Source organism: Drosophila eugracilis, unplaced genomic scaffold (assembly GCF_018153835.1).
Source record: "Drosophila eugracilis isolate 14026-0451.02 unplaced genomic scaffold, ASM1815383v1 contig_1828, whole genome shotgun sequence".
Taxonomy (NCBI): Eukaryota; Metazoa; Arthropoda; class Insecta; order Diptera; family Drosophilidae; genus Drosophila; species Drosophila eugracilis.
This window is the reverse complement of record NW_024572675.1, coordinates 1-125143: the sequence shown is the minus strand read 5'-3', so window position 1 is coordinate 125143 and position 125143 is coordinate 1. Positions and strand designations below refer to the sequence as shown.

Here is a 125143-nt window from a genome sequence, read left to right as displayed (position 1 = left end):
TAAAGAATGAATTACAGTGCACATGTTAGAGGATAATCCATGAAAAAGAAACATAACAAGATCAAATTATATTGCAGTTAGCGACGGAATGAGGCGGAAACAGGGCGAAAATTTTTTAGAGGAAGCTTATGGGCGAGCATTTACAGAAAATAAACAAGAAGAAACGTTATAGTCTTTTTGCTAGTGGAAATACACAAAGCGCTATCTTTTGTCAGAAAAAGCATGTTGTGTACCTTATAACCTAAATTTCTTCACAGTTCACGCCACAGATATCCGCGGCTTGTGGGCGTTAGAGTGGGCGTAGCCGAATGAAAACTAGGGGCAAGTTGCAGTGGCATCTCTTAAATACGTATTTGTAAGCACAACTTTCTAGCTCTTATCGTTCACGAGATTTTCGCAGTTTTGGGTTTTCGGGCGTTAGAGTGAGCGTGACTTGATCAGAAAATAACAATTCGCATTGGGGGCACCATAAAAACCTACATGCTTAACCAGAACTTTCTATTACTTATAGTTACCGAGATATCAGCTTTTCTACAAAATGCGAAAATCGTCTTTTGAGCTTGGTGGGCGTAAGAGTAGGTGTGGCCAGATAATGATACCACTATAAGATGCGCTGGCATCTAAAAATTATACATACTAAATTTTCTTCATGCTTAATCTCAATCTTTGTATCTTTTATAATTCCTGAGATTTTTGAGATGGACAGACGGTCGGACAGACGGACATGGCTCAATCGACTTCACTATTGATCCTGATCAAGTATATATATACCTTCTAGGTTCGGAAACGCTTCCTTCTACCTGTTACATACTTTTCAACGATTATAGTATACCCGTTACTCGATAGATATGGTTAAAAACAAGAAGAAACGCATGTTGAGTAACTGATAGTGACGTCACTGCCCATGTGAGGTCTTAGAACCTATGTTTCTTCATAATAGCGAAATTATATTCCTATTTAAAAAATCTTTAGCAAATCGATAGATATTGGCGAAAAATGTTAATCAAGGTCAAACGAAGACTTTGACTATAATATTATAAACGCCCCAGATTTTTTTTCCGCGGAAAACTAAAAAAGGTAAGATTCTAGGAACTATAAGGTCTATTGGCTTCAGATTAAACGTGTACACTTATAATTTTTGAGATGCAAATTCAGCACCCGTTACTCGTAGAGTAAAAGGGTATATTAGATTCGTTGAAAAGTATGTAATAGATAGAAGGAAGCGTTTGCGACCCTATAAAGTATATATATTCTTGATCAGGATCAATAGCGAAGTCGATTGAGCCATGTCCGTCTGTCCGTCCGTGCGTCCGTCCGTCCGTCCGTCCGTCCGTCCGTATGAACGCTGAGATCTCAGGAACTATAACAGATACAAAGTTGAGATTAACCATGAAGATTCTTGAGGTCCCGGGACAGTGCAAGTTTATTTCAGCATCCTGCCAAGCCCACTCAAAAGCCCACAAATCGCAAAAAATAAAATTGCTGAAATCTCAGGAACTATTGAAACTGAAATTCAGAAAGTATAATCTGTAGATGCCAGCGCATCCACCCAGCCACACCCACCCATACGCCCACAAGGCTCAAAAGACGGTTTTCGGATTTTCTAGAAAAGCTGATATCTCGGTAACTGTAAGAGATAGAATGTTCGGATTAAGCATGTAGGTTTTTATGATGCTTTTAATGCGAATTGTTTTTTTTTCGATCAAGCCACGCTTACGCCGCGGAAAACTGTGGCGTCTATAATATTATTATGAATACCTTCGTTTGACCTTGTATAACTTATTTCTGTTATTATCTATCGATTTACCAAAGATTTTTTAAATCGGAACATTATTTCGCTCTTTATAAAGAAATTAAGTTATAAGGCCTCACATGGGCAGTGACGTCACTATAAGCATACTCAACATATTTCCTCTGACAATAGGTGGCGCATTGTGAATTTCCACCAGCAAAATAATATTTTAAAATTTTGTAAAACAGTAACGGGTATCTTATGGTCGCGGCACTCGACTATAGCGTTTCCTCTTGTTTTTTTTTATATTTTGAAAGAGAACGATGGATACGCCAATTTTCAATGTAAGAACGAGCGGTGGGAAGCCTGGTAAATAGGTGACAACTTCGTCCTGATTTATCACAGTTTCGATGGATTTATATGCTGTCATTTCGCCTGGTATTCCATTCAGAATAGTGATGTTCTTGATGTTGACATCAAGTTGGCGTAGATTCATCAATTTGCATTCGCCCGTTTTCAATATTCATTAATTGTGTTTGCAAATATTTTAGTCGATACGTCGTAGTTGTAGGTTTTCAAAGTCAATTTTTGTAAATGGCGTGTGTTGTGTAAAATGTGTGTGTTGAAAGTGGTATAAACGGCACTGTTTGTCGAAAATCATGTCCTAAGTTCGAAAAAATCAAAGAATTTCTCGTTCAATTCACAACCGAGCAGGTCATTAGCTGGTCGGTTTGGAGCAGACATTCCCAGTTGCACCAGTGTCTTATTGTCAACTAAAATAAATGCCTCGTTATACACGGTTGGTGTGAATAGATGACATAAATTTCATAATTTACATAAATTCTTATGCAAATCATATAAAAACCCCTTAAAAAAATGAACAACATTTCAATTCTAACTGTTTAAAAAAGGGCTGCCAGCTTAATTTATAGAGAGTTACTACACATGCCTTCAGCTGTTAAGAGCTAGAGCTGCCAACTAAAAATTTCCAGAAGAGTCTACAGTTTTAAATATTTATACCCGTATATTAGTTAGTATATTAGATTCGTTGAAAAGTAAGTAAGAGGTAGAAATAAGCTTTTGCGACCATATAAGGTACATATATTCTTGATCAGTATCAATAGCAAAGTCGATTAAGCCATATCCGTCCTTCCGTCTGTCTATCCGTATGAACGATTTTTATAGAAGCGCTGAGATCCCGGTAACTATAAGCGATAATAACTTGGGATTAAGCATGTAGTTTCTAAAGATGCCGCCAATGCGCATTATTTGTTCATCATCTGGCCATGCCCACTTTGACGGCCAAAAAACGCGCAAAACCCAAAGTATGAAAATCTGGGAAACCATAAGAGATAGAAAGATAGGCTTAGGAATACTTATTTTAGTAATGCCACTGCAGCTCGGCGTCAGTTTTTATTAGGCCACGCCCACTTTAACGCCCACAAACTGTGGCATCCATAATATTATAATGTATGTCTTAGTTTGAGCTTGTATAACATTTTTTTGTCAATATCTATCGACTTAATAAAGATTTTTCAAATCGGAACAATATTTCGCTATTTATGAAGAAACGTAGATTATTAAGCCTCACATAGACTGTGACGTCACCATCAGTTACTCAAGATGCTTTCTCTGACAAAAGTTGTCGATTTGTCCATTTCCACTAGCAAAATTAATATTTTAGAATTTTGTAATACAGTAACGGATATCTTATAATCTCGGCACTCGACTATAGCGTTTCTTCTTGTTTTGTTTTCCCAAATTATTTAAAAGATATATAAGAATGAAATACCATTAACAGTTGTATACTAATCAATGCATTTACTTAAAGGTTGTTATATTTATAAGCATTAAATTTAAGGGAGAAAAACTAAACTGTAAATAAATTAGTTTGATTTTATAATTTTGTTAGTTGTCACTTTAGAAGATGAAAAAAATTTTGCTCATATAATTCACTTGCGCATTCACTTATTGTGCTTTTGGGCGAACGTTATTCGTTGCCAATTTTGAAAGTTCACATTCTGCTCTTGCTGCTTTTCCCCTCTTAGTTCCATTATGTAGTTCTCCATTAGCTGACTAGGATTGGTTTGCTGGAAATTCACTGTTGGAGTAGGCTCTGCCATGGTCATTTCTAGCTGTCGTCGGAGCCGCAAGCGCTGACGTAGTCCATCGACTCCAAAGGCCGGCACCTCAATACATAAGAAGTAGGCTAACTCCATGCCACTAATTAAGGAGCAGCCGAGAAACAGACCAGCAATTCCACCAAAGCTAACTGAAAAGATTAAAAAACCAAAAGAGGAAACGCTATAGTCGAGTCCCGCGACTATAAGATACCCGTTACTGTCTTTCACAAGGTGCCACCTATTGTCAGAGAAAGCATGTTGAGTAACTGATAGTGACGTCACAAACCAAGTGAGGCCTTATAACCTAAATTTCTTAATAAATAGCGAAATAATGTTCCGATTTAAAAAATCTTTGACAAATCGATAGATATTAACATAAATAAGTTATACAAGGTCAAACGAAGGCATTCATAATAATATTATAGACGCCACAATTTTTGCAAGGTTTTTCGGGTTTTGTGGGCGTTAGAATGGGCGAGGCCGGATGAAAACTCGCGAAAAGTTGCATTGGAATCTTTAAAATATGTGTTTAACGTGCCTAACTTTCGAGCTCTTATAGGTCCCGATATTTTTGCAGTTTTGGTTTTTCGGGTTTTGTGGGCGTTAGAGTGGGCGTAGCTTGATCGAAAAAAAAAACAATTCGCATTGGGGGCATCATAAAAACCTACATGCTTAATCCGAACTTTCCATCACTTATAGTTACCGAGATATCCGCTTTTCTAGAATATGCGAAATCCGTCTTCTGAGCCTTGTGGGCATATGGGTGGGTGTGGCCGGATAATGGTACCACTATAAGATGCGCTGGCATCCCAAGATTATACATACTGAATTTCATACTGACTTTCTAGCTCAAATAGTTCTTGAGATTTAGGCAATTTTAGTTTTTCGTGATTTGTGGGCGTTAGAGTGGGCGTGTCAGGATGCTGAAATAAACTTGCGCTGTCCAGGGACCTCAAGAACCGTCATGCTTAAGCTCAAGTTTGTATCTGTTTATAGTTTCAGATGTCTCAGCGTTCCTACGGACAGACGGACATACATACTTTTCAACGAATCGAATATACCCTTTAATTCTACCAGTAACGGGTACAATAATCTTATATAGGACGAGTTCATTAAAAACAAACAACAAAAACAAAATGCTAAACAAAAAAACTATCATAACACAACTCACAGTTTTGCATTTAAAGAAAAAACTGCACAGGTTTTCAGAAATATTTTAGGAGATATTTTAAATTCTTCTTGAAAATTAAAGAAAAGAGAATAAGGAGTTCGTGAACTTTTTTTTGACATTTATTTATGAATTGCTGTTAATGAGGTATGATCTAAAGCAGGAAGGGAAGCGAGAGTAGAAGAGCAGTTTGCATTCGTTAAAAAGTCTAGTCTCATCTCATCTCGTGGGCATAGGAGTGGGCGTTTCAGGCTGAAATAAACTTTCTATGCGTAGGCATCTGAAGAATCTGTAAGGTTAATTCTAACTTTTTACCTCTTATAGTTCCGGAGATCTTAGCGATCGTACGGACTCGACTATTGATCCTGATAAAGAATCGGAAAGTGTAGGAAACGCTTCCTTCTTAACGAATACAATATGCCCTTTTACTCTATTACTACACCAATGATTTATCAAGACCCTTTGGTCGAATTGGTGTGCACTCCATAATCGATTAACGCTAGGATGGAAAAACAGGCTAAAGAATAATCAATTGTCAATTTGTCCGCCCGTCTGTCAGTCCGTCCGTCCGCCCGTCTATACGTATGAACGCTAAAATCTCAGGAACTATAAGAGATGCAAAATTGAGATTAAGCATGAAGATTCCCGAGGACCCTATGAAGCGTAAGTATATATCAGCATCCTGCCATGCCCTTCATAACGCCCACAAATCACGGAAAACTAAAATCGCTGAAATCTCTGGAAATATTAAAGCTAGGAAGTTGGGATTAAGTATGTATACTCTTGAGATGTCAGCGCATCTTATGGTGGTACCATATATAGAGGTATACGCCCACAAAGATCGAAAGACGGTTTTCGGTTTTTGTAGAAAAGCTGATATATCTGTAACTATAAGTGACAGTTGGGATTACGCATGTAGTTTTTTATGATGCCCTCACAGAACCCGGAAAACTGATCGTCCAGAATATTACAATGCATGTCTTCGTTGACCTTGTTTAACATTTTTTTTGTCAAAGATTTTTTAAATCGGAATATAATTTCGCTATTTATGAAGAAACATAGGTTATAAGGCCTTACATAATCAGTGACGTCACCATCAGTTACTCAAGATGCTTTTTCTGACAAAAGTTGGCGATTTTTTTTAAGAGTATAAGTTCGAAAACAATTAAGCTGTGTATAAATGTTTAACCGATTTTTTATTTACGGATTTTAAATTTGTAAAAATTAATCTTGGACTAACTACGCTCTATCGCATATAATTTAAAATAATAAAAATCGATGCGCCTTATTAGTTATATTTTAAATATCCTTTTCGCTAGCTATATACATGTTGAATTTTCTGCTTTCAGCGAGAGTAGCAACGAGTAGCATTTTCCGAGACTTGGCTTAACAGCCAATTTAGACTGATGTTATATATTTATATACGTATACATGATTTCTGATTTTAGTAAGTACTTTGAATATGTGTAGCATCCGCTTTTTATACCCGTTACTCGTAGAGTAAAAGGGTATATTCGATTCGTTGAAAAGTATGTAACAGATAGGAGGAAGCTTTTCCGACCTTATAAAGTATATGTATTCTTGATCAGGATCAATAGCGAAGTCGATTGAGCCATGTCCAACTGTCCGCTTGCCAGTCCGACTCCGTCTGTCCGTATGAACGCTGAGATCTCAGTAACTATAGGAGATACAAAGTTGAGATTAACCATGAAGATTCTTGAGGTCCATACACAGCGCAAATTTATTTCAGCATCCTGCCACGCCCACTCTAACGCCCACAAATCACGACTAACTAAAATCGCTGAACTCTTAGAAACAATTAGAGGTAGAAAGTTGAAATTTAGTATGTATAATCTTTAGATGCCAGCGCATCTTATAGTGGTACAATTATCCGGCCACACTCACTCTTACCACCAAGCTCAAAAGACGGTTTTCGCATTTTGTAGAAAAGCGGGTATCTCGGTAACTATAAGTGATAGAAAGTTCTGATTCTGATTAAGCATGTAGGCCTTACTGATGCCCCCAATGCGAATTGTTTTTTTTTTCATTTATGTATATACTCGTATAAGAGCTAGAAAGTTGTGTTTAAGAACGCTTGTTTAAGAGATTCCACTGCAACTTGTCCAACCGCGGAAAACTCTGTCGTCCATAATATTATAGTGTGTGTTTTCGTTTGACCTTGTATAAACAAAGATTTTTTAAATCGGAAAATTATTTCGCCATTTATTAAGAAATTTAGGTTATAAGGCCTCAAATGGGCAGTGACGTCACTATATGTTACTCAACATGGTTTCTGCGACAATAGGTGGCGCTTTGGGAATTTCCACTATCAAAATGAATATTTTAAAATTGTGTAAAACAGTAGCGGGTATCTTATAGTCGCGGCACTCGACTATACCGTTTCTTGTTCTATTTAAATTAGATCAGCTCGGGATGTCCAAGGAATTTATTAACTTTGATTTCCAGTTATCTAATTAGAAAGACTCATACAAAACGATTTATGTTGCATCTGGAGTGCCGCATATTCGTGTATCGGCTTACAGTCAGATATTGATTGCTTTTAAATTTTTCTATTGACTCTATGTCATTTGATATGTATATTAAAAGCAAGATTTATGTGAACCCAAAACTTAAATTCCATACCCACATAACGCCTATAGTGACGAGTCTTATTTAACTAAGTTACACTTCCTTGGCACAATGTGGAATATTGTTTTGCTCTTTGAAGTCCGAAATATAAGGTACATATTGAGCTTACGAATCTTGGAATGGGATCTAAACTTAAGGTTGACTTCCTACCAAACTACACTACTAGTGTTTAATTTACCTTCTCTTGTAAATCGTAGAATCATGCTTAGCACTATTTTCTTGTATGAACTTTTCAGGGGTGATATTGACTCTGTATAATTGATAAGAAGATTTAATGTGACTTTAGGGCTTACACTTATCTTCCAACCTTTTAACTTTCACATATATACTTCAAATATTGACCTTCATGAGCCCTTTCGTGTTATTTGCTGCAATTATAACATACAGTATCATCTAAATTGTTTTTTAACCTTTCTTTAAATATAGAATTTTAGCATATCTGCGTAGTAGTTAAATATCTGCAAATCTGTAATCCCTTTATAATAGGGTTCTGTGTGTATTAGATATAAGTTATTTCTCTGCGATCTTGCATTTTGTCCAAATATGCTTGGTGACATGGTGTTGCTTATCTGTTCTGTTAATGTTGTATCGTTCAACAATATATGTAAACAAGCATTACATACTGACCCATTAAGTCCACCCAACCGAAGATGAGGCTTGTGCGATATACCATAAGAGTCTCAAAGCGGTAGTGTACATCCAAATCTATATATGAACCATTCGCATAAAGGTCCGGTGGAAGAAATGCGGGGCGGACATCGCTAATGTAGTTCAAGGAGTAACAGTTGCGAAAGCATTTGCATGACATGCCCTTAATGTTGTTGCGAACAAAGGGCTTTTCTCCTGGTTGGTGAGAGTAGACTAGCAAGTCTGCGGGCAAAAGGTATGGGTTTCAGCTTGGTTAATAACAAAGGTTGATAAGAAACAAGAAGAATCTCTTTAGTACAATATATTCGTCAACTATCAGATATCCAGATAAAAATAAGTAAGATGTGAAACCACGAAGAACTATATACGCTGAGGTCTTAAGAACTTTAATTTTGGAATTAAAATTGCAGATTCTAATCGACTAATTGTGGGGTGCATACATTTATCAAATTAAAACATTATATTAAAACAGAAACTAGAAATGGATGGCGCTAGTAAAATAAACTTCGACTAATATCATTAATTTTAAATTCGTATTGGTATCTGATAGTCACGGAACTCGCTTCTTCTTATATAGAGAAGAATGAAAGCTAGAACCTGGAATTAAAGCCCACATCTTAAGTGGAAATGATGACGGGCAACTATATTTTTCTGGTGATGTTGTTATTGCACATGTAATGGGTTGATGTAAAACAGGAGACGAGTTCTGCACCTGTATTTATGTTATCTAAGGTCAAATCAATATAATTTTCAAAATTATTATTATATACTTTAAGAATAACTGGTATAAAAATGATGCTACCAGAAATTGACACGTACATAATTTTACCAGCGCCCCATATTGCCAGAACTACTAAATGTGTATTAAGCATGTAAATACCTATAATGTTCTGCTTTGAGTTTTTGACAAGAAATCCTTATTGAGGTCAAACCAAAACATAGTTTTTCGTTCCCGAGATCTCAGCGTTTTTAGTTTTTCAGCGCTCATATTGGCAGAAGGCCAGGCGTACGGTCGGTCAACCCTTCAAGACTAAATCAACACGCTATTGATCCGGATCCAGGATATATATACTTTGTGTGGTCGGAAACATGGTCTTCTGCCTGATAAATACTTTTTAACGAATACACACAAGGGTTTGTTACTTTCGAGATACGGGCATTCAAATGACTAAAAATTTGTTATCGGTTGTTGATTAACATTACGTTTATATAATCTGCATAATTATCCAAATTTTCTAGCTCTAATAGTAACCAGGAATACGGCTTAATCTAATTTGCTAGTGATTTTTGTCGGATACTCCCCATTCATCTCCCTGTTACATTATTTTGATCAAATGCAACACATGTTTCTAATCTCTTTTTGTGTACCTACCATTGTGCTCGGCAAGGCATAGCAAATCCTGCGCTCGGCATGACCGATATTGACCTGGACAGAAGTTGATATTATTGGATGAGTTAGAAAGGCTAAGTTCTAATTGTGCTCACCCGGTGGAAAGAGCAGGTCCATTGTACAATTACAGTATCGCACTAAATACTCTTGATGACACTCAGATAGGCAATTTTCAATCATGTAAACGTATCCTTGCAGGGATTTGAAGTCTTTGCTGTTATGTTCATCCTTGGGAAATGCCAAGAACACGGATCGAAGATAAGTACAAATTGGAAAATAACTTCATTAAGCTAAACCTGACCGCTACTCACATCGAACACACACTGGCGCTGGTCGGAGCGAACTCCTCGTGTGTCATTGTCATAGAAATATATGATGGGCTCTATCTCCAGGGTCGTCTCTGTATTTGCTGGAATGTAAAAAGGATTGTTGTGCCACACGTACGGCTCAGTTACCATAACATCGATGCCTTTCAGTGCGTCCTTTTCTTTGTTGCCCGGCCAGTGCTTTAAGGACTGGATAAGTACCCGTACGGAGAGGGCACTCATGGGACCGGCCGATCCCGTTCGCCAGGGCCACATGGGATCGTTCAACTGCATCCGCTTTCCCTCATCCGTCTCCAAGGAGTTGAACGCCCAGCACAGGCCGTTCTTGCTACGCCTCTTTGAGAAGATGTCGCAGCAGTTATAGGCGTAATGCCGCCACATACAATTTGAAAGCAATTCGTTGCACCGCCATGTCATGAAGTCCACCACCTGACTAAAATTAATGTAGTTCAGCAGCTCTGTAGGTTGGTTGCGCAACCGTTCAAAGGATTGGAAGTGGCCAAAGTAAGCGTTGTCGTAACTGCTCACAATGCGATCAAAGAGTGAAATTTGAGCGGAGTCGCTGAAGTTCGCCATAAACATTGACTTTGCTTCTGCAAGGCGCTGCCAGTTGAGGCGGTTTCGATTACAGATTGTAATTACCGGAAAAGGTATACGGTAAACAGGAAATCGCGTGCTATCGACAACAGTCTGGAAGTGGGCGGCATTGTAACGAGCCGATAGTATGAGGCACACATAAACCGCCCCCAAGAATGCACTCACAAATGTGCAAAGCCAGACAAAGCGCTCCCACCCACTAGCTTTGGCGCTCAAAAGTCTGTCCAGGCCATGGATAGTGGTGCGTTTGCCAAAGCGCAAGGCGAGTTGCCACGCGGACTGGACCAATTGATGGGTCAGGCGATTCGTTTGCGATGGCTGCTGTTTTGACGGAGGAAAGTAAACCAGCGTCATGTCGGCACAATACTCACTGAGTCTATTCGGACGCAAACAGAAGTTTTTATACCACTATCTATTAAAGAAATGCGTGTGAAAATGCAGAGTTAATTAAATGCCTTTTACGGCACAATACGCGATTGCCGTGCTGGCACCTCATTAACCCCATGGCCAAATAACCTAGCTGTCACCGAAAGGTCAGGTCAATCGATTGCATTCTCCCAAGGGAATAATCTTGATGTGCACCCAACAGCAAAGTCTTATTAACAGTAAAATAAAATTAATTAAATGCAATCAATCGAAATTGATTTGTACACAGCGATGTAAAATGACCGATAGTGGGATAGAATGTATAAAACGTAATGTGTATGCGACTTTTTTAATACCCTAAGATTATTTCATGAGTATGTTCTATACTTTAATCAAAATTTAAAACGACATCCAGCCTAATGCCACCTTAATCCTTTGTTTTTACTGATGCGTTTTTTGAAAATTTGAAAATTTCATCTCCTTAGCTGCCCTAAGTTAAGAATTGCATAAATCTATTGGATTAAGTGACTCATATATTCAAACCTTACAAGACTCAGAACTCCCCCAGTCTGTCTATAAAAGCAATGACCTCCCCAATAAGGGGAACTGATGTTTGATTCAATTGGTAAGGAAACGATAACCATGCCGGCCCATAAACGGCAAGAGAGCCAAAAAGCTTTGGCGGCTATGAGGTTAAAATCAAACAACGCGTGGACTCTTCTACTTAATAGTTACATATCCAGATCACACATACATGGAGTATACTTGCTCTTTTTACCGACGATGCGGCGGCGTATGCGGTGAGAATCTACTACTCTTAATCTGTACTTAAGAACGATTTCAGAATAAACCAATTATTGTCGACAGAATTATGTGGTCCATAGCATTAATCAGCGCCTGCAGTGTTCTACTCTATGTTAGTTATTTATTGGGAAAACGATATCAGAATCAACAGTTTCAAACCATTGTAGCCCATTCACATGCATCAATTTATAATATCGCTTTTCCAGTAGTCATTATCTGCAACAAGAATCGACTAAACTGGTCTCGGCTACCGGAAATTAAACGGCGATACAAAGTAACAGCGGCCCAAGGAAGTCTTTTTGATCTTATCCTTACTGCCTACGATGGATTAGGTTTCCACGGGTTCAACGTATTTGATTCATTGCAGAGTGAGCGCCTGGAAGATCTCAATCACCTGAACTTTACGCAAATTGTTATAGAGATGGCTTGGAGATGCGACGAAATTTTTCGCGATTGTTTCTGGCAGTCAGTGCCCCGAAATTGCTGTTCGCTTTTTAAGCCCCGACGCCTACCCCTTGGATATTGTCTGGCCTTTAACGAAGTGGAGCAGAGGCGGCGCTCGGAAACCGGTGTTAACACGGGGTTACTTTTAAAGCTATTTCTTCGAGAAGCACACCACGCTCCAGGAAATCCAAGTCAAAAAGGGTTCTTGGTACGTATATTGTAATTAAAAGCTTAGTTCTATCCATTGTTCAAGTTAACCAAATTGCTGATTTATTTTCGCGCAATTGTGTAGCAGTTAAAAATTAGTTTAGTCTTATTTTCTAGCTAAAATTTTTTTTTATTTTTTTTCCTTATAGAACAGGTTATACCCGTTACTCGTAGTGTAAAAGGGTTTACTAGATTCATTGAAAAGTATGTAACAGGTAGAAGGAAGCGTTTCCGACCCTATAAAGTATATATTCTTGATCAAGGTCAATAGCGAAGTCGATTGAGCCATGTCCGTCTGTCCGTCCGCCTGTCCGTATGAACGCTGAGATCTCAGGAACTACAAAAGGTACAAAAATGAGATTAATCATGCAGATTCAGATCATTCTGCCACGACCACTCTAACGCCCACAAATCGCGAAAAACTAAAATCGCTGAAATCTCAAGAGCTACAAAGTTGAAATTCAGTATGTATAATCTTTAGATGCCATCGCATCTTATAATGGTACTATTATCCGGCCACACCCACCCATACGCCCATCAAGCTCAAAAGACGGTTATCGCATTTTCTAGAAAAGCTGATATCTCGGTAAATATAAGAGAAAAAAAGTTCGGATTAAGCATGTAGGTTTTTATGATGCCCCAAATGAAAATTAATTTTTTCCCATCTAGCCACGCCCACCTTAACGCCCACAAAACCCGAAAAACCAAAAAAGCAAAAATCTGGGGACCTATAAGAGATAGAAAGTTAGGCTTAAAAACAAAAAAAGATGCCTATGCAACTGGTCACAAGTTTTCAACAGCGAAAAACTGTGGCGTCTAATTTATATTATGAATGCCTTCGTTTGACCTTGTATAACTTATTTCTATTAATATCTATCGATTTGCCAAAGTTTTTTTAAATCGGAACATTATTTCGCTACTTATGAAGAAATTAAGGTTATAAGGCCTCACATGGGCAGTGACGTCACTATACGTTACGCAATATCCTTTCTCTGACAATAGGTGGCGCCTTGTGAATTCCCACTAGCAAAATGAATATTTTAAAATTGTGTAAAGCAGTAACGGGTATCTTATAGTCGTGGCACTCGACTATACCGTTTCCTCTTGGTTTTACATGTAATCGCTCTCTCAAGATATTTAATTTTATAAGTTTATTTTATATCCCTTACATTTACATAATGCCATTAAGAGTGGTGATCTATTGTAGGAATAGTTGTGATAACGAATATAGGTATGCTGCTTGCCTTTCTTTCAACCTAAGTAAAAGCGAAACAAGAAGAAATGCTATAGCAGAGTACCAATTCTACTGTGTTATACAAAAATAAAAAATATTTAAAAAATAACGTTGCCCCTTGCGTCAACCTTAAGTTTGATCCCATTCCAAGCCTCGGAAGTTCAATATAAACCTGATCATTTGTACTTCAAACAGGGGTACAATATTGGGTCGGACCTGGGAAGTATTTAGCATCTAACTTAAATAAGATCATTGGTACATAACGTAAGTAACAAAGGGCCCCAAAACCACCCTGCGTCTGCAACGTAAATCGATTTGGATATACATACATAGAGAATTTAAGTACAGGCCTCTGAGTTCTTATATTTGGATGGTTATAAAGTTAATAGATTTTTGGGACACCCCAGCTGATCTAATTTAGAAAATTGTAGAAATTTTTACTAAAATATTTAATCATGTATTATAATATCAGACTAAACATTATTGTTAAGCTTAACTACAATTGATGTAACCTTGAGAACATTTTTATATTTTAATTTTAAGTCCAGTTACACTTTTAAGGCTTTTTAGTTTCTTTTAATATTAAAAACAACAATTTTTTTTTTGTCATAAAAGTTTGTTTTTTTGGTGATTGATTATGTTGGGAGCAGTTATCGCGAATACTAAAATTATTATTTACAATTTGGTCAGCATCACTGGCAAGAAGAAGTGTATGCTAAATTATTTGCTTATCTGAAGACAAGGCGGTTTAAGCGCACACTAGTCGCTGATTTCTCTCGCAGTTGTCGCGCTGCGTAACTGAAACATACAAACTCAAATCTTCACGGTATTTCTTTCACATCGGTCACAGCACCGCTGTTTTCGTTAAATTATAAATTATTTATAAAAAGGGTGGTATAAATTAATGGGCTCCTCAAAACAGTTTAAGTATACATAAGCTTTTGAAACTTAACGAAATGTATTATTTTAATATTTCTTAATTATGACTGTACACACTTTAGCTCCATCGTTTATAATTATTTAATAAATCTGTGTATTTGATAGCTTAATGTAGTGGAATCCTCAGTGTGGTTCGGGTTTCCCATCGATGTGGTGCCTTACACCCGCACTAATGTGGCCGTCACGGCGGTTTATCATTACTTCGACGACAGCACTTTGGGCCTGCCATCACGGTGGAGACGGTGCGTTATGGACTATGAGCAAAATAGCGAGCACTTTCAAACCCTGGAAGGCCAGAAGTACATGCTGGAGAACTGTCAGGCCGAATGCCAACAGCGATACCTGTTGCGATACTGCAACTGTTCCCTGGACCTTTTCTATCCACCATCTGACTATGCCGCCTGCCGACTGAAGGATCTGCCTTGTCTAGCGTCCCATAACCACCTGCTTCAAAACTTTGAGCAACCTGGGGAGTATCCTTATGTGCGCAGGGAAGAGTCCGGTCTGCTTTGCGATTGCATGCACAATTGCAAGTCATTGACCCTGGTTACCGATATGCGGAAAAGTGTACAGCAGCCTTGGATCCAGCCAAACTCAAGCATTACCGAAGGCATGTGGCTTAATGTATTTTTCAAAAAACCCTCAATGTTGGTCTACAAGACTAACTTAATTTACACATGGGTGGACTTGGTTGGTAAGTTACACTACATTTGCTCGCTTTATATTGACCAATTTAATTATTTAAATTTTAATTTATTCTTTCAGTTTCTTTTGGAGGCATTTGTCAGCTTTGTTTGGGATGTTCAATTATCAGCCTTATCGAACTCATTTTCTTTGGGCTTTTTAAGCTACCACAACTATTTTGGAATCGTTCGATAAACACAAAAACAATACAAGCTTAATATTAAAAGTTAATTTCGTAAAACTTAAGTTTATAAACCAAGTGTTGTTAAATGATTTCGGAATACAACAAGAAACGATGAAGACGAGTTCCGCGGTGATTAGATACTGTGCTAACCAATTTTAAAAAATTTGTTTGCTAGCAGGAATTGGTGCCGATTATAGTTTTACTAACGTCACTCATTGCGAGAACCATGAAAAGCGTTTTTTTTAACTGACACTGACATCAATATTCTAGTGACGACTTATTGTGTAATAAAATTTAATAATTATAACCGCTCCCGTGGTTATCACCTCCTTGCTGAGTTTCTCCTCCTGTTCTCTGAACGCCTCCACCGGGCATTTCCACTTTCTTTTATTTGTTTGCTAATTTCACAAGCCTTGCCATCATGGTTTTGAATTTCCGCCTAACACCCACAAACCACGGAAATCCAAAAATGCGGAAAATCAAACAGAAAAACAAGAGGAAACGCTATAGTCGAGTGCCGCGACTATAAGATACCCGTTACTGTTTTACAAAATTTTAAAATATTATTTTGCTAGTGGAAATTCACAATGCGCCACCTATTGTCAGAGGAAGTATGTTGAGTATGCTTATAGTGACGTCACTGCCCATGTGAGGCCTTATAACTTAATTTCTTTATAAAGAGCGAAATAATGTTCCGATTTGAAAAATCTTTGGTAAATCGATAGATATTAACAGAAATAAGTTACACAAGGTCAAACGAAGGCATTCATAATAATCTTATAGACGCCACAGTTTTCCGCGTTAGAGTAATAATAATAAACTTGCGCTGTCCTGGGACCTCAAGAATCTTCATGCTTAATCTCAACTTTGTATCTGTTATAGTTCCTGAGATCTCAGCGTTCATATGAACGGACAGATGGACGGACAGACGGACAAGGCTCAATCGACTTCGCTATTGATCCTGATCAAGAATACTATATACTTTATAGAGTCGCAAAAGCTTCCTTCTATCTGTTACATACTTTTCAACGAATCTAGTATACCCTTTTACTCTACGAGTAACAGGTATAATCAGAGTTAAAATTACTTCTGATTTCGAAGTTGACTGTATACACACTAGTACTGACGACCGCCCTCAAGACCTATTCCAATAATAGATGTTCGGGTGCTGGTCAATAACAATAGTTGCCTCAGATCCTTGGTCGACCAGGGCGGTTATGACTGCGTGCAGGCCGTTGTCCGGGTATCACACATTGATACGAGCAGTGGGAAGAACATTTTTCGAAGAAAAATTCTAAGGTGCACTAAGATCCGGTGTCACTGGTCGGACCGGACGCGGGGGTAGTGGCTCGGCGATTGGTTATAAGCAAGAGCTGGGAAATTCAACAGTGTGTGATGGCTCCGTCCACAAACTTGACAGCCTTTATAACTAGTGCAGCACGAAAGAGCATGCGACTTATTTAGGCAATTGATACATAATTTTGCTCTGCTTACCATATCCTCCCTCTGGTAGCGGTCTAGGGCCAATAAGGTTTTTCAACCAGGTACGACGAGCTTAGGTTCTCAATCGCATCCACTATGACCAGCAGATCGTTTAAAAATGATTCTTGTAAGATGGAACGGTTGCACCGCCTACTTGATGGTGCTGCCAAGCATTGCGGCTTTCCTCGGGTAACCTCGACGCCATGTATTATGCCAACCAGTGCTGCAATTCTACGTGCAAGGCTTGAACGCGGCGGAATACAGCCATACACTGACCGTGCTTAACATCGACCGTATTAGATCCGTACTGTCCTTTTGCAGTTTGGACAACGCGTAGATGGCGTTCATCGACACACGCACTGGAGAATTTAGATACTAACTTTTGCGGCATGTTTAGCCGCCCTTCAGCATCGGCGCCCCCTGACCCTGGTGGGCCTCTGGTCCAAGCTTGTCCATATCTTAAGCGAAAACGCACCTCCGACTGGAAATCCTTCGTGACATAGGTCGAATCAGAAAACCCTTTTAGGTTCACAATCATTGAATCCGTCTCCCTGAACGCGATCCGTCTTCAAATAAATCCTAGTTTTCTTGGATTGCGAATTCTTTTTAAAATTTTGAAACATTGATTACAGGAACTGGAATCGATTTGCCTGTAAATTGACCAACTTATTCAACCGATTCCGCTTTCAAGTGTAAACAAGAGGAAACGCTATAGTCGAGTGCCGCGACTATAAGGTACCCGTTATCATTTTACACAATTTTAGAATATTCATTTTGCTAGTTCCGACCTATGGTCGGAGAAAGCGTGTCGAGTAACTGATAGTAACGTCACTGCCCATGTGAGGCCTTATAACCTAAACTTATGAAGTAGCGAAAAAATGTTCCGATTTGAAAAATCTTTGGTAAATCGATAGATATTAACAGAAATAAGTTATACAAGGTCAAACGAAGGCATTCCTAATATTATTATAGACGACACAGTGTTCCGCGGTTTGTGCCGAGATATCAGGTTATCTTGAAAATGCGAAAACCGTCTTTTGAGCTTGGTGGACGTTTGGGTGGGTGTGGCCAGATAATAGTACCACTAAAAGATGTGCTGGCATCCAAAGTTTATACATACTGAATTTGGACTTTCTAGTTCTAATAGTTCCCGAAATTTCAACGACTTTAGTTTTTCGCGATTTGTTGCCGACTCTTACGCCCAACAAGCTCGAAAGGCGGATTTCGCTTTGTGTAGAAAGGCTGATCTCTCGATAACTATAAGAGATAGCATGATGTTTCTAATGACGCCTCGAATGCGTATTCGTTTTACATCATCAGGCCAGTGGCCACCCTAACCCTCAGTCTAACCCCAACAAAACACAGAAAACCAAAAATTGATCTGGAGAGCTATAAGAGCTAGAAAGTTAGGCTTAGGAATACTTATTTTAGAGAAGCTACTGCAAACCAATTCTTAAGGAAAATAAAGTCGTGACAATCGATAAATATAGTCAAAAAAATTTTTGTGTTACCAAAATTTTTAAAATTTTTACGCCTCGAATTGATTTTTACCCACGTCAATTTCGCACATTAAAGCCAACACTGTAAGTACTAGAGCTACAAAGTCCTTTATTCTGACCTCTAATCTTCGATTTTTAATTTAAAATTTAATTGACAAATTTCATCATCCTATTTTCTGACTGTTTTAAGTCATTCTATTAATCAGATTTCGGAAATAATTACAAGATTAAAAATTTGATTTTTGAACTCGAGGGGCCTACTCGTATTTGCATTTGAATAGAAATAAAATGAAATAGTTTGCCAAAAAATAAAAAAAGAAGCTCTTCAGACTTACTAATGTAACAGATAAGAAGTAAAAAAAAATATTTTTAATTGGATTCCAATATTTTCTTATTATTAACATAGCTCATATAGACAGTGACGTAACCGAAAATTAATAATTATGCCTTGAACAAGTGGCACACAGTGTAAATTTTTTCTAGCAAAATTATTATTTTTAAATTGTTTAACACAGTAAAACTCGAGTAACAGCATTTCGTCTTCTTGTTATTAACAAAAGGCTTTAAAGGAAAATTTAAGTAAATACTATGTACATTGTGAAATGTAAGATGTAAAGGTACGAATGTGTATAATAATAATATAATAATAATAATAATAATATAATAATAACAATATAATAATAATAATATTATTATATAATATAATATAATTAATATATTATACACCATTAATAATGGTGTACTAAATATAACACATTTTTCAGGATAAACATGGACAGGGTGGTCATCTATTCGTAGAATTGGTTATCCTTTATACCTGTATAGAATACTTTTTTCTTGTATAGTCGTATACCAACGTACACTGTTATACCATATAGAATAGATATATAAGAGCGTAAGCCATAATTGCCGCTCATTATATATATATATATATATATATATCTATACATATATATATTGAAGGATTATTTTAATATATACATTGTAAAATGTAAAAGTAGAGGGTATACAAAATATAGAATTTGAGTATTAAACTTTGTATAAAACCCACCCTCTTAATTTACATGTACAAAGCACGTAATTTCTAATGATGCCCCGACTGCATTTTATTTTTTTACCATCTGACCACGCTCACTCTTATACCCAAAAAAAAACGGAAAACTAAAAATCCGAACATCTCAGATAACATAAAAGCTTGAGAGTTAGGCCAACGCATTTGTATTCTAGCGATGCCACTGAAGCTCGTCGTGAATTATTATTCGGCCATACCCACTCTTACGCCCACAAACCGGTGAAAAATGTGGCACCTATAATATTAAAATGTATTAAGCAGGTCCCTGTTGTTAACAAGATCTTTAGCGATCCGGCAGCTCTTACACTCTGTTAAAACTTAAGAAGAGGCTCTCTAGACAGTGACGTTACCGACAATTAATAATTATGCCTTAAACAAGTGGCGCACAGCGTCAATTTTTTCTATCAAAAATATTATTTGTAAATTGTTTAACACAGTAAAGCTTGAGTTACAACAATTCTTCTCGTTTTTTATTAACAAAACAAACCTCTTTTAGTATAAAAAGGCTTTAAAGGAAAATTTAAGTAAATACAATGTACATTGTAAAATGTATGATGCAAAGGTACGAATTTGTATTATAAATAATTTTAGTATACGATGTACTAAATATAACACATTTTTCAGGATAAACATGCTTATACATGGACAGGATAGTCATATATTCGTTCAGAAAACTAAAATGTATTTCACATAATAGTATATAGGATTAGTTATCCTTTATACCTGTATATAATACTTTTTTCTTGTACAGTCGTATACCAACGTACACTGTTATAACATGTAGAATAGAAATGTAAGAATATAAGCCATAATTGCCACTCACTTTATATATGTATACATATATACAATGTAAAAAATGTAAAATGTAAAAATACAGTGTATACAAAATATAGAATTTGAGTATTAAACTTTGTGTAAAATAACAGCCCACCCTGTTAATTCATATTTTCACCATCTGATCACGCTCACTCTAACACCGAAAAAACGCGGAAAACTAAAAATGCGAACATCTTTAAGGTTAGGCTAACGCATACGTATTCTAGAGATAACACTGCAGCTCGAAGTGATTTATCATTCGGTCATGCCCACTCTTACGCCCACAAACCGCTGAAAAATTTGGTGCCCATAATATTAAAATCCATTTAAACAGTTCACTGGTGTTACCAAGAACTTTAGCGATTCGGCAGCTCTGACACGCTGTTAAAACTTAAGAAGAAGAAGAGTTACGTACGCAGCAGAGATCGTCAAGGATGCCTTTTTTCGGCACCCGAATCACACTTATACATTTCGAGTGTTTGTCGCACTCACGAACTGCAAGAAAAGAGTAACACACCCGAGTGCACAGATCCCTTTGGGTGTTTTGTGTATTTGCTTTTTTGTCACCCACTGAATTCTCTGAAGTCTGAAGCACCCATGTTTCGGGATGAGCGATTCGGGTGTCTTCAACTGATCTGAGTGATTTGGGTGTCTTCAACTGATCTGAGTGTTTCGGGTGAGTGATCACACTCTGAGTGCCGAGAACGCACAAATGATTCGGGTGCACTTATTGTCTGGGTGTACCCTTGCCGTTCTCTGGTCCGCAGTTCACTCTTTGAAAAGTTGCGAATTCGTCAAGTCGAAAACTACGTTGTGAAATAGAAATGTCGTCATTTCTTTAATATTAAATAATTATTAGTATTGTTCACCCATAAGTTAATCATGCATTATAATAAACATTTACTTTCTATAAATAAAATACTTTACATGTATGTACATATGTCTTCGTTTAAATTTGTGTAACATTTCTAGCTTGCATTTACGAATTTACCAAGAAACGAAGAAATGTGGATAAAAAGGCCTTACATGGGCAGTCACGTTACCATCAGTTAGTAAACTTGTTTTTTTGACAAAAGGTTGCGCTTTGTCAATTTCTACTAGCAATATGAATATTTTAAAATTCTATGAAACAGTATTTTATATATATAATCTTATATGTATATATCTTATAGTCGAGGCACTCAACTATAGAGTTCCTTCTTTTACTTATCTCTGGCCCCGAGTATTCATTGATCTGCAGGACAAAACCACTACATATTTAGTTTTGATTGTCACGTTTAAGCATAGGCTTCGTATTAGCCCATCGCTTGTGAGCGTTATGGTCTATCCCTTGCTGTGCAGTGCACATGTGTCCACTTGCTCATCCTTCCGATACAGCGTCACGGGCGGAAGCAGGTATAGCAGAATCCGAATCGTCAAAACTAAGGTTTCGGTGCTGCTTCTCTTGGAAACTTTTAACCGTTTGACTTTTATTTTTTATTTGCTTTTGCGCTCTTTGAGGCATGGACGAATTACTCACTATGGTTTCGTCATGAAGTGTGTAGGAATGCTTTCTCTGCCATCTGTGGGCGTTGCATCTGAGGCAGGAGAAGCATATCTAGAGCTTCTTACAAGCCCTGACTTCGTGGTGCCTCTCGTACATGAGGTAACCTATGGTGTGATATTTGTTTCTCTTCTGTACCACTCGCTTAAGTGCTGTAACCATCGGATAAGTTTCTATCATGGCCGAATGCTTGGCCCAATACAACCTTCAACTTAGGGAAAATTTGGCGATCAACTTTTTATTCCGAGTCGGATTTTCTAATTGCTGACCGCCACTAGCGATTGACTGTATTATCAATTTGCCACATTCGCTGTTCCATAGAATCCAGGCGATGGCTTAGGTACCGTATCAACTCAACCGTGCCGGAAACTGTACATCAGAAGATGGCCTCACTAACTTAAGTGGTCCTGTTGGCAAATTTCCACTTAAGATCTGCCTTGGCGTGGTTTCGTCTAGCTTTTCTGATTTTATTAAGGGTACTTTGAAGGTGAGCTCTGCAAACATTAACGATTATTTCTCTGTGTTAAGCTCCAATATTTCTTCTATCGGCATTGTACGTTTAAGAAAATATTATTTATGGGGGTGATGCGGAGGGCTCCAAATGCGAGTCTTAACACTGCGTCATAAGTGGTTCCTTATTTATGTATATATGATGCAGTAGATATCGCAGTTGTATTTCTCTTTGGCTAACCGTTTTACGATATTTAAACGTTTTGATACTTGAACTTACAATTAGTCGATGTTATCTTCGTTATCTTTTGGTGATGGTGATCGTTATCTTTTGGTGATGGTTAAGCGCAGAATTTTTATGTGGTGGCTATTGTCTTGTTGGTTTGTGATAGAATTGGTTCTAAGCTTGCATTTAATTTTTCGGCAAATATGCATTTTACGACGCGGATCTAACGTGGGACGCTATTTTCACATTGTACAAATTAACCCGATCTAGTAAACGTTTTTGTGAATTTGTCAGTTGGTGTTTGCTTTGCCAGGGAACCCCTCTTACAATGACCCTTTGTTGGTCTGAGTACAAGGGGACACAACTATACACCAGCTAAAAAGGTCAGTGAAAAGTATATTGACATACGATCACAAAATAATAATGCACTGACCATTGCATCATCTAGAATTGCGGAAACTTTTTTGGATGGTGGACGAAAAGCTCATTCATCATTGAAGCAATTTACAAAACACAGGCTCCAATATCCAAAATCAACAAAAACTCTGGAATGGGCAAAGATCTCAAAACGTGTCAAATTATTTTATGGGAAGAATGGACAATGTCTCACAAGAAAGCATTGGAAGCGCTTGATCGAACACTGCGATATATAAGTGGAAACGAATGGATTTCTGGTGGAGATCTCATTTTATTGTCTGGTGATTTTTGACAAACACTGCCGGTTATACCACATTCAACACCTGCTGATCAACTTAATGCATGAATCATCCATTTTATGGCGTCATTTACAAAAATTCACTTTGAAAAACCAACATACCTGTACAATTACAACATGATGCATCGGCTGAAATATTTGCAAAACAATTAGTGGATATTGGAAATGGACGAATGCAAATTGATGATTACATGCAATCTATCACCTTGCCAACAAACTTGTGTATAATCACAGAAAGCTTATACGAGTTGGTACTAAAAGTTTTTTCGAAACAACAATTTTCACTAGAAAATTCAATTCAATTCCCAATGATTCCAATGATGATATTATGGAGGGACAGTTTTCCGGGTTTTGGGCGAAACTAGCGAGCTGCGGTGGCAACTTTAAAATACGTATTCCTAGCATAACCGTGTAGTTCTTATAGTTCCAGAGATTCGCATTTTTGATTTTCCGGATTTTGGGGTGTCATTAGAAACTACACGCCTACTCCTAAATTGCTATCTCTTACAGTTACCAAGAGATCAGCCTTTCTACAAAAAGCGAAAACCGTCTTTCGAGCTTGGTGGACGTAAAAATGGCCGTGGCCGGTACTACCATAAAATGCGCTGGCATCACAAGAATATACAACTCTCTAACTCTAAAAGTTTCTAAGATTTCAGCGATTTTAGTTTTCCGTGTTTTGTGGGCGTTATAGTGGGCGTGGCAGAACGCAGAAACCTTAAGAATCTTCATGCTTAATTCCAACTTTGTAACGCTTATAGATCCTGCGATCTCATCGTTCATACGAACGGACGGACGGACAAACTAACGGACATGGCCTTATCGACTTCGCTATTGATACTGATCAAGAATATATATACTTTATAGGGTCGGAAACGCCTGCTTCTACCTGATACATTCTTTTCAACGAATATAATATTCCCTTTAAGTTAGCAAAAACGAGTGTTTTTCTTTCTCTCAAAGCACAGCTGAAAAAGTTGCTTTGTTAAAATGTCAGTTTCTATTAGCAAAAATTATTATTTTAGAATTATTGCAAATGCTCCTTGGTAAGCCAGAAATGAAGCCCTTGCAAGTGATCTCCACATTTTCTCTACTACGGAACAGAAAAACAGGCTTTCGAGTCGGTACAATGATTGCCTCGCAGCTCACACTAACCATTTAGCCAGGGGGCTAACACAAGAATTAGAAGACGTTTAAAGCGAAGATATCCAGCCGATCTTTGGACAAGCGCCAAGATTCTCGAGTACTAAAATAGTTATAAGCATTTGTTAATTTCCTTCCTGTTATATATTTATGTTATTTTTTCAATATTATGCTGAATGCATTATAGCCCTTAAGTTGGTTGATTGACGTTTAATAAATGCATTTATTTGTTATACCAACAAAAAGGTTATTTGAATACAAATGAAATCAGATATCTTAAATATTGTTGCCTAGAACAAACGATTTGGAGGATTTAAATAACTTAAATTTAAATATTTTTGTTTATTAATTCGTTTTCAATACTTTTAGTCAACTTTTAAATGTTGTAAAGTGAAATGTGATATTAGAGAAATATTGCTTTTCAATGCAGTCACCTATCTCAACTGATTAAGAAGCTAGAGTATAATAATTTGTACTTTGTCAAAAAAACAGATGGTTTCTTAATTTGAAGGTTAAGAAAGGTTATAAGGTTTTATCTTAGTAGTCATGACGCTATCAGTTATTAAATATGTGTTAAACGGCTCGAGATACAGTAATGGGTATCTGATAGTCCGTTTCTCGACTATAGCGTGTTACAGGTTCAAATCAGTTATTCAAGAATAAGTAAGATTTGTTTCTATTGCTTCCTCATGTTTATATAGATGTATATGTTATAGATAAGCTCACTATACAAAAGCCGAAAAGAAAAACACGTATTTAAAGCGCTGATAAGCTAACCAAGCAAAAAGCTAGCTACCGGAATTTTACAAATACTGAGAAAGCCGAAATAATACTCAATCGTAAAACAGTGTGCGTAATGTTTGATATAGCAACATTAGAAGACGTGAGTGAGTTCAGAATTGACATAAAATGAAAACAGCGTGAGTCTAGATTTTTGTTGAATGTTATCAGGGGGATCGCGCTGCAAATGCTTACACATCGATAACCACTTAAAATCGCGAGCTCGTCGGGTTACAATATTCAGCTACCTTCTCTTTTGAAATGTTCGTATACGACTATAAGGAAAAAAAAGAAATTTTTAAATTACTAGACTGCAGGTGCAGCTTATGAAACCCGCAGAAACAAAACAGACTTACCGAAAGTAAGTGCAAATAACTCCCTATAAAAATGATTCGAAATCCGTGGACTGCCCTTATTCTGTGCTGCACTGCCGTGTATGGTTCGAGTGTTCCGATTAATGCAAATATTATTGACCAAAGTTGTCCGTACTCTAGCCAATGCAATTCAGCGATCAATGAACAGCACATAGATACGCTAATGACTTATGTCGACAGCGAGAAGAATCCATGCAATGACTTCTATGCCTATGCCTGCGGTAAATGGCGGGAAAAACATGGAACCCAGTCAACGGCCACGGCAATAAGCGAAAGTCAAATCAACGGTCAGTATGAGGACTTATTTACCTACTTGCTTAGTAATCTAAGTAGCCCAGAGCACTTATACCCCATGTACGGGAAGGTGCTGACCCACTATCAGAATTGCACAGCCTTGGACAAGCCAAATCTCAGACGTTATATAGAGCTCTTGGGCGAAGATATGCTTTCGTCACTAAACTGTACGCACTGGATGAATGTTTTGGCGGTTTTGGGCCGGTATGGCTATCACGGACATTTTGTACAGCTGGAAGTTCGGTGGTACAACGCAAGTCAACACATGATATTCCTGCTTCCTCACAACCATCACGAAAGCCTGAGTCTCACTACTGAAATTTACAATGCCTTAAGTCAAGATGGATCCTATTGGCCACCTCTTCATCAGATTCAGGAGCAGTTCAGAAATCTTGAAAAGAATTTGGTTAGGTTGGCAAAGTCCCCCACAGCGGACGATACTTTCCGGAATTATAGACTAGATCAAATTCGCACGGAAGTGACAGGACTGAAGTGGGACGAGGTATTAAGAAAGCAGCTCGGGAGATCGATACCAGCGGATCACATATTCCAGGTTGATGACTTGGATGCCATCAACAGAATTGTGAAGTACCTCAATAATAGAGATACGCTTCTGCTAAACCGATATAGCCTAGCGAGATTTCTTAGCCATCTTATGGGGCTCCCGCACAACCCCCTGGCCACCTGGGATGCTAAGCAGAGATCTAGGGGTAGAGATTGCATACGCCATATGCGTCGTTCGCTTTATCTTCCGATGAATTATGTTTACGAAAGGAGTTTCTATACCCAGAGGCGTAATTCAGACGAATTAGTTATTCACAGTGTTTTTGAGCAATTGCAGGATCAGCTTGAACTGCGCGTCCAATACAACGAGTTCAACCTGAGCCAAGAGCTGGTGATGTCACTAAGGGAGAAGGTGCACAAAATGCGTATTAATGTGGGCAACTTGCCCACAAATGTTTCAGAGCAGTTCTACTGGGACAGCGACCGGCGGTGGACAGTTGGCCACAATTTTTACGAAAATCATCTCAACAGTCTTTTGTACTATTACACACTCGTCGCCGACCTGGAGGGTAGCACCAATATGGAGGATAGGAAAATCTGGTACAGCTTCAACATGCACACGCCAGAGTTCCCCGACAACATCGACGCCACGCCGTACTTCTATTGCTTGGGAAACATTATTCTTGTGCCGTACTCATATTTGAAACGCCCATTCTTCCACGCCGGCTTTTGGCCGGCACTTTTATATGGTGATTTGGGCAACACCCTTGGCCACGAGATGATGCATGCCTTCGACACGGATCTAGTGGATTACGACGGGCAGGGAAACTTAAGGAACTTCAGTGAGCAGCTCGGACAGGTGGAGCTGTATAACAGAGCAGTTGGGTGCCTTAACAGTAGCGCAGTTATGCTAAATGAGCGCACATCGGACGTCAGTGGATCCCGGCTCGCATTGCAGACCTATGGGGGCAATTGGTTGACCCACTCGGATAATGGTCGGCTCTATTTCCTTCAGTTTGCGCACTTCTTCTGCGGAGACGAGGGTGATAAGTATCACGATTCTGGTAAACAGAGGCTAAACTACTCCCTCAGCCAGGTTTCGCAGTTTGCCGAAGTTTTCGAGTGTCACAGTGGAACTGGCATGACCTCCTCAAACCAGTGCCCCTTCTGGTAAAAAGTTGTAACTCAAAATGTTAATTAATGTGTAGCTAAATTAGAAACCCTAAGTACTGTGAATAAATTTCGATGTTTGCCAATTGCAATGGATGCGTTTTGTAGGCGTTAGAGTGGTCGTGGCCGGATACTAAAACAAACTCTCAAACGAAGGTGACGTCCGTATAATAAAGGCTTAAGTGTTTCACCCCATATCTTGTCGATACCTATCAATGTACCAAATGCATTTCTTTAAAATTTGGATATTTGTGCAGTCTTTATAGCCATACATGGGCTGTGACATAATAATGTGTGGCATTACTAAGATTTTATGAAATTTCTAAAAAATTTTAAAATTATTATAACAAAAATGTATAACTAATTTAATTTTTGAATGCAGTTTTATTCCTGTTTTTGCACAAACATGTTAACGTGAGCTAATTAATAGGCAAGGGCTTTGTATTTGGTGGTGGTGGCGTCAATATCGCTGGTGACGACATCGATATCAATATAGTATTACAGCAAGAGGAAATTCAAAAATGTATATAAAGTTATTTGTTTTTGTAGTGTTTGTGATGTGCAAGGCGTTAAATGTTCCTAAAGGTCGGATTTGTACTACTTGTACATTATCGTTAAATAAGTTTCTCATGAATGTACGCTTCAAATGGTAAGAAAAGCAGTTTGATGTTAAATTGCACCTAAAATTGTAAATAAGTATTCTGATTTTCTATAATAATACAGTTATTCCTTTCCTTAAATTTATGCAAATATGACCTTTTAATTCTTTTCAATTATAGGTTGAGTAGTTGCGTGCAGTTCGTTACTTAAGTATCTAGTATCTTTTTCTAAATCACCACTACTGTATAAGTTAACACACCCAGTTCCCAAATTGGGAAACTGCCGAGTTGCGGGCCACATCCGGCAGCCAACACACGGAATAGGGAAACTGCCGACTCTGCACTCCGGGGACAATCACCCGGAGCCCGGCCAGAAGTGGTCAACATGCGCAACGAAGAAACCGCCGACTCTGCACTCTGGGGGCAATCACCCAGAGCCCGATCAGAAGTGGCCAACACGCGCATTAAGGAAATCGTCAACTCTGCACTCTGGAGACAATCCCACAGTTCCCGGCCAGAACACTCGCGCAGCGAGTGATCGTCAGCACCTGGATAAAAATGCTGATCCGGCACTTTGGCGACAGCGCTGCAACCAGACGAAGACTTCTAGCTGCGACCGGATCGGATATTTAGTTTAGTCTAAGATCGTACTCCGCAGCCATAGCTGTGTAATTAATAATTATACCATTTATGCTATCCTTGACCTTAACAGGTTTAGGGGAAATAAATGTGTAATAATTTAATAATGTAAAATCATTTATAACCATCCCTTACCTTAACAGATTTAGGGGAATAGTTTTAAATCATACTCCGCAGCCATAGCTGCGTAATAAATAATTATATCAATCACACTGTTTATATTATCCTTTACCTTAACAGGTTTAGGTGAAATAAATAAAGATAAATAATTAAACCAATCTCTTATAAATTAATCCTTGCCCCAACGGGGTTGAGTGAAATAATAAAGGTCGGTATTAAATTAATTTATATATTTGGTACATACCTTTTTAACCTCAATATGCTCCGAATTAAACCACTCAAGGCTCGCACATACTTCTTGGGCACACTAGGTATTGTCCATTTCGCTGGCCAGACACACGATAAGTGTTTTTATATACCCTGCATTCTCCTCCCCTACTATTTTGCGGATACATTTTTATGTATTTTAAAGGGTAGTCAAGCTGGGATCCGTTGCCACTCTTAGTTAGTTATCCGACCTATTCAATGGTTATATGCTCATGAGTTCCGGATGCCTCCTCATCCAGATCATCTTTCAAATGCTGGACCTTGCCACAAAGGGGAAGTGGGAAGATTCTCTCGCAGGAAACAGTGCTGACAGCCTGCCAACTTGGGGATCTATCGCTCGGTTTTTGGAACAAATCTGTCGAATACTTGAGACTGTGGATTTGGCTTTAGATCCGCATCTGCCAGCGGAAGAAGTGCGCCGACGTAGGCCGTTTAATAATCGTTCATGCATACTCCTTAATGCGCCGCCGGTTCCATGGGCCCTATGCGGCACATAATGTGCTTTCTTGCCCAAGGTTCCTCGTTTTGTCAGCTGAGGAACGATACGATGAAGTCGTTACAGCAGCTACGAGGATAAAGTCCGTCGTCTGCAAGAAGCCGCTGTACGGACATCCAACTCTACGCACCTAAATGCCGCTCTCAATGGTCGCGTATGTGAATTGGAACTCGATAACACTTGCGAGCGTCACGGCCAAGAGGTGTGTTAGCTCGACATGGAGCTTATTCGACTGCGCGAAGAGATGACCCATTAACTGCACAAATACCAGGACCTCATGGACATCAAGGTCTCACTGGATTTGGAAATCGCTGCCTACGACAAGCTGCTGGTCGGCGAGAAGGCGCGCATAAACATTACTTGTGCCCCTCAAGGACTCTGTTGAATGGCCAGCCGTCAACGGGGGGAGGATGTTGGGCTAAGCAGCCAAAGACAAAGACGGATGAGGAGCGGCGGGTTTATCAGCAGTTCATATTTTGTTTTGGTTTTTCCAGTTTCGCATTCGCTTTACTGTTACTTTGTAGCGCATGTGCTTTTGTAAAACTGCTGTAGCTCGAAGCTTTTGGTTGTTTAAACTGTACTTCTTGCATTCGGCGTGTTTTTGTTGCGGAGTTGATTTGGTATTGATTTGAACTCGGAATAAAATTGAACTGCCCCGGTTTATTTATTCTACAGTAATTTAAAACTCTTAGTTGCTCAACAGTGCCCGAATGGACTTAGCATCAGCGTTGGACAGCATCTAAATTTGGTTTAACTTATAGGAAAAAGTGTTTGTCGGTGAATAGCGTGTTGATATATACTGTAACGACGCCCGATTCCCGACTTAAATAATAATTCTCAAGTACGGTCTCACGTTCACTCTTTTATTTGTACCATCACTGTCGGCGTTACCAGGTCAACTAACAACTAATTTCATTGTGAAGTGTGTACATTAATGATTTAGTCTATTTCTTTTCTTTTCGCTCTTCGCTGCCGATATGGCTCTCCACATATACCATATGTTTTGTATGCCATGTTCGAAAAAATAATTGCTTTGTTTATACCCGTTACTCGTAGGGTAAAAAAATGTGGTTCTTTCAAGAATCTTGTTATCTACGATCGGTCATCACTTAATATCATCTACCAAAAAAAAAGCGCGTTATTCCCCGAATTCGGACTGCCACTCGCCAACGAATACTAGACATCACGCTGCGACACGGCCTTCCTGACATATCACACGTCCTCGTGTGCTATTTCTACCACCCAATCCAAGTTTTACAACCTCGTTTAGATTCTTTCAATTATTAAATATTAATTTTAATTTCATTATTTTCTTTTTCAGTTCAGAACTTATCTTACACAAACATCAACTGACAATTCATCGTATTTCATAACTCAAGCTTCTCATTTAATTTGGTGTGCAAACACATGCACCCAATCATCTTGATCATTATCACCCGCCATAACAATTTTCATCCCTGTCGGACAGCTGTTATAGTGCGGTCAAAATTTCCCCTCTTGGGTCCTAGACGCACCATCACCATTCATGTGACCTTAGTCAGCTATTATTTTAGTCGTCAATCCAAATAGGGACACTACCGATTTCACAGCTTCTGTACAGCTCTCAGTGTCTGTTTTTAGTGGATAGTGGAAATAGACAAACTTTGTGAAGGCATCTATTAAGACGATAACATATTCCTCAGCTCGTTTTTACCATTAATTTTGCCCGTTATTTCGATGTTTACGGTGTGCCATGAAACCTCTATCTTGGGTATTGGAACCGTTTCCGTTTGGTTGTTTTGCTAATTTACAGATGATACAATTTTCTACGAATCTACGTACGTACTTAGACATATTTTCGAACCAGTAGTAACAGTATACTTTATCTAATGTTTTTCCCAACCCAAATGTGGCTAATCATGCCCACCTGAACATCCTTGGAATTACCGGCAAACACCTAGTTTTACCATTTCTATGAATATTTCTATGTAATATTCCCTTTCTCAATTTAAACGTTTTATTTAAATGTTCTGGTAATTTGTTACTGCGTAGCTTATAAGTATTATCGACAATCTTTGGATCGCGCTGGTGCTCGAAAACCAACCAGTTTTCGGTTAGATGGATATGGTTCTGATTGATTTTATCTGCGCACTTATTTCTCTCGGGCAGTGGATTTCGGTGAAGGAAGTCAACACGCGCCATTCGCTCAGCTTTTCTAAATTCGAGATTAAAATCAAATGACTGTAGGAAACCCCACCATCTATGCACCCTTGGTGTTAAATTCATTTTAGTTCGACTAGCCTTAACATAATTGCAATCAGTGCTCAACAAATTTTCGCAACTGCAAATAGTGGCCAAAATACTTGATAGCATTGACAACTGCCAAGAAGAACTGCATTTACTATAATACTGCACTGCATATGATTTATTTTTTATTTTATGCAAAAATATTGCCCCATAACAGATAGAGCTTGCATCTGTGTGCAACTTTATTAAATATTGTGGATCGAATATGGTAAACACTGGTGTCTGTGTAAATACACCTATTATTTTTAAGAATATTTGTTCATGCTCTGGCAGTCAGACAAAATTAGCATTATTTATTGATGTAAGCTTCATGTAACTTCATCTTTCGTTTCTGCTATGTCCAAAACACCATCAAGGTAAACAATTGCGAATGTGTGTGCCAGCGGACTTAGGGCCTTAATTATGGCGTAACGAATGCCGTTCGGTAAATTGAATCTGGGTGTACCGGGATTTGGTAAAATCCACTTGCCATATCAACACATGAAAAAATCTTGCGCCACGAAGGCGAGCTATCTGATCTGATATGAGGTTCAATGGATATCTGTAGGCAATTGTATTGTTATTTAAATCGCGATAGACTCACAAAGACGATCGGTGCTATTTTTTTCTTGATTAACAACATTGGATTAGCGAAAGGCGAACAGATAGGTCAAGCGATAGGTTGAGCCTATAAGGACGGTGTTGCACGTTCTTCTGTGTTTATCAATCTTAGTTCTAATTGTCCTGTCGTCACACGAGTATGGGGTATTCCATCGATAAACCTATCAGAGTAACCGTTCAACATGTTGTTCAGCAATGTTTTATCGGGCTCAGCTAAATTGGCGAATTTATAGTTTCTTCATAACTTGCTAAGCTTAGGACACTTACTTGTTTTTTTTATAAAAGCAAAATATATATCTGCGTCAATCGATACACCAAAGCTCTAGCTTAGAACCTCACGAACCTCACGGCGCTACTGTACAAATTTAAATTCTCTTAGCGTAGGTCTTGCCATTTTCGCTAGCCCTTCCTTTAAGACAAACCGAAGCTACATGACCAATTCCGTCACATTTGTAGCACCTTATGGGTAAACGATCTTTCGCTCCGGACGTTTTCCTCCCATTATAGCATCTCCCTGTTGTGGCTGATTGTTTTTCCTTTCGAAAGCGGCATTTAGCAAGTTTGTGTCAAGCTTTTCCACAAAATTGACACAACATCCTTGTTTTCCTTTTTTCTGGTCCAGTCGAGTATATAACCCTACGCAACAAACTAGAGTCAATTTGTGCCGTGTGGGCGAAGGCTACTGATACGGCGATTCAAGTCCTTTGATTTCCATTTAGAGAGCAATAAAGTGACGATGCGACTGCCATACTCCGTAAAACCCTCTGCAGACTTTGGACGCCCGTTCAAAATGTTGATAAGTAGAGCAGCCGTTGTCTCAATTCCCACGAAACGTTGAATGAACAATTGCTTAAACTGCGCCCTAAGAATCACGCTGCAATATATATCTTTGATCAGTATTAATAGCGAAGTCATTTAGCCCGTATCCGTCTGTCCGCCCATCCGCCACCATTAGTTAGTAAACATGATTTTTTGACTAAAGGTAGCGTTCTCATGCGGCTACCTGCTCAATAGCCCCATGATTTTCTCTTAAGCCAAACTGGTGCGAGGGAATCAAACTTTGATAGGAAAGGCAGTAGGCTGATGGGTCTGTAGAAAGACAGTTGAAATTTGGTGAGGAAAGTAATCCCATTTTAGAATTAAATTAATATCGTGGTGATACATATGAGTTAAGTAATTCAATTATCATTTTGGGCGATATTAAGTTATAGCCAGTAGTTTTTTGGTACTCAGGCGTTTTTTATGGTTTTTGAAATTGTGCTTGCTTTAAAGATAATCGGAGAAGAGGGCTCTAGGGTTGGGACGATTGGGAGAGTGAATTGATTTATTCGCTGATGGGGCTTGAAGACATTTTGTTGGTGAGAGGCAAAGATTTTAGACTTTTCTTCGTCGCTGTGCACTCATGCACCTGTTTGGGATCTTAAAGGCAGATCGGGCTCGACTGGCGGCTGTAGGGGTGGGTATGGACGTAGGAAACCAGTGGGCTTGCCATTCTCTACGGAGTCAGCGCTTTTCCTGAAGGAGAGACTTAATCTGCTTATTTAATCATGTGTTTCTCAAGATAGTAGTGGCCATTGGCTCTGGCGTAGAGACTTTGGCAGAATATATTTGGTTCGATCAATATGTGTGCTTATACATATATTTTTTATACTTCAGCCAGTTTGTTCTGTTGGAACTTGGGCATTTCACAAGCTGCGGCGGGTAAAAGCGTAACAAATGAACAGATAAGTGGTCAGATAACAATGTTTCAGCGCGTATTATGCTTAGCTGCATTCTTCTTGTTATAGCGAAGTGAATTTTATCTGTGAGTTATCTTGGGTGAAACAAAATCTAACATGTTAGCTACGGAAGTGATACCTTTCTATAGTTGGCGAGGCTTAGGGTTCGCGAAGCGAGAGCCCCAGTGTTAATGTTTTGCATTGTAGTCACCGGCTGTTATGAAGCTGTCACCTATAAGGTTGTGTATTGTAGTAGTAGTATTGTAGTATTGTAGTATTTTCAAGAGAAGGTTTTGGTTTTGTGCCAGCTCTTGAATGATACTTTGCATCTGAACGTAGCTATAGTAGCTTCGAGCCCGCTCGGTGCTTGTGAGTCATATGTCTGTTCTGGGTTGACGTGTTTTTTTTGTTCTTTCAGCTTTTAAACTGAGCGATTGATCTATTGATTTTGGTAAAGATGGGAAATTTGCAAATGTGGATGGAGGATGGCTGGTCCTCATTGTTGGGTATCGAAGGTCATAAAATTGGTCGCGGAAGATTTGGATGGAAGGTTTGGATGGGTGGCATGAAATTTGAACTCTAGACTCCGTCCCTTCAGACCTTCCGCAATATCCGCTCCGGGACGGTTCGCTGTATTCCTTTTATAACCAAGTGCCTCTTACTGATTTTAATGTGATAGGTGAAGTTACTTACTGACGCACTATCTAGGAGTTTCGTACAGAGCCGAAATTTTCTTCATTGTTCACTTGCAGTTATGTTTCTTGGACGTTTCCTCTTTTAATAATTGTAATATAGAAAAAGTTTGCCCCAGTCTACTGCTTCAGCTTACATATAAGGTAAGAGCTGTTGTGCTTCTTGAAATTTGTTTCTATTGCTGTTGCTAATAGAAGACAATCATCAACGTTGTCTATGTCTCTCCATTCATCCGAATATACAGGCATTGATCTTAATTGCTGGTCGTGAATCCATGTTGTTGAAGAAAGACGCTTGTTCTTCAGGGTTGAACAATCTGTAAGTGCTCTTTTGTTCGTATCTGCTTCAAGGTTGGCAATGAAATGTTCTTCAGAGTCGAATGGTGACTGATGACTGAGGGAGAGGCAATGTTATTTATGTACTATACTAAGTGTGTATAGATAAGTTAGTGTGAATGTTTGTTACAAATTTTAGTGAGATTTAGTGACCGGAGAGCTTCTGTATCAATATCGAAGTCGATTAAGCCATGTCCGTCTTTCCGTCTGTCCTTATGAACGCCGAGATCTCAGGAACTATAAGAGATTCAGAGTTGAGATTAAGCATAAAGAGTTTTGTGGTCCCTATGTAGGGCAAGATTATTTCAGCATCCTGCCACGCCCACTTAATGCCCACAAATCATGGAAAACTAAAATCGCTGAAATCGCAGCTGGAAGCAAGAAAGCTAAAATTAAGAAGGTAATATCGTGAGATGCTGTCACATCTTATGGTGATACCATTATCCGGCCATACTCACTCGGATTAAGCTTGTATATACGTATTTATGTATTTATGATGCCCCAATTGCGATTTTTTCCCCCATCTAGCCACGCCCACCCTAACGCTCACAAAACCCAGAAAACGAAAAATGGAAAAATTTCAATAATTATAAGAGATAAATAGTTAGGCTGAGGATTACGTATTGTAAAGATGCCACTGCAACTTGACAACAGTTTTCATCCGCCAGCGCCCACTCTAACACTCAGCAACCGCGGAAAACCGTGGCGTCTATAACATTATAGTGTATGTTTTCGTTTGACTTTGCTAAACATATTGTTCTCAATATCTATTGATTTACCAAAGATTTTCTAAATCCGAACATTACTTCGCTATTTATATAGAAATGTATGTTATAATGCCGCACATGGGCAGTGACGTCACTATCAGTTACTCAACATGCTTTCTCTGACAGTAGGTGGAGCTTTGCGAATTTTCACTGGCAAAATAAATATTTTAAAATTGTGTAAAACAGTAACGGGTATATTATAGTCTCGGCACTCGACTATAGCGTTTCTTCTTGTTTTATCATTTGTTTATCCACAGGCGCATGTTTGATACTGCCCAAACACTATTATAAGGGTGCCTATACTGTTAAAAACCTTTGATACCTCTTAAACATATTTATGCTTTCTTTAAACTTTCCTCTCTCTGTACGGACCTTTGAACTTTGTAATGTAGTAGTTGTTTGTAGTGTTTTAGAAACCCCTTAGTGCGTGTCAAAATTTTCTATCAACACCAAATCTTCTTCTTTATATTTATAAGGACAGAACAAAACATGACTTGCATGTTGGTAAATTGACCTATGGATTGTATTAAATTCAACCGTCAAGTGCAAATTCAACCGTTTCTAGGACTGTGGAAAGTCCTTTGTCCAGTACAGTCCTTTGTCTGATTCGGTAAACTTGGCGATCCTGGGACCTATGGTCCTGTTTACCCTTTCAACTTGACCATTAGCTTGTGGGGATCCGGAACTTAATGTGCTTTACTTCTGCGTTTTTTTTTTCCAAAAAATCCTAAAAGTCTTTAGAGGTATAGCATGTCCAAGACTTAAAATCAACGCTGGTATTGCTTTACTGGATGTTGTTGATTTGGCAGGGTCGGGATCTACTTTCACCAACAGGACAATACTGTTATATTTACGACATCGAATGGAATTTTTACTTTGGGAATTTTAAGAAAAAATCTCTCATCTTTTCCGGAATAAGCGATACACTTTAAACCGTTGTTAATATGTAGCGGGAATTTTTCTTTGACTTTCGAAAACTAGTACCTTTTTGTGATTACTTCTAGCATTTTTTCTATACCAATGTGTCATAACTGATCATGATAATTAAACAAAACATGGCTTTCCATTTCGCATGGCATGGTAAAAAATTTTGATCTTCTCGCCTTTGCTTTCACGAATAATTAAATTTTCCTCAAATGAGTTGGACTCGATATTTAGTGTGTGTGCATGCGCTTACCGCCTCTATGTTCTAAAATGTAATCGGAATGTTGCATAAAACCTCCCACCTGGCTATTTACTGATAGTTACCCTAGTACTGCAATGTGTGACTATTTAAAACTGTATTCCTTAAAGATAAATCTTCAAGCGTTGTATGTCGTAAACCACCGCGAGTGTTTCTAACTCAAAACTATGGTATTTCGCTTTGAAATTAGTCGTTCGCTTAGACATATAGAATACCAGATAAAATAGATTGTTCTTCTTTTTCTGCATGATAATTAAACCGACTTTAAATCCCGATCGTCACGGTGTAATTCCGTTGGATCTATTGAGCTGTATAATGCCAAAATTGACATATTTGCATATAAGCTCGTAAACCGGCTTTGCGTTTGTAAAAAATCTTTATAAAAATCTTTTAAAATAAGAGCATAATCAAACTTAATCGTCTGAATTTGCGATTCTGTTGGCACAGGAAAATATCTTACTACTTGCATGATACCTGACATTAGGTATCCTAGACATTTTATTTCTCCTTGAAGGAATTCACATTTGCCTATCCTTAGATTCAATCGGATTTCTTTTGTTGCTATTAATAATAATATAATTGAGAGCATTGACTTCCCTAACCAAGTCCGAAAAACTTTATTTACAAATTTGGTACTTTTTGACCAGTTTATCAATAAGGTCGTCGTTAAGGGGTGGGGAACTGTCTTTTAGCATGTTTTTGTTAAGAGATCGATAGTCAATTCACATTCTTAACTCTCCTGACTTTTTCTAAACTAGAACAATTGGTGATGCATACTCGAACTCGAACTTTTTCTTAAATTCAATTTACACTTCTCGCATATATTATATTTAATTGACTACATTTAATTAGACCGCGGTATTCGATTGACAATATTTTAATGCCAAGTGTAAGTCATGTTTACTATTTGTTTCAATTTGATTTCTATAAATTTGTTCATAACAGTGTGACTTAAAGTTATCTTCACTAGATGTTGGTACCAATTTGACATTATCAGCATCAAGCATATAGTTTCTCTCACTTGTACAGTCATTTGCTAAGTGTATACCATTTCAACTATCATTTTTTCGGACTATCTTAAAGTTACAAATGTTCATAAAGTCTCGTCCCAAGACTTTAGCATATGCCATCGATATTTTTGTCACGATTTATAACTCAAAATTTATCTTTTCTTAATTGATAATGATATAAGTCAAACGACGTAGGCCAAATTAGTTTGCAGGAATCTTTTCATTTAAATTTTTATTTCTTTTTATTATGCTTTCAACATGTGATATCTTATCGAAAATAATTGAACTCCCAGAGGCGATTACGCATTCTAAAAACAAACAATGATTAGATTCGGTGCAATGGTAGACCAGGTGACCCAGATCTGCAGTCGGCAGCGAAATGCACAATAGAGTTGAAATTAAAACACCTCTTAGGAGCGGCTGAACCAGGTCCATTCCCGACAGAAAATTTCTCATTTTCAGACGTAGACAGTGGTGGCTTACGTAGATCAACCTCAGCGAATGCCAGCAATAGTTACGTAGACGAGTTAAAACAGTGCATGTGTACCTGTTGCTGTATTAACCGCAATTAACTTATCACGCCTGCATGGCGGATAAATAATAATAAGCTATACATAAGGACATGAAGTCACTTCCCTAATAAGTTGTAAGATAATAAATCCAATGAAGGCAGTAAAATTTACATTTTAATGCGCAGGGCAAACGAGCACACTGCCGTGGCAAAAGGAACGGTCAAACGATCACACCCTGTCACACTGTCCCCAGCCAAAGGGGTATATAAGGAAAACCGGTTTCTGAGGAAAGATCACTACGGCATCAGGTAAGATCAGGTCTTCGGATCTCTTCACACATCTCTGTCTCTCTCTTGTAGCGGGTCTCCGGATCTCTCCACACATCTCTCTCGCTTGTAGTTTGTCGACAGATCTCTACATTTATTTCTTAACTGTCAGGTTTACGGACCTCTACCCCTCTCTCACTAAGTAGGTTAACGGATCTCATTCTACCAGGTAGCTAGCGAAACTGGTGAGCGGTTCGGCCCCAACCCAAGGGAACCTCTAAACCCTATTCCTGCCGTTTCCGCCACACCATCCCCTACAGGAGCAGACCCACACCGCGGAGGAGCCATTCAAGAGAATAAAGACATGGGATGGCGATATACGCGAAAGATAGGGAGCACGTAGAACACATCAAAGCAAGGCTAGTGTAATTGGCGAACAGATACAGGAAAGTGGAAATGCCTGGCGGAAAAGTCCAGGTCAACGGACAGGAGGAGAAGCACAGCAAGGAGGAAGAAACCACGGGAGCAGAAATGCAGAGTGGTGGAAAGAGGGTGTAGGTAGACACTCTGGATAGAGTGAGGAGCTGGGGGATACGCTGCCAAGGAACATCCAACACGCTGGAATTTCTCAGCAAGGTGGGAGAATGGGCGCAAGGACGCACTTGTACAAAAAATGCCGCTCATTCTTGAAGGCGTCGCGGAGGACTGGTGTAATACAACGTCAAGCCGGATTAGGCCTTGGGAGGAGCTGAGGGGGGAGCTTCTAGAGTACTTCTTGACTCCAAGATATCAGGAACAGTTGGACATGCAGATCAGACAACTGCGGCAGAGGGAACAGGAACCTACACGGCAATACGGAATGGAGCTCAGTAAATTTCATAAAATATATGGGAACTGTAGAAGCAAGATAAAGCTTTCTGCACGGAGATCAGGTTTCAAGTCGTTAACAGAGTTCCTAAAACTGGCGGTGGAAGTAGAGGAAATCGAGACGTCGGAAGATCCAACCGGCAGAAGCAGGGAACCGCGACCGGAGACCAGAGATCTGCATAAGATGCTGGGGAACAGGACACAAAGCAAGAACGTGTGAGAACTCTCCTAGGCTATACTGTTGGGTGTGTGGAAGGAACGAAGTGAGGACGATGGAGTGAACGGAGTAGAAACCGGTCGGAAAACGCAGGAGGCCTGAGCAGGTAACACTAGCACCAGGGCCAGCGGTAGGAGATTGAATGAACTGCGATGGATTCCAAATAACAGCAGAGGTAAGAGTCGGGGCAAGAAGACCGAGAGAAGGAGTGGACACGGGGTTGATCAGCAAAAGGAAAGACCAGGAATTAGGTATGCATGGGAGGTGGAGCAGGGCGGGCTAGGACATAACCCTAGCGAACGGGGCAAGAGTGAAGGCAGTGGGGAATTTTACCGTACCCAAACGATTCGCGGGCGAGCAGTTCGAGTTTAAGTTCCTGGTACAAGAGTGTGTAACAGGCGGGATGTTGTTAGGAATTGATTTTCTGGCAAAGACAGAAACGAGAATCCAGTGCGGCATTTTAGAAGTGGAAGTCACAGAGCCTCGCAAAGTGCCCAGACAAGTCGGAGCAAAAGAAGCGAGAGTGGGAATGGAACCAGCAGAAGAGGAGATCGAGACTTTCCTGGAAGAGCAACGACAAAAATTCGAGAACGTGAGGGGGTGCACCGAGAAAACCCGTAAAGCGGTACTACCCTCGGAACAGAAAACAACAGGCCATCATAAACGAACAAGTGGATGAACTGCTGGAACTCGGGTTAATAGAGCCTTCGAGGAGTTCTTACAGCGCACCGGTAGTGTTGGTACGGAAGAAGAACAACGAGTAGAGGACGCGTACCCAGTGCCAAGATGACCCAAGAAATCCCGAAAAGTGAGCACGTGGTATAATCACTGAGCAGAATAACAGTGCCACGGAAAAGGAGTGCCTTGCCACGTCGAGTATCAACAAATATGTATCTGGAAGGCTATGAATTCGTGGTTGGTTCCCTGGGTAATACGGCAGCAGCTTACGGCAAAATACACACCGCAACAGAACTCTACGGAGCGCATCAACCGAAAGGTTAAAACCATGATAGCGGGACTTGTAGGAAGGAACAGACCAAATGGGACGAGGATTTGCCGTAGTTGATGCTGGCATATAACAGTAGCACTTCGGAATCATCAGGTTATAGCCCAGCGCAGTTGCTATATGGGAAGTAGTTGCGACTTCCCGGAACACTCTTCGATAGGGTCATCCAAGGCTCTGGTCTGGTAAAGGAGTCGGCCTCCAGTAGATGGGAAAGGCTAAGGTTGACCCGGTCAGATGCGTGTAAGAACATGGGGTACGCAGCGGAAACCCAGAAACGGCACTATGACTTGAGGAAAAGAGAATGGAAACCTAACATAGGGCAACAGGTTTGGGGTAGGTTGGAGGTCCGGGAGTTCATCTCGCCGGTGATCGCAGGGATTAGAAAGCAGGCCGAGAAGATAACGAAGCGGGCATACGTGGGGGACTTAAAACCCTATTATTGTACTAACACAGACCAATCCGATAAGAATAACGGTGAAAATGAGGACAACGTTCTAATCGTTTCAGGAAACATGGACCGATTCAAAAATTAAAAGAACGGTTCCGGGCCCACAGTATACAATTTGCATTGCACTTCAAAGCTATTCATGTAAGGGTACTTTTCAGTGATATAATTTTAGAGACTTTTTTAATGGTTTTAAACCTATAGATTTTCTAACCACCAGGATGAATATTTTATTTCATGTGAAATAACATTGTTGGGTGAACCATTAAAGACCATTAAAACCCATCAACGATTAAAGATTTACAACAAGAGAAAACGCTTTTGTCGAGTGCCGCGACTATAATATACCCGTTACTGTTTTACAACATTTTAAAATATTCATTTTGCTAGTGCAAATTCACAAGGCGTCAGAGAAAGCATATTGAGTAACTGATAGTGACGTCATTGCTCATGTGAGGCCTTATAACCTAAATTTCTTCATAAATAGAAATAATATTCCGATTTAAAAAATCTTTGGTAAATTTGGATATTAACAAAAATACAAAGTCAAACGAAGGCATTCCTAATAATATTATAGACTATACAGTTTCTCGCTGTTTGTGGGCGTTAGAGTAGGCTTGGCAGAATGAAATCTCGTGACAAGTTGCAGTGGCAACTCATTAATACGTGTTTTTGGTTTTCCGGGTTTTGTTGGCGTTAGGGTGGGCGTGGCTAGATGGGAAAAGATTAATTTGCATTTGGGGCACCATAAAAACCTACATGCTACATGAACTTTCTATAACTTATAGTTACCGAGATATCAGCTTTTCTAGAAAATGCGAAATCCGTCTTTTGAGCCTTGTGGGCTTATGGGTGCGTGTGATAGTACGACTATAAGATGCTCAGGCATCTAAATATTATACACACTGAATTTCAACTTTCTAGCTCAAATAGTTCCTCAGATTTCGACGTTTTTAGTTTTTCGTGATTTGTGGGCGTGGCAGGATGCTGTAATAAACTTGCGCTACGTGGGACCTCAAGAATCTTCATGCTTAATATGAACTTTGTATCTTTTATAGTTCCTGAGATCTCAGCGTTCATACGGACAGACAGACGGACATGGCCCACTCGTCTTCGCTATTGGTACTGATCAAGAATATATATACTTTATATGGTTGGAAGCGCTTCCTTCTACCTGTTACATTCTTTTCAACGAATCTAATATACCCTTTTACTCTACGAGTAACGGGTATAAAAATGAGTAAACGAAATATACAGACGCTGATTGTTATTTCTTTCAATTTGGAGGAATGCATTGATTTTTGGAATTAAAACAAAATTAATAATGGATTGCGATTAAACCAAAGTTTACGATTTGAAATTTACAATTTGATAATAGTTAAATAAATTACATCGTTGCTATCTCTTATTGTAAGCATTGGCACTTACGTACCTATTTTTGTAATATCTCGGTAACTATAACTGATATTAATGTGGGATTAGGTATGTAGTTTTATACACAATTATACCACAATGTAAATTGCTTTTTCCCTCTATCCACGCCCACTCTAACGCCTACAAAATGCGGAATACCGAAAACGCTTAAGTCTCGGGAACCATAAGAGCTAGAGAGTTAGGCTTAGGAATTTTTAGAATTTTAGAGATGCCACTGCAGCTCGACATGTGTTTCCATATGGCCACGCTGACCATAACGGCTACAAACCTCAGAAAACTGTGAGGTTTTTTAAAAGTAGTAGTAGGGATAATTCGAGAGGACTTATCAAGTAGTTAAGCTTATCTGATTTATATTATGTGAAGGAGATTGCTCATTTGATTAATAGAAAATTAGCCAGGTTAAACTGTAAAACGAGGTTCGCAAACACCGAGCACCAGTACCTATTGAGATCTGATTCTCAAACAAGAGGTACTTGCTTGGTGGCATACCGTGAAATAAGTCCTCTACTTAACAAGTTCATTGGAAACATTCCAGCTAAGCATCCCACCTTCATCGTGCATGCTGAAACACTGAAGGCGAAGGTTGAAAAGCACTTGGTTTGCGCTGATCTGGTAGCCCCATTAAGAGCCTAGCTCCGCCAGTTTCTGCCCCTTTTCTTAGTCTAAGTTAGACTCATTTCACTGCTTTTAGCTGCAAAAATCCGAGGCTAAGGAGAGTGAGTCCGGGCTGTCTAGTTGATAACACTCCGAATGGGATTCCAGCCCGGAATCTGCAGTCAATATTTTGGATCAGGTCAGTAGACTCTACGATCTCTTTTACAGATTTTTAAATATAGTCCTGAGCGCCTTCGTCTGATCTATGATATATTCATTCAAAAAAGTTTCGAGACCTGAGATCTTGTAATCGATGTTTCCATATGGTTGTGGAATCTCGGAACCCTCTGAAACATTGGCCGCCAATTGGGCTGCTCCCACTACTGGTTTGCTAGCGGGGATTTCTCCGTACCCTTCAGTGGAAAACTAATGGCAAGCGAGAAAATTTTTCGCATTTCTCAACGGAGAGAAGTCCGAGCTACGCTTTAGCGTGGATCACATCGATTTAAGCAAAGTATCGGAGTTTTGGCCCACTACACAGAAATATTCAACTTTTCCCCGTACCCTTTAGTGGAAAACTAATGGCAAGCGAGAACATTTTTCGCATTTATCAACGGAGAGAAGTCCGAGTTACGCTTTAGCGTGGATCACATCGATTTAAGCAAAGTATCGGAGTTTTGGCCCACTACACAGAAATATTCAACTACTGCTTGCTAACGGGTCCGAGCACTGGCCTGAAGGGGCGCAGCAAATACTCCTGGCGCAACAACAGCAATAGCAACCAAACGGGGCTCGAGGTTGATGCTGATCATTTTAGCAATGGTGGTCCTTCTTTTCTCCAAACTTATTCTGCGTTGTCTACGTGACTTTTCTTCTGGATACAAATGCGGCTGAACCCATCATGCCCACGGAACAGATGAAGCTCTAAAGCAGCAGAAAAGAAAACTTAGCAATGTGAAACAGCATACTCTCATAACAATCGTATAACACTACTACAATACACCACAGTAAGTGTACAAGCAGCGCAGCATCATTCCGACTATAGATAGCATGGAACACAATGACGGCTTTCGAAGCTGTTCAATAGAGCACCTCGAGAGCTTCATGTACTCCCTCTGCGAGCATATAGGCAAGATACTTGGATCATCTCTATATAACAAGCAATATTACAAACATTTTACAAAATAAACTGAGGAAGAAAATTATTGGAATGAATTGAATTATTTAATTCTCAGTATTAACACTAGTCGGGTGATGGTTAGCTCCAAATATCTTTAATCATGGCGTGGTAAAAATCAATTAATGTTCCATTACCTTTTTTACTGTACAACTAAACATACCGAAGTTATTATTTTAAGACAATTTTTTAAGACAATTTTAAGTTCAGAAGTTGTAAATTTGTGAACTTATTGTGATTATAGGAACCCTACATAAATTTAGTCCACCAGACCTAAAGCTTGAAATAATTATATTAATCGGAAAAGATATGATTGGTATGGTATAACACAAAGCATGTTTATTAACTCATGGTGATTCTCTGTGCATGTGAGGATATAGAACGTAAAAACTAAAAACGAGCAGAGCTCAGGAACTATGAGTGCTAGAATATTGGGGTTAGGCACGTGTATTGTAGAGATGCCTGTACAGCCCCATTTTGTTTGTTCATCCAACGCCTACAAGACGCAAAAACTTTAGTGTTATACGTTGTGATTTTAGTTGGTTTGACCGTATATACCATTTTTTAATATAATAAAAAATATAGATTTTCACATGGGCCGTGATTTCAATATACCATAGCATGTATGTGGAACCTAGATAGACTATGACTTTAATTAGGATAGTTTAATTAGTTAAATAAACTACAATAATAAAGACTTTTATCGTGATCTTGCAGCAAACGATCGTTCACACCTCTCTCAATATGACGACTGACTCCTAGCTCTCTCTCACTGCCGAACGTTGAAGCTCGGTCTGTACTTGCGTCCCGGTAACCGATAAATTAAAGGAATCTTCCACTACGAGTAGTTCTGTTATTCTCTTTTCCACTCGATAACTTTACATATAATACCAACATTTGCCGCTATCTGTTCAGAATCAAGCTAGAAAGTAGGTATTAAGCATGCTTATTTAAGAGATGAATCTCCATCTCGAATGATTTCACCATACGGCCACGCCCACGGTATCACGCAATAACCACGAAGAACTGTAAAGAACCTCGTTAATATAAAAGTTTATGATTTGGTTTGACCTCATATATTATTTTTTGTCGATATCTATCGATGTACCAAACACCCTGTAAAAGGAATTATTTTTTATTAAAATATTTTAAAATTTTCCCTTTAATATATTTTGTGAAGTCAAGGTAAACATTTTAAACTAACGTAACTAGTAAAATTTCACTCGGCGTTGGTTCAAAAAATAACGGGTAACTGGTAGTCGAAGCACTCGAATAAAGGGTTTCGGTTTTTTTTTATATTTATTAGTTTGTTTCATTTAAATGCTTATGGTTCCTGGTTTTTAGAGCATCGATGACTGCCTTTTCTTTTTAATAACTACTTATTTATATGCTTTGATGTCCACTTGGACACAAATTAACATTTATATCTAATGCCTATAATGAGTTTACAATTTGCAATTTTAATTCAAGCTATTCATATAAGGGTTATTTACAGTTTTCTTCAAAGTAGCTGATTTTTTAAAAATAATGTGATATAATTTTAAAGACTTTTTTAATTGCTTTAAACCTATAGATTTTCCAACCACCAGCTAAGATATATTAATTAAAGACCAACAAAACCCATCAACGATTAAAGATTTATAAAAATCAGTATACTATACAGACGCTGATTATTACATCTTTTAATTTGGAGGAATGCATTGATTTTTGGAATTACATAGTTGCTATCCCTTACTGTAAGCTTTGGCATTTAAGTACCTATTTTTGGCTTTGTAAAGTTTTTATTTCAAATTTTTTAATGGCACTTTATTATTATTTATATAAGTATTATTCGATTTTCAACCACTCCAGTGTTTAACCAACAGCGAAAGGAACGGGAGTAGCCAGAAGGTAACAGGCAAGCGAGGGGCTGCCGTATGGCCCTGGCTTTCAGAATTCTTGCCTTTAGACCAGTCGAAACCTTTTGGGCTATTGCCCGTCAGCTTTTGTTTTGATTTGTCAATCTCGTTCAGATTCGATAGGTATTTTATGCTCGCTGGAAAAAATAGAAAACAGCATAACCTTAATCAATTGTTGGGAAAACATTGGAAGGACTCACATTTGCCGGATACCATCACCGAATTTGTTGGTCCTTCGACGACAATGCCGCTTAAAGGAGTGTTGGTGTAACTTTCCAGGGATTTTTCTGCTGTTATATTTGGTGTGCGCGGCAACGTTTTGGTTGTGGGCGGAGGCTGTGTTGTTGGCGGATTTGACACTACACAGAAAAATTAAAGTCGGTAAAGTGTCCCTTAATTTAATTGTTTAATGTGTCATAAATGAAATTTTAGAAAAACCAATTCAGGAGAATTAGATAAATTTTTAATTTAGTTTCAGATCGGTATTCTGCAGCTCGGTAAAAACATTGCTCATTTCTAAATGCTGTTCCATTAAACAAAACTATACACGAAAGGCGGAGAATGACTAATTTTCGTTCGTTTTTTATCGGACCCAAAAAGATGTTTTTAAAGAATGCAACCGACAAGCAACTCTAAATAGAGAATACTTATGTGTACAATGTAAGCAGTGATTAACCCTTTTTAAATTTGTTCGCAGATAAATTGTGCGAAACCGTTTTACACGCTAAGTCTTTATTTAATTTCTTAATTTTCGTAATTTAAAATGATTAAAATATGAAATTTTAATGGGTTAGACTTCAGATTTGATATATGGAAAAATAATATTCAAGGTCAAAAGAAAAGTTCTATCTTAATATTATAGATGCCACAGTTTGGCGCGGCTTATGATTCGATGCTGAGCAGGCATTCTCTAGAATCTGTATGCTTACTCGGAACTTTCTATCTCTTATACAAAGATGATATTTCAGCGGTTATTGAGACATCTGCGGTTGTCGCCGAACAATAAATAACACATATGCGTGTAGGCTTAGCTAAGAGACATCCATAGTTGATAGACAACCACTTACTGTATAGCTTAATATTGCCGTCCATGTCGCCACGAGGATTTTTGGCTACGCACTTGTAGTTGCCGTAATCGCTGCTTTGTACATTGGTAATCGTCAATCGCATGCTCGCTTTGTAAGACGGATGACCTGGAATAGTTTCGGTTCTGAAAGAGGAGGAGACAACAGAATGAGGAAAGTTTAATGCCAGATGATGTACTCGTTGTAGATCAGACGCAACAACTAGCCATTGGGTTTCAAGGCCAAGGTGAAACTGATATGCGCGCACTTATGTCTAATCAAAATGCGACAAAAATAGACTACTGTGGCTCCAGATACAGTTAAAGAAATAAAATTACACAATGCAACAAAAGTATTTTCTTTTATTTTATTGAAATTTTTAAATCAACCAAATGGACAAGTAGCCGACAAAAGTTCTTCAATCATTAACAATTTTAAGAAATTATTTAGTCTGTAGGTATGGCTGCGTACCACGGCTTCCTTTCAAGATGATGACTGACAGCGAGCCCAACTATATTTCACCGTCGTTGAATCGTTGTTTGACCAGTTACAATTTGTCGCAGATGAAACCATAATGGTGACGCTTAGCCTGGTGGCCTGCCTAATTTTTTCACTCTCATGGCGGACCACGCTTACCACTTGCCGCCAGACTGTCGCCTCCCGAAGCATCAAACAATCCTTGGCGGAGCAACTGTTGAGTTACATTGACCCTAAGGCGCGCCCCTGTGAGAACTTCTACCAGTACGCCTGTGGCAACTGGCTTCAGCAGCATCAGCAGCACCACTCTCCGCACCATAGGCATTGGGCAAGGTGGGTCAGAGGTCGTGAACACTACCAAACCCAGCTGCTGCCGAGCCATACTTTAGGTTTGATAGACCACTCCGTAAACAAGAAACTTGCACTCCTGCTGAGAAACAGAAATGAAAGCTCCTACATTTTAGAGCAGATGCGGCTGTATTATCGTTATTGCAAACGCCTTAAGCCCTACAACTTGAAGAAATATATTAATCTACTGCCGCCCACCAACTGCACGCAGTGGTCTGTGGGTCGAGGATGGAGTCCGGAGCGATTTGATTGGATATCTACCTTAGGACGTCTGCGTCTACACGGCCTAAACGGGGTCTTGTTGAGAGAGGATGTTTTGCCGAGATGGGACGACTCGCGCAGCTACAGCATATACGTGAACAAACCGAGTCGTCATGAGACTTTGCCAATGGGCCAGGGAGCAATGATCGAATTGCTTCTAGATATTGGTCTAACCAAGCGGAAGGCCAACGCCTTAGCTCGGATGGTGGATGATTTCGAGCGGAAATTGCACCGACTGCAAGAGCTGGAGGACGACGAGGGTGCGCACGAAATGCAACTTGGCTACCTGGACACTTACCTACCTCAGCTCCGATGGCTATCTTTCATGCGTCAGTTGAGCATTGATTTCGATTTGGATCTGCACTCTACATTGTTTATTGAAAATATCCCCTACCTTAAGGCTCTCTGTAAATTGGTAGATGAAGAGAGTCCGGATACCGTCTGCAATTATATTATGATTAAATGGTTGGCTTTCCTCAAACAAGAGGGTCCTTCCGATATATCGCGGGACGGGTGCATTGCCAGCCTCAGAAGGGCTATGCCCCTGACTAGCAGTTGGCTAGTTGGTCAGCAATTTTCTGATCCGGAGTCCGAGTCTAACGTCCGCTCTTTGTTTCAGCGCCTCAAGGGGCGCTTTGCGCAGATCTTGGCGAAGAATCAGATGAGATTATCGCAGCCAATCTTGCACATTTTGCAGCAGAAGCTGCATGCAGTGCGCATGCAGTTGGGATTTTTTCAGTCTGAGGAAATGGAATACGTTGAGCAATACAACGACCGTGTCAATCTGAGCGGTCATTCCTTCTATGCAAATCAGCTGCTGTTGCTACGCCTACGCGTTGAGGAGAACCATAATCTGCTCTCCTCAAACTTGACAAATTCTACGAGGAGCAGCATCAGGTATCTGACAGAAAGCTGGGAGGCAAGCAATTCGTCTCCTCTATATATCAGACCCCGCAACCTGCTATTTATACCGTACGGTCTCCTTCAGTTACCCGTATGGCATCGCAACATTACCGACCTGCAGCGGTATGCCGTGATGGGTTTTGCCTTAGCCCATGAAATGGCTCATGGCTTCGACTTATCTGGAATGGACTATGATGCTCAGGGAAACATAATAGGCCCAGTTGAAGAGATTGGGGACAACAGACAATTTCAACTAGGGCTAAACTGCCTACAGCAGCAGATGACCACCGGGTCAAAGTGGATTGACGAAACACTGGCTGATTATGTAGCACTTCGGCTCACTTATGAGTCTTTTTTCGATTCGCGGGCTGACACACAAAAGCCAAGTGATTTGGTTAAGCCACAGTTCAGTCAGCGGAAACTTTTCTTTATCACATTTGCCCAGATATTTTGCGGCCGGACGGCTGTCAGTACCATGACCTCACAGTCCGAGGATCATTTAAAGCATGCTGTGGATGAGTTGCGTGTGATGCAGACTCTGGCAAATTTTGATGAATTCTCAAAAGAGTTTAATTGCGATACAAGGCACTCTGTCAAGATGCAGTTTAGCCCTCAGTGTCGTCTTTGGTGATTGCCCATTAAATATTTCCCAACAGATTCAATATACACTCTAAAAGTATTAATTATAATAAAAATATTAAAAAAGTTTAAAGTAATTATGGTAGGAGAAAATTATAGTGTGCTAAATGATAGTGTCGTCGTGAAACATTTTTACGTTTAGAATCCATAGGTATTGGCAAATAAATAATATTATTTAACCAAAACGTAAACCTTTATGAGACACTACAGTTTTTTAAAGTTTCTTTTTTTTACGGGTTGCGTTGATCTAATTACTGTTATCATTATTTGTTAAGCAACTGAGAGTTTTTAATTGCTGTAGAATAATTAAACTGGGGCAGTTTAATTTCCAAATTTTATTCCGAGTTCAAATCAAACCAAATCAACTTAGCAGACTAAACCACGCCGAAAAGTACCAGCTTAACAACAAAAGCTTCGAGCCTTAGCAGTTCTACAAAAGCTCCAAAGGGCATGCGCTACAAAGTAACAAACAAACACAACCTTGACAACACATGCCTTGTCGTTCCAATAGCTGTCTTTAGTACGGCAACACGGTTCAGTTTTTACAGGCCGATGGAACTTCTAGGTGGTCGAAAGACCGCCCTCGTTGATAAAACGCTTCGGCTGCCAGCCTCCAATGGCCACCTCATCGTTGCCCTTATTGTACAGCTTCACAAACTTGCCCTCGGGATCGATCTCTTTGTTCTCCACATTGCCTTTGGCACTGGCTGACACTCATTAGTCCAAGATGCTGCGATCTTCAGATTCGTCGACCACAGCACGCTTGCCATTAACAACGTGAGGGTATGGCACGTGGAAGTACGCAGCGATTAGCTGAAGGACTGTACCGTGACCAGGCTGGCGAAAGGGGTAATGTTCAGGCGTTAGCTGGCTGAGCCTGAGAGTACGCCACGCCAGCCTCATTGGCAGGATCCAAGACGGACGAGGGAACGGAAGCAGTGCTGGATAATTGCTCGCAAGGATGCAAAGAGCATGATGTCGGCGATTACACGTTGGACAGCCGAAGGATGAGCATCCGCGGGCTAAGAGCCCAGACTTGAGGCATACGAAGGTCGGATAACTCCCGAAGAGTTACAGCGGATCCCGGCGCGACTTCCCTTAGCTGCAAGATCTTATTGATATCTGATATATTAACCGTCGATTATTTAAACGGTTGCGCAAAAGATCAAGGGCAACATCATAGTTAGAGTTATTAAGAACAAGAATGAATGACTCCAAGAATGACTCTCGCAGACATGAAATCAGCCACTTGAGCTTCTCCATCTTGGTCAATTCAGGAAGGCTGTCAATGGTCGTCTTAAACAGGGCGCAGAAATCGAACCACTCGGCATAGCCACCGCTGAATGTTGGCATCGGCGTGCATGGAATGGGTAAAATACCATCACCACTGGTACCATACAATAACGTAGAGTGATTCTACTAGAGCGCTTGGCAACTTCCACCTGGATGTTGACGTGCACGTTCGTGGCTAGCTGAGAGAATTTCCAATATAAATATAGGTCACTTTTTCTCGTCTCCGCAGCATCTTTACCCTGCTTGCAACAGTAGATCCAATGGCTTCAGCTCCAGACTCCATTATGTTATTTAAGTGCACGGTTATGACAACAAAAACAAGTTTCCGTCACTTTTAAACTGACCACAATAATCAAAACGGCGTGCGATCACGTCGGGGTCAGCACACTAAACCACGGCGGATGCAAAAAGTACCAGCTTAACAACAAAAGCTTCGAGCTACAGAAGTTTTACAAAAGCTCCCAAAAGCGCATGCCCTACAAAATAACAGTAAAGCGCATGCGAAACTGGTAGAACCAAAACAAAATAGAAACTGCTGATAGGCCTACCGCTGCTCATCCGTCTGCGTCTTTGGCTGCTTGGTCCAACATTATTATTATTATTGTTATTATTAATTTTAATTATTAATTTTATTATTATAATTATTATTATTATTATTATTATTATTATTTCTATTATTATTATTATTATTATTATTATTATTATTATGCCCGCAAGGGCACCCCATCCGGGGTGACGGGCCTGACACACCCGCGATCCCTAGTCACGGCACGACCATGGATAGCACAAGGACCAATGTCTGGACGCAACGTTTTGAATTGAAGATTGCGGGCTGACGAATGCGGCATTCTGTTACCTTAGTAAGCAAGTGTGACATCTTGCAGAAATGGCTTTGAGGATAATGCCCCCTTCGCCTCCGTTCAATTTAAGTTCTCCAATTAAGTTCGAACCGCACACCGATGGCGCGGTGCTACAGGCGCAGTTGAATGCATTCCTGCTTTAGAGTCTGTCCTGGCTCTGAACACAGATGCCCATGAAGCTCTGTGTCAACCCTCGCGTGAACCTCACTGCCTCACTGTCATTTTGGACTACCGCACATATGCGGGGAGATAGCGGTTTACAGTATGGACCCACTCACACAAGATGACCAACGTACGACGAAAAACTGACAATGAAGTAGACGTATTTAGGAAGAGTAGCTTGATGCCAAGATCACCGGACAACAACGAGACGATGATAACCCATCCAAATCCTAACCTTGCGGACAAGGACAACTTAGAGGCCACACCGACGCAATAGACTCCTCCTCTTACACAGACCTCCACGTTAAGCTCCCCACGACAGAAGCTGATATATGTACAAGATGCAGGCATTAGAAGAGAAGGCCTTATCACAGTGCACATCAATCTTAAACATCAGCATGGACGTTAAGGATGGCACTTCAGAACTGAGTGAGCTCTTTGATGTTATAGAAAACTAACGATCAAGTTGGAAAACCGCAGAAATAGAGCGCCCAAAGGAAACGAGAAAGCCAAAGAATACATACCTGGCAATACAACGATGGAAACGTTTCGACACTTAAGAAGAGGACGGCCTCTAGCCCGGCGGCACAGGAGATGAGCAAGAAGGTGCGAAATAAGTGGCAACGAGACGAGCAAGCAGTGCAGCGTGACGACATCGTTGCGTTGTATGAGCTGAAGTAGCAGAGTGGACTGGATTGGAAAAATTCAAGCAGACGTAGAAGACAGCAAAATCCAATTGGGTGTGGTGAGCGACTGAGGCGATTTCATATATGATATTTTTCGAATACACGAATTGTTTAACGTCAATTAAATTCTTACTTTGTTGTATCAAAACGTTTAAATATTGAATTGTATCACTGTTTGTAAACGGCTTGAACGCATTACTATGGATGCTAGAACGATCCTCGCTATGACTGTGCCTCTACTAAGGGCATAGTTATCTGAACTAGGTTTGGATACAACTGGCAGAAAAAGATCTTTGCAGGATCGGTTGTTCGATCATTATGCATTAGATGTGGCTGACGATGAGGACAGCGAGGCTGATGGGGAAGTTGCGAGTATTAGTAGTGCTTCCAATTACCAAGAGGCGGCTAAACCTAGTAGCTCGAGATTTACACTACGCTATATTCAGGACAGTGTTTCATCATTTTCAGGCTCCGAAAAGGAAGACGTTAATCACTGGCTGTCTGAATTCGATGACGTTGCAGTTATCGTGAGTTGGGATAATTTGCAGAAATTTATTTATGCTAAGAAACTTCTGATTGGAGCAGCCAAGCTCTACATTAAATGTACAAGGGGAGTTAGGGGTTGGATTGAGCTGAAAAACGCGTTGAAGGAAGAATTCGGTAAAAAGCGATGTTCCGCAGAGATACACAAAATTTTGCGCAAAAGGCAAAAGCAACCAAAATAGACATGCATCGAGTATCTCTATAGTTTAATGGAGATCAGCAAACCGATAAATCTTGATGAGGAAAGTCTAGTATCGTACTTCATAGATGGCATCCCAGATAGCCAGGTCAACAAGGCAGGGTTGTATCGAGCGAATTCCATTAGGGAACTTAAAGCCGAATTAAGCATTTACGAAAAGATGAAGGGTAAGGGAAATACTAAAGACAATTTGAACAGGGAATCGACAGGTAAACCGACTCAGAGCAATTTTAAAAGGAAATGCTTCAAGTGTAACAGCGAAGGCCATATTGCTAAGGATTGCAAAGGCGAAGTAATATGTTACAAGTGCAACAAGAAAGGATATATCCCTAAAAATTGCGATGAGAATAAAGAAACTATTTCCGTTTGCAAACATACTGGAAGAAAAAGCTGCGAAGGGACTCATTTTCAAAAAGATGAAAGCTGAAGGAGTGACATTCATAGCCATGATTGATGGTGTATGCTTCTCGGTAACTTTCCATGTCGCCAAACAGAACGAACTCGAGTACTCTGCGGTTGTGGGAAACGATGTGCTACAGTCAGTCGACGTAATGTTCAGTTCCAACGGCGTCGAGTTCAGGGCAAAAGAGAGAGACTTAGCATCGACATTTAATGGAATGTGTGTCACGGAGATAGTCGAGAAAAGTTCCGTCCTAGATAAAATTAATTTATCTCACATGGCCGACAATCAAAAACTAAAGGTACAGGAAGAGGAGAAACAGATCGCAGCTAGCCAGTCGACCTCCAAAAAGACTAGGAAGCAACCAGTGAAGGAAGTTCCACCGTCGAGCGAAGAAGAGTCCGACGCTGAGGAGCAGATCGACGATCAGGTTGAGGACGATATCGACTCCGAGGCAGAAGTCGCGGCTGAAGATGAGAATAGTGACGAAGAGGAAGATGATGACGAAGAAAGGCAAGGAATATAAGATACCCGAGGAATCCAACTCTGAAGGATTAAAAGAAAAGAGCGGAATTCCTAAAGAGTCCGTTGGTAGGATTCCCATAGGAACGCCAAAAAATCAGCGTCTATGCCGCGAACTTACCAAATGAATACAATTGTTTACCAAGAGCGGCGAAATCGAGAGCATTCAGATGTTGGGCATTAAGGCCGTAATAAAGTTCACAACCGATGAAGGCTTCTGTAAATCATTCTTGGCCAACGAAACTATCGTCAACCGCGTACCTATTTTTATCGAGCCCAACTCTCTGCTGAAGCACAGATTAATGAAAAGACGCACTGCAAAAAGCCACGCCCCCGGAAAGTTCCAGAAGAACACATTTGGCCACAAACCTTTTAATAAGCGTCCGTCACATGCAATCCGTTTATAAAAACTTAGAAACTGAATATGCCGTAGAAGAATTAGTTGGCATAAAAAGAACACAGTATGTAACTGGAATGAAACTTCGTCCAAAATTTTTCGCCCCTTACAAAGTAACTAAAAAACTTAATCACGGGCGTTGTAAAGTAAAGAAAGAAGGTAATCAGGAGGGACCAAACATTACTGCGACAGCAGCCGAATACATGAAAAAATGGGGTTCATTCAGGGGCGAATGAAGATTCAGGATAGCCGAGAGTAGCACCAACGAGAAAAGAATGGAACGTTAATTGACTAGACAAAGCAAAGCTGATACAAGAAATTAACGCAAGACAGAGCCGTCACCCATGGGGGCTGGGGTATAAAATCGTGATAAACAAGAAGAGGAAATGGACCATATAGATAAAACATTATTCCCCTTACACACAAATAGCAAAGCGAGAACTACTCAACCAATAGCAGAAGAACACATCGAGCTCTTCACAGTGGACGAGCTACTGAAAGCGGCAAAATCCTTAAAAAGGGAAAATGCCAAAGGGCCCGACAACATCCCAGCAGAGGTCCTAAGAGTGATCGCTGAGAATAGGCCTCAAATCCTGTTGGATATGTATAACTGGTGCATTACCAGCGGGAAATTTCCAGACACATGAAAACTCCAACGATTGGATCTGATAAGCAAGGGTAATAAAGACCCCTAACCCCATCAGCTTATCGACCACTAGGCATGCTTAACACAACCGGAAACTTTTAGAGAAACTGATCAAGCCACGACTAGCAGCAGCGATCGAAAGAGGTGGGAGCCTTTCCCCGATGCAGTATGGTTTTAGACCAGGCAGGTCGACCATTGGAGCAATCCAAGAAGTCGTTAACAAAGCACTCAGAAGCCAACAAGGCAACCACTTCCCGAGACCGGTAGTTCTTCTAGCAACACTTTATGTTAAAAACGCATTTAACAGTGTTAAATGGGACAACATAATGGATGCTCTAAAACGAGGATTCCAAATCTCAGGATACCTAATGCGGATAATGCAGAACTATCTTGACAACCGACGAATACTATATCAAACAAAAGCAGGAGAGAAATGTATAGAGATAGCTTTAGGAGCGCCACAAGGATCAATACTTGGACTAGATCTATAGAACATCAGCTACGATGAAATTTTTCACCTAGATATGCCTGAAGACACGACTATTGTGGGGTACGCAGATGACATAGTCGCAGTCATAAAAGCTCGAAACACCGAGCATGCACTGCGAAAGTTAACGCAAGAAATGATACGAGTAAAAAGCTGGCTGAACTCACATGATCTGAAACTGGCGGATGAAAAAACCGAGCTACTGCTAGCCAGCAGAAACCAGGATCCCTCTAGAAATAGAAAACATGGGAATAGGGGAAAACATAATAAGGACGCAGATACATAATACCTCCGAGGGTATAAAGTACCTAGGAGCTAGACTGGACTCAAAAATGACATTCAGTGCACACATGCAAGAGACGAGAAAGCGGGCGCCCGAGACTACAAAGGCGCTTAGCAGACTCATGGCAAACGTGGGCGGCCCCTTACAATCAAGGCGGAAACTGTTAATGGAGATAAACCGCGCAATCATGCCGTACGGATGTGAGGTCTGGGCAGGAACCCTGAGCGTGCAAAGAACCATGGCTCTAAGAATCGCGAACGCGTATATAACGGTATCCGGACCTGCTGCACTAGTAATAGCAGGCGCGATACCAATCGACCTCTTGGCCAAAGCGCGAAGACAGACCTACGAGAGGAGACGGACAGGAGAGACGGCGAGAACGTTAATCGAGCGAATTAGAGAAGAAATCCTCTAACAATGGCAGAAAAGATGGAAAGCTGAGGAAAGAGGAAGATGGACAGCTAGACTGTTACCAAACCTGGTAAAATGGTGTGCACGGAAACACGGAGACGTGGATTACACGTTACGCAGATGCTGACAGGCCATGGCTACTTTGTTGGCTTTTTACACTCTATAGGGAAAAGAACGGACGCATGATGTGTTTATGGAGATGCGGAGAGCGACAATGTGGAGCACACCATCTTCCACTGCAGAAAATTCTGTCCTGCGCGCAATATCCTAGAACAAGCTGTTGGGGCAATAAGCACAGAAAATATTGTCACGAAAATTATAGACAGCGAAGCATCCTCAGAGCTAAGAAGCCTGATCTGAACCTATCAACTGGGTAATCTGGACGCAGAATAAAGAGTGCACATAGCACTGAACTGGCGCCACCTCGAAGTAATGCGAAAGCTGTTCCGAGGTTGAAACACGGCCAAAGGCGAGGGGGTTTATTGGGTGCAAGCCCCACATACCTTATTTGCGATGGCAAACGGGAAGATGCGTCAGGCATTCCCCCTCCTCCACCCCAAAACAAATTTTTATTATTATTATTATTAATTTAATTATTATTAATATTATTATTATTATTTTTAATTTAATTATTATTAATATTATTAATTTTATTATTATTATTATTATTTTTATTATTAATATTATTATTATTGTTTGTTTACATTTTTGATTTTGTATTTTTTTGTCTTGTAAAATTGGGAGCGGGTCCTAATAAAGCTTATTCGCTCAGCGATTTTTTCGCCGCTCATCATAATGTCGAAGCATGTAAGGGAAGTCATATGAAAACTAAAAACAGGTACTAAACGAATTGCATACCTCTACCACTTTCTGTGCCTTTTCGTGTTTTTCGATAGCCGACAATTAAATAACCCCTTTTCCCGTTAATCAATATAAAATCATATTGTATATACCTCCGAGTCGGTTCAACATATTTAGCAGCGCCGTCGTCGCTATATTTTATCAATCCATCTAAGGGAAAAAGGCATAGGAAGCCAAAAAGAAAAGTTACTGATCGGATCGAATCGGCCAACCAGGTATAGAATGTTAAAACTTGGATATTATCCATCTTACAAACTTTTCCATTTGTGAAAGAAAAAAATAATTTTTATAACAAACAATTTCATGCACTAACAACTATTATTTTTTTATACATTTTTATATACATATAAGTGTACCTATAGTATATACATTCGAATGTAATAGAAAAAAGTGTATAACTTGGACCGTTTAAATTAAATACTTGTCGTATTCGCAAATCAATTCCCCAATTTTAAATAAAATCACTGAAAAACTCTCTCATTTGCCGCGCTTGTCCCTTATTTTCCCAAGCCTTAGCCTTAGCGCTATTTTCTTGGGCCTTTGGGATTCCGCTTATATATTTATTGCCCTTAGATCTCTGACAGTGTATCATTTTCCGTGTGTAGCAGATACTGAACAACCAGGTGAATACGAAGTCATACATACAGATTGAAAAAAGTAATCATTTAATATGTTGTGTAGCTGGAGACGCTTTGGGCACAGTCAGGGCATTCAAAATCATAAATCCTGAAGCACAGTCAGGGCATTCAAAATCCCAAATCCTGAAGCGGGTGTACCGTAATGATTGCTGATTTTCTTCAAGAATATATCGAAACTTTTTAATCTGCTGAAAATGTCCCGCTATCAGCCTTGAGATACCTGATCGACACAGTCAGACCCCTTTATGATTCTTTGAAGTTTGTTGGCGATAAACAACGTACATATAACGAACAATCAAAGTCGGTGCAGAAACTAAGAGAAATCGGGAAGAGAGAGAATGCGCGTAGGCTCCAAAAATGTTCAGCCAAGCCATATTTTTCCGAAAATGAGTAGAAATAAAAATAAAAGACTTTTCTTCTTCGAACCGAACGGACGCGTTTTTTTACTGTCGTTTATCTTTGCTGTAATAGTCGCGAATTAAATTCGAACTTAATATTTATGTATTAGATTTAATTTAAACTTCATTGGCTTGTCTTCCGCACCGTGAAGGAAACTGTGTAGTTTTCCATCTCATTTTAAATATATTTAAGTTCATTCATCTCCATCTTATCTTGTCTTATTTCGCGATTAAATGAAATGATTAAAATGAAGTGCATCCCATTTATAATCTGCAATACTACCCAGTGCAATGCACAAATTGTCAGGAGTATAGACACACCAGGGCTTACTGTTCACTTTAAACCGTCTGTGTAGCTTGTGGAGACTTCCACAATTCGGCCAACAGCCCTGCCAACAAAGAAGACCCCAAAAAAAAAAAAAATGCGTCAACTGCCAAGGTAACCACACGGCAAACTAAAGAGGCTGCACGATCTACAAGAAGATAAAGGACCAAATGCGTAAAGAGACAGCAACGCGTCATCAGAATACACAAAATGTGTAGAATTACCCGCGTACGACGCGGGAAGTATTCTCCGACACGGCTGTAAGATCCTCACTGGGTCAAATATATACCCAGAAGGGTTGCTCATACGCCGATGCCCTTCGATCAGGGACGGAAAACCCACTCCAGCCTAATCTAGGAAACGCTCAACAGACCCAACTTCAGTCGCAATGGCAAATCTAGAATAACCATGAAGTAACACAGTTTCTGAATGATAATCATATCGACATTATGCTAAACAAATACAACTTCCAAGTAAGAGGATACACTCTCTACTGCACAGATCATCCAGATGGTAAAGCCCACGGCGGAGCCGGCATCCTAATCAGGGAACGCATCAGGCACCACTTTCACCGAAGTTTTGCAACTAATTATTTGCAAGCCTTGTCTATTCAAGTGCAGTCAGGCAACGGACCCTCAATATAGCCGCTATCTACTGCCCACCTCGCATTATAATTTCTGAAGGACAATTCATGGACTTTTATATCCTGCTTGCCAAACACACACACGCCTTGTGACTCCCAAAGGAAGGCAATTATATAATGCAATCATATAACCGAACAACAAATTAGACTACGTTTCTCCTGGCAGCCCCACATACTGGCTAACAGACGCCAGGAAAGTTCCAGACCTAATAGACTTTGGGTTGACAAACAACATTCCACGCAATTTAATAAGCGCCAGAGCACTTTCGGACCTTTCGTCAGACCATTCGCCAGTGCAAATAACTCTCCTTCAAAGCACAAAAATTACAGATGACCCCCACAGGTTGACGTCGCACAGAACCAACTGGTTAAAATACAAAAAGTATGTAAGCTCACACATCAAATTAAACCCTCAATTTAAACTCGCAGCGGACATCGACGGCTCTACCGATGCTCCTGAAGAAGTATTCGTGGAGGCAGCCATTATCGCAACACCACAAGGTAGGGAGATGCAAACCAACCACCTTAAAACTAATCTGCAAATTGATCGGCTAGTCCTAGAAAAGAGGAGCCTGCGATGTGCCTGGCAAACCAACAGATCGCCGTCATCAAAACAACGTCTTAATAAAGCCACTCGCCTACTAAATCGAGGTCTAAAGCAAGAAGCAGAAAAGGCACACCTGCGGTATATTAAAAAACTTTCGCCAACCAGTACAAAACATCCTCTGTGGAGGGCTCATCCAAATCTGAGCTACCCTATCGAAAAAGTCACCCCGATAAGAAATTCATTTGGCAGCTGAGTACGCAGTGACGCTCATAAGCTATTTGAGTCGTATCTATACAACAGAACCTTCGCAGTAAGGTGCAACACAGCAACATCCGGCGACTACATTATCAAAACTGGAGTCCCGCAAGGAAGCGCGATAGGGCCTACTCTGTTCGTCTTACATCTACGTTCGCTGACGACATCGCAATTCTAAGTCACTCGGGGTGCCCAGGCCGAGCCACCACACAGCTAGCAAATCACCTCCTCATAGTTTGGCTATCTGATTGGCGGATTAACATAAATGAACAAAAATGTATAACACGCAGATTCCCCAAGTTAACGATGTAACGTACCTCGGCGTCCACCTTGACAGACGACTAACCTAGAGAAGATACATCCAATGCAAAAAAGAACATTTAAAACTGAAAGCCAACAGCCTCCACTGGATTCTTAACGCCCGTTCACCCCTGCGTCTGGAAAACGAACATAGACAATATACAGCGCGTCCAATCAAAAACCCTCCGAATTATCACTGGGGCACCATGGTATATTCGCAATCAAAACATCCACAGGAAAGATGAAATAGACAAAATATATAGCAAAGTTAAAAAAAAAAATAATTAAATAAGTCTGCCAGGCGTAAAAATCATCAGTAACCTTATTCCTCCAACTACATGCCAACAGAACACTCAAGTGTCGCCGCAACTATTTAGAACGGGTATGTATACGACTGTGGTGATGTCAAAAAATTCAGCTTCCGAATTTACAGGTCATGAGTGTATGAAATCGTTGGATGTATATCCACTTTATGCTTATAGGCTCCTGTAGAGCCAATTTCCATAAGCAACAACCCGCGAGATACACTGCAGGGGAATTCCATGACCGCACTACCAGCAAGCACTGGTAGTGCAGGATTACAACCTGCTACGTCATCCCACGAGAGAAACTTATATTCGTTTCCCGGCTTTCAGATGACACGTCTGAATCAGACGTATCGGCTTATATACAATCCAGGACTAAAGCCGACGTCAAAATGGTTAGCATTACCAAATTTAAATATGAATATATCGGAAAATTTATATTGTTAAGGTTATTAATTTTATTTAGCTAAGCCAAGAGTTCTAAGCAAAGTGTCGCGCTGTCCAACTCTCACCCTCTCTCCCGGTTACACTTGACGGCCTGGCAACTCCATCTCGGTGATGTTACGGTCTCGCTCTCTCAAGACTCTCTCAAATCGACCTGGGGTTATAAAACTTCAATGACTAAAGGCACTGTGCAACTACAGTGACTAAAGTTACTGAGCAACCTCCTTCAAAAAACTAATATCCTTCCTCCACCTTCCTATCAAAACACAAGGGGACCCGAAATTATTGTTTTTACTGCAACATGGCTAATATCGAACATTCTTAGCTCCGAAATTTTTAAAGTTGGTACGCATATATTATTATTTTTTCCGCAGTCGAACCTCGTCACTCGACCTTTTTTGAGTAAAAGTGGTATTTCTAGGCATCTTCACCGCGTCTGCTTTACGCTTCATCTGGTGTCCATTTAGGTCCGCTGTTTCTAACAATATTCATAAAACCTTCCACTTGATTTTAAAAATTCTTTTATTTTAATGTTCGTAGATGATGTCAAACTTAATAACCACTTACTATGTGGTGAAGCCCTTGATAAAACTAAAATAGTCGTCGACTTACGTTTCCTATTGGATGCCAAACTTAAGTTTTCCGACAAAATTTCTTACATGGGTAATGAAGCCAGGGGTGTGCTAGGTTTTATAAAAAGATGGTCGAAAGAATTCAATGTCCCTTACTTTACTAAAACTATCTTTGTCTCTCTCGTTTGTCCGAGCTTAGAGTACGGATATTGCGTCTGGAACCCCCAGTATCCCCTCCATCAATTTAGGCCCTTGGAGGACTTGCCGCCCAAGGCTAAAGTCGATTCTCCAGAGCAGCAAATTTGTCAACAACAAGATGGCAAAGATGGCAAGTTAAAGCAGTCGCCACAGGATCTGCGCCCCCAGTATGAGGAGCTGATGCGAATTAAACGTGACGATATCTAACTCCACACACAAGTCCATCGAAAAATTGAACTCGAATCGTGTTCGTATTGACGGTCTAAATGCCAAGATTCACGATCTTGAACACATTAACGCCACTCTCAATTTGCCGACTTGCAAATCTTAGGGAAACCACTTGCAACAGCTTACAATTTATGCAAGAGATAGAACAAAATATTCGCAAATGGCAAATAAAAAAATAAATATAACAGTTATTTAAGGTCTGTCCTGCATTTACCTATACTTTGATGACTCAGTGATCATTTGATCGTTTTCACGTGTCCAATAGTTAAGTGAGGTTGGGTTCGCCTCGATAAAACACTCAAGGGAAATATTAAAACCTACTGGTATGCCCACCAGCTGATGAGGTATCCAGACCATTGGCGAAACTGTATGAATGTACCCAAGGAAGTCATTCAATTAAAACATAAGTTATTTAGTTTATTTACCAACTTACAGTCGACGCTGACTTTGATCCGCTTGGATACGCTTGGTGGTACTCCGTTTGACGCGATACAAAGGTAGGCGCCCATATGCAGACGTGAAATTCGCTCAAGCTCAAGGGAATGCGTCTCAAAATCTTGCACTATTCAGAATCTTAATAAGTACATGAAGAAGAGGCTAAAACAGAAATGAACTTACCTTCGAGTGTCTTGTTAATCACTATTTTGTTGCCGTCATCTCGCTTCCACTTAATGGTTGGTTCGGGGCTGCCTTTCGCCTTGCATCGCAACGTCACGTTATCGCCTTCACGCACTATGATGTCACTGGAGGTAAGGGCATCGTCAATATTGGGCGGTACTGTGGAGATCAAGAAGGAGTATTTCGTGAAGTATATTTCTTTAATTAAAAAGTAAGAAAGTATTTTACCGTCTTGGAAGACATCGCTGCCAAGGAAACGACAACTGAATACAAATATTCGTACTATTTCGAATACTCTTCAAATAACTGTTGTAAATGGATGTTTCATCGCATCGATGATGTACATCGTTAACTCCAATGAGCTAATTTATATACAAATGCTTCAGATAAATTCATTGCACAGTATTAAGCCTTATGAGCGATGAATCCAGGTTCAGGCATTCATTCTTAATAAAACAAGAAGAAACGCCATTTGAGTGCCTCGAATATTAGATACCCAGCACTGTCATATCCAATTTTAAAATAACTATTTTGCTACTAGAAATTAACGCAGCACAACCTTTCGTCAGGAAGAGCATGTTTAAGAACTATGATGGCGTCACTGATCAAGTGAAGCCTTGTAGCCTGCACCTCCATTGTAATATTATGGACACCACAGAAATCAGCGGCTTGTCAGCGTTAGAGTAGACATTTTATACCCGCTACTCGTAGAGTAAAAGGGTATACTAGACTCGTTGAAAAATATGTAACAGGTAAAAGGAAGCGTTCCGACCCTATAATGTATATATATTCTTGATCAGTATCAATAGCGAAGTCAATTAAGCCATGCGCCGCCTGTCTGTCTGTCCGTATGAACGCTGAGATCTCAGGAACTATAACAGTTGAGATTAAGCATGAAGATTCTTGAGGCCCATACGCAGTGCAAGTTTATTTCAACATTCTGCCACGCTCACTGTAATGCTCACAAATCGCGAAAATCTAGACTCCCTGAAATCTCAGTGAATGTATAATAAAGATGCCAGCGCATCTTATAGTAGTGGTTAAACGGCCACACCCACTCCCCACCCACTCCACACCCATTTTGTAGAAAAGCTGATATCTCAGTAACTATACGTGATAAAACGTTCGGATTAAGAATGTCGGTTTTTATGATGCCCCCAATGCAAATTGTTTTTTTCCGATCCAGTCACGCCCACAAAACCCGAAAAACCAAAACAGTAAAAATCTCGAAAACTATAAGAGATAGAAAGTTGTGCTTAAGAATACGTGTTTAAGTGATGCCACTGAAACTTGGCACGAGTTTTCATTCGGCCACGCCTACTCTAACGCCCACAAACCGCGGAAAACTGTGGCGGACATGGTCACTGACGTCACTATCAGTTACTCAACATGCTTTCTCCGACTATAGGTGGCGCTTTGGAAATTTCCACTAGCAAAATTAATATTTTAAAATTGTGTAAAACAGTAACGGGTATCTTATAGTCCCGGCACTCGACTATAGCGGTTCTTCTTGTTATACCCGTTACTCATAGAGTAAAAGGGTATACTAGATTCGTTTAAAAATATGTAACAGGTAGAAGGAAGCGTTTCTGACCCTATAATGTATATATATTCTTAATCAGTATCAATAGCGAAGTCGATTAAGCCATGTCCGTTTGTCCGCCCGTCTGACCGTCTGACCGTCTGTCTGTCTGTCCGACTGTCCGTCTGTCCGTAAGAACGCTGAGATCTCAGAAACTATAAGAGATACAAAATCGTAGCGTTTAATCTTGTTTTTATTATAAACTTTCTTTTGTTGAGAAACTACAATAAGTTTACGACTCTTAACATTAAAATTCAACTAACAGTATATTAACACTGCATTCTGGTAGACGAAGACGTGATTGGTTGCTGAACCTTGCTTGACCTCGCGCCAGGTGGTTAGGGTACAAAAATAGCTTGGTTTCTTTCTGTTTCACGTTCTTTAACTGGTAGAATGTTTAAGTCGTGATGTATGTTTTCCTTTCGGTGCCCTGGTTATGGTTTTCAAGATCTTCGACTGAGCTCGTCAATATTGCTATTGCTGGCATTCCACCATAACTGGGAACCGTACATCCATATAGGTTTTATTACTGAGTTATGCAGCAGGCTAATGGGAGACTGAGCGTTGATAAGCCAATGACGGCTACTGGCTTTTGGCTTTAGGTGAGTTTCTTTCCAATTTCATAATTGGCTTATATAGAAGCTCAGGCTGATATGTTAAAGTTGACAAAGGAAACGCACTAGTGGCAAGATTTAATAGGAAGACATTTTTAAGGTGGTTGGCAAACGTGATGGCTCTGTCTGCATCGCCGTGTCACCTGTGGGATTTTTAATCGCATCACAGTTTCTTTTGGTAAGATCACAGTTGGGTGAGCTCTTCATAGTGAGTGTTTTGAACTAGAAGTTGACAATTACTCTATGCAGCGGCGGTGGACATATGCTTCTTCTTGCTTTAGAAAGTTGACCTGAGGCATGTCTTAAGCTTTGCTTAGCAGATGGCTATCGAGGACGAGCTGTTCGATTTGTAAATTTGTCTTTTTTTGGTTGCATTGTTTATTTATAGTTTGAGGTGTTGAAACTGAAGCTGCAGAGACGAATACAGACTCGAGTGAATTAACAATGCTTGTTCTTGGTTTTGATAATTGTATTATTGAGCTGCTTTCCTTTTGGATTACAGAGACAAGATCCCTAGTGTGTGTGCTTGGTATTGTAGTCTCTTGCTGCTATGAAATGGTCTCATAGGGAGATAAGAGTGGGTCCTAGTGGGGACCTGGCTGCAGTTGAGAAAAAGACTTCAGGGTTTGATCTGGACTGGCGGGTAGTAGTTTCTCTCTTATGAATGCGACTTTTCAGCTGGTCAACCGCTATAATAAGCAGTGTGATTGAAGTGTGATCATAAAGCTCTTCTCAAACACCGGGCAAGATTACAGTATGATCATGTATGGCCATATTTTTGACAGGGTAGGGCCGAGCTGCAGTGGCATCTCAGAAATACGTATTCCTAAGCCTAACTTTCTACCTCTTATAGTTCCCGAAATTTTTTCATTTTAGTTTTTTCTCGTTTTTTTGGCGTTAGAGGTTTGGTTTTCGTCGCAGTCAACGTTAACGTTTAACATTTGTATTCTTCTAATAATAAACAAAGAGGGACAGAAAAAGACCTGACTCATGGATGGATCTTTGAGACCACCAACCTGATACACATGATGGACAACAATAAGGTACCACGCGATGATCCTATCAACGCAATCGGATTAAAACTTCTCCCACCTTACAGCAAGAAGCTCGTCACGTTTTTTTCAATGGGTACATGCAAATGGGTCACTTTTCAGCACCATGGAATCGTGCGGAAGTGGTCTTGATATCTGATGCCAATTTCGCCTCCTACCGTCAAATCAACCAACTGCCAGCGCTCTCCAAAACGCTGAACAGGGTATTTATACCCGTTACTCGTAGAGCAAAGGGGTATATTAGATTTGTTGAAAATTATGTTACATACCCTGTAACCCTATAAAGCATGTCCGTCTGTCTGTCGGTATAAACGCTGAGATCTCAGCAACTGAAAGGATATAGAGTTGAGACTAAGCAGGCAGATTCTTGAGGTCCCTACGGTGCGCATGTTTATTTCAGCAGCCTGCCACGCCTATGCCAACTCCCACAAATCTCGAAAAAATTAAAATATCTGAAATCTATTGGAGCTGCAAAGTTAGGATTAAGTACGTATACTCTTGAGATGCCATCGCATCTTATGGTGACTGCCATCCGGCCACACCCACTCTTACGCCCAGGAAGCTCGAAAGACCGTTTTCGCTTTTTGTAGAAAAGCTGATATCTCGGTAACTTTAAGTGATAGAAATTACACGCCCTAGCTTCAAGGTATTGAGACTTATCAAAAGCCTAGGTTGCGCTGAGTCGTATCCGGATAGTAGTAAGTGCCGAAGATGACTGGCTACATTCAACGATTGCGACGGAAGATCAATTGACTTGACCTAGTGAACGTCTCGAAGATCGTATAGCTTCGTTTGGTAAATGCCGGAAATCTGTAAATCTAGTCTGACCGAGGTATCCTTATAACAGTGCATTCCAGCAGTCCACTGCATATATAAGGACTGCGGTTTTCCGTTCTCTCCGAGGTCATCTAGCAATGGAACATCGAGGCGAAGGTTAGAGATAAGCCGTCGTCGATGAATGCATACGTGTATAATGCCTGAAAGGAGCATAATAAGGATTTTTGTAGATATAAGCAGCTGAAGCAATACGATTAGTTAATTCATAGGAATAGGATTACCTTAGGAAGAGAATAAAAGGAGAACAGTGGAGACAGCTATATTTTTAAATTCAAAAGCGGGGCCGCGCCTTAGCTACGATGAACGGCCACACAACCCAGGGATTTACGAGTCACATTGACTCTAGCCGAAGGGGTGTATAAGGAGGACCGGTCAACCGTGATCAGGAAAGATCAACTTACGCGAGATGTAATCACCTTATATGAGGAACAGCAATCGTCACTTTTGGCAAGACTCAGCCTAGAGCTGAATCTAATAAATCTTCCGCGGAACGACGTTTATCGGTACCAGCCGATGCTCTCACGGAGAAGATGTACCGGTCTCTGCACTTTCTCACGTTGAAGGCCTACGGATCTCCACACTCTCTCACGTAGAAGATCTACGGATCTCTATATATCTCTTATTTATTCGATCTACGAATATTTACTCATCTCTTAACTAGCAGGTCTCCGGACCTCTCTGAGTAGATCCACGGAACCTCTTCTTACCTCTTAGCTAGCGTAGCTGGGGAGCTCGACTCATCCCTAACTCAATAGACCTCGGGACCTTATTCATCTCGGTCCCACCACACCATCAGCTAAGAGAGCTCGTCCACACCGGTGAGGAATCGTCTCCGCCAACTGTGAGGATTGTCACCCGACCTGGATCACTGAAGGAGAGCGTCGCCACATCAATCTCAAACTCTGTAACCCTATATGTCCAAATAAAACTAGAACCTATTCTTTACTGCAGTAGCCCACGCCATACTGTGGGTTGGACTCTTCTTTTCAGCAAGCAAAACTGACTCAAATAAATTTTTAAACGAACTGCTGGCAGCCGTGGAAATGTCCCGGCCACCCAAAGCAGGACCGTCACCACTCGTACTTGTCTACCATTCGCATACAAAGTCACTGGCAATACCCTGATTTGCAGTTCCACACTCTGTTGTCGATGTGGATGACACTAGATTGGACGGGATCCCTGCTGCCTTGATGTGACAGGGTATGTTGACCTTCTGGGCAGCCGTATATTCCGCAAGGATTGGTAACGCCGCACCTGTCTACATTATGGCTCTGGAAACATTTCAAGCGCAGACTCTACCTTCTAGTAGCATTCCAGCGATCGCGAATCGTCATCTCCAGGAATGCTGGACACTCCTGCAAGGTTATGCAATTGCGTATGCACAGCCGGCATGCTTGGCACACAGTGTACACATAAAGATTTTCAATCCTTCTTCCCTTCGTCCTTGACGATGAGCTTGGAACTATCACGTGGCTCGCTCCTATGCCACCTTCGATAGCTTCGCCCAAGTACAGACCGTTAGAGAGGTTTTTTGCATACCCCAAAACGTCTGCACCATAGATGGCACCAGGTTATTTAAGTACTGGTCAGACTTGGAGGCTTTCATCGTAGCGCAAGCATTTTGTATCTCCAAAGAGAAGTCCTCACCTACGCTTCAAGTTTATCCTCCTTCACTTGCGGAAACTGTTTAGTCTTTGTCACTAAAAAGTCAATGAAAATTTCGGGTCGCCAAAATCGCATTCGAAGCATGGTAATAATCTGCAAAACACTTTCCGCATGCAGCATTAGACTTTGAACTACGCCCTTGGCTGGTCCTTCTATCGTAAATCCGAATAGCTTTGTCATCTTTTCATACTTGCGATGAAGAAGGGCCAGCGCTATGGCTCTCGCTGTCAATTGTTCTTGGGATAGTCTGTCCACGGGCTTAACCACCGTAGCTGCTGAATTGAACTCTCTACTGGTAGAAAAGATCCAGGGGCCAGCGTGGGCTCTCTGCGTAACATTGTTGCTTCCACACCGGAAACGTCGCCAATTGTGTGTCATAAGCACTTTTAATTCCTAGGAATTATAAATAATATAACAATTTATTCTTCGATTTTAGGATCATTTTACTTTACGTCCGACTAAAAAGATGGGCCCCTAAGTAATGTGTCACATAACTTGCATGCTAACTTTATTCGTGTTAACTTATTGGCTAGAATGCCCACTATTTACCGATTTTACACGAATGCAAAAAGTTGAAAGATGGGCCGAAATGATTCAGAAACACGCCACAGATTAACTTTTAACTTTGAACATTATATACCTCTATAGCCGATTCGGTTCGCTCAGCAACTTCCCTCTTTGGCGTCATGTATTTAGTTTTTACTGTTGGGCTTCTGGTAGCTTTTGGATACTGCGTAATTTTAACCGACGTGGATGTTTAATTGTGAACTTGAATTTTTTTTTTATATAGCTTTGCTTTTATTTATTGAATCTACTCTTATTTTTGAGACTAACAATAAGTTGAGGAATCTTAACATTAAAATTTAACTAACAGTATAGTAAGACTGCATTCTGGTTGCGTGTCCCTCAGGTCGGTCGCTGGGTGGGTAGGTTATTGCGACGAAGGCGTGATTCGTTGTTCAACCTTGTTAGACCTCCCGATAGGTGGTTAGGGGGCCTTTTCTTCTGCGATCACTTCTTTTACTGGTAGAATGTTTAAGTCGCGGTGTATGTTTTCGTTGCGAACGTATCACGGTGCCCCGGTGATTGTTCTCAGGATCTTCGACTGAACTCTCTGAACAATGTCAATGTTGCTATTGCTGGCGTTCCCCCATAACTGGGAGCCGTACATCCATATAGGTTTTAGTACCGAGTTGTACAACATGATTTTATATTCAAGGCTAAGAGGTGACCGGGCGTTCATAAGCGAATGAAGGCTGCTGGCTTTTAGCTTTAGGTGTGTTCTCTTGGCTTCAATGTGCCGGAGCCATGTGAGTCTTCTGTCGAGATGTACTCCTAGGTATGTTACTTCGTTTGCTTGTGGGAGTAAAGTGTTGTTTAACGTAATCGGCGGGCAGTTTTGCCTGTTCAGAGTGAACGTAACGTGTTTGCATTTTAGTTCGTTCACTTTAATTCACCAATCTGATAGCCATTTTACAACATCGACCATATGACGAGCTTGCTGCTCAGTTGCTTGAATCGGGCATTTAGAGCGGCTAAGAATATCTGTGTCATTGGCAAATATAAATGTTGTTAGACGTGTGCTTGTCGGGATGTCTACTGTGTAGAGGACATACAGTGTAATCATCAGATATAGCAGTGTTGCATCTTACAACAAATTTTCTGTCGTGATGGTAAGACTCTAAAATCTTGTGGGTGCTGAAGGGGAGCATTGTCTTGATCTTGTACATTAGACATTCTAGCCAGACTCTATCAAATGCTTGAGAGACATCATAAAATATGGCAGTACAGTACTCTCGTTTTTCGAAGGCGTTTCGAATTTCTCATGTTATCCGGTTGACCAGCTCAATTGTTCCATGCTTTTCAAGAAACTCAAATTGGTGTGACGGCATTCCTTCCTGGATTCTCAGGTATGTGTTTATCCGAGTAATTAGGCATTTTTCAAAGAGTTTAGATAGGCAAAAGAGTAGGCTTGTCGGTATATATGACGTGGGGATAGTGTGCTCTTTCCCCGGCTTTGCTATCATTATTATAATTGACTTTTTCCATCTCACTGGAAAGTGGCCAAGTTTTGCGGTGGCATTAAAGAGCTGGGTGAGAGTGCAAACGGCGCAGTATCAATGATCATTTTTTGACTTATGAGGTCGCAGCCCGGGGATTTTTTCGGATTCAGTTGTCTTTTGATGATGCTTACGATTTCGTTTGGGTGAAACTCAATTGGCTCATGTTGAGGCTGGGGCTCATATGATAGAGTCGGCAAAGTAAACGCATTAGTGGCAGGATTTGGTTGGAAGACATTTTTAAGGTGGTTGCCAAACGTGCTGGCTCTGTCTCGTCACTGCGCGCCCAGCCGCCTGTGGAATTTCTAATAGGCATCACGGTTTCTTTCGGTAAGCTCAGAGTTGGGTGAGCTCTACATAGTGAGTGTTTTGCACTATTAGTTGACAATTGCTCAATGTAGCGGCGGTGGACATAAGTTTCTTCTTGCTGTAGAGCTTGAGCAAGTTGACGTGAGGCATGATTTAAGCTTTGCTTAGCAGATGGCGATCTGTGAAATTGCCATGCTCGACGTAAGCGTCGCTTTTTGAGGACGAGCTGTTCGATTTGTAGATTTGACTTCTTTTGATTGCATTGTGTGTTTATAGTATGAGGTGTTGAAACTCGAGTTGCAGAGACGAGTACAGATTCCAGTGAATTAACAAAACTTTCTACGTTGGCTTCATCGCTGAGGTGAGGACTTAGCTCAATGTGTGAGCTAATATACTTCCTGTACTTAACCCAATTGGTTTTATGTGAGGTCAGTTTTAATGGATGATCTCATGTTCCTGGATGTCGGAGTAGAATAAAAAGGACAGGCGAGTGATCAGATGAAAGATCCGAAAGGCATTCGGCGCTTATCATATTTTTAGGAATGTTTTTGGTAATCGCCAGGTCTATTAAATGTGGAAGTTTCTTTGGGTCTGCCGGCCAGTATGTTGGTGTGCCAGAAGAAACATAGTCGAGCTTGTTCTTGGCTTTGATAATTGCATTATAGAGCTGCTTTCCTTTTGGAGTCACGAGACGAGATCCCCAATGTGTGTGCTTGGCATTGTAGTCTCCTGCTGCTATGAAGTGGTCTCCGAGTGAGTTGAAAAACTGCATAAACTCATCTTCGGCTATGGTGAAGCGTGAGGGGCAGCATACGGCGGCTAGCGTTAATTTCTTGCCAGTATTTAGGTGTATATTTATGGATGTGGCCTGTAGGTAGTTTTTAGCAAATTTCGTTTGATAATGGTGCTTAATACGGCTCCTGATTAAAATTCCAGTCCCGCCTTACCATCTGGATGGTTTGTTCCATAGAATGAATATCCTCGCAATTGAAAATTGTATCTGTTTGTAAGTTGTGTTTCTGAAAGCAGCATTACGTCGATTTGATTGTCTAGTAGGAATTGAGCTAACTCGAGTTTATGCTGCGAAACGCCGTTAGCGTTCCACGTAGATATTCGTAGGGAAGTCATTATTTGGATTGTTGTGAAACCAGCATTTGTATTAATAGATTTTGGTTTCGCATCAGATCTTGCATTGTTGTACGCATAAACGACATAACCTCCATAAGGCTTTGTTGTTGACTGCATATCATAGCTTCAAAGTTACTTTTTGCTGCTCTGGCGGTTGATGCTGCTGAGCCGTGTTCGGTTCTTGGTATGCTGATTGCGGCAATGAGCTTTTTGAGGCTGGGGTAGACAGTCCTGATTTTAAAGCACTTCCGTATGTAACATTTTTAGGCAGAGTTTATGGGTCCTAGCAAGGATCTGGCTGCAGTCGAGAAGAAGACTTCAGGGTTTGACCTGGAGGCTATCAACTGTTTATTTTGCGTGCGGGCAGTAATTCCCCACTGGTGGATACTACTTTTCAGCTCACTTTCGTTAAATGGGATACAGACTCTCACTTTTGAATAGATTAATACTTAACATTCCTTTTGGGAAAAGGAATATTTTTTGATTTCTTAACTTGTAACTAGTTAGTTATAGTTGTTCACGGTTTTGACTACAAACTAGAAGCCAAGCTATAGTCGAGAGCCCCAACCGTACCCGTTACTGTTTTCTCAATTTTAAAATATTTATTTTTCTAGTGGAAATGGACAAAGCGCCACATTTTGTCAGAAAAGCATGTTTACTAAGCGATGGTGAAGTCACTGTCCATGTGAGGCGAAAAATAGTTCCATTTCAATAAATCTGCAGCTGCAGTGACATATGCCTAACTTTTTTGCTCTTCTTAACTGTTGGGGACTTAAGAGTGTGCGTGGCCAGATTATGGTGCCACCTTGGGACGCGCTGACATATCAAGACTATAAATACTTTATGCCTTTCTAACTCTTATAGTAGGCGTGGCCGGATAAAAACAGCACTTCGAGTTCCGCTGGCATCTCAAGAAATTTCTAGCTCCGAGGTTTTATCGTTTTTGCTGTTCCGTTAGAGCGGTCGTGGCTAGATGGGAACTGAAATACGCATCGGATTAACACCTCAACTACATGCTTAATCCTAACTTTCTGTCACTTATAGTTACCGAAATAACAGCCTTTCTACAAAAACGAAAACCGGCTTTCGAGCTTGGTGGGCGTAAGAGTCACCGGATAAATTTAATTAAACTCTTTTAAGCCCAACTTTCCTAGCTCTATCAGTTCCTGGGATGTCAGCGATGGGCGCGGCGCTGCGTGGGGAACTTAAGAATCTGCTTGCTAAATCTCAACTTTGAATCTCTTATAGTTTCTGAGATCTTAGGGTTCATACGTACGGACTTTGACTACTTTTACATACTTAATATATATAATATATACTTTTTTTTTTAATATTATATAATATATACTTTTCAAAGAATATAAGGGTACATTAACTCCACGAGTAATGGGTATAAAAATTTAAAATCTCAGCATAGTTTTATTTTTTAGATTTTACAATCAACATTTGCGTGTAGTAATGTATCGCACATTCTTTGTATAGAAACCCTTGACATAGTCATCAATGTATCATGACAAATTTAAATGGGGACGCTGGAAAACTATGTTATTAAATATAATGAAGATGGAAGGTTCAATGGAAGGTGTTTTTTAATGTCAATCTAAGACTTACCAACTACTTTAACAAATCCGTATTGGGTCTTGGCAGTAACCGTATTAATTTGGCACATATATCGTCCCCTGTCCTCCTCCTGAACATGGTTGATATGCAAGAACCAAGTCCGATGCTTGTCGTGCTTATCGTGGGTGACACTTATTCTCGGATTACGCGTTATCACGTGGTTGTGAACTGTTAGAATGGCCGACTGCTCGAAGTGCATCCACGCCACCTAGAAAACCAAATTGTGTAATTAGCTTTCGTGTTTAGAGCCAGATATGTATGAAGATATAAAAGCTGGCGAGACCACTCTTAAATTTAATTTAATTATGATTTTGATTCTTTATTTATGTAAGTCCTAATTCTACAAAAAAATGTGTTCTCTATTATAGTTTATTTCTTCTACATGCTACATATATGGGAAAAATAGCATGACAGTTTCAATTAAATGTAAGTACAGGCGTTTGGATGAGTACAGATCTTTGTAAAGGTAACTGACACAGTTCTTGGTTGACATCGACATCTGTTATCCCTTGAGATTTTCGGAATTCTACCAAATAAGACCGAAAAAATAAGTTTCCTTGGTCCCGGCCTCCTAATCTTGGGGACAGTCGCTTTGCTCCACAGTGCAAAGTCCCAAAAATGAAAAAAAGAAAACTTTAAAAAAGTTCACAGATGAAATTCCCAAATTGCCGGAAACTGTGCAAAAAACTATAAAAAACTAAAAATCATTCTCCGACTTTCCTGTTTTACTGTTCATCGTGCGCTTAACATAATATGCAAAGAAATCAGCTACGTCTCCACCCTAAGGTGGCAAGCAAACGTATCACTCAACTTTCTTAAGGGGACAGTCTATCTATATAAGCCAAAATGAAATCCCAAAACGCCCCCGACATATTTAAGCTTACCCGAAAAACTGACGGGGTCTCCAAGGCCAGAGGTGAGATCTTGGTGTAAGCTCCTACGTAAACTGAAACGTCCAGTTGTTGATCCGATGAGATGTAAAAAACTTGGACATACTGCCAAACACTGCAAGAGCACTGCCATGGGCGGTAGTTGTAACTTTTCTTACTTACTAACAGCATGCACAAGAACATGGTGCGAAAACTGCGCAGAGAAGCACCCCTCTCCTTATCCGCTTGTCTTATGCCTGCAAGAAACTTCATCTGTCCAAAAGCTTTATTAGGGAGAGAATGTGCTAATATCCAATTTAAGTGGAAATCAAACTGCACTAACACTCAAAACGCTCAAATCAAAAATGCATCTGATCCGAAGCAAATGGCAGTATTCCCCAAACTTAAGGGTACCACACAAAGCCAAAGCTTCCTGGTGATACAAATAAAACCAGCTATAATCTCGCCCTAATATAATTCAACTTCCGCTCTTGTATTCTTCCTGTCGTCTCTTCTGGCAATCAAAAACCTTGAACGTCGTGATCCAACCACACGGCAGATACAAAAGAACAAAACTGAATTCTATAAACATAAAATTGTTTTGGGTCTCTAGCCATCGGGCATACGTGGGCACAAAGACGCGGTCCTGGCAGCCCAAAACAAGGACCTCTCACCTACTTTCCTGTTTACTTTTATCAACAGTAAAGGCATACACAAGCAAATCACCTCGATAACCAAAAGCTGGAGGAATTGAACACATTTATCCATAGATACCTTAGGTGTAATAGTACATGCACAAATACCTCTCCGAACTGAGATCGGCAGACAACAGTACTGCCATTACAGTCATCCGGCGAGCATCTAATAATTGGCAACAACAATCCAATTTGCTATATTTATGGAAAAGTTCTGACCAACGACAACAGACTACTTAGTATCCGAGCCGAATTCGGACTCTACCTGCCTTCACAAACCCTAAACTGAACGTCTGCAAACAATATAAAACTTGTATTAACCCACAAGTTACATCCAGAGAAAACACTATTAACTTCGTTCACTAACTTAAACCTTATTCGCGAATCTGCATTGCTGGTCCGTACTATACTAAATATTTCAATGAGTTGTGCCAAAGAATCAACATTGACGTCGCCTCTAACGTCGCTGCTGCTGTTATCTGTTTCGCTCTTAGCAGCTGGTTCCCACATCCCTCCTTCACCAGCTTTTATTTTAATCCTCGGTCCAAACTTGATAGTTCCATCTCGGCTATCTGTTATGGCTAGTGTTCCTTTCGTTCCGTGTCTCTCAATTCTTCTGGTGGAGTCACATGTACCTGCGGAAAGGAACCAGGATCGAAGCCATTGATCGACGAGCTTCTTAGTGGTATCTGTTTTAAGTGGCGAATATTCCTTGTTAAAAGTCTGCCATATCTAACCTTGCAATATTCTTTTAACTCACTGCTGATATACTGTCCGCCATTGTATTTTAGAAAGTCTTCAGAAAATTTCTTTCATTGTATCGATAAGATATAGGCGCAGGAATCCAACAAATCAGAAGCCATGCATATCCACAGACCTGTTGGAAATGGTGTTCTACTCATCGGATCTGGACGGTTTGGTTGAGAGATTAAAAGGCTCTCCAGTACACGTTAAATAATATATTCGGCTCTTGACTCGAAATCCTTTGAGACAAGGTGTCGGAGATGTGGTCGGTAATCAACTCAACCTCTATGCTGGCTAAATAGTAATAACATTTTTTACCGCCAATACTAGTGCCAAGCTTTCTTTTTCAGTTTGTGAGAACCGCTTCTCCATATCAGACAAACTCCGGCTGTCAAAAGAAATGATCTAGGGCTCCCTTCATTCCATTAATTGTAGCAGTACTGCTCCCAGCGCCACAGGGTTAAAGTTAAGGGTGAATACGTTGCCACGTATCCCAATGATTCCAACGGATATGCCATTTGAATTCAGACGTTTGCAGTTCCCGGTGCGACTTGCCTACCCAATAACAATCAATAAAGCACAATGACAATGTGGACTAAATTTGGAGATTCCATGCTTCTCACATGGGCAGATCTATGTGGCGTGCTCGCGCGTCGGAAAATCTTCTGATTTATTTGTTTACGAACCTGATGCAAAAATAAGAAACATTGTATATCCCAAAGCACTTCAATAAATGTTGAATACAAACCTAAAAGGAAGTTATTTTATTTATTTTATTTTGCCCGCATAAGCCTTAGAAGACTATGTCAAACTCGAGAACATAAAAAAGAAAATAAATATGTGCACGCTTTTTTGCACTTATGTTATTTAATGCTCTGCAGTACGGTATTTTATAGTCGCGGCATTCAACAATAGCGCTTACTTCTTGTCTAGCTACTTGTTAAAAAAAACGAAATACTTAGAAATTCTCATTACTAAAATAGTTTTTGGTATCCATTAAGTGTTTATTGCTGTTTTGCTTTGTTTTGAATTTAAAATCAATCAAATTAACCTGGTAGGCTTGCCTCAAAGCAAATATGGGCATTGAGAAGAAAAAGTAGAGGTGGATATGTGTGCGGATGGTAAATAATATTCGTTGGGACATAAGGTTCATATATATTTTTACGATTCTTCGGACGACGGCAATCGCAGAGGTTTAAGTCATGTGAAATGAAATTTTTAGCGTGTTGGGTCAACGCAAGATTAAAAATTAATTTAGATGCCAAGAAGTTAAAGATGTTTAGTTGCAAGAAAATATTTGATATACACTATAATAACAATAAAATTGGCACGAATATTTCTAACCATTTAAATTTACCCCGTATTCTCATAACCACACTTTCATTGCGTATTTGTCGGACTTTGTGAAAGAAAGGATCCTCCACCTCACCATTGGCAATAAATGGATTAAGATAACTTGGGAATATAACAAATTTGGTACAATCAATCAGCCAAATCGGTTTAATGAGGTTAAATAACGCAAGGGCTAGTATATTCGTAGTATTGTCGAAAAGTACCCATTACTCGTATATTAGGAAAATCTTATTTCTTGTCAATTGCTAATTAAACAAAACTTTTTTTAGTTAAACGTTTTTTTACAATTTACTATAAAAATTACGTTTTGTGTTGTCACCAGCATTCATTAAACATAATTATATGGCTCTTCAAACAGATGTTAGTTTCGGCGTTAATATCTGTTATCATTTAAAATTGGCTTATATCTAAGATTTAGCTCTACTATTCTCTGCGATCCTGCTTGTTAAAAGATGTACTCCGTTCAATCAGTCAATTTTAAGTTGCATAGTTAGAAAATATTGCATATTCAGGTCAAAAAAAGCAAGCTTTAAGCAAAACGGAAGGAAATATGAAAGATATTGTTGATAAAAAAAGGGATAACATACGCATTGACAAATTTACTGTTGAATTGTTATCTCAGACTATTGTTCCATTCATCTTGTGGTTATCACAATTCAAATCACTTTTTTGCGTTTATCACCTCAACTAGAATAGTTATAGAAGCAAGCTCTGATATATTGGGATTAATTACCAATTCTTTATCCATTCACAAACATGATAAATTTCAATGCTTAATAACAATTATTAGTAAAAACTTATGGAATGTTGAAAAACTGACCTGAAATCTTTTACCTAAAAGTGAAAAAAAATATAACAACCCCATTAAGTACAAAATTAATATCTAAATAGATCTGTCTGTTGATATCTTCACTGCGATCATGGGAACCATAGGATTGTGATTCAGAGTGCGATTCCACTCTAACCAGCAAAAGTTGCCTAACTCGGGCACGTTAAAATTTGAATTTTGCCAATACCTATCGATATTCCAAAAAATGTTCGAATAGTAATAATATTTTCATATTTAAAGAAGCTAATCCTTAAAAGCTGTTTTATTTTTTTAAGGAATGCTGATTTATGAACAACACTTTTTCGAAAATATTATAAATTTATAGTAACTTTTTCGACAAGTTTCATTAAAAATCAAATTTGAAAATAATAAGTTTATTCATTTAAGCTGGAACTTCTTCCTTGCTTTCTTAAAATAAAATTTCTTAAAAAATGTTTTTCATATATTGGATAATTTAAATAAAAAATCAGCACAGATCCGCATCTACTTTTTCTTCTCGATGGCCCCAGATAAGCTCCAAAGGTAACCACTAATAACCGTTTACCAAGTCATCGAACGTGTGGCACACCCACCAGACCCACATATTTGCTTTGAGGCAAGCCTGGCTGGTTACTTTCAAACAGATGTTGTTAGTTTCAGCGTTAATATCTGCTATCACTTGAAATTGAGTTAACCATATCTGGCCAATATTATCATATAACTCTTACTAAATAGTACAGATTAGGCCGAAGACAAAAGCATTTGATTCTACTTACCTTATAAGAGCCAAGGTTCTTGACTGAACAAGCAAGTTTTACGTTACGCCCCGCGGGTACAGTGATATTCTCGATGACATCTGTGAATTCGGGATCTTCGCTAATAACTGTAAATTGAAAACAAAAGTGCGATAAGACTGGGTTTACGACTTTGATGTACAAATTTACAAAAAAAAAGAGTCCTATTAACTTAGAAGATAGACAAAGTTGTTGTTAGGAGTTAAAATAAAATGCAAATTTTGATACACTTAAACATTAAAAAACACTCCTTCCGAAAGAAATTTGCATATATAGGGTAATTTTTTAAGTTTTCTATTCCGGCAGCACTTGTTGGTACTGGCATCCAAAAGTCATCTTTCGAAATGAGAAGTTTTCAGTACTCTCTGCCATTTCTTCGTGGAATGTCTTACAAACGAGCAACGATTTCAAATTATTGAAATTTATTATGAAAATTCTTGCACTGCGAAAATTATTTTCAGCGATGAGGCTCATTTCTGGCTAAACGGATGATGATGAACAGCCAAATGCCATAAAGGAATCATGGGATTTTACGCCCCTTGATTGTTTTTTGTTTTAAGTCTATGTAGATAAGCCGATAACGATTAAAGCCTAATAGGATAACATAACTCGAAAAAGTGACGGAAAATTCAACCTTCCGAATGGACCACTTTAAACGGAACCGAGGGTAACATTTAAAGGAAGTTATTTTTAAAAATGTAATGGAGAAAGCCAATTTACAGGTTCAATTAAAATTGATTATATGATGCAATTGCTCTATTAAATTTAAAAAAAGAAACTACGCTTTAAAAACCACCCGTTAGAATCAAAAAAAGAGTTTCTTGGCAATGTCAAACAAGTTAAACTTAAATTCTATTTATTGTTTTTGTTTTTTTGTTTTTGGAAAAATTATGTTAATAATCTAGTAGATAGAAAATTTTAAAATAATTCTAAGTTCAACAGAAAAGAAAACATGGGTTTTATTATACTAAAAAAAGGTTGCGCGTATTTTTAAATTATAATATATATTAATAAAAAAAAAAAAATTTATAAACATCTCATGTGACTAATAAGATAAAATGAGGTCTTAGACATAATAATAATTATATATTATATATATATATATATAATTATATTTTATTAATATATATATATAAATATATGTATATATCTCGAAAAAAATAATGCTGCCGCAGACGCGGTAGTCAAATCAACGCTTCCAGTGTCTTCAATTAAGAGCTTTTGTCTATAAGTCTGTAAACAATATTTGGCACTATCAAGATTTAAAATTTTCACCTTCCTAACCCACCATCGATAGCTTTTATAACCGTTACTCGTAAAGTAAAAGGACAAAGTGTAAAAAGACCAATTTTTTTGCTAACCAATTCATCCCTCATTGTACAGACCAGCCAAATGCTAAATAAACTCTAAATTGCAAACATAAGTTACAAAGAATGAATTACAGTGTTCGAAGATGTTCCAGAAAAAAACAACAACAAATTATATTGCAGTTTTGCAGTCTTTGAGCTGAGAGGCGTAGATCAAGTGCGGTTTTAATAACTTGAACGATTGGAATTGAAACTTCGCCTATGAACTCAAGAATTATGGAGATTAATTTCCTTTAATCAAAACAGATAATGTAGTTATAAATAATATTAAAATTTTGTTTATAGACTTAATGAGGAATTGGATTCATTTCGCTTCGTTTATAACGTTTTCCATATGCAGTTATAACTTATACTTATTACACACCCGTCCGAATTTGTAGTATTTAGGATTGTCGCCCTTCGTTATAATTATACCCGTTACTCGTAGAGTAAAAGGGTATACTAGATTCGTTGAAAAGTATGTAACAGGTAGAAGGAAGCGATTCCGACCCTATAAAGTATATGTATTCTGGATCAGGATGAATAGCGAGGACGAATGAGCCATGTCCGTCTGTCTGTCTGTCTGTCTGTCCGTATGAACGCTGAGATCTCAGGAACTATAAGAGATACAAAGCTGATATTAACCTTGAAGATTCTTGAGGTCCCTACGCAGGGCAAGTTTATAACAGCATCCTGCCACGCCCACTCTAACGCCAACAAATCGCGAAAAACTGAAATCGATGAAATCTCAGGAACTATTAGAGGTAGAAAGTTGAAGTACAGTTTGTATAATCTTTAGATGCCAGCGCATCTTATAGTGGTACTACTATCCGGCCACACCCTCCCATACGCACACAAGGCTCAAAAAACGGATTTCGGATTTTCTAGAAATGCTGATATCTCGGTATTTATAAGATATAGTAAGTTCGGATTAAACATGTAACCCTAACGCCCACAAAACTCGAAAAACCAAAAATCTAAAAATATCGAAAACTATAAGAGCTACAAAGTTGCATTCGGCCACGCCCACTCTAACGCCCACAAACCGCGGATAACTGTGGCGTCTATAATATTATTATGAATGTCGTCGTTTTACCCTGTATAACTAATCTCTGGTAATATCTATTGATTTACCAAAGATTTTTTAGATTGGAACATTATTTCGCTATCTATGAAGAAATTAAGGTTATAAGGCCTCACATGGGCAGTGACGTCACTATCAGTAATCCTCTGACAATAGGTGGCGCCTTGTGAATTTCCACTAGCAAAATGAATATTTTAAAATTGTGTAAAACAGTAACGGTTATCTTATAATCGCGGCACTCGACTATAGCGTTTCCATTTGTTTTATTTATTTAATTGGTTAACGAATGAGCTTCAGAGACTTCAGAGACATTACTACAAACTCTATAAGAGTTATACATACAAGAAAAGTAGTGATTCGCTCCAATTTTAATGTTTTCAATAGTAGGACCTATTTTTTTTAAACCAGTGAAAAATTAAAGTTTTAAATTATCCGAAGTCTTTTAAATTAGCTTAAATTTTAATTTTTCTATAACTTCTTTTAACTTTATTTTTTTTTAAATTTGAAAGTCCTCAGCGTTTAGTGTCATCGGTACACTTAAGCTCGTCTGAGACATCTACACACTCTGAAATTGGTGATTTATTTAAGTCGTTTCAAACAAACTTTTTATATACAAATACAAGTTACCCTTACACAATAGTTGAAGTTTTAATTTTTACCGTTAATGACGGATCTTTTTCTTACAAATAATCTGGAGATGTTTTCCTAGACCGGATGTGCAATACAGTTTTGTGCCTGAAACATGTGTAAGCCAAGTCTTAAATATTTTAATCTGCCCATTTCTTAATCAATATTTTCTTACTTTAGAACTTTAGTAACACCTGGTAATATTTATTAATTATTCACCTCCTTAAAAACATGTAGACGCACCTCTTATTTAAAACACTTCAATATGTAGATTGAAGGAGCTTACACGGTCTTTGACTCCGGAAACTATCCTGTTCTTCTTTTCTAAACGAAACGATATATGTACGTTACATCTGGAGTGTCTGTTAGTCTGAAAAATCCGTCTTCGATTCCGCGTCGTGCGGTGCATTTATTATTATCTGTTTGCATTAAGTATTTATTGCAAGCAAATATCAACAACTGTGGTCTGTATTCTAACATATTTTTTACTTTACTTTGTGCTATTAGTAACGAAACTTTCACCGCTTACCGCTCCAGCACAACATCTGTAGATCTCTTTTCTGTATCTCCCACCGGCTTGTAGCTCTCGAAAACACACTCTCTCCCTCTCTTATACAACTTGTACTTTCTTATAACGCCTCTCTCTCGCTAACACTCTCTCGCTAACACTCTCTCGCTAACACCCTCTCGCTTACTCTATTGCCCCTAACTGTTTCTCTCAAGCTCCCTTTCTTCTTCTCTATAATTCGCATTGGATCCTCCCGTGCCAAATGTTCTACAAGCCCAAAAGAATTTACCCTTGACTCACCAGAGGAACTTAGGGACCCTGATTACCGACAACCACTGGTAGGGTGGGTAAACCACCCGTCCCGCCAAATCCCTTGATTGGTATTCCTCTAGAGAAACACATTTTTGTTTCCCGGCTTTCCCCCAATACGTCCGAATCGGACATCTTAGCTTACATTTAAGCAAAACTAATAGTCGATATTAGGGTGGAAAATATCACTAAGCATAAATATTCCTACGCCAGGAACATGGCCTCTTTTAAGATCCGTGTTCTTCCGATGGCTTTTGACGATATCAGTTCGACCAATTTCTGGCCGCAAAATATTTTCGTTCAATAACATCAGCTCCTTTAGGAGTAAAGCTTCCACAAAAAAACGCTCCTGCCAACCTAAAAAACTAACATCATCCATTATTCTTTCGTACCAAAACACAAGAGGCTTACGCTCTAAGCTTTCTAATTTGTTCTCGGTAAGCTTCTAGTTTGCATCCCAGGTCATTGTGTTTACCGAAACCTGGCTAACTCCAGAAATTCTTAATTCTGAAGTTTTCCCCAGTAGGTACACAATATATAGGCTTGACCGATCCCTCGGAAATGGTGGTGGAGTCCTATTTCAGTGGACTCTATTCTCGTTTCCGAGGTGATAAATCTTCAAACTGGAGACTTAGAATTTATTACACTTAAAATTTCATTGTCTAGGCTAAATTTATATATCACTTGCCCTTATAGTCCAATTCCTTGACATATGAGCGCACCTAGCAGCCATTCAGTCTGTCTTCTCAATGTTATCGGACATGAATCAGCTTGTGGTGTTGGGTGATTTCAACCTACCCCAGGTGGCTTGGTCCATGAACGATAACACCTTAGCTTTAACACCCACGTCGCATCACGACTTTACTGCTGGCATGTTCGACATGTCACTGGCTCAAATTAATCATATAGGGAATTCTTTAGGTCGTTTGCTCGATCTGTGTTTTCTCTCTGATACGGACGCCGTATCCATATACAGAGCTCCACCTCTCACACACCATAAAGATCCTTATCATCCAACATTAGATTTTACGATCGATACGGGGCTATGTACTAAGCCTGAAAAGAATTACGCTGATAAGAAAATTCGATGTTTTCGTAAAGCCGACTTTAAAAAAATTAATAACTTTATTTCAGAATTTGACTGGTCCGATTTTTACGCATGTACCGATTTGTCGACTGCTCTATATATATTTTATAGTAAATTAAACCTAATTTTTGATCGCTTTGTTCCGTTGCGGTATCCGGCTATGGCGGATAAACCCCCTTGGTATACAAGCTACCTTTCTAATCTAAGAAATATCAAATTAAGATTCTTTAAAAAGTACTTAAAAACTAATAGCAATGATTGTTATGTGCATTATATGGTGGCTTGGTCTAACTTTACCGTGCATAACGCTCAGTGTTATAAGAACTATTTAGCTCGATGTAAGAACAAGTTTGCTTTGGATCCGAAACAATTCTATAGTTTTGTTAACACTAAGCGTAAATCGAAAACCTTTCCGTCTTTGCTATCGTTTGGAAAATCTACTGCAAGCACAGGTCAGGAAATCGCCGACCTTTTTGCACAGTTTTTTCAAACTACTTATTCACCTTTGTTTATAAACGCGCAGACTTACGCTTATGATATCCCCCGGTCTAACTTTATTTCCCGACCCACCATGTCGGAATGTGGGGTTATAAAGGATCTTCCGAATGTGAAGCCAGTCTTTTCGCCAGGTCCATGTTAATTCAAATAAGTTTGTTATTTTAGACCTTGGCTTCATAAAACCAGGATTTTAAGGAGATATGACTGATCTACACTGGTGTTGCAAATGGGGCACAATGATTTTCTCAAAGGGTTTCGGAATTGCTCATAATTTAAAGATACCTCTTTAATGACCAGCATCGGAAGTTTTCCGTTTCTTGTGTAAAGTAATGATAAAAGATTCCGTGCAAATAGGGGGAAACGTTGCCCTTTCAAACGAAAGGTTAAACCGTTTGAGAAGAGGATTGCAGATGGAAAACGCACAGTACCTAAGCACACAGCCAGAAACGCTGTCGGGGCCTGGCGAAAAGATCGGTTCACAATTTAAAGATCTTTAAGAATACCAATCTTAGTTAGAAAAGGTCGCGTGACGATGTTCGACTGCGGAACACCGTAGACGTAAGGCTGCCTAGGGGTTATCGAAAGTGAACATGTGGTTGGAAAAAACTTGGCGAACATATCGGCTATTGCCTGATCATTTCTCGTTTTGGTTTACGCTTAGTCTTAACAAAATTAAAAAAATGTTTCTGGGCGGGTACCTCATCGGAACACATATATCAAAAATTAGGTTTTACATGTCTATTAAATTCTTGAGATCACCGGCCAAAAAAATTCTTCCCTCTTCACAGAAGAAAGTAACTCAATATAAAAAAAAAAAAAAAAATAGTTTTAATGCATGGTAAAATATGTTTAAAGCTGAAGTCATAGCGTTGCATGCGTAGAGATTTTATCTGTCAAAATTTGAGATAGGAGTATTGAGTTTAAGAAAGTGGGACATGCTAAAACAGCGAACCTTGCTGGTCCAGCATCGATCGCCAGCTCCAGAGTGGGATGATAAACGCCTTCAGAGCGTAGATATAAATACGAAGTCTGAATCTGAGATAAAGCATAGAGCGAGTAAGAAACCGACCTAAAGATTGACTTGGTTTATTTGTTCTAGGTTCATGGCTAAATTATTTTCTTATGTGGTCCAGCTAGTTTGTGGTAGGTACCCAAAACCACAAGTTGATCCATATCTTACTTATACGCAAATGGCTCGGACTTAGGAGGGATGTAAGAACACGTGATAAATAAAAATCTACTAGGAAATGAAAGCTTAACACAAATAAAATCGATATCACCGAATTGAAGATCAATCTCATTCGATAGGAGTTTATAGTCTTCAGAAATTAAAACTCCATTCCGATACGATCAAGCCTATATGTTAAATACCTTTTTGGAAAAATTTCGGAGCTAAGAATTTCCAAAACTAGCCATGTTTCGGTAAAAACAATTATTTGGAATCCAAAGACTCTCAGAAAACAAAGTTGGAAGATTAGTACGCAACTTGCTTGTGCTGTGATAGGAAATAATTTTTTTGCAGGGGGTAGTAGTTGTTCGCCGCAGGTCGATTAATTTTCTTTTTTTTATTTCCCAGTCAAACTTTTTGGACGTAAATGTGATCCGGCCAGCACTTGGTTGAACACATTTTTCCAAATTCTACCGAGGGGACGCGTATCTTAAATGAAAATAATTTCATATTATAATTTCCTCCACCTTGGCCGAAATGGATTTTGATCTGGCTTGTGTGTAAGCCCATACGTCTGACTCAGACGTATCATCGGAAAGTCGGGAAACGAATATATGTTTCTCAGGTGGGTTTCACTTTAAGGGCTTTTATATAGCAGGTTCAAATCCTGCACTGCCAGTGCTTGCCGGTATTCCGTGCATGGAATTCCCCTGCAGTGTATCGGGCTGGTTGATGTTAATGGCTCTATAGGAGGCAGTAATCTTGATGCAAACAGACTATCTAACAATTTCACACCATCATGTCCAGAAAATTCGGATGCCGTATTTATCCTACTCACCGGAGTCGTGACTATAGGCGTACTAAACAGCTGCGACGACACTTCCGCGTTCTGTTGGTAAGCGAGTTGACGGGCGAAGGGGACTGTTGATCTGTGGCAAACATGAGTTTGATTTATTATGTTTTGGAGACTCTTTTAATAATTGGACATTATTAAATTGGGTATTCATCTCATCTCATTTCCTTTTGCGTTCCCATACAATCGCCAAGGGCAGAAATCGTCTGACATTTTGGCACAAAGATTGGCACATTTGGCATGAACCACATTATTGCACAGTTAACGTAAACCGCTCGGCTGGTTTGTTGTGATTATTTGATTATACGATTTTAAAAAGACAATTTCAGAAATATTGAGAGAAATTCTTTGTATTCCACTATGCTCTACCCATTTTGGCGGTCTGTGGAATGCAGCAGTAAAGACGGCAAAACACCACCAGTATTGGGCATTTGGTTCTGCGATGCTTGGGCTCGAGGGTTTGAGGACTTTGTTATACCACATAGGCTCGATCGTTAATTCTAGACCTCTTTTGGCAAATTCAGAAAATCTCGCTGACCTAGATGTGCTAACTCCTTCAGCATTCATCTAACCGGATCTTCCTTAATCAACTTTAACCGTCTGGATGGGTCGCAGAGAGTCCTTCTTGCAACAAGTGTCGCGTTTAAAGGAGGAATACGAGTATTTTACTCTGTTTCAGCAGCGTTCCAAATGGCCCGCCCCTGGTCCCGTAGTGTTGGTTACATGTCCTGGTGAAGGATGAGAATCTACCCCCATGAAGTGGCCTTTTGCCAGGAGCTCATCCCAGTCAAACTTATCCTTCCATAAGACCTGCATAAAAATCTCAAGCTTGGCGATTATCAGGGCTATTAATCCAAGAGGATCGTAAAATCTAGAGATATCCGAATTCTGCGCTTGGTTGGGAGCTGGTTTGTCCACTGACTTGAGAAACTGAAGAACAAATTATCCGATAGAGTATCCCAAGCCAAACCTAACGCCTTTAAAACATCCGTTCCGTCGTGAAACTTTAAAGTTTTTTCATATCTGACACATCTACTACTTCTAGCTCCGCAGGGTCGTTGGAGCACCATTTGCTTATCGGAGATCCCTTGTCCAAGAGGTTCTTTACTTCTTGACGAATTTCAACAACCTCTTCAATGCTGTCTCCTCCTGAAATTAGATCATCCACATAAAAATGTGTGCTTATGATCTTAGCTGCCAATGGAAACTTAGCTTCTTTATCATAAGATAGGTGCAGCATTGCATGAATTGCCAAAAAGCAGCAAGCTGAGTGCGGCACTTTACGGTGTCAAGCGAGCACACTTGAATTTCATTATCTGGCCTATCGCGCCCTAAGATTCATTAAGCAAACTGGTGAGGATGCGTAATACAAACACAACGATACATTTTGCAGACGTCTCCGCACAATGCTACGTTTAAAAATTAAAACCATAGCAAGATAGTAAAGATTGTTGCTTGAATGGAGGGACTTGCGTACAACAAATCATTCAGGGAATATCCCGAAGTAGATTTCACTTACCCATCGCAAATAACTAGCAGCTTCGTAGTTGTGCTTTCCAATTTTTGAACGCAAAGGTGGGTTGTTTTTTTTTTTTTTTTTTTTATTATTATTTTTTTTTTATTTATTTTATTTTTTTTTTTTTTTTTTCAATTTATCAACAAAAAACCCAACTAAACCCTTTTTAAAATTTAATTTTTTTTTTTTTTTTTTGTCCTGTAGGTTGGAATACGCCCAACCAAAAAAGGGGGGTGTGGTAAAAATATTTAATTTAAATTAAATTACAATATAATATTTTTTTTAAAAAAAAAAATTTTTTTATTTTTTTTTTTTTTATTTTTATATTTTATACATCTAAATAAAACACCATTAAATACCTTACCATAAAAATAACCAACTCCCCCCCCCCCCCCAAAAATCCCAAAAAAGGGGAGAGAGATTAAAACCACAACCTCAACAAACCACAACAACTCGAACACAGTGAACTCGTATTTTGCCATATTATATAAGGGCCCGGAGCAGAGAACGTAAAGGGTATCAATTTTCGAGTGTTTGTCGCACTCACAAACAGCAAGAAAAGAATAACATACCCGACCGCACAAATGGCTTTGGGTGTTTTGTGTTTTTCCTTTTTGTCACTCACTTAATTCTATTCACTCGAACCACTTAAAGCAAAAAAAGGAGTGCGCGAAGCACTCATGTTTTGGAATGAGTGTTTCAGGTGTCTTCAACTGTTATGCAAGTTAATTTCCAAATAAATAAATCTTCAAATTTAAAATTCGGATGTCAGATTTATTCGAGATTCAAATCGGAACTAGCCGTACTCTACTTATCGATCCCTTATTTAAACTGTGGGCTGGGGCAACGACGTTGACATCGGCGGCAGCGACGCTGGCGTTGTTGGCGGCGGCGGCGCTGGTAGCGGCGTTGGTGGCGTTGACAAAATTGCTTAGTTGCAGAATCTGCGAGGTCTACAGAATTCGCATTTTTGATTTTACTTTGTTGCGGCTGGCCGGATGCTCGTGTTTACGTTATTGAACTTAGGCTGGCTCTTACTGTGTTGAAACCTTTGTGCTTTACAATGTTGCTATATTTTTAGACAAAAATATGAGGAAATATTGCTGTTGTAGATGGCCCGACCTGATTGCGGCGATGGTGCCATTTCTAGTGTGTCAGCACAGGTTTTGTCAGCGATGATCCCGGGAATAAAATAGTGTGGACCATTTGGAATTTTATCTCCAGATACATTTTTTTAAGGAAGGTTCTGGTTTTGGAGAGGGTATTATTTTATGCCACCTGTTTCTACATATGTTTTACGACTTATAATTAAAAATGTGGTTCCGTGAACGGTGCGAAAGAAAATGCCGAGAGATTTTTTTATGATTAATTTTAGCAGCGCTGCGACTTTGTGTTGACAGCGATAGAGAACGAAATGTAATGGGGCGAGCCGAGCGCTTATCTCGACTTGTCTTATAGATAAAAGAGATAATTCAGCATACATACAAATTGCAAGCCATAATTCTGGTATAAGCTAGATGACTGCTCCCGACATATTCCGCCCGTTGAAAGAGCCATACTTCCAAAGGAAGTGGTTTCGAGGGGCGGGACAGCAAATTTCCTTGATGCCCGCTTGCACAATCCAGAGCTAGTGCGAATCACCGCAACTCGATCGACGCCGTCATCTCCGGAGGCAGTGCTCTCCACCCTGCCGAGGCGCCACCGGAAAGGGGGTAAGTTGTCGTCTTTGATGAGGACAATGCTGCGATTTTCCATTTAAAAGCTGGCCAGAAGAGCGGTTTCTCAACGAAGGTGAAGATGAAAATGACGACGATGATGACGATGAGGAAAAGGAGAAGATGTTGGCGCCGCCGCCTATTCCAGTATTTCTGCTTCCACCTGCCACCGCCAGCACTGCCGACGAGGAGGAGGAAGTGGATGTACAGCCAGTTCCAGCAGGCATTACGAAGTCCACCTGTTTCTAGATATGTTTTACAACTTATAATTATACAAAAAAATGCGGTGCCGTGAACGGTGCGAATGATAAGGCAGAGAGATTTTTTCTATGATTTATTTTAGCAACGCTGCTTGTTGACAACGATAGAGAACAAAATGTAATAGGGCGAGCTGAGCAATCGGCGACTCGCGAGCGCTTATCTCGGCTTATCTTATAGACGAACGAGATAATTCAGCATACAATGATGCTGAACAAATTGTAAGCCATAATTCTTATTTTATTTAAAAATAAATTTAGTATGCAATACTAAATCTAATACATTTCTTAAATAGTACTAGCTGCTAGGGCCTACGACTCGAGATTAAAATTATTAAATTAAAGATACTTAAATATTTGGGTTGGTTCTAATAACAAAATAGTAAAAGTTCATAATGGTTTCTTGTGAAATTATATTTAAACTATCGGAAGGTTTTTTTGGCTGAAAATAAAGGCCCTGACGCTCTCCAGAAGACGGCATGAGTTGAGTAGATGGTCAACTTCGAGGTGTTCGCCGCAACGGCAGACGGGTCGTGGTGTTCCAGTAAGGATATGTTCGTGTATTGCACGGGTGTGCCCGATACGAAGGCGGATGAATGTTGAACATGCCCGCTTTCGAAGGTGCGCAGGCAGAGAAATTTTTGTGAAGGTATCGTTAATGGAAAAATATCGAATTTGAAAAGATGGTTTTAGCCGCATGTCCTGTGCGGCCTGGTCTGCTAGTTCGTTACCATGGATAACTTGGTGGCTGGGCGTCCATACAAGGGTTATATTATTAAAAGAAGAAAACCGTCTTATCTTTACGATTGTGTGATCGGTTTGACCCCAATTCCGTAAAGAAGATAGGGTGGAAAGGCTATCGGTACAGATTACAAAGTGTCCCCAGTGTTTGGTGGCAAAGAGAAAGGCTTGTAATATGGCGAAGGCTTCCACAGTAAAGATGGAGTTGTAAGGGGGTAGCAACAATAGCAAAGGTAGTATTGTCGTCTGTTTTTGATTCATCGATGTAGAGCCAAGATTTTGCGCCGAGTTTTTCTTGTAAGCATCGAAAGCGGGTCTGGAATTCAACTCTGGTGGTATTTTTTTTTTGAGCCGTTGTACATATCAAGGATCACATTAGGTTTTGTGTTGTTCCAATATGCTGGTAGCTTAGCAATATTCCTATGATTGGGCGGGGGAAGGCCAAGCTGCGTTGTGAAGTTGGCACACCGCCTAAGCGTTGATATGACTTTTAATTCCGTTTTTGTTTGAACATGGCTGACAAACCCTTCCTTAGTGGAACATTTTTTGCATGCTTTTTGCAAATTTCTTGTCTGCGAGCCTGTATGCTCGGTAGGCCCGACTCAGCCAAAATGCATGCGGTAGGTGAGGTACGAAAAGAGTTTATATATATATACACCATCCGTAAACTGGTGTAGCATGTGTAGCACGAGTAATTCCTATTAGTGTATTAATATGGATGTTAGTGTATTTGGATGACAAAAATTTTATAATGTTAAATCTGGACTCGAGTTGTTTTCTTAGTTTAATACAATGCTGATCAAATAGGAGTTTGGTATCGAAGGTTAAGCCCAAAATTGTTAAACTCTTAACATTTTGTATTCTTTTATTATACCCGTTACTCGTAGAGTAATAGGGTACACTTCGTTGAAAAGTATGTAACACATAGAAGGAAGCTTTTGCGACCCTATAAAGTATATATATTCTTGATCAGGATCAATAGCGAAGTCGATTGAGCCATGTTCGTCTGTCCGCCCGTCCGTCCGTCAGTCCGTCCGTCCGTCCGTCCGTATGAACGCTGAGATCTCAGGAACTATAGCAGATACAACGTTGAGATTAAGCATGAAGATTCTTGAGGTCCCGGGACAGCGCAAGTTTATTACAGCATCCTGCCACGCCCACTCTAACGCCCACAAATCGCAAAAAAATAAAATTGCTGAAATCTCAGGAACTGTTGCAGCTAGAAAGTTGAATTTCAGAAAGTATAATCTTTAGATGGCAACGCATCTTATAGTGGTACTACCATCCGGCCACACCCACCCATACGCCCACAACGCTCAAAAGACGGTTTTCGGATTTTCTAGAAAAGCTCTTTTCTCGGTAACTATAAGAGATAAAAAGTTCGGATTAAGCATGAAGGTTTCTATGATACTCCCAATGCGAATTGTTCTTTTCCGATCAAGCCACGCCCACTCTAACGCCCACAAAACCCGAAAAACCAAAAATGCAAACATCTTAAAAACTATAAGATCTGCACAATTTTGCTTAGGAGCACGTATTAAGAAGATGCCTCTGCAACTTCCCACGAAGTTGCACCCAGCCACGCCCACTCTAACGCCCACAAACCGCGGAAAACTGTGGCGTCTATAATATTATTATGAATGCCTTCGTTCGACCTTATGCAACTTATTTCTGTTAATATCTATCGATTTGTCAAAGATTTTTCAAATCGGAACATTATTTCGCTGTTTATAAAGAAATTAAGTTATAAGGCCTCACATGGGCAGTGACGTCACTATAAACATACTCAGCATACTTCCTCTGACAATAGGTGGTGAAATTCCACTAGCAAAATAATATTTTAAAATTTTGTAAAACAGTAACGGGTATCTTATAGTCGCGGCACCCGACTATAGCGTTTCCTCTTGTTTTTAAAGTTAATATGGGAGAGAGTGCATCTGTGATTGCGGCAAATATGGAGTAATTTACATTTTTCAATGGCTAGGGACGCACCCGAGGGATCCCCAGGAATCTATTTCACTTAATAAATCTACAATTTTTGGAAAAAATAATAGCGTAACCTGCGTATATTGAGAGTTGAATGTCCTTATGTCTACTTAAAATACAATTAAGGTTATCAAAAGCGATAAAAAAAAAGAACTACTGAAAGGGGGGAGCCTTGCGGTATGCCGTTATAGAGACTGTGGGAACGATTGGTCACGAAGGCCTTTATAATGTTATAAAGCCTTGGACCAACACCCCAACACATAAGTGTTGCCATGGACCAACACATAAGTCGTCGGACAATCATTTTTTCTATAGTTTTTCCTAAACAGGAGGTTTATTTGGTTTGGGAATTGGGATGACAGTGGCTGATCTCCAACTGTGTGGGTATTTTCCGGAGTTAAAAATTTGATTATATATTCCTAAAAGCCTGGTTTTAAGAGAGAGTGGCTGTCAGCCGAATAGTTTGACCAAAGATGTCCGAACTTTTTTGCGATATCCTGGTGGTTTAGACAACCGGACTTCCAATCCAACGCTGTTTGTTCACACATAGATCACTACCGTGAAGGTTGGATAAGATCGACCAACTGCACCTGTGTGCTATCTGCGGGGTAATCAAGGAAAGGTCAACATGGGTAAGGGAATTGTGGGTGGATAGATGTGTGGGAGATCCATTGTTGAGGACAATCAGATCTTGTTCCGCTATTAATTTCTCGATTTGTTTACCTCTGGTGTTTGACTGACTAGAGTCCCATAGAGGGCTCCACGAGTTGAAGTCCCTAGAACTACGTAGGTGCTCCAAAACAGAGCAGAGAATATTAGAGTCGACATTTTGGTGTGAGTGGGGGAGGTTTTGTTTGATAAGAATACTAACGCCTTGCTTAGCACTGATGTTCTGCGGTAAATTGTGGAAATAACCAATGTAGCCCTTGGGGCAGACAAAGTTTATAAAGTTACAGGTCAGGTTTGTTTCTTGTAAACATAAAATGTTGTTCATTTATTAATATAGAAAGTTCATGATAATTGTTAAAAATTCCGTTTATATTCCATTGTTATATTTTAATTAGCATTAAAACAAATCAATAAGATTTCTGTTGGATATAGGAAATGCAATGGAAAAGACTGGACTATGAATCCAATATTTCCATTGATGAATCGGAGTCGGATGATATATTTAAGGCGTTAGAGTTAGTTGGGGATTCTGGTACTTTGATTTTGTTTGCTTCTTCAATAAGAGCTTTAAGAAAATTCGACCGCGAGCGATCGATTGGGCTGATTAAAGAGCTTGGGTCTTGTGTGTCGGGTGCAGTGGAGAGAGAAGATTTGTATGAATTTGAAAGAGATAAGATTGGCATGTTCGTGGGAGACGTCGTGTTGGCTACACTTTCGGGCGTCGGAGTTAATGTGTTTGTTGTTGTTTTCGTAGGTATCGTATTTTGCTGCGCTGGCGACAGAAGCGTAGGTAGTCGATGCGTTGTTTTTGTTTTTTTGTTGTAAAATATTGCTGGCTTCACGGAAGCTGCATTTCTTGCTTGTTTTGATGCAGAGAAGTTCTCTCTGGAATTGATATTTTGGGCATGTTGGAGAGGAGGCTGGATGATCGCCGCTACAGATTGCACAAGAAATGCGAGTGCAGGGCACTGGTAGATGAGGGGAGAGGTTACAAGAAACGCAAGTTGCAGTGTTCTTGCAGTGTTTCCAGTGTGTCCCAATAGTTGACAAGACTTGCACCTCATAGGATTAGGAAAATATTCCCTAACCTTAACGGTGTGCCGAGAGACGTCAAGCTTGCTTGGTATTTTGTAGGAGTCAAAAGTAACTAATATTTTTTCAGAGGGTTTAGGCTTACCGTCAAAAATTTTCCTGAATTTGTAGACGCTGTGCACATTTTGTGACTTAAGCTCTTCTACAATTTCTGATTCGGGAACATTTATTAGGCAAGGGGCAAAATGGTGCTCTTGACAAAATTGAGGGATTGGTGGAGCTTGATCTCAATCTCAGCTATGCCAGGCAAAGATTGAATCTTAGTGAACTTATCGGCGACTTCACGGGAGTTAACCAGAAGAAGCAGATTGCCATCACGTAGAGTAGAGATCGTAGAGACGGTGGACTGCGAAGCAAGAGTATTCTGATAGCGGTTTGGTGGATTTGGAGGCAACGACGATAAATTGAGGGTTTTTTTAAGGGGTGAAGAGAAGTTCAGGGAAATCGAGGGTTTATAGGGTCTCGTTTTTTGCTTTGGGGCTAATACTAAGGCTGGCAAAGCGGTTATCCCCAAGATTGGGTGGCCCACGGGCCATAACAAAGATTATTGCTGTGCACTTGAGAAAAAAAATATGCAAAAACACACGTGCGCGATGGAAAGAGGGGAAGCGAAAAAATAAGCGCAAGGGAAGGAAGCGAAATTGCAAAAACCACTGACAATTAGGAAGACAACGACGTCCGCACTCGAAGAGAGATAGTCAATGACTGGGACATGTAAAAATTGGGCAAGGATAGAATAATATAAAGGAATAAAGATCACTTCGTTGTTGACCACAGCAGAGAAGTTCATTGCGAAGCCTACATTAGATAACTCCATTTACACTATAAGTAGCTTCTAAATAGGCTCAGACTTATAAATGTTTAATCAAAGTTTTAAGGCTCATTACTTTCTGGTCCGCGCTCTGTGAGATTTCGCCCTTTTTAGTTTACCGTAAAAAAGTTGCTTAATATGTGGGCGTCAGCGTTAACGGACGAGACATGTCCCTGTATAATGATAATAATATAATATAATATATACTTAATAGGGTCGGAAACGCTTCATTCTACCTGTTACATATTTTTCAACGAGTCTAATATCTCCTTTTACTTTAAGAATAAAGGGTATAAAAATACTATACTATTTTAAACGAACTTGATGGGGCCACGAGATCACTGAGCAATGTCATAGGACTATCAGTGAAATGGTATCCGCACTTGAAAACAAAAAATATTGCACTGTTTCATTTTTTGATGTTCAACAATCTGTTGATCGTCTTTGGCACAATGACTTATTAATAACATGAGAAATTTCGAAACTAAGAACCAACTGGAAACAAGTTATTCGCGTGACTCTCTAAATAAAAAACTTTCGGGAAAACTATCCCATTTTGTTTGATAAACAAAAAACCTACTTATATAATTTAAAAATAAATAGGTTTAAGCGTTAACATTTGAATGAATAATTGGAAAATCGTTCCACGTCTATGTAGACGGTGTTATAATTTTTTCCGAAAAAATATCACGTCAAACATGTTGACTGGATATTAACAAACATACGAGTTTCACGAGAGAAAGCACTTTTCGTCTTATGTATATAGAGTATGAAATGTAACACCTCTATACCAATAAGAGAAAACGCTATAGTCGATATGTTCCGATATGAAAAATCTTTGGTACATCGATATATATTAACAGAAATAAGTTTTACAAGCTCAAACCATGGCATTCATAATATATTATAGACGCCACAGTGGCTTGATCGAAAAAATAAACAATTCACATTGGGGGCATCATAAAAAATTACATGCTAAATCCAAACCTTCTATCATTTATAGTTACCGAGATATAAGCTTTTCTACAAAATGGAAAACCGTCTTTTAAGCTTGGTGGCCGTTAGAGTGGGTGTGACCGGATAATGGTAACACTTTAATATATTTCTTCACTTTAATATATTTCTAGCTCTAAGATACGGACATGGCTTAATCGACTACGCTATAGATACTGGTCAAGAATATATATATACGAGTAACGGGTATAAAAAGCTGTAAAATCTGACCACAGATGCAGCTTATATCATTGGGACTGTCTTATCGCAAGACGGCAGACCAAAATCTATAATATCTTAAAAGACTGCGAGACCCATTACGAGACCACCAGTTTAGTTTTTGAGTTAAGCCACCTATGTCAGTGCTCTGAAGAGACAATGAAAAACAAAAGGAAATAGAAAGCTGGAGTATTTGGTTCAATTATTTAAAAGTAAAAAATCATCTCAGCTCTTTCCTAAAGTGGACAGAATGAGTTTAAGTGTTTTGGCGCTAACGTATTGCAGGTTTAATACCCAGTAAGTGGTTACCATAATTTTATATTTATATTACACTACATTAGAGTGACTAATGCATCTTATAAGAAAACACATTAAGTCTTTCTTGCTAAAGCTATTGCATCTAACCATGATTAAAATATCATTCAAGTTTACATTACAGATTGATTTTTTTTAATCACCGTACGGTTTAAACTAAACGATTTAAAAAGTAAACTTTGAAGCATGAAGATTCTTGAGGTCCGTGCGCAGCGCAAGTTTATTTCAGCATCCTGCCACGCCCACCCTAACGCCCACAAAACCCGAAAAACCAAAAATTAAAAAATCTCGGGAATCATCTGGCCACGCCCATAAACCGAAGAAAACTGTGGCGTCTATAATATTATTATGAATGCCTTCGTTTGAGCTTTTAAAACTTATTTCTGTCAATATATATCGACGTACCAAAGATATTTTGTATAGGAACAATATTTCGCTATTTATGAAGAAATTTAAGTTATAATGCCTCACATGCTTTCTCCGACAATAGGTGGCGCTTTGGGAATTTCCACTAGCAAAATGAATTTTTTAAAATTATATAAATCTGTAACGGGTATCTTATAGGCGTGGATACTTGCCTCTGCCTCTTTAGCTAATGCTAGTGCTGCTGGCAGGTCTCTGGGTTGCTCTGAGAATACCGCAGCCCTCAAATTTTTTTACAACCCGACACTAATACATTTAGAGCGTCATCACTAACCTTTGTGTTCCGAAGCGTGGCTCCCTTCATGTCGTGTGTCATAACAATCTTATTTGTGACGAGCTTCAGCATTCGCTCGACCTCGTCGTAATATTCCATAATGCTTCTATCCCTTGACGGACTGCCGCAAGCCCTTGCCGTTACACCAGTAAGGAAGTCTTATTTGGATAAGATCAGTCTAACCTAGCCAAAATGGCGTCAAAATTAAGGACGGTGTTGTGCGATACTAGCAGGGCTCTTGCTGATCCCTTGATCTTATTTCTTATAATTGTTAATGCCTGGTAGTGCGCAGTGCTGCCCTGATGTGGTTCGAATAGCTCATATGGGTCGGTGGCTGACTGCCGCCATGCTACATGCTCATCCTGTACCCCGTTAAACTCAGGAAATGACTTGACTATATGTATGTCGCACGGTACCGCAGTTGGGGCTCACATTTATTTTCTGATAAGCCTCGACTTGCGGCGTCTCTACACGCAGCCATTGTAGCTGTTGATTAACTGCGGTGATCTGTGCTTGAAACTCGGCCCTAAGTCTTTGTTCTTGTTGGGCTAACGCAGCCTGAATGATAGCTTCCATGTCGGCTGCGTTCATTATGTAACCATCCTCAACCTGTTTAGTACTACTTTCCGATCGAAAGGGCAGTACATAGTACCTATATCTTGCATCGGTTTTTTTTTTGGTGCTGTGTCTAAAAGAGTTTTATGCAGAGCAATGTCGAACACAAAGAAATCCATTAGTGATAAATACAGGTTTTTGTTTTTTTTTTTAATATTTTTGCATTGTCTTAATACTTGTAAATTTGGGTATTGAAGCCAAAAATTTATGACAGTGTGAAATTATCAAGAGCACCTCACTTCTGCGGTCTATGGGAAGCAGGTGTGAAGAAAAATACAAAAAGCACCTGTTTAATTTTCAGCTTTGGACGAGCTCTATTTGGAGATGAACCGTAAATATGGAGGAAGCTTTATATTTTCGGAACTCTCCTCGCCAAAACCCTCCCGCTGGTGCTCAGCGCTTGATCCGGAAGATAAACAGAAATATTTAAAGAAAAATAAAAATCGGACGACAACTGGCTGCACCCTATTCGCGAATTCACAATTCCCCTTCACTATTCACACGTCGTCTCCTTTACTTTGTAGTCTTTTAACGAGATTATAGGTCACAACATTTATCTGTGAGCCATAGCTAACAACGCTCAAGCCTACACATATTCCGCACAATTTGTCGTCCCTTGCAGCGACCAACGAATCAACTTTTATTTCCACTCTTCTTCGGAAAAGTATGTATTGGCTGAACATTTTTGGGCTTAGAAGCCTCTTCGGCGACCATGTGCTGGTATCGCCTGTTCGCTCCAAAGCGAAAACGTAGTATAATTCAACTGTTCTTCCAACTTTCTCTTTGTTCCTGGATCGTCATAGCTCATTATTAAGTGAATGAGGAAGGCAGCCGGTTTAGGTTTGTCATCCCCATTATAAAGAAACTCAGGTAACCATTATCGTATACCACGTTCAGGCCATATAGGGCCCTAAGATATTTGGTAGCAGTAACTTAGAATACCCGAACTGTGCTTAACTGTGCATGATATTAAATGGTTGCATTTTTCAAAAATGCAGTGTTATCTTTGTAAACAAAGTTTTCGATATGGCTTTTAAATTATTGAAATTAGGAAAGCTTTCTGCTGAAAGCTTTCTCATATGCCTGATTTTATTCAGAATCGAAATTATCAATGATTTTGCTATAATGGTGGTTTCTTCCATACAATAAAAATGTCGAATTTGACACAATAGTTCCAACTGTTTGAATACATAGCTGATCAGTTCACGTTCAACTACTTGAACATTACAAAATAACTAACCTGAATACAGACTTTTTATTTTAAATCCATGTTTATAGATTGCTCGGAAGTCCAAGCTAATTTAAATTGGAGTAAAACTGGTTCATAAAGCTAAAACACAATAAAATTGTTCACATATTTTTTTCTGCCCGTCGGAATTTTCCGCTGAGACGCTGTTTCGAGGAATACCTTTGCAGGTCAATCTTTTGCATCAAAATGATTAGTTTTTAATGTTCAGTATAACATCAAAAATTTATCAGAGCAGAACATTATTTAACAATATTATCAATCACCGTCTTTTTATGGGTAGGCATTTCTGATTCTTAGCAGCGGATGGAACTAATAATTGCTACAAGAAGTTGTGGGCCAAGCAGCCAAGAACATAGACGTATGAGACGTATGACGTTTATCAGCAGTTTCTAGGTTGTTTTGATAATCTCAGTTTCGCCTGCGCTTTACTGTTACTTTGTAGCCCATGCGCTTTCGTTGCGGAGTTAATTTGTTTTAATTTGAACTCGAAATAAAAATTTAGAAATTGGAAATTTAAAACTGTTAGTTGCTCAACAAAGTAAGTTTCTGCTGGCTTATTATACTCGTAGAGTAAAAGGGTATACTAGATTTGTTGGAAAATATGTAACAGGTAGAAAGAAGCGTTTCCGACCTTATAAAGTATATATATTCTTGATCAGGATGAATAGCGAAGACGATTGAGCCATGTCCGTCTGTCTGTCCGTCTGTCCTTCTGTCCGTCTGTCAGTCTGTCCGTATGAACGCTGAGATCTCAGAAACTATAAGAGATTCAAAGTTGAGATTAACTATGAAGATTCTTGAGGTCCCTACGCAGCGCATGTTTATTACAGCTCTCAGGAACTATAGAGCTAGAAAGTTGAAATTCAGAATGTATAATCTTTAGATGGCAGCGCATCTCATATTAGTAATACTATCCGGCCATACCTAACCATACGCCCACAAGGCTCAAAAGCCGGTTTTCGCTGTTTCTAGAAAAGCTGATATCTCGGTAAGCTGATATCTCGGATTAAGCATGTAGGTTTGTATGATGCTCCAAATGCAAATCCCATCTAGCTACGCCTACCCTAACGCTCACAAAACCTGGAAAACCAAAAACTCAAATATCTCGGAAACTTTAAGAGCTACAAAGTTTTGCTTAAGAATACGTATTTAAGAGATGCCACTGCAATTTGTCGCAAGCTTTTATGCAGCGACGCCCACTCTAACGCCGACAAACCGCGAAAAACTGTGGCGTTATTATGAATGCCTTGGTTTGACCTTGTATAACTTATTTTTCTTAATATCTATCGATTTGCTAAAGATTTTTCAAATTTCTCCGATAATAGGTGGCGCCTTGTGAATTTGCACTAGCAAAATGAATATTTTCAAATTGTGTAAAACAGTAACGGGTATCTTACAGTCGCGGCACTCGACTATAGCTATTCCTCTTGTTTTCATCTCTCAACATCATTATTATCAGAACTTCACAAACTACGACATCAAATGTCGGTTTCCCAGGCTATCTCGCTTTCTCACATCATACAGTGAGACAAGCTTGCCACACCAGTCAAGAGCGTGACAAGCCATGACAGTGTTCTACGCTTGTGCTTGCGACTTGACCTGGTATAACTCTCTCAGTAGCTAGTACTCTTCTGCGCAAACCCGCCCATTTGGCTATCTTCGTTATCAAACCGCAGTTACAAGTTTAGTGCCACGATCTACTCAGATCCAACCTGCATCACACAATATCATTCATACCAGGCATGACTATTGTTGATCAGATCTAGTCCCTGTGTTTGATGTCTCATGACGAGTGTCTTTTTCACAACCGTCACTTTTCTCAATAGTCTCATCAGAGACCTGCTAGTCCGGCAGCCTTCTCAAGCTCTCGTGCTAACACTTATATGTTTGCTTGCTATTCAACAATTTTAAAAGGTATCGATCACCTTCACATGATCCCCAACCTTGTGTTTTACAATCTTGGCCTTATTGTTATCAACTCGATTCTTTTCATATTTCGCATTCATTTCGATGTTTTATTTAGCCTGAGCACTTGCTTGCTTACTTCATTTATTGGCAATAAGCCCATTGGTCTGGGCTCTCTTCCAATCAATAATTCCAATGGACTATACTTTGTACCTCACTAAGTGCATCCTGCCAGGAACGTTCACCGATGTCTACCGCTGTCAACATGGTTTTCATCGTGCTCATGACCCTTTCTACTTGTCCATTGGCCCTACTTGCACTTGTTGCTATCAAATGTAATTCTATTTTGTGCATTGAACAGAAACGAAACTTTCCAAAGGCGAAACTCCTACATTGATCAACTATAATACGGTTAGGTACCCAAAAAAGTGATATTGGTGATTTTATAGTCTAATAAAGTTTTCTGCATCTAAATACAAAGTATGATATAAGTGAACAAATTTAGTAAATGTGTCTACTTGTACTATGACATATTGTTTGGTATAATTTTTACCACTCAGCTTTCCACTAATATCAATATGCATAGTATGCCAAGGTATTTCAACTTTCGGAATTGGATGTAATTCCATTTGAACTTGCACTTGCTGCTGAAGGCTTTGCTAGTTTGCATGTTATGCAGTTCTGTACGAATTTCGTACATACCTGGACATGTGCTCGAACCAATACTGTTCGTGAACCTTGTCTAACGATTTCTGTCACCCCAAATGCATGATTGGTTCATGGACATGATTTACTACAGACCACATAAAGGCTCTTGGGATTACGGGTAAATATCGTGTCATTCCATTTCTCTGAATTTTCCGATATAGAATTCCTGCCCTTAACTCAAACGTCTTCGCTAAACTCTCCTGCATCTCTCCATCAAAATTTTTTAATTTCCCTTAAGCAGCTACAAGTCTGTTCACTTGATCTGATATTAGAGGCAACGGATATTTGTCAGCCACTGTATTTGCATTTAGCTCTCTATAATCTCTGCACAGACGATCATAGCCATCTTTCTTTTTTACTAACAAAATTGGACTCGCGAATGGAGAATTACTTGGACGTATTACGTTTGCCGCCAACATTTTGTCTCTTACTAATTATTTTTCATCTTCGCTTAGTTGATATGGATGTCTCTGCACAGTCTTGTTGGCATTCAATAAACGTATTTCTAATTCTCTAGTCGTGACACCTCTGCTTGGCATTCCAATAATAAAATGTTCAGTGTATGGACCAATAATGTTCTTCAATTTAAATTTATCACTATCACTTAAATTATAATTTTTATCAAATAGCTCATCATAATTTATAAAAGTTTGATCAGACGTGTTTTGTTTGACATGTTTAGTTTTAAAAATATCAAATTTATCGGCATCCATTGTTATGCCAAAGCCAAGTGCCGAGATTTCACGACCAATCATTATGTCATGTTTCAAATACTCGTCTTCAACTACATTAAACATGAGTTCCAAATTAAATTGACAAATTTGTATGGTGGACAGTATTTGTAACTTAAAGTGTACAGCACTTGCACCAATTCCTTTTAGAATGAAATTATTTAGTCTTTTTCCGGTGAATTTGTCTACTAACTTTGCCTTTATTAGGAAACACTCGGCACTTGAGTCGAAAAAGAATGGAAAGTTCTCACCTAATTGATATAAAATTAATTTGGGCTCCAACACTGCACAGACATCTACTCGCTTTTCGTTCATACTGCTACTCGATGCTGCTGTTCCCTTCATACATGCGGATGCAATATGACCGACGATTCCACATTTAAAGCAAGTCACTCTAGTCCTGCCTCGTCCCGCCAGTGGTTTTCCAAACGATCTCTTCCTGTCGGGGCCGATCGAATGGTCTGAAGCCAGATGCTTAATTTGATTGCTGTATATATGCGCCTTCAACTGCTGCTGTATTTACCATTTACCACCACTATCACGCTGGGCCTGAGCCTAACCCACTTCTGATGTCAAGGGCTGAGACATTCGCTGATCTTCTTCTTGCATTTTAATACTGATGCGCAGTGAGTCGCGGGGTCAGAGCAAACTGACCTTTACTTCCCTTTCTCCACTTCTCATGGCACGAGCCATGCGGTATTCATCCAATTGTTCATTATTTTTTTAATTCTCTCTCTCAGAGACAACCAACACTCGACCGCGCCACACTCGGCTGAGACGAAACTCTCTCTCGTTCTCAATCCTCGCTCTCAGCAATTATGCAAGTAAAAGGAACCACAATTAACTCGTTGCTTAGTTTCTTCTTTACACATGCTACACGCTTTACATTTTTAATTTACATTTTGCTTCTTCTTATACATCTCCGACATATATTATTTATAGGTTCGGAAACGCTTCCTTCTACGTGTTACATACTTTTCAACGAATCTAATATGCCCTTTTACTCTAAGAGTAACGGGTATAAAAATACTCCTGAAAAAGATATTGGAGATATTTTGAACGAACTTTCAATTATTCGCGAATATCAATTCGGATTCAGATGAGGACACGAGATCACTGAGCAATGTCATAGGACTATCAATGAAATCGTTTGATCGTCTTTGGTACAATGGGTTAGCATGAGAAAATACGAAACTAAGAACCAAAAAGTAAAAATATCACTTCAAACTAGTTGACTGGATTGTGAAATCTATACCGATTTATATCTGCATTTTCGTCATTCTTCGTCATTCTGCATTTTCGTCATAAAGGACTACGATACGATGGCCGGGCCCTTAACCAACCTCTTTAAGGGAGATTATTTTTCTGCATTTAAGTAAATAGCAATAAATTTGGAAGAACTGCGTTCCATTGACTTCAATGTATCTTGCCATCAGAAAATATCACTCTCAGATATCCAGAATTAAAAAAGCTGTTAAATTTGACCACAGATGCAGCTTATATCATTGGGACTGTCTTATCGCAAGACGGCAGACCAAAATCTATAATATCTTAATAGACTGCGGACCCGTTACTAGACCACCAGTTTAGTTTTTGAGTTAAGCCACCTATGTCAGTGCTCTGAAGAGACTGTAAAAACAAAAGGAAATAGAAAGCTGAAGTATTTGGTTCAATTATTTAAAAGTAAAAAATCATCTCAGCTCTTTCCTAAAGTGGACAGAATGAGTTTAAGTGTTTTGGCGCTAACGTATTGCAGGTTTAATACCCAGTAGTGGTTACCATAATTATACCCGTTACTCGGAGAGTAAAAGAGTATACTAGATTCTTTGAAAAGTATGTAACAGATAGAAGGAAGCGTTTCCGATCCTATAAGGTATATATATTCTTGATCAGGATCAGTAGCGAAGTCGATTTAGCCATGCCAGTCTGTCCGTCCGTCCGCTGAGATCTTAGGAACTATAAGAGACAGCGAAAGTTTATTTCAGCACCCTGCCACGCTCGCCCTAACGCCCACAGAGCTAGAAAGTTGATATTTATGGTGGTTCCATTATCCGGTCACACCCACTCTTACGCCCACCAAGCTGAAAAGACGGTTTTCTCATTTTCTAGAAAAGCTGATATCTCGGTAATAGAAAGTTCGGATTAAACATGTCTAACGCCCACAAATCCGGAAAACCGAAAATGCGAAAATCTCGGAAACTATAAGAGCTAGAAAGTGCTTAAGAATACGTATTTAAGAGATACCACTGGAACTTCCCATGAGTTTCCATCCAGCCACGCTCACTCTTACGCCCACAAGCCGCGAAAAACTGTGGCGTCTATAATATTATAGTGAATGTCTTCTTTTAACCTTGTCTGACATATTTTTGTCAATATCTATCGATTTACAACGATTTTTCAAATCGGAACATTATTTCGCTATTTATGATGACACTAATATGGGCAGTGTCGTCACTATCAGTTACTCAACACGCTTCCTCTCGCAAAATTAATATTTTAAAATTGTGTAAAACAGTAACGGGTATCTTATAGCCGCGGCACTCGACTATATAGTTTTAGAATGTCTTTCTTTCTTTATATATTATTTTACCATGTAACCATTACATTAATAATACAACTTATAAATGTTAACTATTTTTATTACATTTTTTTGTTAATTTTATTTTTGTAAATAATTTGTTTGATCTCGACTATTATACCTTGTTAATATTGAATAATGAAACTTGACAAAGCCTTATTAATCTGAACACGTTTCTGTTACCTACTCGCGCTTCTATCCTTGGCCACATTCAAATTTTTTTTTGCTGTTTTCCCTTTAGTTCATCGCTAGCACGCTCAATTTTCGAATTTATATTGTTGATAAGTAACTTGTACCATCCGAACCTTGCCCCTGCAAAGACGAATACTTCGATATATATATATAATATATATAAAGCCTCTATATTTAGTTTGAAACTAGTTAAACTGTGGATAGTATAACGATATTAAGGTATCTTCTTATTTTTTTTAGTTATTTCATTTTTTAGTATATAATTTTAAAGGCTTAAATCGCATTTGACGAATATTTACCCATTAACCATTATTTATCCTGAAACAATTCTTATTTGCCTTGGTCTTGACTTTGGTAGTCACGCCCCACAGTTATATCTATCTATTCGTCGTTTTTGTCATAACATTAATTTTTCAAGTAGCCATTAAAAACTTATCCTTCTGAGACCTCATCGTTTGCACGCTAAAATTAATATTTATAAATAATTTCAAACTGAAATGAAAATTTCAATTTTAATAAAAGAAGATTTATTTTGAATGACCGTTTTGCCAACTTTATTCTTAAAAATCCTCTTCACATGCATTTGTTTATAAAAAGATCTTGAGCATTTTGTTACTGGCATCCTTTTAATTCCTAGAGCTCATTTGACGGTCCCAATGGAAAACGTTTTTCTTGGAAAATAGGCTGACTTCCTGTCTTGCACAGGAGAGGTATTGTCAAGTCTTTCGGTAACCACCTTATTTAATTAAGCGAACAATACGCATTGTCAAACGCAGACAAAAAAGGCAGCAAGAATCAAAACAAAGTTTTGGGGAAACACACCTTATTAAAAACGTGCCAGAAACATTAAAAACTCAAGCACACCTTTCGCTTTTTAAAGAGCTGAAACCGACGTGTCAAACTGTTCAATATGGTGCTGAAGTTTTTACTTTTTTGATGCGGTGAAGACTAGTATGCAAACAGCTTGTTAATAGAAAAATGTAGTGCGGGTCATTGAACAGCTTCGATAATTTTTTTCTTATAGGTCCTTTTTACTAAAATCAATAAAATATAATAGCTCTGAAAAAAGTAATGATTATTGCTGATTGGAATAATAAGAGGCTTTTTACGAGTACATCACTAACATTAAACATAAAAACATTTCTTTTTATAAAATGAAAAGCAGTCTTTGACTCGTAATGGTTTAGTTCACAATAACGAGGACTAACAATTTAAATTAGTATTGAGCGCTTCGCTTATAGACAGGCTAAATATTTAAAAGCTATACAATTTTAAGTTTACATTGCTTTTAAAATTCATATTTAAGTACACATTTTATACTTACCCTTAACACTAGAAGGGGAACTGTAGAGTATAAGTATTACATTTTTTTATTTACATTAAATGTGTTTTCGGTCATTTGGTCATATTATGAGATATCCCGTTACTGTACAAATCAATTTTAGAATTTTCTTAACGGAAACCTACTCCGCCCAAAATTTTACTAGTTCCACCAATTGCTACCAAATTCCCAACATGGAACATATTTATAAAGTGGTAGTAACGTCACTGACCATGGAGTGCTTAAATCCTATGAACATTTTGAATATATTGTGAAATAGTACTCTGATTTGAACATATATTGGTAAATCGATAGATACAATTTATATTTTACAAGGTCATATTTAAGGAATACACTTGCACTGCAAATGGATTTCAATAATCTGAATATTTAATCCCTATTTTCTATTTCTTAAAGTTTCAGAGATCTCAGCGTTCATACAGACAGAAAGACGTACGGCAGACAGATGGACAGAGGCTGGCAATGGATCCCGATATATCTATATAGTGATATATCTATAATAACCTCGTCACCTCCACTTTAGTCATAAGTAAGATATAGATACTTTTCTATATAAACTTAATCGACCATAGAAAATGATAGGGTAAACTTTCCCAGACCTTTATCTAAATACCTTAGACTTTTATCTAAACACAGACAGATCGCAGGCCTAAATTCTTTTCCCACACTGCGACTGAAAAACAAAAGAGTCTTTTTACCAAGACTCTTAGACTAAACATTCATACCGAAATTTTCTATAGCCGATCAAGGTTAAAGTAAGAGCCCTGTTACGGACACTCAAAAAGAGAAATCCTGTATTCAAGAGAATAGAAAGAGAATTAAGCTTAGATATAAGAAAGTTCTCTCAGAGAACATGATAATTGTAAAAGCCCAAGACCAAGGCTTCATAATAAATTAAGATTTAAGATAAAATCAGTTTATATCAGTATACAGTTTAAGACAGTTCACGCTCAAGAACAGTTATCATCGGTACGCGTTCAACCCCAGTTAATATTAGGTTGTCAAAAAAAAGTCTTGCGGTATTTTTATTGAACTTCAATTTTTCAATTGTTCATAAAATTGATTACAATAATGCGATTTAAGTCAAATATGCGCCGTTTTGTTCGATGACGCGTTCCCAACAAGATGCCAACTTCCTAATGCCCCTCTCATAGAAGCTCGCTTCCCTATTGGCAAAAAACTCGGAGAGACAATTTTCACAGGACTCTTTTGTGGCCAGCTTCAGACTACCAAGCGCGTTCGCCATGGACAGAAACAGGTGGTAATCACTTGGTGCGAGATCCGGATTATACGGTGGATACAAAAGAACCTCCCATCAGAGCTCCCGGAGCTTCTGGCGCGTCACTAAAGATTTGTGTGGCCTGGCGTTTTCCTGGTGGAAGACAATTCGACCTCTGTTGATCAAAGATGGCCTCTTCTGCATGAGTGCTGTCTACAAGTGGTCCAGTTGTTGGCAGTACACGTCCGAATTGAGCGTTTGGCCATAGGGGATTATTCCCTGCCAATCCCACCAAACACAGAAGAACCTTCCTGGCCGTCATGCCAGGCTTGGCCACCATCTGGGCCGCTTCACCGCTTTTCGACCATGACTGTTTGCGTCTTACGTTATCGTAAGTGACCCTTTTTTCATCGCCAGTCACCATACTCTTCAAAAACGGGTGGATTTTGTTGCGATTTAGGATCATGCCCAGCTCTTGACCGATGCTACGGCTGCTACTATGCCGGTCTCTTTCGACCTTTATCGTAGTATTACTGTAAAATATGCCGTATTTTCTCTTTATTTTGCTCCTTGATTGCGACGCTATAACTCACGAACGACTTAAAAGAAAAGACAATCAAACACGTGTTAGCGCGTGAAATGAGCTTTCCAAATATGTATAGTATGACCTGATGCGACGAATAAACAGAACTACGCGCTTTCAGCGCCAACTAGCGAAAGTACCGCAAAACTTCTTTGACAACCTAATATATTACTTAATAGCTAACGGTACTACTGTTTAACTCAACCCAGTGAAGTTCAGTTCAAGACACGAAACTCTTCGAGTCGGTGTTCTTCATCCTAAGAATCTTGTAATAATTCGGTTTTATAAAAATAAAAAAATTTTTTTTAAACATACGAGTTGTCCAAGCATTTCATTATATATTATATAAAATATTATATGTAAGTAACCTTGTATGTATGTCCTCTATAGAATCGTAAACGGATGGACCGATTTTGATAAAATTTTTTGTACGTGTTCTAAGGGGCTCAGGACGGGTTTAGAAATCATAAACAAAGAAATTCGTCAAAATTTAAAATTAGGAAATTTGATTGAAAATTTGGTAATTAAGTAATTGAGTAAAGTTGGCAGCTCTGATCATTTATAGTTGGCAGCTGTAGCTCTTAACAGCTAAGTGAGTATGTGGCTACTCTCTAGAAATTAAGCTGGCACCCTTTTTAAATAGTTAAATCAAAAATTTTGTTTTTAAAGGTGATTTACGTAAGAATTTATATAAATTCATTCATGTCATTTTTATATGTATAGATACTGCGGGTGGACACCGAAGGGAGAGGTTCCAAAGAATGAACAAAAAGTTTCATTTGTAGGCACTTACAATAAGACTGGAAAATTGTTTACCATTTATTGCAGATGCGTACATGAATACATATCATAAGTCTAAAATTATTGGGACTTTCTTCATTAGTAGCTGTGATTTAATTTTAGTTAATATTTTTTTTATTCTGCCGCCGGCTGGTCCGAATTTGGGCGGTGTTTTACAGTGGTTTTTTATTTTTTGGTATTATATTTTACAAGAAACATTGTATATCCCAAAGCACTTTAATAAATGTTGAATAGAACTCTGAATGAAAATTATTTTATTTATTTTATTTTGTCTGCGCATGGTACATAAACCTTAGAAGACCATGTCAAGCTTGAGAAGCGGAGCGCGCAGCGCGACGACCGCCGTTCTCATTGAAAGGCAAGCGTGCCGAGCGAAGCGAGTCAGGCGCGCTAGTAATATGCATATGTATGTACATATATACTCAATGAGGTCAGAAACGCTTTCTTACACATGTTTAATATATTTCAACGAATTCATTATACCCTTTTGATTCACGAATAACGAGTAATACTAGTAATATAAAGGCTTAATTATTCGAAAGGTCAATCAAGCCTGTCCAGTGGATGTGAAAATTGGTTCAGCCGAAATAGAAAAAAAAATAAGAAAGGAAGAGAAAACATTCTTATCTTGTATTTACGCTGATAAATATTTTTGGTTTCTTACTTAGTAAAAGGAATATAAAAGTTTTTAATTTGGAAATGATTTTCATATAGGAAATGATGCTTGCTTACTCTTATTTACCATTATTTAATGTTGACCCGCCGGCAAAGCCAGAGTTACTATCTCTTGCAATATCGGTGCTCAAGGCCACAGTCGTAGCAAGTAGGCATCCTAAGCCCAAATAATGAATGAAAGCCATCACTTCAGAATGGTATGGAATGTTGGTGGATAATGGATATCACTATACTTAACTGTCGGTTGGCACTTTCTAAATACCTCGCCCAAACATTTTGTAAGCAAGAATTTTTTAAGCTTTTGGATGTTTTTAAAGGTTTTTAAAACACTTCATATTAATTCCATTTTTGTATACAATCTTGCCCTAGAATAGAAAAAGTATATTGGTAAATTAGTCAAAAAAGATTAAATTGTACTTTATTCTTTAATGCATATTAAAATTTAAAATTTATATATTTGTTTTCTTCTGGGTATTACAGTTAAAAGAACAAAAGCTATTTCCATCCTTAATAGAGGAAAAAGTAAATAAAGTAAAAATAGATACTGAATAGTTTTAAATTAATTTCTTTCTAACAGGATAATATGTCTCAAAAACTTTGTAATGTTTGTTTGTGGCTGTACTATTGTTGTTGTACTATTAGTGATAATGCTATCAAAAGAAAAAAATTATTCGCTTAGCGATAATATTGTTGGCTGGCGCAAATCAAACTTAACATATTAAATTTTACACATTTAATCGATTTTTAAAGATTTGTAAGCCAATTCATTAATCTTAACTAGAAAATATTTCTTTTTTAAACAAATATGCTACCATCTTATGATCTAGATCTTAGCGCTCCCGAGATTTGGCCAATGATCCTAATCAAGAAAATATCTATTTACGTACACACTTAGATATTGATAGGAAATAGTTTTTATAGCACATTTCTCGAATGGTGTCATTGTATATTGTTTTTTCTTACAGTTTTTAAAATAAGTGTCATAAAAGGTTACACATTTGTTGTAACGTTTGCGTGCCTTCGCTGTTATGTTCGTTATGTAAAGGATAAGAAGGATCTGTTGACATTTTTTTCATACTAGGTTGTATAAATATACTATCACATGAGGACAATAAAAATAAAACAAGCCATTGTCATTTAATTTCTCGGTTTATTTAATTTTCGACGTTCAAATTTATAACTCACCATTAGTTGTCAACAGGAATCAGTAAAGCAAATTATAATAGATCACCGAGATTGGCAATACGTCTTCGTATTGGCAACATAACTAAATTAAAGGACCATGCGGCAGACAGCCAGCACTATACCAGTAACTCTGGTAAGCAATAAGGGTAAGATTGTAAACACTCATAGAAGTTTATTAAACACGCATTAATTTAAATTTAAAATAATATCATTAACTATTTCGTCGTCGTTAGCAACACCAAATCCCGAAGCCTCGCACGACATTCTCACCGAAGGCGGCCTCGAAGGACTCGAACGCGATGTCGCGGCGAATAAAAATACATCCCCTAATAGATAGATTTTGATATGAGCCGCCCCTTTAATGTTTCCACTTCTCCGGCCGAGGTGGAGAGCCCGACTGAAGATACAATAACATGTGTATGGTCGTTATCAACAACATGGTGGCAACAGCCATGTTGCCAGTACAATGTTGCAACGACGTCTGGAATGAATCGAATGTTCTGTCGAGTAACGGAAATCTTGTGATGCAACACTTTTAAAGAGCAGCCGCTGTTTGAGGTATGTTAAATCATAACATTTATGAATGCTAACATTTCTGTTGAAAATTGATAACCATGTTTGATGGTTTTCAACTACTATTTCATTAGCCATTTCTCTAACTGCAATTGTTGTTTAAATACCCGAACAAAGTTTAAACCGGCTTGAATTCATTTCAGCTAGGATATAGATAACAAATGACTGGCCGTAATGTAGTTTAGCTGACAGAGCTAATAGCACTTGCTAAAGAAAGATGTGAACTAAATAATATGTTTGTCATACGAAAGTAACATCTAAAAACAATATATTGTGAAGTATAAAAAGTAAAGCTTTTAAAGATTTATATACTTTTTACTGGTAGAGTAATATTTTTGTTGGACTTGTTTTTGGTCTGAAATATTTTTGTTGTTATCCATTTGTCAACGGATATTTAAACAAATTTGAAATCATACAATACTTAGTACATACATATTTTAATTCATTAAATTAAATTTATTTATTAAATTTCATCGAAATGTTTCTCAAAATTTAAGAGATTTATTTGTGAGATACTATTAGAGTAAATCAAAAGCCAATTAACATTGCCTATTACATTAGTTTTACATTGGTGATATGATAAACAAATAACAAACTTTTATCCGTAAAAAATTACCAGTATTACCCCTTATAAAGCTTCCGCCAGAAATCAGATTACCAAAAGCTCTCTCTCTAACGAAATACTTTGCAAAAGAAACGGAACTATAAAAAAGCTTCTCGTCAATAAAGCTTAGTCCTGGAAGTAAAGCCATGCGGGCAAAAAATTGAAAAAGTCTAGTTACAAAGAAGACACAACAAATTTTGGAGCAACGGCAAGGCAACCGCATGGTTCATGTCTTGGCAACTGCACTAAGCCTGTCAGCGTTGTCTTCTTCTGTGGTTGGCTCTTATCATTATCTTTGCTTACTTAAATAAAGTATGTATTTCTAACTGGGTAATCAGTACTCGTAGGTTAACTCAGTGGACGGAAGCTTTCCGACAAATCGGGAAGTTATTGTGACATTTTTTAAAACAGGTTACAAGCTTAACTTTGCTAGTGGAAATTCACAAAGTGCCACCTATTGTCAGAGGAAGCATGTTGAGTAACTGATAGTGACGTCACTTTTCATGTGAGGCCTTACTAGGCTAGGGAGTGGGTATGCAATTGGGGCGTTATTAGAAGCTACATGCTTAATACCAACTTTCTATCAGTTATACATCAGCCTTTCTTACTTACTTATACTTACTTAATCCCTAGCTCTAATAGTTCCTGATAACTCTACGAGTCGCGACTATAAGAAACTTTACTATTTAACACAATTTTAAAATATTCTAAAATATTTTGCTAGTGAAAATGGACAAAGCGCCACCTTTTGTTAAAAAGGCATTTTGAGTAACTCATGGTGGCGTTATTGTCTATTATTACCTACATTAAAAAATATTTATTAAGTCGATTAAACTTACGCAGCGTAGGGACCTCAAGAATCTTCATGCTTAATCTTAACTTTGTATTTCTCACATTTCTGAGATCTCAGTGTTCATACGGACAGCTGGGCGGACAGACAGACATCGACTTCATTGACAGACATTGACTTTCAGACAACGCTTCCTTTTACCTGTTACTTACTTTTCAACGAATCTTATATACCATTTTACTCTACGAATAGAGGGTATAAAGATGAGACGATATATAATAATTATATTATTAACAGAAATTGACAATGTGCTTTACTGTTTCATACGTCTCTTAAATAATCGCGAAATAATGTTTCGATATAAGCAAGTATGTAGATAGATATTGACAAAAGTTGTTATACAAGATCAAACGATAACATGAATATTATGGTCGTAGGCGTGGGTCGTAAAAAAACTACCTCGAGCTGCGGTGGCATCTCTATAATTTAGTTGCTTTTGTAGTATGCACTAATATTGAATACCCACTGTACCGAGTTCTTAAAGGGTACGCACTGTAACACTTTGTTGCAGTGTTTACATAATTCATGGTCCCGGTCATAAGCCCCAAGTGGCCGAAATATGAACCGATCGCTATGGCTTAGGCAGAAAGTAGAAAGTGCTAGCGTCGGCATAATTGCCGGACCCCATGTGCATACCCCTCGCGTTCCTCACATAGAAGGGGAAATGTTTATATACATAAGTACAAAGATAGCCGTCTCTCTGCCGCCGCTTGCGCAGCAACGAAACTTGGCCTTAATTAGACTTAAAAGAATATTGTAAAGCCACAATCAATTCAAGCCTGGGAGCGGCATCACTGCTGCTCCCTTAACAATAAATAAAGAATAATCAAAGTATGACGGATTTGTTATATATTTCATGGCGACCGTGACAGGACCCGAAGATGACAGGACGTGCGCGCTGCCTGTTGGATCCCAAAAGAAAATCAACAAGCGAGCCATCAAGAAAAACCAGTTTAACAAGAAGAAGAAGCAGAAGGAATCGAGAAATCTGGAGAATAAATATATTATATTTTGTGCCCCAGGATATTAACGTAACTCATTCACGCTGGACTTGGGATACCACAAGGCTGTCAATGGACCGACCGGGAGAGCTCGGAGTTGAATAGGAGGTGTTATGGCGTGTGGGTCCTGCGATCCTGCAATCTTCGGAATATATCAAACAAAAAATTTAAATCTGATTGAGTAGAGTGTGATGGGGCGGGCTAGTGTTAAAAATAAAATACAAAAAAGAATAGCGCACTTGAAGTGGCTATTATATACAAACATACCACCCCCGCCATGGGCCACAGCTGTAAAGCTGCAAAGTGAAATTGACTTTCTAAAGTCAAGTATAAAAAAGCCCAAGATACCAATCAAAACTCACCCAGTTACAAAATTAATAAACCAAAAAAATACTAAACCTCCATCACCTAAGAAAATACCGAGGAGGAAGGACCGCTGCCCCGCCGACTGTCCAGGGCCACCTGTAAAGATAGATGAGAGGTAATGCAATAAGCAAATCCTCAAAAGAAAACAATAATAATTATATTCCAAATTATAACATAAAGGTATATGTACCACCTACAAAAATGACTTTTAATATAAAAACTGTGCATTCCACTGCCAATGTCATAAACAAAGTAGAATCGAAAATATTGATTTATATTGGGTACATGTACTTTTAATAATCATTGTTGTCATAATGTTCGCAAATTTATTTTATAAAATATATAAGCTGCATAATAGATGTTTAAAGAAAAGATATAAGAGTCGGACTAATGACCTGGATAAAATATAAGCAACATTGTTTAAATATACAACATATATGTAATAAAAAAAATAAAAATAAAAATAATTGTATACAAAAATAATTTAAAAAAAAAAGCCTAAACTAAGTACAATGCCCATGATATAATGGATTGGAATGAATTATACAAAGAAATAAACAATAGCAAAGCTAATTTTGACAAATCGTATAAGTCACTAACCCAGAATAGACCAATCCAGAAGATCACAGTCAGAAAACATGTTGAGATATTAGTAGAGAACTTTAACGAAGCGCGAATACTAATACATGGTCACAGGGAGAGATTGAATCAAGATCATTTGTCTCAGGTATCTAAACTTCTGATACGACTACGATCTAATATCGGTTAATATCGGTTAAAGAAATATTCGGTTTAGAAATAGTAATACCGAATGCTCTAAACACTCCCATAGCAGTAGACACTGCACCTGACGCAGAATCAGCTGAAACGAACGAATTAAAATTAGAAGAGGTAAACTCTAAAATAGAAGAGGAAGATTAAAATAATCTTACTATTCCAGCGGTATACACAGATCGAGATAGTTGCACAGATTGTGATACTCCTAGCGAGACAAGCAACCTTATCACAATGGCACAATCCAATATTGATTTCATAAATACAGCATCCAAGCTGATACCAGTTTTCGATGGTAAAAAGGAAAATCTAACAAGAGTCAATAAAGGGCGAGAGCGAACAACTCGCAGTCTCCATAATAAAAACAAAACTAAAGGGTGCCGCTAGAAATCTAATAGGAAACGAAACAACAATTTCCGAGGTGATTTCTAGACTAAAAGGCAACGTCAAAGGGAGAAACTGTAAAAGTATTGTCAGCAAAAACTGATGAACCCTACAGAAGCAACAAAACTGCAAACCAATACACACAAGAGGTTAAGCAGATGACGAAAGCCTTATAAGGAGCACATATATCAGACGGACTATCACTAGAATTAGCAAGGAATTAAACCTTTCAGCATGCTGTCAAGGCAATGACTAAGAACTGCGCAATTTTTAAGGTAAAACTCATCATGCAGGCTGGCACCTTCAACACAATGAATGATGCCATATCCCAGTTCGTCAACAGTTGCACGGAAGCAACTGGACAACCTAATACTGTCCTTTATTTTAAAAATTATACACAGCGTGGTGGAAACCGCGGACGTGGAAACTTCAGAGGAAACTATCGTAGTCGTAATAATAATTACAACAACTACAGCAGTTCCAACTATTACAGTAATGGACGAGGCCGATATAGAGGAAACAAAGAGGCCGTGGCAACTCAAATCGAGGCCACAATAACAATAATACAAATAATTCTGTGAGGAATTGCCCAGAATAATTCGGGGAAACTCTCACCCTTCAGATACTCAACAGTAAACCACAATGTTCACACCATCAATCTTAGTCTTAATATATTTATAAACTTTACAAATACAGAAACCAACAGAAAACTTGTATTCTTAATTGACACTGGTGCAGACATCCTTCGTGATATTCAGAAAAATAATAAAATAAACATTTAAGGCATAGGCCAAGAGGTAATTCTACACGACTTTCATATAGTAGATTTGCATTTTGCAATACCATGTGAAGGAATAATAGGCATTGATTTCATAAAGAAATTTAATTGTCAACTAGACTTTAATTATTATGAAGATTGGTTTATCCTAAGACCAAATTTCCAATTTATGTTCCTATAACATACAGTTTTGGTAATAATTCCATAATTCTACCAGCAAGATCTCAAGTGGTCCGAGAGATTCATCGATCATTAGATGAAGAAAGTATACTAATACCTATTTAGAAAATTCAACATGGCATTTATGTTGCGAACACAGTCGCAACAACCAAAAATGCATTTGTCCGATTACTGAATACAATCAGTACTGACCAAATAGTAAATATTCACAGTTTAAGATATGAACCACTTTCAAACTGTGACATAGTTCAAAACAATCCAGAAAATAGAGAAGAAACTGTCTTATCTCAATTGTCCAAAAATTTTCCACCTCAGTTCAAGCAAATATTAACTGATTTATGCACACAGTACAGTGATATATTCGGACTCGAAAACCGAAACAATAACTACAAAAAATTTCAACAAAAACTAAGGTTGAAGGATGAAGAACCGGTTTACATAAAAAATTATAGAAGTCCACATAGACAAAAGGATGAAATTAACATACACTTAAAAAAACTAATGACAATAAAATAGTAGAACAGTCTTTTTATCAGACTATAATAGCCCACTGTTATTAGTTTCGAAGAAATCACTCCCCGATCTGATACGAAAAAAATGTCGATTAGTAATTGAATATCGTCAGATTAATAAAAAACTGTTGTCGGATAAATTCCCGCTACCTAGAATTGATGATATTTTGGATTAACTAGGAAGAGCGAAATATTTCTCATGTCTGGACTTAAGGTCTGGCTTTCATCAAATTGAACTTGAAAAAGTTTACGAGTTATAACGTCATTTTCAAGGAGCAATGACTCGTATCGTTTCACACGATTACCTTTCGGCTTAAAAATATCGCCTAATTCATTTCAGACGATGATGACTATTGCATTCTTTGGATTAGAACCTTCACAAGCATTCCTTTATATGGATGACTGAATAGTTATAGGTTGATCCGAAAAACATATGCTTAAAAACTTAACTGATGTTTTGAGAAATGTAGGGAATACAACCTTAGATTACGTCCTGAAAAATGCTCATTTTCATGCATGAAGTCACTTTTCTGAACATAAATGCACTGATAAAAGGAATCTTGCCAGATGACAAAAAAATACGACGTCATCAAGAATTACCCAGTCCGTCGTTGCATTTTGCAATTATTATACGTTTCTCAAAAAAATTTTTGCCGAATATTCTCGTCACATAACAAGATTTTGTAAAAAGATGTTAAATTCGAATGGACAACCGATTGCCAGAATGCCTTCGAACATCTTAAATCGGCATTAATAAACTCGAATTTATTACAATACTCAGATTTCAGCAAAGAGTTTTTGCATAATAACGAATGCAAGTAAGCAAGCATGTGGAGCGGTTTTAACTCAAAATCATGATAAGACATCAACTTCCAGTTGCTTATGCATCAAGATCGTTTTACTATGACGAAAGTAATAAAAGTAAACAGAACAAGAATTGACAGCAATTCAATTGACAGCAATTGGTTAATAACTTATTTCAGACTCATGTTTATGATGTAGAATTTCACTGTCATGACTGATCATAGACCTTTAACTACCTGTTTTCAATGATTAATCCAAGCTCAAGCCTACGCGCATGCGACTTGAGCTGGAAGAATATAATCACTGTGCTGGAATATCTGAAGGGAAAAGACAACTATGTAGCTCATGCGTTATCAAGAACAACCATCAAAGAAATCCACAAAATATAAACTGGAATATCAATAAAGTCATTACAAGATATCCAGTAAACAGAAAATCCGCGCGGAAAAAAAAGAAACTAGAATTGCCCTAAGCAAACTATTGAAAAAGCTTCAAGCCCAACGTATACGACGTCATAAACAATTTAAACATGGCAAGAAAATTACTGCAAGATATGATGTATAGGCGTTGCTATACCAATGGAACCTCTAGACTTAGGTCCATTTTTCCAAAGGCTTGAACTGCAAGTAAAATCAGCCAACTCAAATTGGCACCGTGGGAAATATCTTTGAATATACTATAGATAATTTCAAATTAATGGGCAATAATATATTGAAAACTTTAAGAGTAAGCGGTCTCATCCCGGTGACCCAAAAAAAAGTCTAAAAAGACAAAAAGCTATTCTGTCTAAATTTCATGATGATCCAATTCAAGGAGGTCACGCAAGACTGGCAAAAACTTTGTGTCAAAGTAAAGAAGACACTTTATTGGAGCGGAAAGGTATGTCTAAGGAAGATATAACTGAGTACGCATAAAGAAAATGTCATAAAAGTCAGAAGTCAAGAATTACATCGCATACAAAGACTCCTTTAACAATAACCGATACAACAAAAACGCTTTCCACGAGTAATAGTGGACACTTTGTTGGTCCACTACCAAAAATCGAAAAATGGCAATGAATATGTAGTCACGTTAATAAGTGATTAAACAAAATATCTAGTTTCCATACCAGTTGCAAATAAAAAAACGCAAATACCACCGTCGCTTCTATCTACATATTGGGTTGATAAAACGAGGCTGGAGTTATGTTAGAAGCAAATTAAGAATAGAAATAAACTACTATATGATCAGAAAGTAAGAGATATAGATATATCAGTAGGTGATCAAGTTTACTAAAAATTCAGGACCCAGGTCATAAGTTAGATCCCAAATACACAGCTCTGTATAAAGTAACGGAAATAAGAGATAGAGGATAACATAGTAATAACAAATAATTCATGTATGAAACAAACAGTTCATAAAGATAGAATAAAAAATATTTATTTCATAAATTGTAATTAGTATGGCCATGCATAGTTACACACACTTTTATAACTAAAAAAATTATTATTAAAATAACTTCATAATATTACGTATTTTTCAAAAGGAGGGAGAGGTTCTTAAAGGGTACGCACTGTAACACTTTGTTGCAGTGTTTACATAATTCATAGTCCGGTCATAAACCCCAAGTGGCCGAAATATGAACCGATCCAAGGTTTAGGCCACTCGCAGAAAGTGCTAGCGTCGGGCATAATTGCATGAACCGAGCGCATGTGCATAACCCTCGCGCTCCTCACATAAGGGCATATGTTTATATACATAAGTACATAGATGGCCGTCTCTAGCCGCCGCCTGCAGCAGCGCAGCAACGAGACTTAGCCTTAATTAGACTTAAAAGAATATTGTAAAGACACAATCAATACAAGCCTGGGAGCGGCAATCACTGCTGATCCCTTAAATAAAAGACAAACCAAGTAAAACAAGTTTGGTTATATATTTCGCATACCGATCCTCAGTCCTATAAATATTTCATATGCAAGAAACCAGGACGTAAAATGGCGGAGTATTAATTAAAGCGGTCTGGATCGGAGAATAAACAAGCATCGCGATTTGCAGAATGTGGACCTGTTACCGGTGTGGATAACTTGGGGTATTTGCGAATCGGTGCACGAATAAGGCAGCTAAATCTGCAGTTACTGAGAAGTAATGTAATCAATGTTTGTGGATGAGCCAAAGGAGTTTTGACACACCAGGGTGAGATCTTTCCTATTTGTTTTGACTTTGGAGGAGAATGCTCGAAAATTCGAAGTAGTGTTGCCGATAAATTTGATGGCAAACTTATTAATAATATTGTCAAAATACCTCGTAATTGGCGACGCTGACATTATCAGTAAAATACTTGGGATATGAGGTACGACATGGAGAGTAAAGGCCTAATCTTAAGGCCTAAAATTCTTGCGTTAAATTTCTTCCCTACCACCGCAAACAGTTCGTATCGTAAGACAGTTTATAGGATTTGGCGTCTTATTTTCAAAAATTCGTGCCTCGGTTCCGCCAAATTATGAAACCGATATATTCCTTAACTTCGAGTAAAAGTGTATTTAATTGGAATAACAAGTTGGAAGATATTGAAAAAAAATATTAATGCTATCCTTGTTAATGAGCCTGGTACTTGTTATTTTTAATCCACAACATCCAATAGAGTTATACACCGATGCAAGTTCTTACGGTTATGGTTCAATGTTAATGCATCGAATCAATGGTAGTCCTTTAGACTAGACATTTAGAAGAGTATTTTAGTAAAACTACTTTCCTTACAGAGTCTAGATATCATTCATATGAACTAGAAAACCTTGGCAGTGATAGAATCCGTTAAACAGTTCCGTCATTATTGTAATTGTAATTCTCTAATAATGATTGTAATTCTCTTAAATCATCGCAGACAAAGATTGATCTCAACACCAAGAGTGCATCCGTTGGTGGGCGTATTTGCAGTATGTCTGCCTCTCTGTCTGTCTATCTGTAGGTCTGTTTTGTGTGCATGTCTTTCTGAGTGTCTGTCTGTCTCTGTGAGTCTCCCTGTCTGTATGTCTGTCTATCTGTATGTCAGTGATTCTGTATATCTGTCTGTCTTTTTTACTTGTCAGTATGTCTGCCTTTCTGTCAGTCCCCTATCTGTATGTCTGTCTCATCTGTGTGTCTACCTGGCTGTGTGTCTTTCTGTCTGTCTACATGCCTGCCTGCCTGTCTGTTCGTATGTCCACCTGTCTGTATGTCTGTTTGTCTGTCTATCTTTCTGTCTGTCTCTGTCTGCCTGTCTGTCTGTATGTCTGTATATCTGTATGTCTGTATGTCTGGTATGTCTGTATGTCTGTATGTCTGTATGTCTGTATGTCTGTAGGTCTGTATGTCTGTATGTCTGTATGTCTGTATGTCTGTATGTCTGTATGTCTGCGTATGTCTGTATGTCTGTATGTCTGTATGTCTGTGTTTCTGTATGTCTCGTATGTCTGTATGTCTGTATGTCTGTATGTCTGTATGTCTGTATGTCTGTATGTCTTGTATGTTCTGTATGTCTGTATGTCTGTATGTCTGTATGTCTGTATGTCTGTATGTCTGTATGTCTGTATGTCTGTATGTCTGTATGTCTGTATGTCTGTATGTCTGTACGTGTCTGTATGTCTGTATGTCTGTATGTCTGCGCTGTCTGTATGTCTGTATGTCTGTATGTCTGTATGTCTGTATGTCTGTATGTCTGTATGTCTGTATGTCTGCATGTCTGTATGTCTGTATGTCTGTATGTCTGTCCTGTGTTTCTGTATGTCTGTATGTCTGTATGTCTGTATGTCTATATGTCTGTATGTCTGTATGTCCTGTATTGTCTGTATGTCTGTATGTCTGTGTGTCTGTATGCTCTGTATGTCTGTATGTCTGTATGTCTGTATGTCTGTATGTCTGTATGTCTGTATGTCTGTATGTCTGTATGTCTGTATGTCTGTATGTCTGTATGTCTGTATGTCTGTATGTCTGTATGTCTGTATGTCTGTATGTCTGTATGTCTGTATGTCTGTATGTCTGTATGTCTGTATGTCTGTTTATGTCTGTATGTCTGTATGTCTGTATGTCTGTATGTCTGTATGTCTGTATGTCTGTATGTCTGTATGTCTGTAGTCTGTATGTCTGTATGTCTGTATGTCTGTCATGTCTGTATGTCTGTATGTCTGTATGTCTGTATGTCTGTATGTCTGTATGTCTGTATGTCTGTATGTCTGTATGTCTGTATGTCTGTATGTCTGTATGTCTGTATGTCTGTATGTCTGTATGTCTGTATGTCTGTATGTCTGTATGTCTGTATGTCTGTATGTCTGTATGTCTGTATGTCTGTATGTCTGTATGTCTGTATGTCTGTATGTCTGTATGTCTGTATGTCTGTATGTCTGTATGTCTGTATGTCTGTATGTCTGTATGTCTGTATGTCTGTATGTCTGTATGTCTGTATGTCTGTATGTCTGTATGTCTGTATGTCTGTATGTCTGTATGTCTGTATGTCTGTATGTCTGTTGTATGTCTGTATGTCTGTATGTCTGTATGTCTGTATGTCTGTATGTCTGTATGTCTGTATGTCTGTATGTCTGTATGTCTGTATGTCTGTATGTCTGTATGTCTGTATGTCTGTATGTCTGTATGTCTGTATGTCTGTATGTCTGTATGTCTGTATGTCTGTCTGTATGTCTGTATGTCTGTATGTCTGTATGTCTGTATGTCTGTATGTCTGTATGTCTGTATGTCTGTATGTCTGTATGTCTGTATGTCTGTATGTCTGTATGTCTGTATGTCTGTATGTCTGTATGTCTGTATGTCTGTATGTCTGTATGTCTGTATGTCTGTAGTGTCTGTATGTCTGTATGTCTGTATGTCTGTATGTCTGTGTGTCTGTATGTCTGTATGTCTGTATGTCTGTATGTCTGTATGTCTGTATGTCTGTATGTCTGTATGTCTGTATGTCTGTATGTCTGTATGTCTGTATGTCTGTATGTCTGTATGTCTGTATGTCTGTATGTCTGTATGTCTGTGTGTCTGTATGTCTGTATGTCTGTATGTCTGTATGGCTGTATGTCTGTATGTCTGTATGTCTGTATGTCTGTATGTCTGTATGTCTGTATGTCTGTATGTCTGTATGTCTGTATGTCTGTATGTCTGTATGTCTGTATGTCTGTATGTCTGTATGTCTGTATGTCTGTATGTCTGTATGTCTGTATGTCTGTATGTCTGTATGTCTGTATGTCTGTATGTCGGTATGTCTGTATGTCTGTATGTCTGTATGTCTGTATGTCTGTATGTCTGTATGTCTGTATGTCTGTATGTCTGTATGTTTGTATGTCTGTATGTCTGTATGTCTGTATGTCTGTATGTCTGTATGTCTGTATGTCTGTATGTCTGTATGTCTGTTTGTCTGTATGTCTGTATGTCTGTATGTCTGTATGTCTGTATGTCTGTATGTCTGTATGTCTGTATGTCTGTATGTCTGTATGTCTGTATGTCTGTATGTCTGTATGTCTGTATGTCTGTATCAGTGTCTGTATGTCTGTATGTCTGTATGTCTGTATGTCTGTATGTCTGTATGTCTGTATGTCTGTATGTCTGTATGTCTGTACGTCTGTATGTCTGTATGTCTGTATGTCTGTATGTCTGTATGTCTGTATGTCTGTATGTCTGTATGTCTGTATGTCTGTATGTCTGTATGTCTGTATGTCTGTATGTCTGTATGTCTGTATGTCTGTATGTCTGTATGTCTGTATGTCTGTATGTGTGTATGTCTGTATGTCTGTATGTCTGTATGTCTGTATGTCTGTATGTCTGTATGTCTGTATGTCTGTATGTCTGTATGTCTGTATGTCTGTATGTCTGTATGTCTGTATGTCTGTATGTCTGTATGTCTGTATGTCTGTATGTCTGTATGTCTGTATGTCTGTATGTCTGTATGTCTGTATGTCTGTATGTCTGTATGTCTGTATGTCTGTATGTCTGTATGTCTGTATGTCTGTATGTCTGTATGTCTGTATGTCTGTATGTCTGTATGTCTGTATGTCTGTATGTCTGTATGTCTGTATGTCTGTATGTCTGTATGTCTGTATGTCTGTATGTCCTGTATGTCTGTATGTCTGTATGTCTGTATGTCTGTATGTCTGTATGTCTGTATGTCTGTATGTCTGTATGTCTGTATGTCTGTATGTCTGTATGTCTGTATGTCTGTATGTCTGTATGTCCGTATGTCTGTATGTCTGTATGTCTGTATGTCTGTATGTCTGTATGTCTGTATGTCTGTATGTCTGTATGTCTGTATGTCTGTATGTCTGTATGTCTGTAAGTCTGTATGTCTGTATGTCTGT

General features: G+C 38.9%; 5 protein-coding genes across 7 annotated transcripts; 3 read left to right on the top strand and 2 right to left on the bottom strand.

The window, feature by feature from the left end:
• Positions 1-3533: 3533 nt before the first annotated feature.
• On the bottom strand, positions 3534-10989 carry LOC108113410 (pickpocket protein 19). 2 transcript variants are annotated; one of them, XM_017223965.2, is made up of 5 exons: positions 10022-10989; positions 9806-9938; positions 9693-9746; positions 8300-8542; positions 3534-4004 (listed from the first exon to the last, which is right to left on the bottom strand). In XM_017223965.2, the coding sequence occupies exons 1-5, from the start codon at positions 10985-10987 to the stop codon at positions 3697-3699; spliced, it is 1704 nt and encodes a 567-aa protein (XP_017079454.1). In that variant the 5' UTR covers positions 10988-10989; the 3' UTR covers positions 3534-3696. The 2 variants fall into 2 exon arrangements, with proteins under 2 accessions (XP_017079454.1, XP_017079453.1); XM_017223964.2 differs by lacking the exon at positions 8300-8542.
• Positions 10990-11117: 128 nt separating this feature from the next.
• Positions 11118-15556, top strand: LOC108113419 (pickpocket protein 19). Its single transcript, XM_017223973.2, has 4 exons — positions 11118-11799; positions 11867-12455; positions 14733-15321; positions 15393-15556. Exons 1-4 carry the CDS (start codon positions 11609-11611, stop codon positions 15527-15529), a joined length of 1506 nt encoding a protein of 501 aa, XP_017079462.1. The 5' UTR covers positions 11118-11608; the 3' UTR covers positions 15530-15556.
• A 9750-nt stretch (positions 15557-25306) lies between these two features.
• On the top strand, positions 25307-27655 carry LOC108113478 (membrane metallo-endopeptidase-like 1). Its single transcript, XM_017224061.2, has one exon. The coding sequence runs from the start codon at positions 25609-25611 to the stop codon at positions 27565-27567; it is 1959 nt and encodes a 652-aa protein (XP_017079550.2). The 5' UTR covers positions 25307-25608; the 3' UTR covers positions 27568-27655.
• An 18434-nt stretch (positions 27656-46089) lies between these two features.
• LOC108113457 (MAM domain-containing glycosylphosphatidylinositol anchor protein 1) lies at positions 46090-112388 on the bottom strand. 2 transcript variants are annotated; one of them, XM_017224037.2, is made up of 10 exons: positions 112010-112388; positions 110892-111189; positions 79718-79824; positions 74464-74680; positions 63606-63764; positions 63421-63549; positions 63202-63352; positions 47760-47902; positions 46893-47051; positions 46090-46829 (listed from the first exon to the last, which is right to left on the bottom strand). In XM_017224037.2, exons 2-10 carry the CDS (start codon positions 111007-111009, stop codon positions 46633-46635), a joined length of 1380 nt encoding a protein of 459 aa, XP_017079526.1. In that variant the 5' UTR covers positions 111010-111189; positions 112010-112388; the 3' UTR covers positions 46090-46632. The 2 variants fall into 2 exon arrangements, with proteins under 2 accessions (XP_017079526.1, XP_017079527.1); XM_017224038.1 differs by lacking the exons at positions 46090-46829; positions 46893-47051; positions 47760-47902 and having other exon boundaries at positions 63222-63352; positions 63413-63549.
• On the top strand, positions 48307-50575 carry LOC108113456 (membrane metallo-endopeptidase-like 1). Its single transcript, XM_017224035.2, has one exon. It carries the CDS (start codon positions 48331-48333, stop codon positions 50374-50376), a length of 2046 nt encoding a protein of 681 aa, XP_017079524.1. The 5' UTR covers positions 48307-48330; the 3' UTR covers positions 50377-50575.
• Positions 112389-125143: the final 12755 nt, after the last annotated feature.

Bases quoted from the DNA above. Each gene is read 5' to 3' on its own strand.
- LOC108113410 (XM_017223965.2), bottom strand. From the start codon at position 10,987: ATGACGCTGGTTTACTTTCCTCCGTCAAAACAGCAGCCATCGCAAACG. The intron at 9,939-10,021 runs GTGAGTAGCGGT...GCATTTCCCAAG, and splicing joins AGCGCCAGTGTGTGTTCGAT to GATGAACATAACAGCAAAGA. The intron at 9,747-9,805 runs GTGAGCACAATT...ACTTCTGTCCAG, and splicing joins GGACCTGCTCTTTCCACCGG to GTCAATATCGGTCATGCCGA.
- LOC108113419 (XM_017223973.2), top strand. From the start codon at position 11,609: ATGTTTGATTCAATTGGTAAGGAAACGATAACCATGCCGGCCCATAAA. The intron at 11,800-11,866 runs GTGAGAATCTAC...TATTGTCGACAG, and splicing joins ACGATGCGGCGGCGTATGCG to AATTATGTGGTCCATAGCAT. The intron at 15,322-15,392 runs GTAAGTTACACT...TTATTCTTTCAG, and splicing joins CACATGGGTGGACTTGGTTG to TTTCTTTTGGAGGCATTTGT.
- LOC108113478 (XM_017224061.2), top strand. From the start codon at position 25,609: ATGATTCGAAATCCGTGGACTGCCCTTATTCTGTGCTGCACTGCCGTG.
- LOC108113456 (XM_017224035.2), top strand. From the start codon at position 48,331: ATGGTGACGCTTAGCCTGGTGGCCTGCCTAATTTTTTCACTCTCATGG.
- LOC108113457 (XM_017224037.2), bottom strand. From the start codon at position 111,009: ATGGCTTTCATTCATTATTTGGGCTTAGGATGCCTACTTGCTACGACT. The intron at 74,681-79,717 runs GTAAGTAGAATC...TTGGTTTTCTAG, and splicing joins AGAACCTTGGCTCTTATAAG to GTGGCGTGGATGCACTTCGA. The intron at 63,550-63,605 runs GTAAGTTCATTT...GATTCTGAATAG, and splicing joins GATTAACAAGACACTCGAAG to TGCAAGATTTTGAGACGCAT.